At 45.7% G+C, this 106,438-nt stretch overlaps 1 protein-coding gene and 1 non-coding gene across 2 annotated transcripts; one reads left to right on the top strand and one right to left on the bottom strand.

Annotated features, from left to right (window-relative positions):
* Positions 1-14,764: 14,764 nt before the first annotated feature.
* LOC131918117 (small nucleolar RNA SNORA70) lies at positions 14,765-14,895 on the bottom strand. The gene has a single exon (XR_009380861.1). It is a non-coding gene; the product is annotated as a small nucleolar RNA SNORA70 (small nucleolar RNA).
* A 16,605-nt stretch (positions 14,896-31,500) lies between these two features.
* Positions 31,501-105,538, top strand: Grb2 (growth factor receptor bound protein 2). Its single transcript, XM_059272112.1, has 6 exons — positions 31,501-31,634; positions 41,018-41,224; positions 89,344-89,441; positions 99,191-99,313; positions 103,087-103,255; positions 103,728-105,538. Exons 2-6 carry the CDS (start codon positions 41,147-41,149, stop codon positions 103,911-103,913), a joined length of 654 nt encoding a protein of 217 aa, XP_059128095.1. The 5' UTR covers positions 31,501-31,634; positions 41,018-41,146; the 3' UTR covers positions 103,914-105,538.
* The last annotated feature ends 900 nt before the right edge of the window (positions 105,539-106,438 follow it).

Genomic DNA, 106,438 nt, shown 5'->3' with positions numbered 1-106,438 from the left:
ATTTCAGTTAGCATACTGTCCTCCACCTGGATTTTGCAGCAAAAACAGTTTTTTCTTTATGGTTAAATAATAACCCACCAGTGTAGATACAATACATTTTCTTTATCGGTCAGTGGGCATGAGGTTGAGTCCATGTCTTGGCTCTGCATAGTTAACCCTTATTCTGAGTTTTGCCACGTACTTACGTGTGTTCCAAATCTCCACACAGTAACTGTCATCTTTATTTCAGAGATGAGAAAACTGAAGCTGGGTGAGTCTAAGTGCATCCTGTGACAGGATTCACAGCAGGCAGAGTGACATCAGAAGCCAAGGTCATTCATGTGTACTGTGTGTTTGTGCATGTGTCTGTGAAATACCTTTATTGAAGCCAGACAGTGGTGTCACGCACCTTTAGTCCCAGCACTTAGGAGGCAGAGGCAGGTGGATCTCTGTGAGTTTGAAACCAGCCTGGTCTTCAGAGGGAGTTCCAGGACAGCCAGGCCTGTTACACAGAGAAACTCCATCTCAAAAACAAACAAACAAAAAAACAAAACAAAATAAAAAAAACTTTATTGAGATATTATTCACATGCCATAAAATTCACTTACTTGGCATAAAACATGGGTACAAGCCTGTAATCTCAGCACCGGGGAGGCAGGGACAGGAAGATTTTGAATTCTAGTCTAACCTGGGCTACATCGAAAACTGTTGTCAAAACAAATGAGGAGGAATGTGGGTCCAGCGAGATGGCTCAGCTGCTAAAGGTGCCTCCAGCTAAGGCTGGTGACCTGAGTTCGATCCCTGAGACCCGTGTGGTAAAGGAAAGAACCAATGCCAACGAACGTCCTCTGACCTCCACATACATGTTGTCATAGCATGTGCCCTCTCCCCCGGCAAAAGCGGTCATTTTAAAAAACGTGGTCAGTTGTATAGCTTTTTTTTTTGACTGAGCTGAAGTCATCAGGATGAACGGGCTGCTGCAGCAGCCACCCTCTTGAGTTTAGGTGTCCCATCCCAGCACTGATGTCTGAACCGCAGTCGACAGGTTTCAGGTATCTCAGTCTTGGCGGGGAAGTCACCTTCGCCAGTGCGGACCTCTGAAGGAGGCAGCAGTGCACACACATCGCACACTTTCTCCTGTCACCTTGCTTCTGCCTCAGGACCAAAGAGCCTTTCCTATTATTTATTTATTAAGATTTTTTTTTTTATTCTGAGGTAGGGTCTCATGTGCTCCAGGTTAGCCCCAAACTCACTATATGGCTGAAGATGACCTTGAACTTTTCCTCAACCCTCCACCTCCCAATCTGGGATTACAGATCTATACCAGGATACCTGACTTGGAGCTTTTGCATAGTGTGCAGAAGGTCTTAGATTTGATTCTCAGTAAAGGAGAGGAGGAGGAAAGGAGAGGGAGGAGGGGGAAGAGGAGGGAACGACTACCCAGTTAAAGTACATCATTCAGTAGATTTCAATATATTCGAGGTTATGTAACCCTCAATACAACCAAGTTTTTTTTTTTTTTCACCCCAAAGAGCAACCGGATAGCCTTTAACATTCATTTCCACTGCCCCGCCTCCCAGCCCTAGGCAACCACTGATCTACTTTATGTGTTTGTGGATTAGCTACTCTGGATGTTTCATGTAAATGGGATCATTCATCCTGTGACCTTTACTGGCTGGTTTCCCTCACTGCCGGTGATACTTTTCAAGGTTCATCCATACTGGACCATCTACCACTACTCCACTTTTTTTTCCTCAATGACATTTTTTGAAGGTTTTCCATTTTTATATAGTCTTCATGTACAAAGACTAGCATGATCATGTCTCTGGGTAGACAAGTCTTGAATAATCCACTCAGGGTCGCTTAGTCCAACTTAATGAAGCCTATGTTCTTTGAGTACTGACGGAAACACTAACAGCTCATGCTCAGTATTTCTGGCTCAGATCAGACCAGGACAGTTAAAGCAGACACAGCAAGAGCAAGAACCCTGGCCTAACTGGGTGACTCCAGTAGAGCTTGCTTCTAGATGGCCAATGAGGAAAAAAGTGTTCTGAATGATAGTCTATTGCATGAATGTATCGCAAAGATTCTGCCGTTTGAATTGTTGCTACTTTTTGACTGTTTTGTGTCAGGCTGCTGTGAGCTTTCATGTGTGAGTGTTTGTAGGCACGGTATGTTTGCTTCTCTTGGGCAAATACCTGGGAGTGGACTGTCAGGACATGTGGATGCAAAGCCCAGGTTCACGATTGCTTTGTTCTACTGCCTACTGGAATGGATAAATCCATCACCAGTTCAGCTGACATAGTCTAGAGGCTATTTTTTTTTAAAATCAATTTTTATTTTATTGGTGTTTTGCCTGTATGTATGTCTGTGTGAGGGTGTTGGATCCTGGAGTTACAGACAGTTGTGAGCTGCTATGTGGGTGCTGGGAATTGAACCTGGGTCCTCTGGAAGAGGAGTCAGTGCTTTTAACTGCTGAGTATTTTTTAAGATGTATTTTATTTATGAGTGTTTTGGCTGCATGTATGTGTGTGCACTGAGCGGGTGCAAGCCCCACAGAGGCCAGAGATTTGTGGAAGGGAGAGATAGTAAAGAGATTAAGAGCACTGACTTCAGCTGGGCATTGGTGGCGCACGCCTTTAAGCCTAGCACTCGGGAGGCAGAAGCAGGCGGATCTCTGTGAGTTCAAGGCCAGCCTGGTCTACAAAGTGAATTCCAGGACAGCCAGGGCTGTTGTACAGAAAAAAAATCCTGTCTTGAAAAACCAAAAAAAAAAAAAAAAAAAAAAAAAAAAGATCACTGACTGCTCTTATAGAGAACTCACATGGTGGCTTACAACCATCTGTAACTCCAGTTCCCAAGGATCTGACACCTTCTTCTGGCCTCCATTGGCACCAGGCACGCATGTGGTGCACAAACACATGCAGGCAAAACACCCATACATGTAAAACTGAATTAGAGACAGACAGACAGACAGACACGTGTATCAATGGAGACCAGAAGGCTGTTGGATTCCCACGACCTGGAGACACAGGCAGTTGTGAACAGCCTAATGTGGGATCTGGGAACTGAATTCTGGTCCTCTGCTAGCACAGCACACGCTCTTAACTGCAGAGCCATCTCTCCAGCCCTGTCTTGAGAGTCTTGGGTAGCACAGTCAGCACCTACTTGATCCAGGAGCCTGGTCAACTTTGAGTGCACCAAGTAGTGACCAGTGGCCTCTGAGACTTGATGGGTGATACTCCCAGAGGAGAAACTGTTGCCAATGGCAGACTCCTACTGAAAATCACTCCCACGTAGTTACCCTTTCCTGAGAGAGCTAAGTGGAACAGCAGCTCTCCTGTACCTCTTTTGCCCTGCACCCTTACTAATTAAGGCAGGAATTTTCAAGGTGACAGGCTAGTGGCTAGAGGTTTTGTCAATACCTAGGATTTTAGGAGTCAAGTAAACTGAGGACTAATTAATCCCTTTCCTGATTCTTCAGTTCAGGATTATTGTGCTTCATCTCACTTTAGGATTGAGTCTTCGTCCCCTCATAGGGATGGGTTTCCCCCCCCAGAGACCCTGCTGCATCTTCCAGATATAGGGCATATAGATTAGAAGTTGGCAATGGACCTGCAAGACCAGTGTGTCTCAGAGCAGGGGCAAGAAGGTGAGAGAGGAGCCTGCTTTGGGGACAGGTTCAAGGACCATACCTGAGACCTCTCCTTAGGTAGCTGTGCTTAGATTTTGAAAATCCCTTGCCAGGCTGATGATATCAGATGTTCAAACTGTCACTATTTCCCTCAGCTTTACTACTTTCTCCAGCAAAGGGCTGGGCCCACGGGCCACTTGGCAAACATCAATGTGAGTAATAAACACAGGAGCATCCCTGGGAAATCAGTGCGCGCACAACAGGCAGGCAGTTTTCTCAGGTGAAAAGGCCAACAAACATGGGCTGTTGCCTTGGTTTTGTTTTGATTTTATCATGGGGTGTGGCTAGCACACGTTCAGAAAGAACCACAGGAACTTTACAACTCCTGAAAGTTTTTATTGGGCTGAAGTTCAGGTCTGTTTATAATTCTTATAATAAATCCTTGAGTTTACACACACTTCAGGTCCTCCAAGGCTTTTTCCCAAAGGCTGCTCCTCCTCTCTTTCCATATCTCAGTGAGGTGAGCTGCAGATTAGTGACACTGTATCTGTGTTCTAGAAGGCAGGAATGTGGGGCAAATAGGCTAAGAGCTTTACTCAGGTTCTCGGAGTAAATGGGCTATGGACAGAAAATAAACTCTGAGCCCATCATTCATCACCCCCTTCACAGTGGGCAAGATCAGGAGTTGATTTCTTTTGTGTCTGGGTTTGCAAGGGAAGGAAATGCTATTTAGGGAAGAGATGCCTACCACCCCCACCCCCAGTAATCCCAGCTGATTCAAATGTGCCATTCCAGCTCGAAGGCTACAAAGGAAAAGCCAGGCTTGTCTTGAAGGTACATGACACCACCTTGCTGTCTTTACCCTTGATAAACAGCTGGGCCAGTCCAGGGATGCAGAAGAGCCTCTTCAGCGAAGATGTCTGTCTGCGGGTGCCAAAGTGATTGAGATCTGGTTGAAGGTGTCCACCCCAGAACCCGCCAGGGTGGGGTAGGCACCCTGGAGAGACTGAAATGGCAGCAGTGGTTACATAACTTCAGGACTAACTAGGAATGACTAAAGTTCTTGTGGAATGTTCTAAAACATAATGGCAGGAGAAGAGAAAACCTGTGTGGTGACTGTGGGGACTCTGATATATGTCACATTGGTATCAACTGGTGGTCATGAATTCATTGTAAAAAGGGACCATGACTTAACACCAGAATGAGACCTGTGAGGTCAAATTTGAAGATTCATTTATTTTTTTATTTTATGTGTGTAGGCTTTTGCCTGCATGTGTGTATATGCACCATGTGGGTGCCTGGTGTCCGGGGAGGCCAGAAGAGGGCACTAGAGCCCCTGAACTGGAGTTACAAATAGTTGTGAGCTGCTATGTGGCTGCTGGGATCCAAACTCAGGACCTCTACAATGGTACTGACTGCTAGCCCAGCACACACATCTTTGATCCCAGCATTCTGGGAGGCAGAAGCAGGCGGATCTTTGAGTTTGAGGCTAGCCTGGTCTACAGAGCGAGTTCCAGGACAGCCAGGGCTACATTGAAAAACCCTGTCTCAAAACAAAACAACACAAACCAACAAAAAGAGTGCAGAGTGCTTTTAAGCACCTCGCCATCTTTCTAGCCCCAGTGAAGTTAGTTTTAGACAGATCCCTTTATATGTACTATCAAAAGTAGACAAGAGCAAAGTGTGGTGGCACACACCTTAGTCCCAGCAGCATGGTGGCAAAGGGATGTGAATATCTGTGAGTTCGAGGCCATCCAGGGCTACAGAGTGAGACCCTGACTTAGAGCAACAAAATTAAACAAAGGAAAGACCAAAATCACTTAATTAGTATAAGGAAAAAGTCAATTAATAAAACATTCATAACCAACCAAGTTGTTTTGTTTCTACTCAGCATTGCAACCTTAGTTGCTGGGTACATCCCATAATTTTTAAATTAAGAATGATGCATGTGGGGGCTGGAGAGATGGCTCAGAGGTTAAGAGCACTGACTGCTCTTCCAGAGGTCCTGAGTTCAATTCCCAGCAACCACATGGTGGCTCACAACCATCTGTAATGAGATCTGGTGCCCTCTTCTGGCCTGCTGTCATACATGTTGTACACATAATAAATAAATCTTTAAAAAAAAAAAAAGAATGATGCATGTATGGGGGCTACTGATGTCGCTCAGATGGTAGAATGCTAACATACACAAAGCCTCAGCACTGCATAAACCAAGCTTGGAGATGCATGCCTGTAATCCCAGCACTCAGGGAAATAGAGGCAGAGAAACCCAATGTTCAAGGTCATCCCTTAGCTACATAGAGAGTTCCAGGCTAGCCTGGGCTACATGAGACCTTGTCAAGAAAGAAAGCAAAAGCAACACACACACACACACACACACACACACACACACACACACACACACAGATGAAGTTGGGGGAATAGTTCAGGAATAGAGTTCTTGCATGCTTACAAAGGAAGAGGAGGAGGAAATAGCCATCTGTCTGTCTGTCTGTCTGTACTAGCTGATGATACAAGCTAGAGTCATGGGAGTAGAGAGATCCTCAATTGAGAGAATGCCTCCATAAAGATCAGGCTGTAGGCAAGCCTGTGGGGCATTTTCTTAATTAGCGATTGGTGGGAGAGGGTCCAGCCCATTATGGGCAGTGCCATCCCTGGGTCTTGGGTTTGCCAAGAAAGCAGGCTGAGCAAGCCATGGGGAGCAAGCCAGTAAGCAGCACTCCTCCATGGCCTCTGCATCAGCTTCTGCCTCCAGGTTCCTGCCCTATTTTATTCCTGTCCTGACTTCCTCCAATGATGAACTGTGATGTGGAAGTGTAAGCAAAATAAACCCTTTCCTCTCCAAGTTGCTTTGGTCCTGGTGTTTCATCACAACAAAAGAAACCCTAAAACACCATCTAAGATGACAAAGTAAATCCCTAAAAGACAGACATTTGAACTTCCTCCAACATACACATTTTTGATGAGAGAAATACTGGCACTTAAAAAGAGAAAAAAATCATGAAGATGGAAATACCTTAGAAAGTACAATAGCTTGTGGTCCTTCAAAACTCACTTTACCCAACAGTCTTATTTCTTACTATTTAATTTTTCTCATTAAGGAATGTTGAATATGGCATGCTTTTTTTCTCCTTGGGGGATTTTTTTTAAGTATAAAATGTTAAAGAAAAAAATGATGTATGGGATAATTTTGATTTGTCAAAGAAAGTCTCTATCAGCCATTATGCACCCTTAGCTCAAATTTTGGAAAACCTTTGTCTGTGGGCCACTGAGACGGCACAGCAGGTAAAGGTACTTTCTGTTAAGCCTGACATCGTGAGTTTAATCCCTGGAACCTACATGGTGGAAGGAGAGAACTGACTCTCCAAAGTTGTCCTCTGACCTCCGCACGTGCACCATGGTGTCGTTATCGTCTGCCCATTCCCCTCCCCTGTCTCACCCGCTCCACATCTGCCCACCCCCTCACACACACATAGAGTCAACCTGTGGCTTGAAAGTCAGATGTCCGGGGTCATGGGAATGGCAGGAGTCCTACATAGTCTGGAGGCTGACATTTATTGTGTGGAGACAGCTGGGCACTAGCAGAGAACACAGGTCCCCTCCTGTCCCCATCACCTGCACATCTCACCCACTTAGCTCATTCCAATGGCTGTTTGTGCTAGCATGTGGTTAATGTGTGTGTGTGTGTGTGTGTGTGTGTGTGTGTGTGTGTGAAAGAGAGAGCACACGCACATGTTTTTAATGTACATATATGCAGAGGCCAGAGGACCACATCAGGTGTCTTCCTCTATAGCTCTCCTTGTTTTTTTGTTTGTTTTTTAATAGACTCTCTTCCTGAACCCAATGCTTCCCAGTTCAGCTAGGCTAGCTGGCCTGTGGGGGCTGGGGCTGCAGGAACATTGTTGCACACCCAGCTTTTACATGGGTGTGGATTTGAACTTAGATCCTATTGCTTTGGTTTTTCAAGACAGGGCTTCTCTGTGTAACCCTGGCTGTCCTGGAACTCACTCTGTAGCCCAGGCTGGCCTCGAACTCAGAGATCCACTGCCTCTGCCTCCCGAGGGCTGGGATTAAAAGTGTGCACCACCACTGCCCAGCGATCCTATGGTTTTGTTTTGTTTTGTTTTATTTTTTTTTTATTTTTTTTTTTTTAAAGATTTATTTTTATTTATTATGTATACAGTGTTCTGTCTGCATATACACCTGCAGGCCAGAAGAGGGCGCCAGATTTCATTATGGATGGTAGTGAGCCACCATGTGGTTGCTGGGAATTGAACTCAGGACCTCTGGAAGAACAGGCAGTGCTCTTAACCGCTGAGCCATCTCTCCAGCCCTTGTTTTGTTTTATTTTAACAGCAAGTGCTTTCACTAGCCATCTTGTTAGCCTATATGTGGTTAATTTCCCCCCACTTGTGCGTCTGTGCTGTGCATGTGTGTAAGCATATTTTGTATATTGTGGATGTGGTACATGTGGAGGCCAAAGGCTGATGTCAGGAATCGTCCTCGTTGATTGCTTTTCTACCTTATTCACTAAGGCAAGGTCTTTCAGTCAACTAGGAGCCCACTGATGTGGTACTGTAGCTAGCCAGCCTGCTCTGGGCATTCCCTGTCTCCACCTCCTTGAGGCTGGATTATAGGCAGGCCCACCTGGCATTTACGTGGGTTCAAGGGATCTGAACTCTGGTCCTCATTCTTCTGGAGCAAGCAGCTAACTGCTGAGCCAGTTGCCCAGCCCCAAACTTTTGTGGTTAATTTTAGAACATTATGCAGGACTGGAGAGACGGCTCAGTGGTTAAGAGCACTGGCTGCTCTTCCAGAGGACCTGGTTGGATAACTAGCACCCACATGGTGGCTCAAAAATGTCTAACTTAAGTCCCAGGGAATCGGATGGCTCCTGTGGGCACTGCACACACGTGGTGCACAAACCTGCATCCGGGCAAAACACCCATGCACCTCAAGTTTAAAATAATAATCATCGGGGGCTGGAGAGATGGCTCAGAGGTTAAGAGCACTGACTGCTCTTCCAGAGGTCCTGAGTTCAATTCCCAGCAACCACATGGTGGCTCACAACCATCCGTAATGAGATCTGGTGCCCTCTTCTGGCCTGCAGATATAACACTGTATACATAATAATAAATAAATAAATCTTTAAAAAAAATAAAATAAAATAAAATAATAATCATCAAAAAATTAAGAACATCGTGGATGCAAACTTGGGAAAGGAAGACAGAAGAAATCTCTCTGGTATTTTATCCTAGTGCCAACTGGATTACTAGGATTGTTTTTTGTTTTGTTTTGTTGAGATAGGTCTTACTATGTAGCCCAGGCCTGCCTAAAATTCATGATTGGAGACCAGGCTGGCTTTTGAAACTCACAGAGATCCGCCTGCCTCTGTCTCCCTAGTGCTGGGATTAAAGGCCTGGCCACCACACCTGGCCTGTTTAAACTCAAGTGTGTGTCCCCTAATACTCAACCCTGGACAGAGCCTGTGGACCTGGAACCCTGCTCACTGCGCATCCGGGGTCTGCTAATCAAAGGCAGCTTCTCTCCCCAGGCTGCTGGGTGAGGATGTGTGCAGAGAGGTTTCTGACAGCCAGACCAGGGGTGGCTCGGCCCTTGCCTGCTCTGTGCCTGTGACAATGCTTTAGAATAGCAAAGTTTATCAAGGATAGTCTTATAAAGCATCCCCCCTGACAGTGTGAATAAGCGACATGAAGGAAGACAGGTTTATTTAAAGATGATTTCTAAACTCCTGCCTGGGTTGTCACTACAAAAAACGTTGGCATAATTGATGACTGTTGATAAAATGCCGTTTCTGTCTCGGGGTGGCAGGGGCTTTGTAAGAGTGTATGACGGACTATCAGCTGTTACTCCGTCTGGCTGTCCCCAGCCTCCTCTCGAATTGCAGGCGGCCTGGTTGTTTTTTATTGTAGTCCTGTCCTTTCTTCTTGTGTCCATAGAAACAACTAGTAATGTAGGGGGCTTGTCCTGTGAGGTCCCTGTGATTCCCACAGCTTTGCTTGGAGCCCAAGAGCTTTGCCCTTAAACCAGACACAGGGCTTTTGGGTCTCTTGGTGATTTCTTCTAGCTAAATCCAAATGGTCCCATTGAAGTCATGCACCACTATATCTGGCTCTCTTTATATATTTGTGTTTCAAGACAGAGTTTCTCTGTGTAATAGTCCTGGCTGTCTGGAACTCGCTTTGTAGACCAGGCTACCTCAAATCCCTGCCTCTGCCTCCTAAGAACTGCGATTAATGGTGTGTGCCACTGCCACGCAGCTAAAGATTTTATTTTAATTTTATGTTTACGAGTGTTCTGCCTGCATGTATGTAAGTATATCACATGTGTGTGTACCTGGTATCCAAGGAGGCCATAAGAGGGCATCAGAGCCCCGAGAACTAGAGTTGCAGATAGTTGTTAGCACCATGTAGGGTGGGAATCAAATCCAGGTCCTCTGTAAAAGCAGCCAGTGCTCCTAACTGCCGGACAGTCTCTCCAGTCTCCAGTGCTCCTGACTGGACAGTCTCTCCAGTCTCCAGTGCTCCTGACTGGACAGTCTCTCCAGTCTCCAGTGCTCCTGACTGGACAGTCTCTCCAGTACTCCTGACCACTGGACAGCTTCTCCAGGGCTCGCCCTCCCCATTTTCTTCCTTTCTTTTTTTTTAAACAGGGTTTCACTATGTGGCCCTGGTTAGACTGGAACTCACTGCTTAGACCAAGGTGGTCTTGCACTCACAGAGACTTGCCTGCCTCTGCCTCCCTAGTGATGGGATTAAAGGTATGCACCACTATGGCAGGGTATTTTAATGCCTTTTAGAATTTGGTTGATAAATAATACATGCACCTAAATTTGTGAGAAATTTTCCAGTATAGTTAATACTTATGTGCTCTTATTGTGGGAAGTATGAGCTGTGGCTGGTCAGACAGATCTGAGTCTGAATTTTCGATGTGGCATGTCCTGTGAGGCATCTTCCAAAGCCTCGGGTTCCTTAGAGGTAGGACTTTGGGTAATGATGGGGTCTTCTTTATTTTTTTTTTATTTAATTTTATTTCATGTGCATTGTTGTGAGGTTGTCAGATCCCCTGAACTGGAGTGACAGACAGTTGTGAACTACCGTGTAGGTGCTGGGAATTGAACCTGGGTCCTCTGGAAGAGCAGCCAGTGCTCTTAACTGATAAGCCATCTCTCCAGCCCCCATGATGAGGCCTTCTTATAGGATTATCAGATGAGATCGTGATCACATAGTCAGCAAAGGACAGATGTGGTTGTGGTAGCTAGTGAAGGAAGGAGCTGGGAAAAGGAAGGAAGGAGGGAAGGAAGAAAGGGGAGTCTGACCTGATGGAAAAAGAGCTAAATCAAACTTCACACAGAACTTTACAAATATTAAAAGATGTATTTAAAAAATTTTTTTTCCAGAGCTGAGGACCGAACCCAGGGCCTTGCGCTCTACCACTGAGCTAAATCCCCAACCCCTAAACATTTTTTAAATGGCTGCTGAGGTGGCTCAGTGAGGAAAGGCATGACTGTCAAGCCTGAAGACCTGAGTCCAATTCCCAGGATTCACATGGTAGAAAGAGAGGAGAGGACAGAATCCTACAAGTTATAATTATAGTCTCAACTGTCACAACCACGCTGTGGCACCTGCACACTCACATGCAGGAAGACGCGTGCGTGCGCTCACACACATACACACACACACACACACTCATGAATAAATATAATTTTTAATGTATCATTTATTTTGGAATAAAAAATGCATGCAACTAAATATTTTAAAAATATAAAGAGGTAAAGAGTAGTAGATTGGCCAGGCAGTGGTGACACACAACTTTGACCTCAGCACTCAGGAGGCAGCGGCAGGGGGATCTCTGTGAGTTAAAGGTCAACCTGGACTACAAATTGAGTTCCAGGACAGACAGAGCTGTTACACAGAGAAACCATGTCTCAAAAAAAAAAAAAAAAAAACAAAGTGGAAGATTGGTCCCTTCTCATCCCTGTCCCTACCTCCTCATCCCTCTTTCCTAGGGCTACTAATATAAATTTCCTGCATATCCTTCCAGAATTTCTTATTAACATTTTTTTAAAAAGCATACTATGTTAAAAGTGGGAAACTCAACAGGCGGTGGTGGCACATGCCTTTAAACCCAGCACTCGGGAGGAGTCAGGCGGGTCTCTGTGAGATCAAGGCCAGCCTGGTCTACAGAGTGAAATCCAGGACAAGCACCAAAACTGCACAGAGAAACCCTGTCTCAAAAAAACAAAACAAAACAACAAAACAAGAAGTTGGAAACTCCCAAAATGTCCATCAACAGAGATTTAGTCAAATGAACCTCAGAAATCTGACAATCTATTTCATGAAATCTCTGTGATTATTGAAAAGAAGACTTCCACTTGAGAAAAGGTTCACAATATACCACATTAAATCTGGGCCAGCCTGGACAACTTAAAGCGATATTGCCTCAAAAAGTAAGAAGTAAAGGAGATATAGGGTTATAATTCTGTGGGAGAATACTTGTCCACCATACCCAAAGCCATGGGTTCTACCCACCCCCTGTACCAGAAAAACAAAGATACAAACAAAATGCCTTGCTAAGCATGTGCCAGAGTGGTTTGATAATAAAAACAGCTGTCTGTGCACTCCTATTGGACCCTGAGCATAGGGAGTATTTTGACAGTATATTTACTTCTCTGTGGCCTGTGCCAGACAGGATGAAATCTTTCTAGCTATAATAAGACACGTGGGCTCAGAAAAGCAATATGATTCAGAAGCTGGAATCACAACTCCCAGAGCAAAGAGCCCCCTCTCAGGGAGTCTGCTGGCTTCATCTTTCATGACGGGTGACAGGGAGGGGCCAAGCCAAGCTCGGAGATCTGAACTCTGGACTCATTCCCGACATTCTCCACTCGCCAAGCCCACATTGTCTACATTCCCCTTGGTTTAGCTCTCTTCTTGCCTCCTGGACACAGATACTTGAGGTCACATAGCTTCTCCTTCAGCTGCTGGAGGGTCCCAAGGAGAGGGTAGAGGGGACGATAATTAACGACCTTATAAAAAACCCAAGCATCCCTTCCTATATTCTGCCTTGGCTGTTGGGGTCCATTTCTGAGGGGCAGAATGCAATTCTTTGAGGGTTTTGTTTTGTGTGTGTGTGCATGTGTACAAGCCCCCACAGCATGTGTGAGAAGGTCAAAGGACAGCGTGGGTGAGTTGATGTTCTCTTTCTATTGTGGTAGGGATTGAACTCAGGCTGCCAGTCAGTCAGGTTTGGTGGAAAGCACCATTACTCAATGAACCATCTTACTGCCTTCAAAATTCAATCTTATTTTAGATGGACTTGGTGAACTTAACCGTTTCAGTCCTAAGGGCACCTGTTTATGGGACGAACAGGGCTATTTGCTGTCATGCTGTTAATAGGTCAACTGCTTGTGTGTTTATATATAGGGAGCTAAGAGAGGTGACATGTGTCCAGTGTTCTGCCAAACAAACAGATATCTAATCACCCCAACCGAAAGAGAGTCTGCAACCTCAGAAACCTATTCCAGTATGTAACATTCATATTTTTAAAGAAAGGGAGAGGTATGTAGTGCACACATAAACATTGTGCACACTATGCACAGACTAATAATAAATGAGAAAAATTCCAACAAAGCAAAATCCTACTCAGAGCTGTCCTGAACCCGCTAAGCTGGAATATGTCTGGTTCCCAATAAGGAACACAATGGTGACACTCTTTATCAACTACTTTATCCATTTGTTTATTCATTCATGTGTGTGTGTGTGTGTGTGTGTGTGTGTGTGCCAGAAGTTAATGTTAAATGCCCTTTTTCAATTGTTTTCCACCTTCTTTTTTGAGACAGAGTCTTTCCCTGAACCTGAAGTCAACAGTTTGACTAGACTGGTCACCCAGCCAGCCTCAAGCTCTTCCTGTTTCTGCCTCTCCAGATATGAGATGATAGGTGTGCAGTTCTGTGCCTGGATCTTTATATGGGATCTGAACGTAGGTCCTCTTGTGTGTGGCAAGCTCTTTTGACTGGCTAAGCTATTTCCCCAAACCCACTTTTTCTGTTTACTACCAAAGGAAATCCCATCCCAGTCCTTTCTTCTCAAACTGATGGTCGTGTCTAACTACTAACTCTAATTCTTGTGGGTCAGGCCTCTCCTCCTTCGGCCTTGAGACCAGGCCAGACTTTCTATGTTCACAATATCAGGAATGACCCCCACATAGCCCACTCCTTCCTTTATTCCTTCATTCCTTTCTCTCTTCAGAATCTCATGCATTCCAGACAAGTGCTCTACCACGGAGATTTACACCTTATAGCATATTACACACACACACACACACACACACACACACACACACACACACGACTCTCATTGGGGCTGGAGAGCTGGCTCAGTGGTTAAGAGCACTTATTGCCCTTGTAGAGGACCTGGGTTCGATTTCTAGCACCCACATAATGGTTCACAACCATCTGTAATTTCAGTTCCAGGGGATCCAATGCCCTCTTCTGACCTCTGCAGGCACTAAGCAAGCATATGGCACATACATGCAGGCAAAACATTCACACATTAAGTAAAATTAATAAATCTAATAAATCTCATTATATGTCTTGAGGCAACCTCAAACTTAAAATCCTCCTGCTGCGGCACTCTGAGTGATGGGATTTCAGGCCATGTATGGTACCATGCCTGCCTCCTTATAGAATCATGTACTACTTTTTGGTTTGGTTTGTTTCTTTAGGCAGACTAGATGTAAAATTTATTGGTGGCATATAGGACGAAACACAGTGGGAGCCCTCTGAAGAGCAGGGCCACCACTTGTCCAGGGGATCACGACTGGGGATATATTTCACTCCAGTTTTTAGGGATGAATTGCATCTCAGCTCCCAAGTCCTCATTTCATCTACATCAAACTTGGTGAAGCCCCACTTCTTGGAGATACGGATCTTCTAACGGCCAGGGAACTTGAACTTGGCTCTACAAAAGGTCTTAGACATGTGTTCCTTATTCCACGGGTTGGTAGAGATGGACATGATGACCTGGCCCAGTCACTGTGCCCTGGAGCTTCCCAAAGACACACTGAACACCTGTCTAGAATCTAAATTAGGGATGGCATTGTGATCAAAGATATGAATATCTACCAGAAAACTGTCAACAAAGTCCCCTAGGGCAACTCAGGTAGGCAACAGACTGCCCACACTACCAAGGCTGCTGTCTGCCGCCATTGCATGCCAGGCCCCCATGAGGAAAGGAACCTGGTTGCCTAGTTAGCTACAGACATGAACTGTATCTTTCACATCCCTTTCATCTTCCATGTATGGAAGCTGCTTGCCCCATGCATCTTTGCCTGTGTGTACATAAGCACAGCTATATAAAGTGAAAGATTTTCCCCATCTGACATACATAAATATAAGGGTGAGTAATACTGTCCCTTCTGGTTGCCAGGCAGTTCTGGTATTTATATTGATTTTAGCTCATGATGCTTACAGAGATTTAATTATCCTAAGAATCTAATGTTCATGTTAATTTGGGAGAAGATGGAGATTTGGTTTCTTAGGCAGAGCCAAACATTTGAGAGCTGGTTGATTCGTAGCTCCAGAAAAGCTGCCAGCAAGACTTTGGAGCAAACTGTTTCAACCTTGCAACTCGAGGCAGAACAGAGAAGGCATTCCTGATTTCCAAAGGCTTTGCACACACACCTGATATATTCAGCTAGACGAAAACGGAAAGACTAGGAAAGCATAAAGCCTTGGAGCTGATGGGGAAGCAAGCCTACTTTTGTTTGTCCTTTTGAAACAGGGTCTCATGTAGCCAAGCCAGGCCTTCAATTCAGTATATTGTTGAGAGCGACCTTGAACCTCTAATCACCCTGCCTCTATCGCTCAGGCTCTGTACCAATACCTGGCTCTATTCTATTTTCAGATGAAACGGACTTACAAAAAAACAGGCTGCGGGCTGGAGAGATGGCTCAGAGGTTAAGAGCACTGGCTGCTCTTCTAGAGGTCCTGAGTTCAATTCCCAGCAACCACATGGTGGCTCACAGCAATCTGTAATGAGATCTGGCGCCCTCTTCTGTACACATAATAAATCTTAAAAAAAAAAAAAAAAAAAGAAAAAAACCAGGCTGGACATGGTGTGATGATACATGCCTTTAATCCCAGCATGCTTAGAGTCAGATGCAGCAGATCTCTATGAGTTCATGGCCAGCCCAATCTATATAACAACTTCCAGGCCAGTCAGGGCTACACTGTGAGACTTTTCAAGAAAAAAGGAACAAAAACACAGAGCTGGTGAACTGTCTCATCAGTTAAACAGTTAAAAACACTTGTGACTCTTGCAGAGGACCTGGGTTTGGGTCCCAGAACTCACATGGCAGCTCACAACTGTCTGTAACTATAGTTCCAGGGGATCCAATTTCTTCTACACTCTGAAGTCCTCAGGAAAACATGTGCGGGCAAAACATCCATACACATAAGACAAATTAAATGTAAAATATCTTCAAAACCAACACCTGCTCCACACAGAATCTGCTACCAGTTCGTTCTCTCCTTACTGGTAGCCATCAAAAGGGTTACATGCAAACATAATGGTCTTGACATTCTAGTGGTCAGTTCAAGCCTTTAGCTCTATTTTATATGAAGCACAGCCAATAAACCGTGTCTGTCACCACCAAAGTGATTGGTTTTCCTTCTCCACGTCACCTTCCCCCTCTATGGTCAAGCTACTCAGGCAGACATTGGTCCCAGGGCAAGCCTGGTTCAGGTTGCTTATTTACCTCTGGATCCTGACTGATAATTTTCTCCATGTCATGACCTAGTTGTAATAATAATGATGCTATTTTTTTAAATTGAGGCCCCTCCCTTTTTGGAGACAAGAGTCTGTTTATTCCAGGCTGGCCTTGCACTGGTTATATAGCCAAGGATGGCCTTGAACTTCTTTTTTTTTTTTTTTTTTTTTTTTTTTGGTTTTTCGAGACAGGGTTTCTCTGTGTAGCTTTGCGCCTTTCCTGGGACTCACTTGGTAGTCCAGGCTGGCCTCGAACTCACAGAGATCCGCCTGGCTCTGCCTCCCGAGTGCTGGGATTAAAGGCGTGCGCCACCACCGCCCGGCTGGCCTTGAACTTCTGATCCTCTTGCCTCAACCTCTTGAGTGCTGGGATTGCAGGCATGTGCCACCATAGCTAGTTTTATGTGGTGCTGGGGATCTAAATCAGGATTTCATTCTTGTAAGACAACTACTCTACCAAATGAGCTACAGTAAGTGGACACTAACATTTTTTTTTTTTTTTTCGAGACAGGGTTTCTCTGTGTAACAGCCCTAGCTGTCCTGGAACTAGCTCTGTAGACCAGGCTGGTTTCGAACTCACAGAAATCCACTTGCCTTGGCCTCCTGAGTACTTGGATTAAAGGCATGTGCTACCACTGCCCGACTTTGCTAACTTTTTTTGTTATTTTGTCTTTTTTTTTTCCAGAGCTGAGGACCGAACCCAGGGCCTTGCACTTGCTAGGCAAGCGCTCTATCACTGAGCTAAATCCCCAACCCCGCTAACTTTTTTTTTTTTTTTTTAAAGAATTTATATTGGGCCAAGGTCAAACTGTAAATGAAATGCACAATATGTATTATTTCGTCTTGGCATAAAACCTTTAGACATTGAAGATCCTTGCCAGACAAGAGAGCACTAGCCAGTCGGGGTGGTACAGGCCTGTGATCCCAAAGTTTGGAAGGTAGAAGAAGAAGGATGAGGAATTCAGAGTCAACTTGGGCCACATAATGAGTTCTAGGTCATGCTGGACTACGTGAGACCCTGCCAAACACCAACACCTTCACCCAGCGGAACTACAGATCTGAGGCCAGGTTGTAGCTGTATAGAGAGAGAGACTTTTCTCAAAAGAAGAAGAAAGAACATTAGATCTAGGTATCGCCACTGTGTCTTCTAGAACCTGTGACAACTGAGAAGTAAAGAGACGGTAGGTCCTACTCTGGGACCTAAAGCCAGAGGGACCAAAACTGTGTTTCATTCACTCAAGAAGGCGGGGGGAAATGCAGACGTGGAGCTTATTAAATAAGTGGGAAAATATTAGTTCTGTTCTTCTGGAACCACAAAGTATTGAAACTTGTGGTGAACAAAGATTCCGAGGTGAGGAGAGCGCGAGGGGCGGGCTGTTCGTGCCTGTTTCTGTTTGGGTTCCAGGGAAGCAGGGTTTCCATTGCATGGGATGCAACTGGATATTTCCTCCGTCCTCCGTGGCTGGGCCCTGGCAAACACTGTTTCCTGGCACTTGAAGAGCGGCAAGTCCCAGCAGCGAGGTCAAATCCGTTTTTGGAGCCAAACAGCTGCATTCCTTTACAGTTAGTTGGCTTTACAACTGCCAAGACCACTCCTGCCCGGCTAGTCTAGGGTGACATCTAGTGGCAACACAGGGAACTGTTCCAATTTCCCAGTCCTGTTAGGAGCCACCCTAGAGCCGCTGGATTCCGTGTTCCCACAGAAGTGTCTGGATTGTATCCCTCACTAATTACTCTCTAATTAATGACGACATGTATGTTCGACAGCGTGAGTGTCTTAGTATTACTATTGCTGTGATGAAACACCATGACCAAAAAGCAACTTGGGGAAGAAAAGGGTTTATTGGGCTTACACTTCCACATCATAGTTCGTCATTGAAGGAAGTCAGGACAAGAACTCAAACAGGGCAGGAACCTGGAGGCAGGAGCTGATGCAGAGGCCACGGAGGAGTGTTGCTTACTGGCTTACTCCCCATGGCTTGCTCAGCCTGCTTTCTTATAGATCCAGGACCACCAGCCCAGGGTTGATACCATCCACGATGGGCGGGACCCTTCAATCACTAATTAAGAAAATGCCCTATAGGCCTGTCTACTATGGCTCAATCTTATGGAGGCATTTTCTTAACTGAACTTCCATCTTCTCTATCTTGTGCCAAGTTGACATAAAACTAGCCAGCATAGTGAACATCTTGACATTGTTCCTCCAGTAATGCTGGAGGGGCTGAGAATGGAGCTTCTCAGAAGATTCTTGTCATGCATGCCTGCCTTCAGACCTCAGCACTGACAAACAAAACTATACCACCATGTGAGATAGCACATGCCTGCAATCCCGGCACTTGGGAAGCTGTGGCAGGAGGATCATGAGTTTGAGGCTAGCTTTGGTTACCTAGTGAGACTTTGTCTCAATAAAACAAAAACAACAACAACAAAAACTGAAGTGTGCTTTTTTTTTTTTTTTAATGGGGTTTCTCTGTGTAGCTCTGGCTGTCCTGGAACTCACTCTGTAGACTGGGCTGGTCTCTAACTCAGAGATCTGCCTGCCTCTGCCTCCCGAGTGATGGGATTAAAGGCATGTGTCACCCCTTGCTCAGTTAAAAAAATTTATTATTATTTTATGTGTATGAGTCTGTGCACGTGTGTGCAGAGCTCATGGAGCCCAGAAAAGGGCATCAGAACACCAGGAACTGGAGTTACAGACCACTTGAGCTGCCATGTGGATGCTGGAAATCAAACCCAAGTCTTCTGGAAGAGCATCAAGTACCATCTCTTCAGTCATCTCTCCAGCCCAGAAATGTGCTTTTATATAAGTATGAAATAAGATGCATCTAATTCCAGGTCTTGGCAGTGACTGTCTCAGGTTCCACATGAGTTACTTGTAAGTCTGCCAAGAGCAAGTTGCTTGGCTATGGGTCAGAAGTGGAATGTACCCTCTCAGAGGGACCTGAGAAATAGTAAGAAATAATGGGGGCTGGAGAGATGGCTCAGTGGTTAAGAGCACTGACTGCTCTTTCAGAGGTCCTGAGTTCAATTCCCAGCAACCACATGGTGGCTCACAACCACACATAATGAAATCTGGTGTCCTCTTTTGGACTGCAAGGACACATATAGGCAGTACACTCTATACATAATAAATAAATAAATAAAGAATTAAATGTAAAAAAAGAAAAAGAAATAATGGAGCCAGGCATAGTGATGCATGCCTTTAATGTCAGCACTTGGGGGGCAGAGGCACTCCAATCTCTATTAGTTCAAGGTCAGCCTGGTCTACATAGTGAGTTCAAGGCCAGGCAAGAGTACATAGTGAGACTGTGCCTAAAAACAAACAACAACAAAAGACATTTAAAAAAAAAATGGGGTGGGCAGCGAAATGGCTCAGTGGATACAGGAACCTGCTGCCAGGCCTGACCACCCCAGTCTGATCCCTGGGACCCACATGGTGGAAGGAAAGAACCCATGGCCACAAGTTAGTCTTTGACCTCTACACACACAATAAAGAAATGTTGCCTTTTTTTTTTTAAGGAAATGGTAAGAGGTGTAGCAAGCATATGCTAGTACACATGAGGACTAGGTTTATCCCCTCCACCAAAATAGCAACAACAACAGTAATAATAGTGATAATCTACAAACGATGTAGCAGTTTTATTTGCAATCATCAGATGATTGAGGATACGAGAAGGCTTAAGAGAGAACAGCTTGAATCACCTGTACATTTTAAAATTTGTTTTATCACATTGACTCTATTTGTGCATCTGTGCGTGTGTACTCACGCATGCAGGCTTGTAGCAACGCCACAGCATTCGTGTGGGAGTCAGAATTTAGCAGGTATTCCATGAACATATCCTCCTACAGATGGTGAAAATATATTCAGGCTAGTTTTGAGCTGGGTGTGCTAAGGCAGACCTGTGACCCTAGTATTTGGGAGGCAGAGGCATGACTATGGCCATAAGTTCTGGACCAACCTAGTTTATATAGCAATAGTGTGTGTGTGTGTGTGTGTGTGTGTGTGTGTGTGTGTGGTGTGTGTGTGTGTGTTGTAGCTAGAGTTTCCTGCCTGGCCCACAGTCAGGACAAATCTCTGTCACCTGCCAGTCCCACAGCCGCTCAGACCCAACCAAGTAAACACAGAGACTTATATTGCTTACAAACTGTATGGCCGTGGCAGGCTTCTTGCTAACTGTTCTTATATCTTAAATTAATCCATTTTTATAAATCTATACCTTGCCAAGTGGCTTGTGGTTTACCAGCATCTTCACATGCTGCTTGTCATGGCAGCGGCTGGCAGTGTCTCCCTCCGCCTTCCTGTTTTCTCTTTTCTCCTCTCTGTTAGTCCCACCTATACTTCCTACCTGGCCACTGGCCAATCAGTGTTTTATTTATTGACCAATCAGAGCAATTTGACATACAGACCATCTCACAGCAGTGTGTAGTTTATATATACTACAGGTGTGTGCGTGCGTGTGTGCACGAATGCGCTCATGCGCATGCATTAATGAGGGCATTCAAAGGACAACCTGTAAGAGTCGTTCTTTTCTTCCACCATTTACTTGAGTTCTAGTGGTCAGGCGAGGTAACAGACACCTTTACCTGCAGAGTCATTTGACTAGCCCTGTTTCGTTTTGATTTTTCAAAACAGGATTTCTTTGTGTAGCCTTGGCTGTCCTGGAACTAGCTCTGTAGACGAACTGGCCTTGAACTCACAGAGATCCACCTGCCTCTGCCTCCCGAGTGCTGGGATCAAAGGCGTGCACCACCACTGCCCGGCCCTGTTTCATTTTTTAAAGATTTTTTTCAATATTTATTTTTACTTTATATTTATTGATGTCTTGCCATGGGCATCAGGTCCCCTGGAACTGGAATTACAGACAGTTGTGAGCTGCCATGTGGGTGCTGGGAACTGAACCCAGGTCCTCTAGAAGAGCAGTCAGTGCTCTTAACCACTGAGTCATCTCTCCAGCCCCTTTAAGATGTTTTTGTAAGATATTTTCAAGATGTTTTACCCAGACTCCTGGACTCAAATGATCCCCCTGCATTCTCTTTCCAAATATTGAGAAGACCAATGTCTAAGGGTTTTAGACACGTTGTTTCATTTAGGGCTCATAGCAACTATACGTAATAGATAGTGTGGCCTAGGACCATTTTGTAGATGGGAAATAATTTTGAGAAACATGAGTTCTTCAGTTCTGTCCAGTGTTACTACAGAGGATGCCTAAGATGAGAATGGAAAATAAACCACTCATTTTGGCTCAATGAAGATTGCTGGTTATGCTGGTGGGGTTAAAAAAATCTTGATCGTTCTGATCAAAGAGCACTTGGAAGAAAGACAGTAAGAGTGGGGACATGGTGGGGCCAGGGAGGTGGCTCAGTGGTTAAGAGCACCTTTGGCTCTTGCAGAGGACCTTGGTTTGGTTCTCAGAACCCACACAGTGGTTCACAACCATCTGTGACTCCAGTTCCCGGGGATCCGATGCCTTCTGACTTCTGCAGGCACCAAGCACACGTGTGATGCACACACATACATGCAGGCAAAACACACACAAAAGAAAATGAATACATTTTATTATTTTTTAAGAATCAAGGACATGAGTCAGCAAGGACAGGCAATTTACCCACCTACCCCCCCACACCCGCCACAGTCTGCTCTCTCAGACTTGGAGGGAAGAAATATTAAACGTTATTATATTATAGTATGGCATTTAGTATGCTGTCTTAGTTAGGGTCACTATTGCTGCGAGGAAACACCACAACCAAAAAGCAAGTTGGGGAGGAAAGGGTTTATTTGGCTTACACTTTGATGTTGCTGATTATTATTATTATTATTATTATTATTATTATTATTATTATTATTGGGTTTTTTGAGACAGGGTTTCTCTGTGTAGCTTTTTGCACCTTTCCTGGAACTCACTCTGTAGACCAGGCTGGTTTCGAACTCACAGAGATCCACCTGCCTCTGCCTCCCGAGTGCTGGGATTAAAGGCGTGCACCACCACAGCCGGGCTGCTGTTCATTATTGAAGGAAGTCAGGACAGGAAGGACAGGAACTCAAACATGGCAGGATCCTAGAGGCAGGAACTGATGCAGAAGCCATGGAGGGGTGTGGGGTGCTGCTTACTGGCTTGCTTACTCTGGCTTGCTCAGCCTGCTTTTTGTTTGTTTGCTTGTTTTTGTTTGTTTGTTTGTTTGTTTGTTTTAAGACAGGGTTTCTCTGTGTAGCCCTGGCTGTTCTGGAACTTGCTTTGTAGACCAGGCTGGCCTTGAACTCTCTTAGCTCTGCCTGCCTCTGCCTCCTAAGTGCTGGGATTAAAGATGTACACCACCCCGGCCCAGCTTAGCCTGCTTTCTTATAGAACCTAGGACCAACAGTCCAGAGATGGGCTGCCCCATTGATCACTAATTGAGAAAATGCTTTACAGCCGGATCTCAAGGAGGCATTTTCTCAACTGAGGCTCCTTCCTCTTTGATGACTCTAGTTTGTGTCAAGTTGACACACAAAACCAGCCAGTACAGTGTGTCCAAAGGTATTACCTGAGAGAAAGGGGAAGTTGTAATTACAGGAGAGGGAAGAAATCGAAGAAGAAAACCCTCGCTCTCCATCAGTCTCCGTGGATTGGAAGCCGAGCACATGAGGACAGATGCAGGTCAGAGGCAGCAGCAGGGAGATATTGTCCTTCTACTCTCCTGGCTGCTCTTCCTTCAGCTGAACGAGAGAGAGAGAGAGAGAGAGAGAGAGAGAGAGAGAGAGAGAGAGAGAGAGAGGGAGGGAGGGAGGATACTTGCTGATAGAGAAGGAAAACATGAGAAACTTGATGACCAGAAGGCATGAACCTGTCCTTACAGCAGAAAATGAACAGGTTCGTAAATATTATGGACAATATCAAGGTCCCAATCAAATACGAAGTTGTAAATTTTTTGAGGGGGCAAGATTATTTATTTATTTATTTTGAGACAGAATTTCTCAAATTCTCAAAGTCCTGGAACTCCCTCTGCAGGCCAGGCTGGCCTCGAACTCACAGAGATCTGCCTGCTTCTTCTTTCTGAGTGCTGGGATTAAAGGCATTCGCCACCACACCTGAAATTGTAAATTTTTAAGTTTTTTAAATTATTATCATTATTTTTCTTTATATGTATGAGTGTTTTACATGTATGTGTCTTCAGAGGGCATTGGATCCCCTGGAACTGGAGTTACAGATGGTTGTGAGCTGCCACGTGGGGACTGGGAGTCAAACCCAGATCCTCTATGGAAGAGCTCTTAACCACTGAGCCATCTCTCCAGCCTTTGAAGATGTCAATTTAAATGAGGCCATTCAGCCTATTGAGTGCATTTTTAAACCTAGCTGTGTTAGAGAAGGAGACAAAAGAGAGGGGAGACTCTGGCCTTAATGTTCAAAGGCTACAGAGTTTCCATTTGAGATGATGTCAAACTTCTGAACATGGCCTGTGCATGATCCTGTGGTCTCGGTTACCCTGTCTTCAGGTAAGAAGATCATTTGATTCTGGGGCTTCAGTGAAGGCTGGGAATGCAGCTCAGCTGGTAGAGTGCTTGCCTAGCATGCACAGCTCTACTTCGAGTGGGGTGTCGGGGCACAGGTTGTGAGCTGCCCAGTGATGTGGGCGCTGAGAACTAGACCCAGGTCCTGTGAAAATGCAGCGGTTCCTCTTAATCACTGAGCCATCTCTCAACCCTAGACTCGACTCTATCCCTTTAATGAACAGAAGGTGTCCTGAGAGAGGTGTGGACCCAGAAACAGAAGGATGGAAAAGGGCCGGCCTCCTCTGAACTTGGTCTTAGAACTCCTTCAGAGAGCTGTCAAAACCAAAGTCCACTTGTTTGGGCTTTTATGCATTTATTGATACTCAGGCACCGAGAAGCCTCAGCCAGCCAGTCCCAGACCACACCAAAGCACTTTCCTGGCACGTCCCAGTTGCAAGCAACATGAAGTCCCAGGAGAAGCACTTGAGGGACATGCCCCCAAGTTCTCCCCGACCCAGGACTGTTATAATTCTGATTCCTGTAATGGAAGACACACAAGAATTCCTAAGAGTCATGTATTCAGAAAGCATTGTCATTCTGGGGCCACCCCAGAAATCAGAAACCTGAGAATCCACCTGAAGTTGCTTATTTAAGGTTCATATTTCTGGGTCCTTCTTAGAACTAATGATTGGAAGTCTCTGAAATCCTGGAACCTCAGACAAATCCCAGCCTACATCCTCTGTTTGGGAGTTTGGGATCTGTTGCATTTATGAGAATTGTTGACCCTTTTCTCCATCTTAAATGTTTACTGCTTCATCTGGAGGGGCTCCAGCCTGGCTCTACCTCTGGCTGGCGATGCTCGCTAATGTTCTAGACGATTCAGACACTGCCTCCTCTACAGGACCTCCATGAACTCCTCTCTCCTTCTCTCTGGTTTTATTCATTTTCTGGAGACATGGTCTCCCTATGTACCCTGGCTTGCTCAGAACTCGCTGTATAGACTAGGTTGGTGCTAATCTGCCTGCCTGTGCCTCCTAAGTGCTGGGATCAAAGGTGTGCGTGTATCTTTGACTTCCTCCAGTGCTTGTAGTGCTTTGCTCTGTTGTATCCCACTATTTGCAGGTGAGACTTTATTACCATACACTACTACTAGTTTACACAGTAACTGGGGACAGGGACTTTTGTTGTTGTTGTTTTTTGAGACAGGGTTTCTCTGTGTAGTTTTGGTGCCTGTCCTGGATCTCGCTCTGTAGACCAGGCTGGCCTCAAACTCACAGAGATCCGCCTGGCTCTGCCTCCCAAGTGCTGGGATTAAAAGCGTGTACCACCACCGCCCAGCAAGGGGGACAGGGACTTAGTAAAAATTATAGAGGGGCTGGGGAGATGAGTCTGTGGGGAGGAGCACTTTCTGTGAAAGCAATTTCTGAGTTAGAATCTCCAGCAGCCATGTGAAAGTGGGCACGGCCATGTGTGTCTGTAACCCTAGTGTTGGGGAGTAGAGACAGACAGGTCCCAGGAACTTGCTGGCCATCCAGCCTAGCCAGAACCACAAAATCAGGTTCAGTGAGAGACCCTGTCTCAAAAGTAAGGTGCAGGGCCGCAGAGGAAGACTGGGAGGAGTGGGTGTACAGCCCTAAGCTTCCATGAGCTTCCAAGGTCAACTGAGAAAATGTGAGTAGAATTTTGAAGGAACCACTAAATAGAAGCAAAAAGGTGTGTGTTTGTGTGTGAGTCTCAGAAGATGTGCCTGGTGTGATCTAGGGCCAGCTCCTAAGGAAGGGGTCAGCAACAGTCAGGCAGCGAAATAGTAAATTCCAGTGCAATGCCCAGTTATTACCTGCAGGTGGCAGTATGATAACTCATAAAAGTCCCAGGTGGAAACCTAGCCTCTGAAAGTAAACTACCACTGCCCCAACGCACCCCACCGCCCCAAATACAAAACAACAACTATCCGGGCAGATACAACACAGGAACAGGGAAACATGAGGGACACACCACACACACTTTTGATGATCAATTTATACTTAGAAGTGGCTGATTCGGTCAGCAACTCTTGCTACAGTTTTCACGTGTGACATCTCCTTACCCACCATTGCACCATGTTGGCACAATTACTATTACCTTTAAGTATTCTTTTCCAGATCTGATATATTTACATGTATTTTTTCCCACAGATACATTCAGATTTTTTTTTTTTAAAATCAGGGCTACAGTTGAAATGGAAGTACATAACTTTTTTTCTTTCAAAATCTTTGTCAGTGCTGAGCTAGCATCCACTTTCTTAGCTCTGACTATCACCACCACACAGAAGGGCAGCCACAGTCAGGTGTGGTGGCACATGCCTTTAATCCCAGCCCTAGGGAGGCAGAAGTAGGGAGATCTCTGTGAGTTCAAGGCTAGCCTTGTCTACAAAGTGAGTTTTAGGACAGCCAGGGTTACAGAGAGAAACCCTGTCTTGAAAAAGACAAACAAACAAAAGAAAGAAAAGCAGCTGTATTTTTACCTCCATTCATCTGCCTACCCACTTGTTTACTTCATAATGGGCACTAAGAATCCAAGGACACAAACATGAAAATGTGGAATTGTGTCTGGCCTACAGCTCAGGACCATGTGGAGTCACTGAGCTTCAAGGCACAATGGTGATTTTTTTCTCCTTTCAATTTTGTAAAAATTTATTTTTAAGTATGTTTATGTATGGGGGTAGATGCATGCAAGTGTGGGTACCCATGGATATCGGAGGCTTTACATCCCTACAAAGCTAGAGTTACAGGAGGTTGTGAGCTGCCCTGTGTGGATGCTGGGGACCAAACTCGGGTCCTTTATAAGAGTAGTAAGCACTCTTAACCGATGGACCATCTCTCTACCGCCTTTTATTTCTGAGAAAGGGGCTCAGGGTGGCCTTAAACTTCCTGTGTAGTGGAGAATAACCTGAACTCCCATCCTCTTGTCTCTATATGCTGGAATTATAGGTGTGAACAGCCCCACCTGGGTATAACAGGAATTTTGAAGAAAATACAGACTTAGGGACCTTAATATAGGGGAAAGGCCGACTGAAGAGAGGAAATTGCATTAGCAAAGATATGGACATTCAAAAGATATGGCACCTTCCGGAAACCACAAGTGGTTCAGTATTAAGGGAGTTGGTACTGGCTGTGAGCTGAGAGGAGAGGGCTGGCTGGCAGGCAGGAGCTGATCTCTAAGAGCCTTGCGACAGACTTGAAACATTATCTTGTAGATGATAAATATCTTAGTTCTAATTGATTTTCCACTCTGCAGTCACAGTGATAAAGTGGTTGGAAGATGAAAATCAAACTGGCCCAGCCCTGCTTCCGTATTTCATAGAATGGAGTTCCCTGGGCCTCTTCAACTGTCTCAACCCCACACCGCATGCTTCTTTATCTTAGACCCCCTCACTTCCTCTTAGGCTAACCAAGTCCCAACCTAAACTTCACTTCCTCTGTCTTCCTTGGCTCTGGAAGAAGTTCCCTGCTGTGTGCTCCCAAAGCCACCAACCCAGCCTGGGTCACATTCTTAGAAGTATGTCTTCCACTTTCAGTGTCAAACTCTAGGCAGAAAAACCCTGGTGGCTGCAGAAAGATACGAAGTTAATGCCGGTAAGAGACAAATGCAGCTTGGATATTTCTACCTGTATGTCCTGGAAGGTTGTAGTCTCCATTCAAAAACCAGCTCACCATCACTTCCTCATCTGCCCCTCCCACTCTCCCTGTGCTACCAACCCCTACACAGACACTTCTCTGTCCCTCTCCACATCCTCTTTTACTGTATGGCAGCAGAGCCCACCAGAAACATAATTGCAGACGTTTGGCTAGACAAAAGAGGAGTTAATGCTGAATCCCTGAGAGGACCCAGGATGCTTTTTGTTTATTTGTTTGGGATAGGGTCTTATGTTGCCCAGGCTGGCTTTGTACGTTCTATGTGGCTGAACTCCTGATTCTCTTGACTCTACTACTTGATTGTTGGGATTATAGGTGTGTACTACCACTCCTGGCTATTTATTATTATTACTACTACTATTATTCTTTTTAAAAAATTTTTATTTCATGTGCATTGATATTTTGCCTAGATGTGTATCTGTGTGGTGGTGTTGGATCCTCTGGATCTGGAGTTACAGACGGTTGTGATCTGCCATGTGGATGCTGGGAGTTGAACCAGTGATTTTAACCACTGAGCCATCTCCAGCCCTTTATTATTCTTTTATTTTATGTGTGCAGGTGTTTTGCCTGTATGTGTGTATAATTTGTACATGCTTGGTGCCAAAAGAAGCCAGAAGAAGGTGTCATGTCCCATGGAACTGTAGCTAGAGAACTGTGAACCACTATGTAAGTGCTGGGAATTGAACCTAGGTCCTTTGAAAGAGCAAAAAAAGTGCTCTTAACCTTTCAGCCATCTCTTCAGCCCCTGTTTTTATTAATTTTTAATTATGAGTATGTGTGTGTGTGAATGGGTGGGTATATATGTGTGTGTGTGTGTGTGTGTGTGTGTGTGTATGAGTGTGTAAGTATAGATGCTTTCAGAGATCAGAGGCATCGGGTCTTCCCAGACCTGGAATTCCAGGTGGTTGTGAGCTGTCTGATGTGGATAGTGGGGAACTAAACCCAGGTTCTCTATAGGAGCAGTGTGCATTCTTAGTTGCTGGGCCATTTCTCTAGGCCTATTTATTTATTTTGGTACAGGGTTTCTCTATGTAGCCCTGGCTGTCCTGGAACTTGCTACGTAGATCAGGCTGGCCTGGAACTCACAGAGACCTGCCTGCCTCTGCCTCCTGAGTGCTGAGACTAAAGCCATGTGCCACTATCACATTTGGCCCTATTTATTTGTTTTTGAGACAGGGTCTTATTTTATTTTATTATTGTTTTATTTTTATTTATTTACTTATTTATTTTGTTTGTTTTTCGAGACAGGGTTTCATTATGTAGCTCTGACTGTTGGTTGGCTGTCCTGGAATTCACTCTGTAGACCAGGCTGGCCTCGAACTCACAGAGATATGCCTGCCTTTGCCTCCCAAGTTCTGGGATTAAAGATGTGCACCACCACTGCCCAGCTTTATTTTTGGATTTCTGCCTTTTCTTCTTCTTCTCCTTCTCCTTCTTCTAAATTTATTTATTTTATGTATGAGTATTCTAGCTGCACTTATGCCTTTATGCCAGAAGAGGGCATCAGATCCCACTATAGATGGTTGTGAGCTACTGTGTGGTGGCTGGGAATTGAACTCCAGACTTCTGGAAGAATGGCCATTGCGCTTAACTGCTGAGTCATCTCTCCAGCCCCATTTTTGGATTTCTTACTTACATCTTTTCCTTAAAGTTTTTTGAGACAGGTCTTACCATGTAGCTCAGGCTAGACTCAAAAACCCTTTTAATTATTTTTTATTTTATATGTACCAGTGGCTTGCCTCCAAGTATGTATGTGCACTACATGTGTGGCTGGTGCCAGAATATGGTCTTGGATTCTCTGGAACTGGAGTTATAGATAGTTGTTAGTGCCACGTAGGTGCTGGGAACCAAGCCTGGGTTCTGCAAGTGCTCTTAGCCACTGAGCTATCTCTCCAGCTCTGTGGACTCAAAAGTCTTGATCCCCTTGCCTCAGACCTCCTAGTACAGGGCTTCTCACTTTCTGTATCTGTGAGTGAGCTGAAGATACTAGCTGTCTTGTGGAGGCACTGTGACTTTGGCATACAGGAGGTAAGCCCGAGATCCTCTTATTACTGTCACTTCCCATCAGAAGTCTCCTCTAAAACCTCCCAGGTGCATGTCACTTGACACAGAAACCGAAGATGTGCATCTCATTACTCACCCCGGATCCTGGAGTCCACCCAACGTGAGATAGTGTTGGATTCGATCGCTCTCCTTCCTGCTGTCCCATTGCATGGTGATCTCCGTCTTTCTAATTCCTATGCCACCAGATAATGGCTCCCTCTTCTAGAACTGGTCATTCTGATATGCAGTTCAGGGGCACTTAGGGCGGAGTTCTTCTCTTTCAGACTAAGTCACTCTGTCCAGATTGCAAGCTGCTGGAGGTAGTGGCTTCATCCGTCTGCTTCACCTTTTACTCTGAAAGGCACTTTCAATGCAAATGTTCAGCCAACACTTGGTCAAAGAACAACTCTCTTTCCTCATTTCAGTGGACCCATCTCCTCTGTCCTACCAGAGGCTCGGGTGTTCTCTGTTTTGTTGGCTTCTAGACAACACATTAACATTAGATGTGTTCTGTGCTCTCCTGTAATTGGAACTGAGAGTTACTTCTCCAAGCTTCATCTACCACTCCCCTCCCCCCCATACTCAGCAGCCCCCCGAATAGGAATGTCTGTACTTTGCATTGCATGGAACACGACTTTCTCACGCCTCCATTCCTCTGTTCTTATGTGCCGTTCCTTTGGCCGGCTATGAGCTTACCCTGGCTCCTGTGCTGTGGAACTCCTACTCACCCTCCAATACTCAGTTTCATGTCACCTTCTTTGTTAAGTCTTTTATGCAGTGGGCAGAGGAACAGAGCGAGCCCTTTCTTTCTCTTTGGCTTCCTCAGCATTTCCCCAAATAGCTAGAACAGTACTAAATCATTATTTATTTAAATGCTTAGAAAATTATTTTTATTATTATTGGTTTTTCAAGAGAGGATTTCTCTGTGTAACAGCTCTGGTTGTCCTTGGGGACTTGCTTTGTAGACCAGGCTGGCTTCGAACTCACAGAGATACGCTTGCCTCTGCCTCCTGAGTGCTGTTGTTGGGATTAAAGGCACGCACCACCACGCCGACTATTTGTATTATCTTTAATTATATATAAGTGTTATAGGTGTGTGTGTGTGTATGTGTTTGAATAAGGGTGTGTGCAGGTGAATGCTGGTGTCAGCAGAGGCCATAGGCACTAAATCCCCTGGAGCTGAAGTTACAGACGGTTGTTAGCCATCTGATGTGGGTGCTGGGTAAGGAACTCAGGTCCTCTGGAAGAGCAGCGAGTGCTTTTAACCTCTGAGATGTCTCTCTAGCTCAAGATATTACTTGTTTACTCTTCTGTGGCTACTCTTGGCTGAATTGCTTAAAGGCCAGGATCTCTGTACGTCGTTTTATCTTCTTACCCAGCACAGTGCTTACTTACAGTAGGTATGTAGTTCAGTCAATGAACAGATGAGCCAAACAATTCATCGAACACTGCAGGTTGTACGAACCAGATTCCCAAACAATTCTAGGCCTGGTCCTCTATCTGGATTGAGCCATCCTGGGATCTCTCTTCCCTTCTCTCTCTTTGCCTTGGTTTGGTAGAACGGGAAAGGAACGCGATCCAAGTGTGGAAAGTGTTATTCCTCCAGGACAGAGCTCTAATTCACTTGCTCCGGCACGCAGAGGGTTACAGAGACCCAGGGGCGGAGCCAAGCCCGTGCCACCTGCTGCGGGGTGGGCTGGCGCATGCGCTCAGGCACCCGCTGGGCTACCTGCGGAGTCCAGCCGAGAAGGGGCGCTTGCGCTCTGGGCCTTTTCCGCCGGGGGAAGTCTCGCGGGGGCGGGGCGCGGCGGGGCGGGGCCGCGTGGGGAAGTTCTCGCGGGACCCTGCCTAGGAGCGGAAGCTCGGCTGCTGCTGCTTCAGCGATCGGGCGGCGGCGGCGGCGGCGGCAGCGCGAGCGAGGCTGAGGCGGGGACGGTGGCCGGGGCAGCGGGAGCCGCAATCGGGGAGCAGCAGCGGGGTTGGCGGCCGCGGGCGGCAGCGCAGGGCGGGCCGAGCTGGGCAAAGGAGCGGACCGCTGCGCCACGGTGAGTGCACGAGAGCGGGCGGGAGGAAAGCGGGAGCTCCGTCGTCCCGGCGCCACGGCGGGCAGCCCGGGCCCGGTCGGCTTGGGGATACCCGGGCGAGCCGTTCGCGCGCCGAGGATGGCTCGGACCTGAGCGCAGTTGCTGCGCCGCCGTCTTCTCGTTTCCCCCTTTGGGGCGCTTCCTTCCTGGTGCCAGTCTTCCTCCCGCTTGGGGCAGAGACCCGGCTTGTCGGTGAGGTCTCGTGCCGCGGCCGTCCGCCTTGGCGCAGAGGGAGCCGAGAGCAGCCGAGAGGCGCAGGGTGCTGTTCTGAGTCAGGCTGACTGAGCCTGGGAGGCGGGGGATTCGGTGCCGGCTGCTAACGTGGTGATTGATGCTCTTTTGACCTGCAAAGCAACCACGTCACCATCTTTTGGCATCTTGCGGCGGAATTGTGTGCGGGAATCCACCGTGTGTTAGAATGATTGTTACCCGGACCCGTCGACGGGTCTTTGTCAGAGCTGGGCGCGTCTGTTTTAGAACTACTTGAAAAATACTTGTTGGGAAAAAGCAGCAGCAGCAGCTGATGGGAATGCTGGGAGGAAGGATTTCAGCGAGAGAGCCCCGCTGGTTCAAGCCCGTTTGTAGTGCTCCGTATGAACTAGAGTTTGTTTAGAAAGTGATTTTTAGGCTATCTTCAAATGCAGTTACAGTGCAGTTTGCCGGGGAGCCGAAGCGCACTCCAGGTCCGTCTTTCGGTTCCGTTGACACTCAGAAGAGGCTGGAGAAATTGGTGCTAGAGAAATTGGCATCATTTTGACTTCCGCACCCTCTTCCACTTTGTTCTCCAGTCTTTCCCTTTCCAGTCTCCTTTGCACTCCATTTGTAACGTTAGTCATTGGCCCCTCCACCTCCTTTTTTAAAAATAGTCTACTTCCCCTTCTTGCTGTACCTCCGTTTAGTTTTTGAAGTTTCTGCCCCTTTTGGCACTGTTAATTTTCTCCGTCGTTCCAAGATTCCCTTTTCTTTTTTTCAGGAAGATACCTTTTCCCGTTTTCATTCTTTTACTTTTAAAGCGTCCACTGTATTCGTCAGCCAGCCAGAAGGGCTACTGGGGCGTCGGGGGATGGGGGCTGGGGACTTGAGTTCTCCCCTGGGAACTAGGATACTCAAAAGGACTGAATTCATTCCTAAGTCATCCATAGCGCCACCAGATCACTAGTGGATTTTGCCCCTTTGCTTGTATTACTTGTTTTAGTATTTTCTTCACAGATCATCATGCTTTTATGCCTAGTATTTTCTTTCTTCTTCCTTTCCGTGTCTTTTCATTGTTAGTAAGGAAGATTGAGTCAGTTTGGGGGCCAAAAGACTTTTGAGTTTTTAGTATGGCTAACAATTGCCAAGTGAAAATCAACTATGGAATTTATGAATTAAAATAGCTTGAAAAATATAAAGGAACAGAACTTTAGAAAATTTGTGAATTAAAGCCTACCCGTTCTAACTACTGATTTAGTCAGCAGGTTTTTAAAAATGATTTATTTTTATGTGGGTGAGTGTGTTTTGCCTACATGTATTATGTGTACCATGTTCATGCCTGGTGTCTTCAGAGGCTAAAAGAGGACAAATACCCTGGAACTGGAGTTACAGAGGGTTGTGAGCTGCCATGTGAATACTGAGAATTGAACCCAGATCCTCTGAAGAGCAGGCAGTGCTCTTAATAGCTTGAGCTGTTACCGCTTTAGCTCATCTGTCTAGCTTAGTTGTTGGGTTTTAAGTACTATTTATTGGTGGTACTAAGGTGTGTCTTCAGCGAGTCCCATTATGTCACGTGCGCAGCAGCACTTGTATGTAGCATTATGGAGTGTTAGACCAGGAGAGTGACTACAGAGCCGCCATGTTCCCGACTGCAGTTGCGCCTTACTGAGGCGCTCTACACCACCCCCCACCCATCAGTGATGACTGAGATTTGTTGTTTTGTATTTGCCAAAGTTGGTTTTTCCCCAGAATTGGGCCAAGTTGAATATGTATCATTTTTATTTTGTCCAGACACAGTGCATTTTCTGGAATGCAAAATTTAAAATTTGCTTATGATGCCCAGTCAGATTTTAGCAGTGATTCTTAAAGTTTGTATGTATAAATTTACCTGCCAATAAATTTGCTAATTTTTTTTAATCTAATTACTTTTTTGAGGTAAGGTCTTGATTTATATAGAGTCCAGGTTGGCCTCAAACCTTTTATATAGTTGTTTACTTGTTTATTTTGAGGCAGGGACTCTCTCTGTAGTCCTGGCACTGTGTAAACCAGGCTGGCCTCAAACTCACGGAGATACTTCTGCTTTTCAAGTGCTAGGATTAAAAGTGGGCACCAATAAGCATAGCCCTGGCTTCAAACTTTGAATCATCCTGTTTCAGCCTTACCTCGGTGCTAATGCTACCATACTTGGTGGGGATTTTTTTTTTTTTAATTAGGTTATGGTAGAACTCCAGCAGTGTTGTGTAATGTAAATTTTTCCTCTAAGATGGAAACATTTGAAAGATTCCATCCCACTGGGAAGCTTTTTTAGTAGGAAGGCAAATAACTCAAAAGAGCTGCAGGAAGTCCCTGAAACTGACCAGATTCTCTAGGCCTCTTCCTGCCAGAGTAAGCAATGAAAACAGTCCCTTTCGGACCAAGAGAAGCAAAGTTGCAAAGAACACTCTTTAGACTAGACCAGCTGCTTGGAAGAAGCAGAAACCAGCCAAGCTGCCGGGAAGAGGTTTAGACCAGAGTCACTTGGAAAGAACATTCTCCAACCTGTTGAGCTGCCTGCAGGCTATGCAGTGTGCTCCAGGTTCTCAGCCTTTGTGAATTGACAGGCTGGGGTGGGCTCTAGTGACGCAGCTGTCTTTGAGTCATTCCTGCTCCTGTGAGTAACCCCTCACCCATATGCCTGTAACTTACGCCAATAAAACTCATTGGTTCACCAACTTGGACTTTTGTGGCTTCCGTACTTTGGTCTATTGTGGGCTCTCTATCTGGGGTGAGTAGATGTGTGTTGTATCTTCCACAGGAAAAGTTTTACTACACATCAAGCAGGTGCCCCACAATGAATTAGTCCCTGAATGTGTCGATTTAAAACAGACAACTTTTTAGATTTGCATTAAAACTTGGATTAAAAGAAGAAATTCCCTGCTAGGAGGACCTCCTGCGCGATGGTCAAGCTCATGCTGTACAGTGGAACCACTTCCCTAGCAGTTCAGTACTTGTTCTGTTTCCAATTCTAGTGCTGGGAATTGATCCTGGGACCTTGCACATGGTAGAGAAACGCTCTACCACTGTGCTATGCCTCAAATAGTGATTAATTCTTCTGTTTTTAATTTATTTATTCATCTGCTGTAACCTGGCTAGCCTCAAGCTCATTATATAGCCGAGGGATGACCTTGAACTTCTGATCCTCTTGCTTCTACCTCCTGAAGTGTTGGGATTACAGATGTTAACCACCACACCCCATTTATATACTGCTGGGGATCAGACTCAGGGCTTGTGCATGCTAAGCAAGCACTGTACCAACTAGGCTACATTCCCAGCCCCCATAGTTGGTTCTTACATATATAAAGTAGTATTAAGACCAATATGGGGTGGTTTAACTTTAAAACATATATGTCTCCCAGGTACCGTGATGGAGCGAAGCCTAGTGCATAGAGCATGCTAAGGAATACTTTACCATAGAGTGTGTCTCAAACACCTCCCTTTTTGTTTTGAAACAGGGCCTCATGTAGCCCAGCCTGTCTTCAGACTTGCTGTGTAGCTTACATGGAGGCTGAGATTACAAGTATGTGCCATCGTGCCTTGAACCCAGGGCCTTGAATATGATAGTCAGGGCTTTACTGATGAGCATCATCAACAGCCCCAGGCTCAGTCCCAGTTTGTAATAATAGGGCTGTTAATGTGCATATCATAGAGTTCTGAGTTCATGTATGTAGGTACCAGTTCCAGATTTATTGTCACATGTAGACTTATAGTGGAAAGAGGTCCATCATCCTGGGTTAATATCTTAACCATCAGAATGTTTTTATTAGGTAGGTGCTGCTGTCAGCCTTATTTTCCAGTTGAGGGGCACTAGGGTTTAGAAAATGGAAGTGGCTTCTCTGGTGTAATTTTATTTGCAAATGCTAAAAGGATGGTTGAACTTAGGCCTTATGCCAGAGCATCTATAAGGCCTTCGGGTTTGCATCCCCAAAACAAAGTAATAATGCTTACTGGAAGAACAGTGAGGGCACCGCACAGAAAGTAATAGTATCTGTCACCGGCTAGTAGAAAGAACAATTGTTAGCCGACCAGTTTTAATCATATATTCATGTATTATATTTCTTTACACAAATTGGAGGAAGTAGTATTGGGGGAGGCGTTGGGATATGGCCTTGATATGTATCCCTGGCTGGCTTGATGTGTAGCTTTGGTGGCTTCAAATTTTCAGTGATCCTCCTGCTTCAGCCTCTTGAATGCCCCTCTATGCCTGTGTTTTGCAGTTTTTAAAAACTTGGAAATATGTCTTTCTGCTTCGAGAAGATCTCCCTAGATAATTAGCGAGTACTGATTCATGGGTGTGGACTTTGCCCCATTCTTGTGTCATTTTTAGTAATAAAAATCTGGGAAGTAGAATTGCTTTATCAGGGGTACAGCTTAATTCCCATCTAGAATGTAGATGTTAATGGTTTTATATATCAGCTGCAATGTCTAGCATATAGTAACTCCTCAGTCTTGAAGAGTGAATATCTGATAGAATAAAGAGTCAAAATATTGCAGGTTGGATAGTGTATATCTTAAAAAACATCAGTAAGTACACAGAAGAAACCTTTTTAAATATTCATTTTTATTAATATGAATATGTGTGCGTCTGTGTGTGTGCAAGAGGCTAGAAAAGGTGTCGGATCCTCTGGAACTGGAGTTTCATGTGGGTCTGGGAATCAAACCTGGGTCCTCTGGAAGAACAGCAAGTACTCTTAACCACAGAGCGATCTCTCCAGCCCTGTTTTTACGTTTTTTTTTTGTTTTTTGTGTTTTTTTTTTTTTTTACATTTATTTTGTATGTGTGTTTGTGTGCATTCGCTTCTATAAGTAACACAGTATCTCTATGAGAAAATAACTTGAAAGAGTTGATTCTCTTTTCATTGCATGGGTTCTAAGGATTGAACTCAGGTCCTCGGGTTGGGCAACAGTAGACTGAGCCATCTTGCTGACTCTCTGTTTGTTTGCTTGTTTAAATAGGGTCTTGCTCCTGACTGGCCTGGAGCTCATTTTGTACAACCATGCTGGCCTCTAACTTGCTGTGATCCTCCTGCTTCAGCTTCCCAAAGTGCTAGGATTATATTGTTGGCTTTGCTTTGAAAAGCAGTAATCGGGCTGGAGAAATGGCTCAGTGGTTAAGAGCATTGGCTATTCTTCCAGAGGTCCTGAGTTCAATTCCCAGCATCCACATGGTGGCTTACAACCATCTGTTATGGGATCTGATTCCCTCTTCCAGTGTGCATGAAGACAGGTCACTCATATACATAAAATAAATATTTTAAAAAAAAAAAAAAAAAAAAAAGAAAAGCAGTAATCAATAAAACTAAAAAACTGTCATTGTCAAGATACCATGTAGCAAAAGGACATGCATTTTAAGTCAGTCAGAATTTGAGACATCTGCAGCACAACTGAACTGCCGTAGAAAAAGTACAAGGTCAGGCAGGGATGAGACTTACTTAGTCCATAGTGTGTCAAGCATACAAGAGCCCTGCACTACAATTAACAGAGTGGTGATGCATGCCTGTAATCCCAGCACTTGGTAGGTGCAAGCAGAAAGATCAGTTCAGGTCATCCTCTGCTGCTTAGAGTTGGAAGCCATCTTGGGCTACAAGAGATGCTGTCTCTAAACACAAGTAAGCAGTGAGATAGTTCTTAATCCCTGCTTCCCTGCAACTGCATTCAACTCCTCTGAAACAAGTTCCTGAGTAGAGTCTTTAGCACTGGTTCAGACCTGTAATCCTAGCACATGAGAGGCTAAGGCAGGGAACCACTCTGAGTTCAGGACTAGCACAAGCCACAGTAAGACTTTGTCTTAAAAAACAAAACACAAATGTCTGACACTTGTGAAAGTTGAAATTATTCAAGTAATCACTTAACAGAAAATCAAACCAGAGCCATTGAAATGGCTCAGCAGGTAACCGTGCTTGCTACCAAGCCTAGAGACCTGAGTTCTATCCCTGGAACCTACTTGGTGGAAGGAAAGAACTGACTCCCAAAAATCTTGACATGTAGGTGCACATACATGTACAAACACACAAATAAATGTGAGAAAATCAAATCAGTAATTCCATATTTTCAGCAAATAAAATAAGCATTTGTCTTAGAAAACCTGAAGAGATTAGGTTATTCATAACAAAGGAATCCCAACCTTCCATTAAAGAAGCAACAAAACTATACACTGTGCTATACACAACACTATTTAAGGGAAGAGCTGAAGACAAACGTGTACAATGATTTACACACACATTCGAACACACCCCACCTGGGGATTGAACCAGGGTTCAAGTGTGCTAAGCACATGCTTTCCCACTAAGCTGTCTCTCCAGCTCCTACCAGAGCTGATGCTGTTGTCCTCCCCAAGAAAATGAAGTGGCAGGGCACATTAGCAGTCCCTAGTAAAAGCGTCTCTAGACGGTTAGCACACAGTAAAGTCTAAGAAAGGACAGTTTTAATTGTTGAAGTGATAGGGGAATTGTATCTGAAAATGTAGCCTAAAGGATTTGGTAATTCTGTTCTCTCTTTAAATTCTCTCTCCCATGGCCGGGAGGTGGTGGCGCACGCTTTTAATCCCAGCACTCGGGAGGCAGAGCCAGGCGGATCTCCGTGAGTTCGAGGCCAGCCTGGGCTACCAAGTGAGTTCCAGGAAAGGCGCAAAGCTACACAGAGAAACCCTGTCTCGAAAAACCAAAAAAAAAAAAAAAAAATTCTCTCTCCCTCTCTCTCCATGGCACTAGGCCAGCAAAGCTTAATGTTGAGTCTTCATGGTCTTGAGAGGCAGGAGAAATGCCATTTATTCAAGTAGTGATCCTATCAGTTACACCTATAATACTTTTAAACAAGACCCAGTTTTCTGACCAGAAAAATGGGATAATAGCTACCTTTTTTTTTTTTTTTTTTTGTTTTTTGTTTTGTTTTGTTTTTGTTTTTGTTTTTCGAGACAGGGTTTTTCAGTGTAGATTTGGCACCTTTCCTGGAACTCACTCTGTAGACCAGGCTGGCCTCGAACTCACAGAAATTCACCTGCCTCTGCCTCCCAAGTGCTGGGATTAAAGGCGTGCACCACCACTGCCCGGCAATAGCTACCTTCTAAGATAGACTGAGCAGTAAATCAGATTTTGTGTGTGTGTGTGTGTGTGTGTGTGTGTGTGTGTGTGTGTAGTGCTTTGGATAGAGCCTGACAAATAAGTCACTGGAAGTTAAACAACAAAACATAAATGCAAATCAAAGTAATGAGGTGTCAGGGCTGGAGAGATGGCTAGGAGGTAAAGAGCATTTATTCCTTTTCCAGGGACCTATGTTTAGATCCCAGCACTCATACAGGGCAGCTTACAAACTGCCTTTAATTTCTGCTCCAGGGGATCCAACACCCTTTTCTGGTCTCCTAGGGCACCAGGCATGCACATGGTACACAGATGCACATGCAGTCAAAACACCCATACATATTTAAATATTGTAGATACGATTTAATCTATGAGAACTAACTACAGAGAATGTATTGGGAATTTAAATCCTTAAAACTGGGGCTAACGTTTGTATTTTTAATGCTTTTATATTTGCTAGGATTTCTTCTTCCTTCTCTTCTCTTGAGAGCACCACATAGACTAGCCAAGGTATGACTGTGAAGAACGAGCAGCATTGTGGTTCATTAGGGAGATGGCCTTCAGACTGTCCTGAGGACTTCCCCCTGGGGATCTCTCCCCGGCAGCACTCATGTCACCCCTGAATATCCCCAGCTGTCCTCTGCTTAGCCCATTCACAGCTGTATGCTTGATTAATGCTCCAAATGTTAACTTTAGAACAAAAGAATAATAATTACCCGGGCCCCTCCAAGTGAGCTGCTAGGTAGTAATTATCCAAGAAAGGTGCCACTATAAATAATCTGCCTCCATTCTGCGGGGCTCTTGATTGCCATTGTTCAGTTTATATGGGAACTGTGACTGCAATCCAGAATGGGGGCTTCATTTTCCCTTAGGTATGCAGAGATCCAGGTTATGCCCCCTGTTTATGGCCACACTGTCCCAGGTCACTGTCACTGGATACACCGTGAAGTTCTAACCTGTAACATTCACCTACAGAATGCCTCTTACTCAGTGCAGGGCTCTCCTGACGGAGGAAGGCAACTGAGGGAACTGGGTGAAGCTGGGGTCGGACCATCTGGCACCAGCCTGTACTTAACCTGTCCCCAGAGAAGATACTTGAGGTGGGGGACGTGTGGTCTCAGCACTCCGGGGGCCAACCAGGAGGATCACCTCAAATTCTTGGTCAGCCTGGTGTATAAATAGGGAGTTCCAGGTCAGCCATAACTCTGGTGTGAAACGTTTCCTTTCACTGCCCCTAATATAACTTGATAGCTCAGATTTGCCGAAAGGGACTATTTTTAAGTATAAATTAGAACTTCAGCTCCACTCTTGTGCTGTTCAGAAGCACAATAGAGACTATTCCTGAATGTTAAAACCGGATCACGTATTTCAAGGACTAGAGTCTGGGTATTTTGTGCAAGAGCAGATTTCCCCCTCTCCAGCAGAGTGCTTCTTAGCTGAGTCCTCTAGTGACCAAATGATAGGTTGGGCATGGACAATGCTGGTGCTTCTTGTATCGTTGTGGGTGGGTAAAAAGCATTCTAGGATCGCTCTCACCCCCCTTGAGAACAGGTCAAGGTTTAGTTTCAATAAAGAGTAGAGTCGCTCAAGACCCAAGTCCTTCATGGCTTCTGAGGGGGAGTGGGAGTGCCTTGCTTCTCAGGACACCAGCCGGTGGGGAGGAACGGGAAGGGGGAGGCTGGTGTAACCACCTCCAGTGCCTTGCTTTGCCTGGACTGCCTTGGGTGCTGGGTGTGCGAAGGGGGTGTTAGGGGAAAGGCTGAGACTGACGCCGGCTCCTGATCTCGCACCCTGTGGGAAGGAAGAGGAAGTGTATTCTGGAATAGCTTAAGCAGCTGCCGCTATTGGCCGCTGGGCCTGTCAGTCGCCTGGGGCTGAGGCTGAAAAGAGGAAGAAGGAGAGCTGTTGCCTGGAAGGGAGGAGGAGGGGGCTGAGCCCAGCGGAGCCAGGGGGCGTGGGGGCTGGGAGTGCAGGCCAATTGGCAGGGCGGGGCTGCCTTCGATCTGGCCACTTCTCTTAATCATCGCTCTTCTGATTCAGGGTGGCATTGTGTGTCCCAGTGTGCAAGAATAGCCCCAGAATCGGAAAGGCTGAACCCAGAGCTCTTCAGCAGGGAAGATTCCCTTCCCCCCCCTGCTTCAGGCTGCTGAGCACTGAGCGGCGCTCAGAATGGAAGCCATCGCCAAATATGACTTCAAAGCTACTGCTGACGATGAGCTGAGCTTCAAAAGGGGGGACATCCTTAAGGTAAGTGCTGATGTGGTTGCCTCTCGTGCTTGGCTGCCTTCCCTCCCCCTGGTAACACACAAAGAAGCTGTGCTCGCTCTTCCCCCAGTGCACACTTTGAACATTTGTCACCAGGGTTGTTGATTGGATAGCTTGCAGTAGATGCCGAGTGGATCATTAAATGTGGCCAACAGAGTTGGTGTGATGTGTGCTCCCTAACTGCCTTTGTGTGATGTCTGTCTGTTTATTGATACAGGGGAGTCAAAAGGGATATGAGTGATGGCTTTACCTTGTGAAGTTGTATTTATTTGGAAAAAAAAAAAAAACAAGGAATTTTTAAAAATCCTAAATGTGAATATTTATGTAAAAGCATTCCTCTAGTCTTACTGTGATAGCCAGGAGAATCTGCATTTTGTGATGGGATCCTAGTAGATCAGAAGCTGCTTAGGGAGAGAGAGGGTGAGCATATATGCACAAACTCGCTGAGGAGTTCATTGCTTTTGTTTCTGAAAAAAAGAATGGGAGTTCTACATAATAGTGTTTAACTTGCCCTTAGACAAGGCAGATTCAGCTTTCTTTAGAGGAACTTGAGCAATTGCTACAGATTAAAATCTAATTGCATAAAAAATGGATACAGATTAGAAGTGAGCCGCTTCACAGTTGGCAGCTTATTGACCCTGCTATGACATAGGCATTGGCTCCCCACCTGGCACATGGTGATTTACTCAACTGACCGAGCGAGCACTTGCACTTTGGGGCATCACTTTTCTTTACAGGGGTGAGCGTTGTCTAAGAGTGTGTGGACTCTGAGTGGGGAAAACTGAAGCCTAATGTTTTGAGTTCTACCTGTGTCTCAAGTTTTGATATTCTTTCCTTAGAGCCTTAGCTGGCAAATCCCAACAATCTAGACTTTTTTTTTTTTTTTTTTTTTTTTTTTTTGGTTTTTCGAGACAGGGTTTCTCTATGTAGCTTTGCGCCTTTCCTGGAACTCACTTGGTAGCTCAGGCTGGCCTCGAACTCACAGAGATCCGCCTGGCTCTGCCTCCCGAGTGCTGGGATTAAAGGCGTGCGCCACCACCGCCTGGCGTGTGACAGAACTTTTACTGAGGAGATGCCACACACTCAGCCCAGATACAGAGCCCACAACAAACTAAAGTATGGACACCACCAAAGTCCAACTTGGTGAGCCAGTCGGTTTTATTGGGATTACTTACAGGAATATGGGTGAGGGGTCACTTACAGGAGCAGAAATGACTCAAAGACAGCTGCATTACCAAGTCCCACCCCAGCCTGTCACAAAAGCTGGGAAATCTGGAGTACACTGGACAGCCTGCAGGCCACTCAACACTGATCTAAACCTCTTGCAGGCAGCCGGGCTGGTTTCTGCTTCCTCCAGTCTGGTCTCAGTCTTCTTACAGTCCTTTTCCCCCAAGCCCTTTCTTGCAGCACAGCTTCCTGAGAAGGAGATGCTCAGCTTTTATTGTTTACTGTGGCAGGGAGGAGCCTAGTGAATTAGGTCGGTTTCAGGGACTTCCTGCAGCTATTTTGTGGTGTTTACCCTCCTGTTTAAACAGCTTCCCTGGAGGATGGAATGTTTCAATCTCAGAGGAAACTGTTATACCTTTTCCACATTATGGAGCTGGGCTCTGAAACTGTTACTGAAAGAGGGGGAGAGGGGAGGGTTGGCTCTCAAGTTCCCTGAGCAGTGTTTGAAATGGTCCTTGAACTGCACCTAAGATGGTGCCGAAGGGCTGCTCCGAAAGTAAAACCTTTGTTGTGCCATAAAGCTCTTTGAGAGCTTCTGAATTTGAGAGATGGATAGAAGCAGCCCTGGCTTTAGAGCACTTTGCTAGTTTCTTAGAGTGCTGGAACTCCGAGAGGGAACTCCTGCTACTGAAGGACTTGTTACCATTGGTACAAGGTTGTTATTTTCTCTGTGGTTACTGTGTATAGTAGACAATCCACTTGTGTTATCTTATAAGGAGGCTGGTTACTCAGACACTCAACATTGGCAGCTTAAACAAAACGCTTAAGAACCAGGTTTTGATTTGTTTGGTTTGGTATTTTGGAGACAGTTTTTTTTTTTTTTTTTTTTGGCCCAGACTTGCTTAGAACTCACTATGTAGCCCAAGATTGCAGGTGAGCTGCAGCATGCCTGGCACTGTTGTCTTAATGTGCAGGAATTCCTTTAACTTACCTAGTGACTTGCACTTGCCACTCCCTGGTGACTGGCTCTTAAGTTTGTCCTGTACCTAGACCATGAATCTTTGACAAGTTGTTCGTGTCCTCCTGGGAATTTTTATGATGAGGAAGGTGAATCAGAATGTTCCCACTTACTTTCACATTCTATTTGGGAGAGAAAGCCATACACTTGATTCTTTCCAATTTGGTAGATAACTGGGATATGAAGTCACAATGCCATTATTGCTTTTGAACAGTGGCCATTAGCTGTTTGTTAGTAATCTTGTGGCTTTACTCCAAAAAGTGAGTGAGAGGGAGTATGAATATGTGTGTGTTGATACAGTGGTTGCCCTTTGTCTCATAGCTCTGAAACAGCTTTATGAAGAGGAGGGACATGTTCTGTGTTAAGAGCTGTTGGTAAAACAAACAAGCAGTTTTCTTCCTTCCTTCAGGGAGTCATCACTCGCTTGGATATCATTTGATAGCTCTGGCCTCATGAAAGGGACTGGAGTGGCACGGAACACTTAAAATTTGATTGAAACAGAGATATTTGTCGTCCCTTTTCTTTTCTTCCTCTTCTTGTTTTGTATCTTCGCTTGTTCTATCTTGAGATGATACCCGTGTTACCCATGCTGGTGTCAGATTCATCTGCTTTTGTTACTTGTCCTTACCTATCTAAGCTTGTGCTTTGCTTGGAGAGCAGAGGCACTGGGACTTAAAAAGCTTTTCTTGCGAGCTTCAAGCCTTTGCATGGCTGTACTGCACTCAAGTCCCCATCGTGGTGGTGGAGGCTTGCAATGGGCCCTGAGAAAGGGACTGGGGTGGAGCTCAGTAGAACAGTACTTGCTAGGCATTCGAGAAACCCTTTGTATCTGTAGCCTTGGTCGTACCAAACTGCCTTGTAGTCTGTGTATATCCTCAGATACTGCTGCACGGGGATCCAGAGGCCATTTCAAGCCCATAGACCTTTGTGAATTCTATTAAAGCTGCTTGCTTGCTTGCTTGCTTCCGTTCTGGAAGGGACTAGCACTCCAGTCATCGAGGTATCCTCTGGCTCACTACCTTTACTATCCTCCTGAACCGCTTGAGAAGTAGGTCTTGGGTTCACTTCCTGCCTTTGAGCATCTGTCTGTCTGTCTGCTGCTTGGCCTAGTTCAGTGTCATGTTTACTGAGCACGCCTTGAACCAGACTGTGTTCCTTGCCTTGACTGTTGGGGAAGAAACCTAAGCTACACTTTCTGTCTTCAACAGCTCTGAAAGAAAAACACATCACTGTACTAAGCAGCCCAAGACAGTGTTAAGTTCCAGGGTTTTAGAAGAGGAAAGGCCCCTTTAAAACTCCTTAACTTAGGCCGGGCGGTGGTGGCGCACGCCTTTAATCCCAGCGCTCGGGAGGCAGAGCCAGGCGGATCTCTGTGAGTTCGAGGCCAGCCTGGTCTCCAAAGTGAGTTCCAGGAAAGGCGCAAAGCTACACAGAGAAACCCTGTCTTGAAAAACCAAAACAAACAAACAAACAACAAAAAAAAACCTCCTTAACTTAGATTTTTAAGGTGTTGGGGTTTTTTTAGTGTTTTTGTTTGTTTGTTTTGGTTTTTCAAAACAGGGTTTCTCTGTTTAGTCCTTGCTGTCCTGGATCTCACCCTGTAGACCAGGCTGGCTTCGAACTCTTGAGACCACCTGCCTCTGCCTACTGAGTGCTGGGATTAAAGGCGTGCCCCACCACTGCCATGCCTAGCTTTTAATTTTTACATTTATTTACTTATTTATTGTGTGGGGATGGGCACTTGTGCCACAGCATGCTTGTGGAAGTCAGTCCTTTCTCTCCTTCTGCTGTGTGGGTCCTGGTGATCGACCTCGGGTCAACAAGCTTGGTAGTAAGTGCATTTTACCTACTGAGCGGCCTCACCAGCCCCAACTGGGCTTGTATTGGGGGAGGTGTAGAGTCCCAAGCCTGGAATGTTCTAGTCTTCATTGTGTGATCTAAGTACCGGTGTAGGTATTGGCTGTTAGGAATGGAGGAGGATGCTGTGAGAGATGCTAAAGGGGAAATGATGGCTTTCTACCTGGCATCTAATGGTGTCTGCATCTCCTGTGTGGTACAGGAGGACTGCCCACTGGTGAGCACATCCATCTGCTTGGCTGGTTTCATCACAGCTGCAAGGCCTATATTTTGGTATAGAAGTCTCATTTCAGGTATTTGAATAAAACGTGTAAAGAAAGTAAAAGTAAGGCTGTTTTAAAATCTAGTATTGGTATACTGAGAGACGCATTTATGATTACCTATGAGTAATGTCGTTCACTAAACTAGAACGTTGTGTTTTAAGTATTTTTTTCTATTCCCTCCCCACCCCCCCAGACAGGGTTTCTCTTTGTAGCAGTCCTGGCTGTCCTGGAACTCACGCTGTAGACCAGGCTGATCTCGAACTCAGAGATCCGTCCTGCCTCTGCCTCCCAAATGCTGGGATTAAAAGTGTGCGCCGTTACCACCTAGCATGACATTAACGTCTTTATGGCTGAAAAAAAAAAAAAAAAAAAAGATCCGTTTTATAAATGTAAAGTGCATTTTCTTGATTCTGTTGTTGGCCATCCCTGTTGGCTCCCTGACTTCGCTGTTGTGACTGGTGCTGGGGTAAACACCGATCCAGATGCCTCTGATATTTGACTTGGAGTCATAAGGAAATACTAGAGGAATTGGGGTAACTTGATTTATTTTTTATTTTATTTATTTGTTTATTTTTTAGACAGGATTCCTCTGTGTACTTTTGGTGCCTGTCATGGATCTTGCTCTGTAGACCAGGCTGACCCCAAACTCACAGAGATCCACCTGCCTCTGACTCTTGAGTGCTGGGACTAAAGGTGTGCGCCACCACTGCCCAGCAGGTCATGTGATCTCTTTATTTTAGATTTTTAGTTTGTTCTTCAATTTATCATTGTCTTTATGTGTTTTTTTTTAAATTTTGCGTTTGTACGATGTGTATATGAGTGTGTCACAGCGTTTGTACGATGTGTGTATGAGTGTGTCACAGTGTTTGTACGATGTGTGTATGAGTGTCACAGTGTGTATGTTTGTATGATGTGTATATGAGTGTGTCACAGTGTATGTTTGTATGATGTGTATATGAGTGTGTCACTGTGTGTATGTTTGTACGATGTGTGTATGAGTGTCACAATGTGTATGTTTGTATGATGTGTATATGAGTGTGTCACAGTATGTTTGTATGATGTGTATGAATGTCACAGTGTGTATGTTTGTATGATGTGTATATGAGTGTGTCACAGTGTGTATGTTTGTATGATATGTGTATGAATGTCACAGTGTGTATGTTTGTATGATGTGTATGTGTGTCACAGTGTTTATGTTTGTATGATGTGTATATGAGTGTGTCACAGTGTATGTACGATGTGTATGAGTGTGTCACAGTGTATGTTTGTATGATGTGTATGTGAGTTTGTATGATGTGTATGTGAGTGTGTCACGGTGTGTATGTTTGTATGATGTGTATGTGAGTGTGTTGCAGTGTGCATGAGAAGGCCATAAAACAACTTGGTTAAGTCAGTTCTCTCCTTCCTCAGGGTGTTTTTTTTTTTTTTTTAATTCTATTAATTATGTTTGGGGTGTGTTGTGAACATGTCACAGCATGCGTGTTTAAGTCAGAAGAGTTTGTTGCTATTGGTTTGCTCCTTCCATCATGTGAATCCTAGGGATTGAACTTGGGTCATCAAGCTTGGTGACAAGAGCCTTGACCTGCTGAGCCATCTCATTGGCTTTATCTTTAGTTTTTACGGAATGGCCATACTGATTTTCATAGTGACTGGAGTAGTTTACATTCTCATCAAGAAGTATATAAAGGATTCTCTTTTGTCCAAATATTCAGCATTTATTGTTACTCTTTCTTTTTTAGATTTTTTTTAAATGTTTATTATGTTTTTACATTTTATTTATCTTGATGTGGGTTGGGGAAGGAATGTGCCAGCGTGTCTATATGGAGAAAGAAGTCTGTTTCTTTTTCCGTCATGGGGGTCCCAGGGATCAAACTCAGATTGTCGGGCTTAGTGACAAGTATCCTTGCCCCCTGAACCACCTTACCCCCCTGAGTCTACCTTTAAAACAGCACAGGAACTACAGCTATAACATGAAGATAAACTATTCAAATGGTTTGTCTTAGGGTTTCGATTGTGTGAAGAGACACAATGACCACGGCAATTCTTTTTTTTTTAAGATTTATTTATTTATTTATGTATACAGCATGTATGACTGCAGGTCAGAAGAGGGCACCAGATCTCATTACAGATGGTTGTGAGCCACTATGTAGTTGCTGGGAATTGAACTCAGGACCTCTGGAGGAGCAGTCAGTGCTCTTAACCTCTGAGCCATCTTTCCAGACCCTCTTTTAGATTTTTAAATTTATTTTTATTTTCTATATATGAGTGTTTTACCTGAGTGTATCTCTTTGCACCACATGTGTGCTGCACTTGAGGAGGCCAGACAGGGACATCATTCTGACTGCGGTGAGGTAGAGTCTCTGGAGTTTTGTTTGGTTGGTTGGTTTTAGTTTATTGAGACAAGGTTTCTCTGTGTATCCCTGGCTGTCCTGGAACTTGCTCTGTAGACCAGGCTGGCCTGGAACTCAGAGATCCTCCTGCCTCTGCCTCACGAGTACTGGGATTAAAGGCATGCTCCACCACCATCCGGCCTTAGCTTGATTTTTAAAATGACAGTTTGTCATATGAGTTCTCTCAAGGCAAATAGATTTATAGTCACTTTGTCAGCTGAACGCAGAGTTTCCAAATGGATGCTGAGAATGAACTTTCGGTTCCTACGCTTCTTGAGGAGCTGGGATAGAGACCCACTTCCCTCTTCTGGGGAAGAACTGACTGAGGACATGCACTGTTCCCTTGGGGCGTCACATTCTGTCTCTTTGGCAGTAGGTTGAGCAGACACCATTTAAGGAACTCTGGCTGGATGTTTGGACCTTAAACATCCAGCACTAAAGAACTGATACCATTAACCCCATAAAGGGCTGACACCGTTAGCTCCATCATGTGGATGTGTAAGTAGGCTCAGAAACAGCCCCTGGAGCTGTGAGCCACCCAACGTGGGTACTGGAAACCAAACTCTGGTCATAAGGCAGAATCGGTCTGTGCTCCTAACTGCTGAGCCATCTCTCCAGCCCCTGGTTTTAAATCTTTTAGGCTAAAGTGCACCATAGTCAGTGTTTAATATCAAAACTTTGAGGCCTTAAAAAAACAAAACAAAACCCAAATGACCGAGAAAAATCTTGCTCCACTTGGCAGGATTTTTACCATGTACTGGATGTGGAATGAGAGACAGTTAGAGTGTATTGTAAGGAGTTAGACTCCGTAGCCTGCTCTACAGAGCAAGTTCCAGGACAACCAAGGCTACACAGAGAAACCCTGTCTCAAAAAACAAAACAGAAAAAAGAGTTAGATTCCAGGCTAGACTCTGAATCTTAGCTCTTCTACTAGCCAGTTGTGATCTTGGACAGTTGGCTTAACAGTTTTGCATTTGGTCCTCCCATCTGTAAAATGGGACTAATAATACCTGCCTTCCTAGGGCCACCATAAAGTTTAAAAGAGCTAACATGCTAGTGTGTTTAAAGCAGTGACTAACATACATAGACTGTAATTGGCTAGCTGCTCTTAATTTTACTAAGAGATTCAAGAGCACAAACAGTGTCGGGGAACTCCTAAAGTCATACGCCTCTATCCACTAACCTGGTAAGTGTGTGTCTACTGTTACCTCAAATTCTGGTCTGCTAAACCCTGTCCCAGAACTCAGGGTATTTATTTGGTTTTAGTTTTGGTTTGAGACAGGGTCTCACTATGTAGCCCTTGCTGTCCTGGAACTCTCTGTAGACCAGGTTGGCCTTGAACTCAGATCTGCCTACTTCTGCCTCCCAAGTGCTGGAATTAGAAGCATGAACCACCATGCCATCCCACTTAAACTTATTTTAGTTATTAGAAAGAACTAGGGAACTCCGAGCTCTATATAGACCTCTTTTAGTACTGTTTCAGAAATATTCACGCTTTATCATTACACAATACAGGCTGTTGAAGTGGCTCTGTGGGTAAAGACACTTGCTGCAACCCTGGAGAGCTGAGTTCCATTCCTGGGACTCACGTAGTGGAGGAGAGGATTGACTCCTGAGAGTTGTCCTCTGACCTCCACCTGTGCACCTGGCTTGGCAGTGCATGTGTGCACATGTGTGCATGCAGGTGGGTACGTGTGTAGGTGGATGTAGCTGAACATGTAGCTCAGTGGCATAGTGCGTGCGTGCATGACATACACAGAGTCCTGTGGTTCCTTTCCAGCACTGGAGGAAAAACAAAACAACTTCAATATGCTGCTATTTCCTATATTTTACTAATTTTTCTAGTGGTTACATAATATATCAAGGTAAAGTTCTTTAATTGACTTTCCTAGTTCCCTGTTGCTGGGTTTTTTGATTGTTTCTATTAATAATTTAGTTTTTAGTCTCAAGGGGGACCTTGGGTACTGTGTTGTCCTGCTGTCTGACTCCTGGACTGATGTCACCTGCTTTAAGACAGTTACTGAGAATAGCCCCAAATTCTCAGCCAGAATAGATCTAACAGTACATCTGTTTGCTTCATTCTCAGTCCCCTGATAACAATAGGACATTATTTCAGAGTTTGACAGTGTTTTATGGGACTGTGATAACCAGATTTATGAAGTGCTTAAGCAGCTTTGATATCTGAAATGTTTGGTGTTTTTCTCAGGCACGTTTTATTTTGTGCCTTTAAGGTGATTTTTGCCTTTCTAGCTCTGTCATGAAGCTAATAAGTAATTATAACACTAGAGAAGTTTTACATGTATTTCTAGATACATTGTAGTTTTTGGTTTTTGTTTTTTGGTTTTTGTTTTTCAAGACAGGGTTTCTCCATGTAGTTTTGGTGCCTGTCCTGGAATTCGCTCTGTATACCAGGCTGGCCTCGAACTCACAGAGATCTGCCTGGCTCTGCTTCCCAAGTGCTGGGATTAAAGGTGTGCGCCACCACCGCCCAGCTTTGTAGTTTGTTTTTGAGGCAGGATTTTTGCTATATATACTTGGCTGGCCTGAACTCACCATGCAGACTAGCCTGGCTCTAACCCAGAGATCTGCCTCTGCCTGGACTAAAGGTGTGCACCACCAATGCTGACTGTATTCTGTAGTTAGTGAATCTCTTCTAGACAGATTTCCTAACAAATGTCTAGAAAAAAAGTGGAAAAACAAACTAGGTTTTGTTTAGTTTATGCTGCAAGTATACTTTAAAGTTACGAAGCTGTGCTGGGGGTTTTGAGAAACAGGTAGAATAGGTAGTAAAACCTCCTCATTCACGAGCACGCGCATTTTCAGTGGTCTGGATGCTGGTGGCTTGTGGAAGACTTTTAATGTCTGGCCAGCATTTAATAATAGGTGTATTTGTAACATAGACTTTTGTAATCAGAAAAGGCATAAATGAATAGGTACCATCTCCAGATGGCGGTTACAAGTGACTTTCCGTTGTTGCTGGGTAGCCCTCTGGTAGTCCTCTCTGGCCTGAAAGTCACAGACGTCCTCCTGCCTCAGCTTCCCAAGGGCTAGAAACAGGCATGTGCTCTTCTTAAAGTGCAGCTGGCTCTCTAATAATCCAGAGTTTCTTTACCCCAGTTGGATTCATGTCAGGGATCTGTCAGCTTCACTATGTCAGTTTCTGCAGAGTGTTTGCTTTGAAAGTAAGTGAAGACTTGAAGGTTCCAACAGCTTTTTAATGTTAATTCATTTAAGTATTGAGTATTAAGGAAAGCGAGGTTATGCTTTTTCTTGTGGCCAGATAACTTTTTTGAAATGAAGTAAATCTCGAGTCATGATTTGGAGAATTTATAACCCCCCATCAATGTTTAAGTTTTTGGAAGTCTTCAGGAAAAGCATTACTATGTACAGCCGCCATCACTATCTACTATGTGCAGCTGCCATCGTGACTACTGTGGTCTCTGAAAGTCCAGTGAGGAAAACCCAATAATAAAACTGAGTTCCAAATACACATAATGGAAGTAAGCAGGTATGTCAGTTGTGGATAGACAGACAGGGTGTCTGTTTAAGTGTCCTGCATCCCTTTAGAGACCGTCAGGGTTTTGCAGCAGTCAGGATGTTAGAGAAGACTTTTCTCACAGTCACCGAATCCAAATGGAACCTGGAATTTGTCAGTTTTCTGAACCGTTGTTGTAACAGCATCTACATCAGACATCCATCTCGATGAGTTTGTGACCAGTGGCCTCACCTAATACCCAAGGTAGAAACTGATAGACCCAATCAATCTTGCTTTGAAATTAGTTACTTACTCTGTCTCCTAACTGAGGTCACTGCAGAGACCCACCAGTGTGCTTTCACATGTCCTGGAGTTGGGAAGTCACACTCTGTAGGTCCTTATCTGGGCCTTGATGACGTGATCACGCCCACTGGGCAGCTGCTGACATGCGCTGCAGACTTCAGGATTCACTGTTAGTTTGCTGGAGCCGAGTGTGAAGGCTGATTTTGGCTCATCTTTCCCACCTTCCTGCTAAGTCACAAAGGTCCAGTAGGAAGGACACACTCCTCATCTGCATAACTACAGGTGACCCAGTCAGATTAGTTTCTGCTCTAAACTTGGTTTGAGGTTTTTGTGTTTGTTTTTTATTTATTGAGATGGAGTCTTGATACGATACTCAGATTGGCTTCATCTCCTGCCTTATCTTCCTGGTAGCTGGAGTACCCACACTTGCCACCACACCTGGCTTCTGAACCCTTGGTTTTTGTTCTGTTTTAGATGCATGGTCTTACGTCTGGGTCTCAGTTCATGGTCGTCCCACTTTTGCTTTGGCAGTGCTGGGATTGCTGGTGTATTTTTTATTTTTTGAGACAAGGCCTCACTGTGTATCCCCAGCTAGCCTGAAACTCACTGTGTAGACCAGGTGACACTGTTGTTCGAATCTAGATGGTCTTTTAATAAAAAACCCAGTACCAGATATTGGGGTAAAAGCTGAAAGATCAGAGAAGCGGAGCCACCACCTATTACCCCACCAACTCCACGAATCCTCTGACTGAAATCCTGAGTCCTCACCCAAAAGGGTCTCAGCTGAACTGCCTTAGTTCCTGTTTTTCTCACGTCTTTTTTTGTTTGTTTGTTGTTCGAGACAGGGTTTCTCTGTGTAGCTTTGCACCTTTCCTGGTACTCACTCTGTAGCATAGGCCGGCCTCGAACTCACAGAGATCCGCCTGGCTCTGCTTGTGTGCTTCCCAGTACTGGGATTAAAGGTGTGTGCCACTACTGCCTGGCTCTATGTCTAATTTAATGGTTAGCTCTGTCCTCTGATCCCCAGGTAAGCTCTATTGGGGTGTATAATATATCACCACACTACATTGAACTCAGATTCATCCGCCTTCGCCTCTCAGGTGTTGAGATTAAAGGTGGGCATGCCTGTTCCTGACTCTTTTTTTGTTTTTGCTTTTGTGTGTGCTGTTTGTTTGAGAGAGGGTCTCACTATGTAGTCCAGGCTGACCTTGAATTTACAACTTTCCTCTTGGCCTGAGTACTAGGATTCCAACCATGCTGCACCATGCCCACTTTGCACTTGGTGATTTAAAATGCATAGTAGATACATGAACTCAGTCTCTGACCTGCACTCCTCCCGACCCCCTAGTGTCTGGGTATTAAATGCATGCCGATATGACTGGTAGATACATTGTCTTCTGTTGTTATTTAACTTTTGGTTGTGTAGCTGAGGATAGCCCTGAACTTCTGATCCTCCAGCCTTGGGATCACAGGCGTGCACCAATATGTCTGGCTGCATTGCACATTGGTTTGTTTTCATTTTCTCCTTTAAAAAAAATTATTTTTGTGGGCGGTGGTGGCACACACCTTTAATCCCAGCACTCAGGAGACAGAAGCAGGTGGATCTCTGAGTTCAAGGCCATCCTGGTCTACAGAGCTGAGTTCCAGGACAGCCAGAGCTACATAGAGAAACAAAGCAAAAAACCCAAAGATTTGTTTTTGATTGTGTTACATGTATGTGTGGGTGAGTACAGGTACTTCCGGAGTCCAGAGGAGGGTGTCAGACAGCTGCAGCTGAAGCTGTGGTGCTGGGAACCACACACAGGTCTCCTGCAGTGCCCACTCTTGACCCCAAGGTCTCCTGCAGTGCCCACTCTTGACCCCAAGGTCTCCTGCAGTGCCCACTCTTGACCCCAAGGTCTCCTGCAGTGCCCACTCTTGACCCCAAGGTCTCCTGCAGTGCCCACTCTTGACCCCAAGGTCTCCTGCAGTGCCCACTCTTGACCCCAAGGTCTCCTGCAGTGCCCACTCTTGACCCCAAGGTCTCCTGCAGTGCCCACTCTTGACCCCAAGGTCTCCTGCAGTGCCCACTCTTGACCCCAAGGTCTCCTGCAGTGCCCACTCTTGACCCTGAGTCATAGCTCCCCTATCCCTTTTTTGTTTTTGTTTGTTTTTCAAGACCGAGTTTCTCTGTAACAGCTCTTGGCTGTCTTGAAACTCACTCTGTAGACCAGGCTGGCCTCAAACTCAGAGATCCACTTGCCTCTGCCTCCCGAGTTGATGACTTCTTGAAATTTCCTACCTTGATAAGTTTTATCTACAAATACCAGTAGATTATAGGACTGGTGAGATGGCTTAGTGGGTAAAGGCACTAGTTGCCAAACATGACCACCTGAGTTTCTGTCCTTACAAGATGTCCTCTGACCGCTACATGCCAAGATGGCGCATGCTCTGTGGCATGCATACACACTAAATAATGTTTTTCTAAAAAGGCTTTAAAGAAATCCCTGAGTATTTCCTAAGTACTTAAATGAGTGCTGTGCTTAATGATACAAAGACCAGGTTTCAAGGTCTAAATAATACTTAATGCCCTGTTGTAAGAGCTTGCTGAAGATAGACATTGGATGTTTTGAATGGAACAGACATTGTAAGACATTGGACAGATTTCTGAGTTAATTTCGAAGCTCTCATGACCGCATTTTGGCTGTGTAGCTGTCCGTGACTTACTAAGGACTTAACTTCTAAATTTAGCAAAGCTCTGAAGCGTTAACTGGAGCTGTCCTAGAACACTTCAACTTGGAATTGTCTTTGAGAAATGTATTTGGCAGTTTTGAAAGTAGATGTGAGCCATTGATAGCAGCGTGGCATACCCAAGAGCCTTGAACTTACTATGACATTCAGTTTCTGTGAAATACTTCAGTTCAGTGCCTTCAGATTTCCTGCCTCTATCTCTTTCCGGATATACTTTATGGAACAGTTTTCTGTATAGAAAATATAGACGAGGGCTGGAGAGGTGCCTCAGTGTGCAGAAGCCCTTGCTATGCAAACAGGACAGCCTAGGTTCAATCCTAGAGCCCACTGTGGGAAGACAGAACCAATTCCGAAAGGTCCTATGACCTGTAACATGCACTTTATGGTGTGCACATGTCCCACCCTCCCAATAACACGCTTTCACACAAAAATCTTTAGAAAAGAAAATATGGAATATACTGCTTAAGTGGGGCCGCTGTTTATTTCCTTATTTATGTGTCACTGGGGCTTGAAGCCCAGTCCTTTCCCGACCTGAGAAATGCTAAGTGCTCACTTTACCAATGAACTGTTATCTCCAGGCTTGGGACTGCTTTTAAAAACCAGAGCTTTCAGGGGTTGGGGATTTAGCTCAGTGGTAGAGCAAGCGCAAGGCCCTGGGTTCTGTCCTCGGCTCTGAAAAAAAAAAAACCAAAAAAACCCAGAGCTTTCTTTGTGTTAAAAACATCCTGGGGCCAGGCAGCAGTGGCATATACCTTTAATCCCAGCACTTGGGAGGCAGATTTTTGTGAGTTTGGAGCCAGCCTGGTCTACATAGTGAGTTCCAGGTCAGCCAGGGCTACATAGTGAGACCTTGTCTCAAAACAAGCCAACAAACAAAACAAAAATAGCCCAAACTTCCTTGGGCCCTTTCACACTCTTTGTGGTTTTTTCTTAACCTAAGTTATCTCTGCTAAAAAAACAAATACTAATAGACTGAACTTCACAGATGTTTTAGTGGCTTCAGAAATACAAAAGGGTAAGTAAGCCTTTTATTTCCTTCATCTCCAGAACGTCCTAATAGACCAGAGAGTTTATACAAGAACCCTGTTTCTCCATCCATTTCTGTCTCCACTTCCCCACCTCTTGTCTTTTCTCTGAATGAGGTCTCACTCACTCCTCAAATCACAACACCCCCCTGCTGCAGCTTCCTGAGTGTGTGAGCCTCTGCTGCTCCTGGCTGGATGTTAGTCGTCAGTTAAAAACATCGAGATAGTGGAAATGAAGATGGGATTGTGAGTGTGAGTCAAGGGTGGAATGCTTGCCTAGCAGATGGGAGGCCCTGGTTTCTACCCTCAACGTTGCCAGGGGGACAGTTGTTCAGAGTTAATTAAAAAGCCCAAATTTTCATTCATGAAACCTAAACATGTTTGCTGAGTTCATGCTATTTATCAAATATAGAAGCATGGAATCCCCCAAGGCCATGGCTGATGAGAAGGACTGAACTGCTTACCAACCCCAGGTCTGTGGGAGGCCAGCTCCCACCTTTTCCAGGGTTCCTATGAGGAGGAGAGAGGGATAAGAAAATATTAGGTAGAAAGATAGCAAAGAGAAGAAAGACAGAAACACAGGATAACTTTGGGAGGACCTGGGGCAATACCCAACGTCCCCTTCTGCCTCTTCAAAAGGGCTTTTTATAACAATGCCAAGGGGTGGGGCAAAAGACCTCCCCCTTGCTAGATCAAAGCACACCACACAGCCAAGTGCAGACCCTTCCAGACACCTGGTAAACACGCCCTTATGCAGCCCTGCTGAGTAAAGCAAGCTCAGATTCTCTGACCCTGAGTAATTTGGGCCTCCACACAGGTTCCCTCCACAGGAGTGTAGCTGGTAGAGCGTCATCAGTGAGCGCCGAGAAGGAAGTCCAAGGACAGTATCCAGTCTTGCCATATGCTGAGAGCATGTTCTACCACTGATCTGTTCCCACAACCTTTGAACATAGATTGTTTGTTTGCTTTGAGACAGGGTGTCTCTGTGTAGTTCTGGCTCTCCTGGAACTCAAAATGGAGATCTTCTGCCTCATGAGTTCTGGGATCCACCACGCCTGGGTGAACGGTTTTAAAATTAAATTTTATCTAATTTGTGTGTGTGTGTGTGTGTGTGTGTGTGTGTGTGTGTGCGCGCGCGCGCACCAGAGGACACCTTCTGGTCAGTTCATTTTTTCCACTGTCAGGTCCAGGGCTCAAACTCAGGTGGCCAGGCTTGCACAGTGAGAGCTTTTTGCCCATCGAGCCATCTTGCCAGCCCCTGAACATAGATAGACTCATTGAGGCAAACTCTCACTGTGTAGTCCTGTCTGGCCTTGAGTTTACAGAGATCTGCCTGCTCTGCCTCCCTGCTGTTGCATCATTACACCCAGCCCTGAACATAGATTTTTAAGGAGACACTTGATCTTCAAACATTTGGTTTTTATAAAGTCAGTTGCAGAAATAGCACAGTGTGTCTCTGTATACCTTACACCAAGTTTCCTGTTACTAACCTCAGGTTAGTATAGCCCATTTGACAGAGCTAATGACCAGTATTGATGCACACCTCTCAGCTTTCCCTAGTTTTCTCTGTGGGTGGGGGGTGAGGGGTGGTGGTGGGGGGATGGTATGGTGTGGGGTGTGGTGGTATGGTATGGTGTGTTTGAGGTATGGTATGGTGTGTGGGAGGTGGTATGGTATGATGTAGGGGTGTGTGGTGTGGGTGATATAGTATGATGTGTGTATGGGGGTGTGTGTATGGAGGGGTGAGGGGGTGGTATGGTATGTGGGGGGTAGTATAGGGTGGTGTGGTATGTGTGTGTGGGTGATATGGTATGGTGTGTGTATGGGGGGGTGGTATGGTGTAGGGTGATTAGAAGCCAGAGGTCAACATCAGGTGTGCCTTCCTTTATTACTCTCTGCTTTATTTTTTGATTCAGGGTCTCTCGTAGAACCTGGAGCTTACTATGTTGACTGGACTGGCTAGCTAGCCCCTAAGATCTGCCTGCCTGTCTTTGCCCTCTCTCCCTAGCTGGGGCTACAGACATGCACAGCCACACCTGGCTTCTACATGGCATGGGGTTCTGAACTCAGGTCCTTTTGCATAGCACACTCTTCACCAGCTGAGCAGAAGCCCAGATGCCCTTTATCTTGCTTTGCTTTCCTCTTCTTTTTTTTGGGGGGGGGGCAAGCCCCCCTCCCCTGACAGGATTTCTCTGTAGTCTAGCTACAGAGAACTCTCTTTGTAGACCAGGCTGGCCTTGAACTCACAGAAATCTGCCTACGTCTGCCTCCCAAGGACTGGGATTAAATTAAAGGCATCCACTACCATGCCTGGCTTTAGTTCATGTGTTTTTTCCATTTCAAAGTGCCACACTGTTAAGTTGTGCCTCCCTAGGCTTAGCTGTACAGCTGAGCATACAGACTTTAAATGCTGTGTGTTTTATTATCAGCTGGGCCTGTCATGGCACAGGCCTGTAAGTCAGCTGCTTGGGAAGCTGGGGCAGGATTATTAAAAGGTCAGAGGGCCTGGGCTGCATTGAGTAGATGGCTGGCTTAGGAAACAGTGAGTGTCTCAAACTGTAAACAGGGGATGGAGGAGACTCAGAGCTTACTAGTGCTTGCTGGTTTTTGCAGAGGATCTGGGTTCCGTTCCCAGCACCCACAAAGAGACCCACAACAGTCTGTAATTCCAGTTCTAGAGGGTTAGACTCCCTCTTCTGGCTTCCTGGCACCAGGCATGTACGTGGTACACAGACATATTCGGCAAAACACTCATACACATAAAATAAAAATGAGTTCTTTACTCACACTGGCCACATTTCCAGTTCTTGGTAGCTGGGTGGCTAGTGGCAGTGGTAATGAACACTGCAGACACAGGTGTCTGCAGCCATGCAGCGGTGTTCCTGTAGGCCTGCTGCAGCTCACCACTTGCACTGGTTTGCTGCAGGGCACCTCTGGGGTTCCACTGAGGCCTGGGAACCATCTTTTCACATGCACTGTTGGTGGTTCCTGTAGACTTTGGAAGTGCTGCTGTGGACTGGGTGGAGAATCCGGGTGCAGTTTCCTTTCTTAGGATCTCATTCTTGTCTACACTCCTCCTTTCCTTTGGACTTTGGCTTTTCCAAGCCCTCCTCTCACAGCACTGCCTCCCTCTACCTGTGGCCTGTTGAGAGGCCAACCTGCAAACCTGCCGTCACCGAGTCCTTTACTGCTAAATAAAATGGCGAGATCAGAGTGTCCCTGAGTGTCCCTTCTCGGGTGGCCTGGAAGTGCTGCCTCTTCTCATTCAGGTGGCTGTTCCACGGCCTGTATTATGTGGTCTTGAGGTGGCCGTACCATGGCATGTGTGATGTGGTCTTGAGCTGAATGTGCAGACAGCAGCATCTGAGGCTCGTCCAGAGAGCAGAAGCAGCATTTCTTTGAATTCACAAAAACCATAATTACTGGATTTTCATTCTAGAACTGCCTCACAAAAGCAAGGCCCAGCTTTACCTTTACTCTAGAGTCTCTTAGAGTTGGGTTAATGTGCATCCATATTTTGTAGTTTTGTGTTCTCAACCAGGAAAGCTCTATGGTGCTTCCCGGGTAACACCTTTACCAGTAATTCAGAAATGGTGGGTCCAGCAGTACACAGCATTTGCTCAGTTTGCAGTTAGTCACCTAGTTTCCTTGGACACCAAGTGACTCACGTCTCTGGTCTTCAGCCATATTGCTCTTTTTGCCTGTACAACCTTTTCAGACTGCTAAAGTGTCCTATGTGTTACAAGCGTAGACGTTCCACACAGCCTGGAATTCACCCAAGCTCCGATGGCTTGGGATCTCCTTTTTCCCTTCCACTGCCTCGCCACTGCCCCAGTAAAGGCATGCCTCTTGCCACCACATCTCTCTCCCTCATGAGCACCTTCGGTGTCTGGGAGCCTTGTCAGGTTTTGGCATAGCAGTGGCCTCCAGAGTGTACACGCGCCACTGTAACTTGGAGTCCCGCCTTTTTTATTTCTTTTTCTTTTCTTTTTTCTTAACATCTTTGTTAGCTTCTTAGCTATTTTTCCTCTTAAATTTCTATAAAATGTAAGTATACTCTACTGTATTACTAGCCAGGTCAGTGGTACATACCTATAATCCCAGTACTGATAGGTGGAGGCAGGAGGATCAGTTCAATGTCATCTCTGGCTATACAGTAATTATAAGCCAGCCTGGGTTACATGACACCTAGTGTCTTAACTCCAAACCCAGGTCACTGTGGTCACTGCATTCGTGTGCACAGACATACCTACAGGTAAAATACCCATACACATAAAATAAAAATAAAGGCAAAAAAATTTTTAATGAAGCCTCTCCCCTCATTTTTTTTTTCTTCCCGAGACAGGTTTCTCTGTGTAGCTTTTGGAGCCTGTCCTGGAACTCACTCTGTAGACCAGGCTGGCCTCGAACTCACAGAGATTCACCTGCCTCTGTCTCCTGAGTGCTGAGATTAAAGGTATGCCCCACCACCTCCCAACACTTTTTTTTTTCCTTTTTATTTTTTAATTAAGTGCCTCTGCGTGGCTGTGTGAGAGCTGATGCCCTCAGAGGCTGGAGCCATTAGATCTCCCTGGAGCTGGTATTACAGGGTTGTGAGCCACCCAACATGGATGCTGGGAACAGAACTTGAGTCCTCTGCAAGAGCAGTACATATGTCTAGCCTCTTGATTTTTTTTTTTTTAAGTTGTTACTTAATAATCTCAATTTTTATCAGTTTTTAGTTTTGGATATTGATCCAAAAGAGTGGTAACATTTTATTTTAGTTGCAGTCCAGCATAGGTGAGAAAATACCAGTATATGATGAATTCTAAAGTTTAGCAAAAACCCCCCCCCCCTCATTACATGTAAACACACGTAAACAATCCATGGGGATTGTTTGAGATCCTGCTGATTTGTGGGATTGATGCAGCCTTGGCTCTAGGAAAGAGCCGCTTTGGAGACGGCGTGGTGGGAGAGGAATCTTTTTGTCGTATATTCTCTGCTGTTTACTTTGCTGCTTTAAGTGAGATGGGTTTAGGGGAAGGTTTTCCCCCAATGTTTCTCAAGCCTTGCCAGAATACTGAGCTTAACAGACAGCTGTTGAACTGTGGGTTGTGTCGCTGCAGGGACGCTCTCTGACCTCTTACTAATATGGCTAGCACTGCATGGTCTATGGGGCCAAACAGAGCTGTAGTCAACCTGGAATGTGTCCAAATGAAACAAGATACTGGAATCAAGAAAGGACAGGTGGGATGCATTCTGTCTTGGTCAGAGTCAGGACATCGTGAGTGACAAGTCACAGAGGAAGGTCTGCTTTTCAAAGCTTGTGCATAAACTTTCGTTTTGATTCCTCTGGACAGATTCTAGGCTACAGGATATTAATAACTCTTTTAGAAGCCAGTTCTTGGGGCAAATGCATTTTACTGATAAACTTGGAGCTTGGGTGCTTTGTCAGTGAGTGATCTGTGCTAACATGCCTCCCATGTGGTGATCAAATAACCGTAGGACTTAATTTTAGCCATTGACTCCACAAGCCAGTGTAAGTGGCAATGTGGTGCATTCGTTTGTTCTGAATATCTGAATTTCTTGTATTCAAACTGTTGGTCCGAGTTTGCAGTAAGTTCTACCGCTGATGCCCAGGCTCACTTTGAACTGGGCTCAGTCAGTCCTTTTGTTTTGGCATCTTGAGAGTCAGGATTCTCTTTAAATGTTTAGCTTTGACTCATGGCCTTGCGATGTAAAGATACATTAACTTGTGCATAGAAGTTTGAGTTTTTACTCCTTGTTCTAGCTAAACCTTATTAAAATAAATTAGCCTTGATCTGTGTGGCCCCCCCGCCCTTCAGATATTGAACTAGGGACCTAATACAAGTACTCTACGCCGAGCTGCAGTCCCAGCTGGATACATTGAACTCAGATGGCAGTGATAAGTTGATGCAAAATAAGGACGCAATCTAACATAATAGACTTCTAAGTTCTCTTTCCATGTCCTACATACAGGTCAGTCAGCAGCCTTTGAGTCTGCTGTGGAGACCAGTTTAGTCTGCTGGGAATTTGCAGTAAAACAGGAAGGGCGCTGGTTATAGGAATACATGCACTGATTTAGAGAATTTGTAAGACACAGTGACCATCCACTCTTAAGTGTTTTGGACTCCTTACCAGGAAATGTATCATGCAATGGCAGCTTCCTTCTAAGTGGGAAGCCTCATGAGTGAGTGTAAGTGGACTCCCGGAGGAGCAAGAGGACGGGCTCTTCCTAGTCTGGCAGTGTGGGGAGCCAGGCCTACCCTGCCATACACTCTGACTCCTCCCCCTCCCCCACACCTACATGATTCTGCTACATAGTTAGTTCATGGCCACCCTGGGCCACACCAGATTCTGTCACAACAACCAAAAGAAAAAATAATAAAATAGCAAGTATCTATCTTTGTCTCAGGCAAGCTTCTACAGAGGCCGCAGAAGGGAGTTCTAAATCTAGGATGTGGGCTACAGAAAAGGCTTAGCCTAGTTCTATCCCAGCACCACACAGAGGCTTACATCACACCATTAGGAACCCCTGTTCCAAGAGACCTGACATCCTCGCTAGGTCCCCTGAACACCGGGCATGCATGTGGTATGGACATATATGCAGGCAGGACGACCATACTCATCAAATACATATGTCTTATCTGACTGTGTGTATGTGCACCATGAATGTGCCTGGTACCCTTGGAGGTCAGGATTAGATCCTCTGTAACTCGAGTTACAGGCAGCTGTAAGCTATCTTGTGGGTGCTAGGATCCAAACCTGGGTCTTCTGGAAGAGCAGCAAGTGCTAGTAACTATTGAGCCATCTCTCTAGCCCCACACATGGATGTTGATTGTAGCTTGTATTGTGTCTTACACTTATAGATCCACTACCACCACAGTTGTGTGAATCAAACTCGAAAAGGAAGATCTTACTCAAATAACCTTCTGTAACTCTTCCACATAGACTTCAGTGTTTACTAAAGGTGATAAAACTTGATGTTTTCTTAGAAAAGGATGACTTTATTGTCATGCCATTCCTTACAATTCTGGAGTTTTGGAATTTGGTGGATACAAGGGCCTCTCTCTGTCCATGAAGAGTTAAATGGTTGTTACCTAGCAACCTTTGAGGTTTCTTTTTCTTCCTTCCATCTTTCTTTCTTTCTTTCTTTCTTTCTTTCTTTCTTTCTTTCTTTCTTTCTTTCTTTCTTTCTTTCTTTCTTTCTTTTTGACCTACAAACAGATCTCATGTCGCATGAGGCATTAGTTAGCCTTCTCCATGGACTCGGTCCAGTTTCAGCGTGAGCATCTGGACGGGCAGCAGATGGAGCTGCAAGAGGATTGGCGTCAGACCCCTGGCAGCTTGTAAAGCTCACAGTCTCATTAGAGCAATCCCTTGTTACTAGAATTGCCAGGGAATGTACAAAATAAAGATGGCCAATAGAGAGGAAAAGCCTGCAACATTACTGCCAACCTTTTTCACGATCTACTGTGAGAAGTTTTAGGTACATGTTCAAAACTGCCAAGAATAACAAAAAAGCTGGAGTTGTAGTTTGGTTGAAAGTGCTTGTCTAGCATGCATAAAGCCCCGAGTTCAATCCCCAGCACTGATAAGCCAGTGACAGCAGTTCATAGGAGAAACAGCAACACAGAACACTGGTTCTGATATGTTTAGACTGATCTGCCTTCCAGAAAATGAAAGGAACCCTTCCCCGCTTTGAGGTGGGACCTGAATACTTGGTAAATATGTATGCCCTCTCCCTGGCCTTCAAAGGGACTTTACACCTCTCTGCCTCTTGCTTGGCTGAGTTTTTGTGTTTGGATAGAATGAAGAAGTGGGATTCGGTATCAGACGCTGTGCGACAGTTTGGAGTAATGGCACTGTTCTGAGTGCAGTGTCCGTTACTAGTTAATTTGATAGAACTCTGAGCCGTAGAAAGTATTAAATGACCAGAAACCCAGCCAGATGACCTGATGACCAAAGGACTGTGTGACCTGTGGACAGCAGTCTTCAGGGACAATGTTGTGGTGGTTAGATCTGAGTTCCCATCTGCATCTTCCATTTACAAGTTATCTGGCCTCTCTGGAAGAACCTTCTATTCCTTCTTTCTTTTTCCTGTTACATTTTGTTTCTGCACAGCACAGGTGCCCAGCGGAGCCCATGAGCAGACCCACAGGACGACTTGCAGGACTCCTTTCCTGCCACCATGGAGGTCCTGGGGACTGAACTCAGGTTGTCAGGCTTGGTGGCAAGGATCTTTACCCATTGAGCCATCTTGCCGGCCGCAAAGAATGTTAGGTTCTTCGTCTGTAGAAACAGGACGGTACCACCCACTTTACAGAGCCTGAGGATGCACTTGACTAAAATGTCATGAGTTCTGTTTGTGATAAAAGTTTAATAAATTGTGTTCTCTTTGGTTTGAGACAGTATCTCATAATATAGCTGAGGCTGGCCAAATTGTGTAGCCAAAGTTAGCCCCAAACTTTCTGTCATAGTCCCTTAAATCCTGGGATTACAGTGTGCACATCCATGCCCAGTATAAACTGTATTCTTAATTACAAGAGAAATTACTTCATTCTTCTAAGGTGTGTAGGATTACATAAAGGGCGCTATGAGGAGTAACGGGATTTGCACACTACGGTGGTACAGTTGCTTTGACTTTACTAAGTGTGGTATATGCCCTTCTAGAAGGGAAAGATGATGAGTGTCACGGATGGATGATGGGGCTGACTAAACATGGAAAGAACAGCGGCATCTAGGTGGAGCTAACAGGTGCCACAGGGTCGACTGGAAGCAGTCCTCTGGAAAGCAGCAGCAGAGGGTGGAGAAGCAGGAAGCTTACCACCAAGGAGTTCCGGTCCTTGGAACCTGGAAGAGCTACTTTGTGTGTTGGCTGTCTTTTGTAGAAACGAGTCTTGACTCTGTTGCCAGGTGGGCCTTGAACTTATGGTTCTCCTGCTTCCCATGGGTTAGGGTCTTAGGTTTGCCTTCTGGTACCCACTGCACCCCAGCTTAGTTTTAAAGACGAGGCCTCACCACAGCCTGGGTTGCCTCTGCCTTAAGAGTGGTGCAGTTAGAAACATGCACCACCACACCTGGCTGGGGATGATTCTTTACAAGTAGAATGTAATTTGAAGGATTTTAAGCATCGAAATGATAACACATGCCCGTGCAGTGGTGGCTCACGCTTTTAATCGCAGCACTCAGGAGGCAGAGGCAGGTGGATCTCTGTGAGTTCTAGGACAGCCTGGGCTACAGAGTGAGTTCCAGGACAGGCTCCAAAGCCACAGAGAGAAACCCTGTCTCAAAAAACCAAAAAAAAAAAAAAAAAGAAAGAAAAAAGAAAAAAAAAAAAGAAAGAAAGAAAGAAAAGGAAATGATAACACACAGTTGCTGTTTTTGCTTTTTTAAACCACATTTGTATTTTAAGTAAGAAATTGTCACAGTGGAATCATAGAGGCAGGGAGGTCACTAAGAATGTTGTATTCTTCGTGTGGAGTTTATGTTAAGGGGACATCTACTTCCTCAGAGATAGAAGGGAAACTGGGAAAGACGGTTGGAGACGCTTTGGAATGTTATGCATTCCACTTGGTTATGGTTAAGCTAGAGCTGCTTGTCAGATAAGAAAGATACATACCTACATGCATGCATACGTACATACACACATACATACATACATGTGTGCGAGCACATACATACATATATACAAATGTATGTACGTGTTGGTTTGAGCCAGAAACATTTAGTCATATTTCTGTGGAATGTGAGCAGTAATTGATGATTGTAAATGGCTGAGCCTGTGTGTGTGTGTGTGTGCGCGTGTGTGTGCGTGTGCGCGCGCGCGCACTCATTATCTCCCCTTGCTGAACTGGGCTTACAGGCATGTGGGCTTATAGGCATGTGCTCCCACCACACCTGGCTTCAAGTGATACCGTAGAGCTAGCCAAGAGAGAATCTGGAGTTGGTGTGTGGCTTAGTAGAAGAGCTTTTGTGTAGCAATGTGAGGCCTGGACTCCATCCCTAGCAAGAGAAAGAAGGATTTATAAGATAAACCTTGAGAACCTTGAGGAATTCTGGGCATGTCAAGAAAAGCCAGAGGTGGGTGGTGCCCCTACCATCAGGTTCATTATACAGAAGTAGATCATGTGACTCTTGGTGTGTCTTCACAGTGTTAGTTTTCTGGTGTGCACATCACAACACCCCTCGTAGGACAAACTCAACAGAAATTCAAACCTGTGATTTCGTAAGACCGAGGTGTGGTGAAACACTTTGCAAATGTAATAGTTCTCATGTGGTTGTACTCTGGGATTCCTAGATAGTGGTCATGCGTTATCTTTTTCACTGTCCTCACCACAGTCCGTGTAGTGTGCCTAAGTGAAAACAGTGTTCCAGTTAATGGCATGGTGGTTAAGAGCACTGGCTGGTCTCTCAGAAGACAAGAGTTCGAGTCTCAGTAGCTACAGGACAGCTCACCACCATCTGTAACTCGTTCCAGAGAAGCCTATACCCTCTTCTGGACTCCATAGGCACCAGGCGTGCATGTGGTACTTAGACATCCATGCAGGTAACATACATAAAAAATAAGTTTTTAAAAAATTTATTTCTTAGGCAGGTGGATCTCTGAGTTCAAGACCAGCCTGGTTTACAGAGCGAGTTTTAGGACAGCCATTTCTTTTTTTTTTTTTTTTTTTTTTTTTTTGTAATTTTATGTGCATTGGTGTTTGCCTGCATGAATGTCTGTGTGAAGGTGTCGGATCATCCCCGGGAGGTAGAGTTACAGGCAGTTGTGAGCTGCCGTGTGAGTGCTGGCAGTTGAACCCAGGACCTCAGCAAGAACAGCCAGTGAGTGCTTTTAACTGCTGAGCCATCTCTCCAGCCCCTAAAATATTTTTTTTTAAATGGGAAGTGCTGCTGTCAGAGAAACCAGAGTGACTTCCCTTTTGCCACTGGCTTTAGAGTTCACCTGGAATCATGTGTTTATGGCTGAACATTTGGGCACACTCTGCCCAGATGAGGAAATTTAGTTGAGGCAGCACACTTACAATCCTTGAGGAGGTTTCTTGACTGTTGAATTAGAAAACTAAGTCTGAGCAATGGAAAATGGTTTCCACATTCCCTGAGAGCCCATTCTGTGGGAAGATAGGTTATGGATTGTGCTTCCTGGACACACCCCATCGAGTTTTAAAGGTAACAGTGGCTGTGCTTTCTGTTGGGCACACAGAGCATAATGGTTTTCCTGTAGCAAGAATTCTAATTGGTCTTAATAATAAAAACCCAGAGTCAGATACAAGGGTAAAAGATGAAAGATCAGAGAAGTAGAGCAGCCAGCCACTAGAGTTCTTACCTCTACAAAACCATCAGATTGAGAGGGGCTGGCCTCCTGTCTCCTCCCGCCTTACATTACTGTCTCTACTTCCCTAGTGCTGGGTTTAAAGGCAAGAGCCTCCACCACCTGGCTCTGTTTCTCTTTTAGACTGGTTCAATCTCCTGTAGCCCAGGGTGGCCTTGAACTCCTGATCTTCCTGCTTCCTCCCAAATGCTGGTATTAAAAGTGTGTGCCACCACTGCCTGGCCTCTATGGTTACTAGTGGCTTAGCTCCGTCTGCACGTTGGTCTCCAGGCAAGCTTTATGTCATGACGTTTCCCCCTGTTGTCTTTTTATCCCCCTTACGTGGCTCTGTCCATCCCCTGGACTTACTATTCTTCTCTTCCTTCCCCCCCCCACATGGGAGCCTTTAGCATTTAACTGCGGTACTTTATTTAGCCATGGCAGTTGTCACATTAGTAATTGGGGGAGCCCAGCTGGAGGTGGGGGGCTGTTCTGCCCTTTTGAAGATCAGCCCCCACACCACTGTACTTAGGTACCCACGCTGGAGCAGAGGCAACTGGCTGGATCCTGAACTCAGACATTTGATGGTGTGCGTGGGAGCCTGTGTAGTTTAGAATTTAAATTCAGGACAAAGCCTGTGCACCTGATGGGCCGTAAAATATACTTTGCAGCAGACAGAGCTTTTGTTCCTGTTTCTTTTGTCTTCACACCCAACAGTTTACAGAGCTTGTAAAGTGAGAATTACTCAATACGACTGTCTGTGGCATTTTGGTCAAGTCAACGTGTTTAAAACTATCTGCAGGCTTCCATAGGAATGCTTCCTGACTCCTGTGTGTTCTGAGAAATTGGGCAGTGAATGAGTTGGATCTTGCATTCTTGGCAAGGATTGATGTCTCTACTAAGTGGTGAAATTTGGTTCCAAGAGTTTGGGGGTGGGAAAAAATAATTCACTACACACACACACACACACACACACACACACACACACACAACAGTATATAAATAAGTAGTGTATCTTTGATATCTGATTTTTATAAGAGATGGTGCACACATTTAATCCCAACAGTCAGGAGGTAGAGGCAGATCTCTATGAGTTCAAGGCCAACCTGGTCTATATAACAAGTCTCAGGGCTGTATAGTGAAACTCTTATCTTGAAAAATAAAGGACTGGAGAGATGGCTCAGTGGTTAAGAGCACTGACTGCTCTTCATAGGACCTGGGTTCAGTTCCCAGCAACCACATTGCAGCTCACAATTGTCTGTAACCATGAGTTCTGATACCTTCACACAGACACAGATGCAGGCAAAACACCAATGCCCATAAAATAGAAATAAATCATTGAATGAATGAAACAAGGGGCCAGAGAGAAGGTTCAGCAGAAGATCTGGTGGGATCCCAGCACCCACATGGTGGTTCACAGTCATCTGCTATTCCAGTTCCAGGGAAGCCCATAGCTGCCCTGTGACTTCTGTGGGTACCAGACATCCATGTGATGTACATATATGCATCCATGCAGGTAAAACACTCTCACACATAAATTAATACCAAAAAAAAATTTGTAGGTTCTCTTTTTGTCTGAAAATAAGCTGAAAAATGCCATACGCTGGAAGAAATGAACATTGGTTATTACGTTTTGTGTGTGTGTGTTTATTTACTTGTCGTGGGGTGGTTGTGAATGTGTATGGAGGTCTGAAAACTTTTGGGATTTTTTTCTCAACCTTTTTTCATGTTGGTTCCAGAGGTTTGAACTCAGGTCCTCAGGCTTAGCATCAAGTGTCTTTACCCAGTGAACCATCTGCCCAGCTCCCTAAGTTTGGTAATCTGTCCTCTTCCATTACACAGCCGTTTACTTGTGTCTTGGCTCCTTAACAATTTAGTCTGTTTTCTCCTTTTTTAAAAAAAGTATTTATTTACTTCTGCGTGTTTGCCTGCATGTAAATCTGTGTTCCAGGTACATGCCTGCCTGGTACCTGTGGAGGTTAGAGGAGGGCGTAGGACCCCTGAGACTGGAATTATAGGCAGTTGTGAGCTGTGTGTTGGTGCTGGGAAACAAACCTAGATCATCGAGAAAAGCTGTCTCTCCAATCCCGCCTCTCCCACTCCCTTTTAAATGAAGCTGGTTAACAAAACTTTGGTTTTCAGTCTGAGGCACAGGCTGGTTATAGAGGTTCCAGCCTCAGACTCATCTTTCTGCTTACTCCTGGGCAGGTTGTACAGTGCTTCATGTGTGTGTGCTCATTCATGCATGTGTGTGAAGTGCTCATGCATGCAGAGGCCGAAAAGCAATCCCGTGTTGTGCTGGTAGTCATTGACTACTTACTGTGTGTGAGTCTGTTGTTTAGATCTTTGTAAAGACTCTTTAAAACACGTTTCTGGATTTATTTATTTTATGTATATGAGTATTTTGCTAGACTGTATGTCTGTGCACGACAGAGGTCAGAAGAGGGTGTTGAATCCCCTGGAACTGGAGTATGAGTAGTTGTGAACCACCATGTGGGAGCTGGGAAACGAATCTGTCTTCTCAGCAAGAGCAAAAAGTACTCTTAACCTCCGAACCATGTCTTCAGCCTTGAAGATTTACTTCCTATGTGTGTGGGTATTTGGCCTGAGTGTCTGTCTGCACCATTGTAGTGCCCAGGGAGGCCAAAAGGGGACTTCTGATCTCTTGGAACTGGAGTTGGGAGCTGCCATGTGAGTGCTGAGAACTGAACTCTGGTGTGTGTAGTGGTGAGCTTAAAGTTAACCAAGAATTATTCCAAACATATAAAATCTGGTTCCTGCGGTCCAGAACATGTTTTCTAAGGTAGCTGAGGTAAAGAGAGACTGGGAAGGTGGGTGGTAAGTATTGATTATCTGTTGAAACCACATGCTTGAGAGTAAGCTGTGGAGGCATTTTCTCAATTGTAAATGCGATGAAAACCAGGTGTAAATGTTGCTTACATAATTCCACTCCTATTTTGGCATTTACATCTGCCCTACCCTGAAGTGGAAGGATCATGAGCTTATTTACATTTGGAAGATAGTTCATGGGGGTGCTCACTTGCTCTCTCCTCCGTCCCTTGTGTGTGTGTGTAGACACTGTATCTTTGTAGCTCAGACTGGCCTTGAACTTGTGGTGATCCTCCTGCCTCAGCCTACCAAGACATTCATTATACACTATACCTGAGAATATAAGGCCAGGAAAAAAAGTATGTCCATTTGAAATCCTAAAAAAGCACAGAAGATCATCCAATCAAGGAAGCACAATTTAAAACCAGATTAACTTTTCCCTCCTAGTGCTGTAGGCTATGAGCCTAATGGTGAAAATTGAACCGAGTCTTCTAAAAATAGACACTCATGACACAAGCCCTTCTGCTGTGTGGAGGAAGGATTACAGAGGCTGAGTGACGCTGTTCTAAGCAGCAGGCACAATAGTCACACCCTAGTTTATATCTGACCTTAGAATTTGGGAAACTACTTGCCGTTTGGGTCCGGAGAAGGAGTTGCTGGTGCCAGTCACCCTTTGCTTTTCAGGCAGTGTGGATATTGTTCTTTTGCACACTACCCACCCATGGCATGGCGTGGCACGCACAGTTCCCTTTCAGATAGACACAAGATCAGGGCGTTGTTCTTGTGGTCTAGAATTGAGGGGCTGACATACCAGTGTTTGCATTAACACCTCCTGTTATTAGCACTTCTAAACCCTGTCTTCTCTGTGGGTTGTGACATTTTTGTGTACCCAAAGTGCTGATTTTCTACACTGCACAGTGTGTAGGTGCTTAGAGAAAACTATAGACTGAGCAGAGTGAGGCTTGTTGTCTTTTGGTGGGCCATGCCATGTGTGGTGTGGTGCTTCTCTGGTGTCCCTGCCCCCAGCCCTGTCAGGATCTTTATTCTTTCCCAGCCTCTGGCCCTGCAGCTGCCTGCAAGGGGCCTAAATGTGGTAATTAGCAGGACTGCCTCCACTTCAGCAGCAAAAGGAGGGGTAATTTAACCTGCCTAGGAGTGGTTATATTTGTCTCCCGCCCCATTGGAGACGCTCAAAGAAAGGGTTGTTAAATCCTGAATTTGCATGCCTGTTTTCTTCTTGAAAAGGGTCTGTGTTCATGGTTGTGTAAGCCTTGAATGTCACTTATGGAAGCAGAGACTATGTGACAAGGCACAAACATGAATTAGGATGTGCTGGTTAGAGTAGGATATTCCAGAGGTAGATTCTAAAGGCATTGCAAAGTATGGAACATCTTTTTAAATTAGTTATTTTAAAAGAGCAGTATTGGAGCTGGAGAGATGCTTCACTGGTTCAGAGCACTTGTTCTTGCAGGGGACCTGGGTTCAGTTCCAAGGCCCCACATGAAGGCTCATAACTGTTCGTAATGCCAGTTCCAGAGGATCTGATGCTCTTGTTTGCCCCCCTCAGGCACCATGAATACACATGGGCACATGCAGTCCAAGCATTTATACACATAATATAAATTAATGACAAAAAGTATAGGTGGAGAGGGAAGGCCTCCTCAGTCCCACCCATCCTTGAGAATATGTGGGAATGGTTGCCAAAGAGGAGACGTTTCTTCACCTGGTAAGGTGGCAGTGCTTCTGTGAACAACCTGATCTTGATATATCTCTCTCTCTCTCTCTCTCTCTCTCTCTCTCTCTCTCTCTCTCTCTCTCTCTCTCTCACACACACACACACACACACACACACACAGAATGAAAATAGGGTTGGGGTTAGTTGGTGTCATGGTTAGTATCCTTTACCAGCAAGGAGGAAAGCTCAGTTGAGGAATTGCCTCAATCTGATTGTTCTGTGGGCTTGGGCTATATAAGAAGGGTAGCTGAGCAAGCCAGTGAGCAACATTTCCTTCAGTTCCTGCCTCCAGGTACCTGACCTTCCTGGGCCTCCCTCGATGACGCCTCCTCTCCCCCCCAAATTGTTTGTGATCAGTGTTTTATCACAGTAAAAGAAAAGCTAACTAGGACAGTTGGGAGAACAGGAAGGTCAGAAGGAGTGGGCGAGACAAGAGAGGGTAAGAAAGGCCGAACATGACTAAAATGTGCTGCTGTGCACATGTGTGAAGATGTGTGAGGAACCCATTATTATAACCCATGGTTAGTATATGCTGATCTGTTTTCTAAAGTATAGTTTTTTTGCATATTAGAGGAGAGTGCTGGGGATGAAATTCAGCAACAGAGCACTTGCCTACTGTGTTCAAGGTCCTGGATATAGTCTCTATCATAGGGTGGGGTGGGGGTTTGTTGGGGAGGGAGAAGCAAACTTAAATTTTTTTTTTTTGGAGACAGGGTTTCTCTGTGTAGCTTTGGAGCCTTTCCTGGATCTCACTCTGTAGCCCAGGCTGGCCTCTGAACTTACAGAAATCCGCCTGCCTCTGCTTCCCGAGTGCTGGGATTAAAGGCGTGCACCACCACCACCTGGAAAATTTAAAATTCTTTAAATAATGCATATGTGTTTTTAATGTTCGTTGTGAAGACTTTTCAAAACATCTCTTTAAAAAAAAACCTTTTTTAAAAAGATTTCTTTATGTGTATGAGTGTTTTGTCTATGTGTGTGTATATATGTGCCTAATACACTCAAGAGTTGAGAAGAGGGTGACAGATGCCCTGGAACTGGAGTTAGAGATGGTTGTGAACCATCATGTGGGTGCTGAGAACGTGCTCTTAACCTCGGAGCCGTCTCTGCAGCCTGATACTTCTCTCTCTCGCCTAGTCTACTGCAGTGGCCTTTTAGTTAGTCACCTGGGCTTCCCATTGCCCTCATATGCCAGCCAGAACCATAAACCTCCTGAGTCTTCGCTCTGCCCTCTAAAGTCTGCACACTGTGCCCCAGTTCCCTGTCTCTGGCTCCTGGGGCTTCACTTGCTGCCTGGCTCACTTGGATTTAGCATTTCAGTCTCTAAGCTGTGCAGGGCCAGGGCTGTAGCTCAGCAGGAGAGTGCTGAGTGCACAGTGCTCTCTGCTAAACTCCTTGCCCAAGGACCTTTACTTAGACTCTTCTTCTCTTGTAACCTTCTCTTTGCTCTCACTTGAATTCTCTGTCCTCACTGCCAAACCTCAACTAGGGAAGTCGTCCTCCCAGTTACTGCCCTGGAGAGATTTCTTCTGACCCCGTCTTTGTGTGTGATTAGGTCTGCCCAGAATGCTCTCACTGCGCCCTGACCTTCTCATCGCACTTACCTGAAGGTTTCTATTTTCTTTATTACTAATTATTACTTGGGAGGTGATGTGTGGGTGTGTTGTCAGAACACACCCTGCAGAGTCGGTTATCTTCCCCTTTATGTGCATTTCAGGGGATTGAGCTACAGTTACAGGGCTTGCCTGCACAGTGAATGAACACTTACCATTGAGCCCTCTCTCTCTCTCTCTCTGGCCTCTGAAGTTGTAATTGTCTTTTTTTTAATTTATTTTATCTATTTATGCATATGGGTGTTTTGCCTACATGTATGTCTGTGCACCACATGCATGCCTGGTGCCCTCAGAACCATAAGAGAGTTTCAGATCCCCTGGGAATTGAACCCAGGTCCTCCAGAACAACAGCTAAATTATCTTCTCTGTGCACTACCAGCTTCTAATGAGCCCCATCTAAATAAATTCCTATGAAGTTGTGCCTGTGTATGCGTGTGTGTGGTGTGTGTGTGTGCGCGCGCATGCGCGCGCGAACACTCACATGTGCTGCAGTGCGAGTGTCCAGGTCAGAGGACAGCTTACAGGATGCCCTTTTCCTCCCACCTTGTGAGTCCTGGGATCAAACATGTCTTCAGGCCTGACAACAAGCACCTTTACCTGTAGAGCCGTCTCACTGTCCCTCACAGACCTTTCTATGTCACTGACTTGTTTTCCTGTTTGCCTATGTCATCACCTGGAGACAGGCTCTCAAATGTCTGAATAGTAGACACAGATCTGGAGTGAGCTCCTTTATCCAGACCAGCCTGCAGAAAATGGTGCCCTTGACGTTCTCAGGGCTGTAGGGCTGGCTCTTGGGCCTTGTGCAGGGATGATAGCTTTGTCTGTCTGGTAGGCAGTAGCACTTCCACAGTGGAGTGACGTTACCAGCTGATCATTCGTGTGAGATGGCGGCTGGATGCAGTCATAGCCAGCTGTCCAAAGGCATTTAGTTAGTATTTGTCATTTAAACTCTGGCTCCATCACAGGAAGGCTGTGTGTAGCCTGGCAGAGAGCAGCAAGCATAGCGCAGTCAAACAACTGTCTTCCTTCTTTCTGTCCAGTTAAAGCAATAGAGCAGCTTTAGGTGTGACCCAACCTCTCTGTGGGTCATGACCCCTACAGAGGTCACATATCAGATATTTACATTACAAGTCATAACAGTAGCAACAAGGTAATTCTATGGTTAGGAGTCAGAACACCATGAGGAGCTGTATTAAAGGGTCGCAGCATTAGGAAAGTTGAAAACCACTGCTCTACAGGGATGACCATATTGCTTCCGTACACTCACCGAGCCGCCCTCCCTGTCTTGCTGGGTTTTGGACTACTTCAGGTTGTTGAGCTTTCCACATCAGCCGAGTAGCTGATGGAAACATTAATGTGAATTCATGTTCAACAGTTCCTTTATCTCTCTCTCTCTTTTTTTTGTTTGGTTTTTCAAGACAGGGTTTTTTCTCTATGTAGTTTCATTGCCTCTGTACAGTTCTCTCTCTGTAGACCAGGCTGGCCTTGAACTCACAGAGATCCGCCTGGCTCTGCCTCCCGAGTGCTGGGATTAAAGGTGTGTGCCACCACCGCCCGGCCCCTTCTCATTTTTATTCCTGTGTTTTTCACGTTCATAAATACTTCCGAGGACAAGGGTTGGCCTTTCTTCTTTCGTTCCTATTTCAGCTTCCTGAACAGATTCTTTCGGTGTATTAGTGAAAGTGCAGTTAAAGGAGATGACTAACGTAATTCCTTATGGCAGTCCAGTAATGACCAGACTACATTTGCAAGTCTTTGTACCCTCACCCACTTACCAACTCACTTTTTGTTTTTTTAAGAGGCGGGGTCTTGGGTCTGGAAAAATACACCAGTGATACAGTACTTGCCTGCCCTGTGCCAGGCCTGGGAGTGTCCAGCCCTGAACACAAAGGGGACCAAGAGGAAAAGCGTGTCTGCCTCTGACCAGGTTGCCCAGACTGGCCTTCAACTCCAGGGCTCCATCAGTCCTCCCATTCACCACCAAGGAGCCGCTGTGCTCAGCTATGCCTGTCATTCCCCACCCAAACAACGGTGCTTTGTTCCCTGTTAGAAGTTTAAGGTAGGCTATGGTAGCTACCTGAGAGTCTCAGCTCTGCTCAGGAGAATGAGGCCAGAGGACAGCCTGGGGAACAGAGAAGACCCCTGTCTTGGGGGGGGGGGGTGGACGACAACGACACCTGTTAAAGCTTCTTTTACAGTTTTCCTCTAGAAGTAATAGCAGAAGTTGAATACTTACCCTGCCCCATAGCAAACATCACTCCATGCAGTAGTTCCTTAATACTTTCTAGAAGATATCATGGTCTGGTAGGAAACACCTGAGAATACTGCCAAGTGTGGGCAGGGGTACTCTAGGAACCACGGGGAGCAGAGGGAATGGGCAGGGAAATGGGAAGAGTCACCCAACCCAAAGGAGGGAAGGACGCCGACCTTCAGTTGGGGTGGTGGTGGGGATCCGACTCTGTACACAGACACCCTCGGGAAGAAAGGAGCCAGGAGATGGAGACACCGACCCTGGCCCCCGGCCCCCTGCAGTCCTGGGCACTGTGTGAGAACACTGGACCTGGAGTAAGGGAGCCTGTGTCTTCACTTAGATATTTTGACACTTACTTGTTGAGTGTGTGGAAGTCAGAAGACAACCTTCTGGTGTCAGTTCTCTTGTACCACGTGGGGTCTGGGATCAAACACAGGTCATCAGCTTGGAGGCAAGTGCATTTATTTATGTGCTGAGCCTTCTTAGTAGCCCCATCTGCCTGGGGGAAATCTGCTTTTCATTCCCAGTGAACTGAAAGGGGAGCTTGCCTGGTGACTTTACAGAGAAAGTTTTGTTGTTGGTTTGGTCTCTACATCTTTGAGACAGCAGCTCGCTGTCTCCTGGTTCCCTGGAACTCACTGAGATCCTGCCCCTGCCTCTCAAGTGCTGGAACTATAAACATAGCATGTGCTACCATGTCAGTTTTATAAAACATTTTCCAGAAAAAGTCAGTAGCTGAGAGAGAAACCACTTGCCCACACCTTTTTGATTCTCATTCCCCCCCCCCCCTCTCAAGTGTGCTCCTCCCCCATACTGCCCTCAGCCTTGTCCACTGTCTTCTCTTCTCCCTTGGGTTGTGACTGTAGTGCCTATCTATCCCTCTCACAGCTGGAGCAGTGTTTGAGCATTCAAAGCTAATGATAGACCTGGTGATTTACAGTCATTGTCCGAGTATGAATTCTTTTTTTTTTTTTTTAAGATTTATTTGTTTATTATGTATACAGTGTTCTGCCTGCAGGTATGTCTGCACACCAGAAGAGGGCATCAGATCTCATTATAGATGGTTGTGAGCCACCATGTGGTTGCTGGGAATTGACCTCAGGACCTTTGGAAGAACAGCCAGTGCTCTTAACCGCTGAGCCATCTCTCTAGCCCCCGAGTTTGAATTCTTTATTTGTACAATACAGTCTGCTGTCCCTTCGGTCAGCTCACAGATGCTTTTGACAACCCTGTCCACTAGAGGTTTTTACTTCACGGCCCCATTCTTAACCTGGCCATGACCCACACATGCACTTGAGTTAACTGTCTGTCTGCACTCTCCAACACCCTGGAGAGGGTATAGAAACCTCCACACACCCAGCAGCCCTTGTTGTTTAGCACGTGGTCACAGTAAACCTACATTAATTTGGCAGTATGCTATCCTGTACCAGCAGTAGCCCAGGCTAGCCTGGGATTTACAACTTCTGCCCCAGTTCTTGGGTGTAGAACTACCCTTTGTTGTTGTGAATGGTAGCTCTGCCGGGTGGTGGTGGCACACGCCTTTAATCCCAGCACTCAGGAGGCAGAGGCAGGCGGATCTCTGTGAGTTCAAGGACAGCCTGGTCTACAGAGCGAGATCCAGGAAAGGCACCAAAGCTACACAGAGAAACCCTGTCTCGAAAAAAAAAAAAGAGAGAGAGAGAGAATGGTAGCTGTTAAAGACCTTCATTGAATTTTTCACTATTAATCAATGGATTTTGTAGCTTGTCCCTTTAATCACTAAGATCTCGAGTTGAACTGAATGGACTGTTGCTGTTGCCATTAATTGGGTGGGAGGTTCTGCAGGATGGTGGAAAATGAGGAGATCTTGAAGGGAACTGATGAACAGATCTGGTTGTCAGGGTCAGGAAATGTTTGCTTGCTCACTTTACCTCAGTGTCGTGTTGTTTTGTGTCTTAAGACATAGAAAGTTTTGCATCAGATGAAAAGCCTTGCGGTTGGGAGCAAGATGAAAAAGAATAGTAGGTAAAAAACGTGTGTTAAAAGCCCAGGCATGTTGGTGCACACCTTTAATCCCAGCACTCAGGAGGCGGAGGCAGGCGGATCTCTGTTCGAGGCCAGCCTGGTCTACAGAGTGAGATCCAGGACAGGCTCCAAAACTACACAGAGAAACCCTGTCTCGAAAAACAACAACAAAAGACCTTGTTTCAAAAGAAAGAGGGAGGGAGGGAGGGAGGGAGGGCTGTTAAAAAGTTAGCTGTAGTTTACAAGTCATTTTATTAGTTAGGAAGTACTGATATCATTTGTTACGGAAACTTAACCTGTGTTCTAGTTAGTGACTGCTAATTTTGACCAAGAGAACAAGCTGTTCCACACTTGTTTGACAGCAAGCTGAAGAGTCGGGCATTCCTTCCACTCAACAGCTTTGCACAGGCTGACCCGAGCTGAAGGTTCGAACAGTCACAGTTCAGGCTTCCTCCAGTTTTCCTCATAGCTCTTAAGCCAGGGTAGATGATCTTCCTTGGTGTGTTGAGCTCTAGCCATGGCGCCCATCAGTGCACCCACCCTACCTGGTGCACCTGGAAGTGTGTCTGACTCTAGAATCCTGGGAGGGTGTCCCTTGTATCAGTTCCCTAGATCTTACCTGGCACTGTGGTTGCGTTGAAGTCGTCTAGTGTAAGCTGTGTTAAGGGTTGACTTCCACTCTCTCAGTGCTGGGCTCGAATGCAGGACCTCGAGCGTGCTAGACAGCCAGTCAGCCACTGAGCTATAGCCCCAGCCCCTGGGTGTTCCTAATGTACATTTTATCTTCTCAAAGCTCCCTGGTGTGTCTTTGTGTTGCTGTCCCCCTTGTTCCCCCACTGCTGCCGTTGAAGCTGACATTCTGAGATTGGTCCTACTTGAGTAATAGGCCTTTCGGGAGTTTAAAAACAACAACAACAACAACAACCTACCACCAGAGACATTTGCTTTGAGTAGAAACTCTTTGTACTCCTTTACAAAAAGTCTATCCTGTGTTAATTGTCTGTGCCTTTGGGTTTTGCTGTCTGGAGATTTGTCTGCATGGACTGACATCACATAAATGTGAACCATTTTCCTGTTTTGTGAAGTACCAGCAACAGCCTTTCTAAAGTGACAACTGACCAGGAGGAATTGAAGGAAATAGCAGTTTAGTTTTGAGTACTAAACTTTTTCAAAGAAATACTATACAATATCCTGTGATTTGGTGACTTTTTTTTCTTCCATGTTAGGTTTATTTTTATTTATTTATTTATTTATTTATTTTGGTTTTTTCGAGACAGGGTTTTTCTGTGTAGCTTTGTGCCTTTCCTGGAACTCACTCTGTAGACCAGGCTGGCCTCGAACTCACAGAGATCTGCCTGCCTCTGCGTCCCGAATGCTAGGATTAAAGGCGTGTGCCACTACTGCCCGGCTCCATGTTAGGTTTATTTTAATGATACCCTAAAACTCAGAGGTCAGCAGGGTCTCTGTGCTCAGCAGCTATAAAAGAGAGGTCCAGGCCGGCTGGAGGCAGGTTACTGCCAGAAAGTATCATGTGGGAAGAGGGGCCTAAGACCCTCTTACATTACTTTATATAAAGTCAGTGTAGGGGAGCCCCCAAGAGTAAGTGACACAGAAACCATCCTAGACAGCTGAGAGTTAAAGGGGATTGAGTATTGGCAGCAAGAATGTGTTGTCAGTGCCCTAACCCAACACACACACCACCCTTACGGAATATTATTTTAAGATGTGTTACATTTGTTTGTAGAACATTTGTTTAATGATGCAAAGATGTGTTGCATTCTTTTGTGTTGTATTTGTTTAACCTTGTGAAGCTGTTTTACTTTGTCTAAAACACCTGATGGTCTGATAAAGAGCTGAATGACCATAGCGAGAAAGGATAGGTGGGGCTGGCAGGCAGAGAGAATAAATAGGAGAAAAAGAGAAGAAAAAGATCGAGGTGCAAGAAAAGAAGGGGGCCAGCCACCCAGCTACACAGTAAGTAAGAAGTAAAGAAAGGTATAGAGAAATAGAGAAAGATAAAAGCCCAGAGGCAAAAGGTAGGCAGGATAATTTAAGTTAGAAAAGCTGGCTAGAAATAAGCCAAGCTAAGGTGGAACATTCATAAGTAAGAATAAGATTCTGTGTGTGACTTATTTGGGAGCTGGGTGGTAGGCCCCCAAAAGAGCAAAAGAGTTAAAAAATAACAACAATACACCTTCTTTCACTCTCTGTAGTCTGCAGCTAGGACCTGAGGAGAGGGAGGCCTCGTGTTCAAACTCACACTTCTCCTCCCTTCTGTCTGGTGTGAAGTTGATAATCAGCACTCTGGGTGATACTATGGACCCAGGGCAGGGCCTCATATCCACTTTGTCAGTCATCTTTTGATGATGGTGACTCTTCTTAGTTTTTCAACTTCTGGCATCTTTAAACTTCTTTTTTGGTGTGGTTGGGGGGGGGTTGTTTATTTTTTTCCCTTAGTTTTTTGAGACAAGGTTTCTCTGTATAGCCCTGTCTGTCCTAGAACTTGCTCTGTTGATCAAGCTGGCCTCGAACTTACAGAGATCCATCTTTCTCTGCCTCCTGAGAGTGCTGAGATGAAAGGTGTGTGCCACCACCAACCAGCTGTCTTTGAACTTCTTAAGGTGCTCTTGCATCTCAAAGATCCCAGTGTAGTCCTTGGCTCCAAATGTGATGACTTTAGGTGTGGGAAGCATGTTTACCTCTACATCAGTCTTGTTGTGATTCAGTGAAAGAATAAAAACTCCAAGGTCTTCCAGACTATTGTTGAAAAATGTTGCTGGAAGAATTGTAGCTATAAAATAAAGCTGCATGGAGTGGAGATATATATATAGCCTATCTATCTGTCTGTCTGTCTGTCTGTCTATCTATCTATCTATCTATCTATCGCCAGCCTTGCCTGGCCTGTGCAAGGCCCTTAAAAAACAAAAAATTGCAAAAGTTAGTCATGGTTACACATGCAGGAAGATGATGGCATCTTCAAGTTTCCAGGAAGCAACTGACCCCAAACTGAAGTGGGATTAGAACTCTGGTAGAAACCAACACCCTTCCTCTCCCCTAAGCCAGTCAGAGGTTTGCCTCCTTTTTCCTCGTCACGGTCACATGTCCCTCCCATGCTCACATGTCCATCCTGAAACCTTTCTATCTTAGAGACAGTGCACACAAGCAGCCTTATGACATGATTCCATATCCTCCCATTTTGAGGTACACTGTGGCAATTTGGGGGTGACAGGCAGACTGATTACCTGATTCTCCTTCTTCCTTTATTTTGCCTCTCCTTCTTTGGAACAAATTTAGGGTGGTCTATCTTCTTCCTAGGACCTAAAGAGGTTCTGCTGGGCATGGTGGTTCACATAGACCTGTGTCCCTGCCCTTGGGAGAATTAGACAGGAAAATCACTGAGTTCAGAGCCAACCTGGGCTATATAGCAAGACTCTAGTCTCAAAATCCCTCTACCCCATCACCCAGAAAAGACATTGTAACTAGAGTTTTCCTGCCTGGCCCACAGTCAGGACAAATCTCTCTCACCTGCCAGTCCCACAGCCGCTCAGACCAAGTAAACACAGAGACTTATATTTCTTACAAACTGTATGGCCGTGGCAGGCTTCTTGCTAACTGTTCTTATAGCTTAAATTAATCCATTTCTATAAATCTATACCTTGCCACGTGGCTTGTGGCTTACCGGCATCTTCACATGCTGTTTGTCATGGCGGCGGCTGGCAGTGACTCCCTTTCCCTTCCTGTTCCTTTAATTCTCCTCTCTGTTAGTCCCGCCTATACTTCCTGCCTGGCCACTGGCCAATCAGTGTTTTATTTATTGACCAATCAGAGCAATTTGACATACAGACCATCCCACAGCAAGACATTCTTGTTTGTTGTCAACTAATGAAGAGTACGCTCTGTTCTCTTGATGATCATGGGTCCCGCTTGCTCTGGTGTGCTGTGGACATCACTCAGAACAAGGCCCATATAGGAGTCACTACCTCAAAATATACCTCATGCCATTTGAGAGGAACCCAGTTGAGCATTGGGTGTTGAGCTAGCTAGCTTCAGGACCCTGGCAGGTTTGTGTGGAAGAGGCCAAGGCCTGCCAGTACATACAAAGTCATGGTAGACGAGACATTTTAAGGGATTGTGTTGTTACTGACTAATCCTCTACTAGCTGCTGTAAAACTAAAGCTGAAAGAGAAGGGCAGCTAATGTTTTAGGAGCTCAGAAATGAATCTGGAAAGAGCTGTCTGGAGAAGAAGGAGGAAGCCATACCACAGGATAAGACAGCACACAGCTCGGTAAGTCAGCTGGTTTGCCTGAACTAAGTAAGGGTTTATTTGGAGAGTGACAGGGTAAAATGGGTGTCTTGATCAATGTTCTGGTGCTGTGAAGAGACACCATGACCACAAAACTCTTACAAAAGAAAGCATTTAATTGGGCTTGTTTACAGTTTCAGAGGTTTAGTCTATTATCATCATGTCAGAGAGCATGGGAGCAGACATGCTGGGGAAGTAGCTGAGAGGTCTACACCCAGATCGGCAGGGAGAGATCAACACTAGACCTGGCTTGGGCTTTTGAAAACTCAAAGCTCACCCCCACACTTCCTCTGACAAGACCACACCTACTCCAACAAGGCCACACTTCCTAATCCTTCTCAAGTAGTACTACTCTCTGAAGTCTAAGCATTCAAATATATGAGCCTGTGAGGGCCATTCTTTCTGTTTGCTTGTTTTTGTTTTTGTTTCTGTTTTTCAAGACAGGGTTTCTTTTTGTAACAGCTCTGGCTGTCCTGGAACTTGGGTTGTAGACCAGGTTGGCCTCGAAGTCACAGAGATTTGCCTGCCTGAGTGCTGGGATTAAAGGCATGCACCACCACTACTACCTCACCCCACCCCAACCCCCACTCCTGCTCTGGGGGCCATTCTTATTCAGATCACCACAACAAAGAATAATTTGGACTCAGAAGATAGTCTTCTGTGTAAGGTTTTTTGTTTTTGTTTTGAAAAACAGCATTATCTGAACTGATTTGGAATAGTAAATAGATTGGACGCAGAACCAGTTCAGTTTTGCACCGTAATGCCTGGACATTGGTGTTCCTTGCTGGACTGAACCTGACTAAACGGGCTGCTTAGGGGGGTGATGGTTGGAGAAGAAACCTGTGAAGAATGCTTTTGCCAGTAGGAGGCCAGGAAGCAGGAGCTTTTCCTCTCTCCTTTCTGGACTCCCTCCTTTCTTTATTTGACACCATTGCATAATTACCTATTTTAGTGAATAGGTTTTTAAAAATTGTTTAGTAAACCAGGCAGTGGTGACACACATCTTTAATTCCAGCACTCTGGAGGCAGAGACAGGTGAATCTCTGAGTAAGAGGCCAGCCTGGTGTATACATCGAGTTCCAGGACAGCCAAGACACAGAGAAACCCTGTCTCGAAAAACAAAAATAAAAATGTTTAATAAAACAACATAGTTTGGGGAGAAAAACCTCTGTAATTACATACAATTTTATCAATACCAAGATCAAAATGGTTGGTTTTTTGTTTTGTTTTAAATTTCATGAAGTGCCTGGCCTGACTGAGAAGTGGCTCAGCATGTTCTCAATGAGTTGTGGCCTTGCAGCAGCTGTCCCAAACCATTCAGAATGGAGAGTACCCTGGTGGGCAGACAGGAGGTGTTGACCTTTGTGTATTTAGTGAGCACATGGAGGCTTCTGTGGAACTGGGGACCTTTTTTACCTAGTATCTCTAAATTCATTCTTGCCTGACACTTCATAGTGAGCCCCAAGGTGTTGTGGATTCCTCCTGCACCTTTAATCCCAGCAGCACCTAGGGCAGAGGCAGCAGGATCTGGAGTTCAGAGCCTATTTCTGGAGACATAGCAAGACTGTCTCCAGAAGAAAAGAAGAGCGGTAAAGAGGAAGGGAAAAAACAAAGGTTCATAATGGCTTATCTGCAGTGTGGGTGTTTTCCTGGCTTGGCACATGGGATAACAGGCCGCTTAGCAAAGATGTTTTCATGCTGAGCAAAACCTGCAGCAGATGGACGTGGTGATTTCAAGGCACTTACTCAGAGTGCTGGTAGTGAATCAGTGTGGCTCAGGACTGAGTCAGTACCCGTGCAGACAGCAAGCCGGTGAGCATTCTCATCCTTTCTATGTAATAAGTGACAGCAACTGGAAGGAACTAACTTTAAATAGCTCTCAGGACTTTTACCCTTGTGAGCGGCCAACAGAGTTGGCTTTTAAGGGTTAAAATCTTTAAAAAGTGTATTTGTTTTGTTCTCTTGAAAGTATTTGGTGCATGAGGCTGGGGAGATGGCTCAGTGGGTCAGAACACTTGCTGTGCAAGCTCAAGGACCTGAGTTCAAATCCCCAGCACCCACATAAAAGATTAGGCATGGCTGTGTGTGTGCCTGTAACCCCAGTACTGATCAGTGGTGACAGTAAGTTTGGGGTTTGCTGACCTGCCAGGCAGCCTAGCCAAGATGGAGCACTTCTGATTCAGTAAGAGACCCTGTCTTAAAAGAATAAGATGGCAGATGATAGAAAAAGACATTAATTCCCTCCTGGCCTCCACGTGTCTGTGAGTGTAAGCGAATGTGTGCATGCGCGCGCACACACACTCACAATAACTGTCACTAGATCTCATGGTAGTTTTTCAGTATTATTATGTTGAGGTTGCTTAATTGATTAGCTCGTCAATACCTGGATTGAACTTCTGATGTGAACTAGCTGTATGTGATAGTCTTAGTTTTTATAGATTAAGAATTTAAATGCTGTTTGGTTTTTTTATTTTTGGTTTGGTTTGGTTTTTCGAGACAGGGTTTCTCTGTGTAACCCTGATTGTCCTGGAACTCTCTCTGTAGATCAAGCTGGCTAAAACTTACAGAGGTCCGCCTGCCTCCACCTCCTATGTGTTGGGATTAAAGTCAGGAGGCGGAGGCAGGCAGATCTCTGTGAGTTCGAGGCCAGCCTGGTCTACAGAGTGAGTTCCAGGACAGGCACCAAAGCTACACAGAGAAACCCTGTTGGGGGGGGGGGGCACAAATAAATAAAAATAAAGATAAAAATGTTACTTGATACACAAATGCTCTTACAGGGGTTGTTTCATAGGTTGGTGAGATTTTGAGCAAATTTTCAATTTATTTATTTATTGGGGGCATCCAAGTACCACAGTATATGTGGAGGTCAGAGGACAACCAATGGGAGTTCCTTCTTTCCATCATTGGGTCCTGAGGATAGAACTCAGGCCATAAGGCTTGGCTACAGGTGTCTTTACCCACTGAACCATCTTGCTGGCCAGTTCTAACTTTTTGTTTTGTTGTCTTGTGTTTTTCGAGACAGGGTTTCCCTTTGTTAGCCCTGGCTCTCTTGGAACTCACTATGTAGACCAAGCTAGCCTCGAACCCAGAGAGCTTTCTGCCTCTGCCTCCAAGGTGCTGGGATCAAAGGTGTATGCCATCACTGCCCAGCTCAGTTCTAACTTTGGATTGAGCTGTAATACACAGCAAAATTCACTCGTCATAACTGAATTTCCAGAAACAACACCAGGAGAAGATGCACACAAGTCCCACTATGGTGTCCCACCGTGTGCCCTCTCCTCTCAAGTGTCTTCCTGATTGGGCTGACAGTTTCAGAGTCTCTGTAAAGGGGAAAAAAGAGCCCTTCTCTGAAACTGGTTCTTCTTCCTTTTACAGTCTCATCTCTTGATCTGTCAGCTTCCGTTGACCGAAGAAGTGCTTGTGTGTGTGGAGGGGTGGGGTTGGTCATAGCTACTGAGTCAGAACGCGAGGGGATGGAGAAAGGCCCAACAGAAAGGCAGCTGTGTGGTAGTGGCTGGAGAGATTCCTTGGAATAGTCAAAGTGGAGCTGAATGTGGCTTGGTAAGGTCACCTGTTGGGAGGAGGTGATAGATGAGCAATCTCTTAAGTGCCTTCTGCAGGAAGAGGGTGGCAGAAACAGATTGCTTGTTCTGAGCACTCAGAACAAGCCCTGGACTTCAGCATGAGGGGTATGAATGGTCAGCACCAACACCTCCGGTGCCTTGGGTTACCTTAACTCCACTCCACTTTCAAACTTCCTCTTAGCCTTTGCTAGTTTGTTTGTTCAAACTTTGGAATAAAAGTTAATTTGGGGGCCTGGTGGTAGTGGCACACGCCTTTAATTCCTGCACTCAGGAGGCAGAGGCAGGAGGATCTGTATGAGTTCAAGGCCAGCCTGGTCTACAGAGCTAGTTCTAGTTCCAGGACAGCCAAGGCTACCCAGAGAAACCCTGACTGGGGAGTGGGGGGGTTAATTTGGAGGTGGGCATTGTGGCACTACATAATGAGTTCCAGGCAACCTGGGCTATGTAGAGGGACCCTGTCTCAAAAAACAAACAAAAGTTAATTTGGTGGGCTAGAGAGATGTATGTGAATGATTTCTCAGACTCAGCAGCTAAGAGTATGTATGTATTAATCTTTTAGAGGACCCAAGTTTAGTTCAAAACACCCACATTGGGCAGCTCACAACTGCCTGTAATTTCAGCTCCAGAGGATCCAACGCCTTCTGGCCTCTAATGCCACTTACCCTTAAGTGCACATGTGTGCACTTAGACACATTGTTTGTTTGTTTGTTTGTTTTAATTAGCTCTCTCGCTCTCATGTTGATGAGTGTTTTGCCTGCATGTATACGTGTGCATCACATTCATACCGGGTGACAGCAGACTCCAGAAGAGGGCACTGGATCCCCTAGAACTGGAGTTAAAGGTGGTTGTGAGCATCCATGTGGCTGCTGAGACAAGTCCTGTGGAACATTCATAACCACTGAGTCATCTTTCCAGCCCCCAAAAGTTAATTTTTGAGTTATGTTATTCGGATGTCGGGCTTCCCTGTGAAAACTGCTGTATGTGCAAAGCAGGAAGTCCTGACCCCCGTCTCCCAGGTGACACTCCTGTGCTTGCCCCCAGCATAGCCAGCCTGTTCTTAAGTTCTAGAGTACAATCACAGAGTAGCACCATGGCTGTCTAGCATTCCCGGATAACTAAAATTGTAGCCATTCACGTGCCAAGCATTGCATTTCCCTGCTGTCTGGGAGTCAGAAGTATAGAACGCCAGGTGATGGTTTGGTGCTGTAGAAAACCATGGCTGTAGATCGTCTCCACACGTGGGGCTCCCTTGATATCATGCGCTGGCAGAAGGGTACTTCTTAGGGGGCTGGCCTCTGTCTTGGTAAAGATGGCAGTGAGAACTAAGCTTCTGGGACTGCTGGCGTGTCCTGGTGTCTGGTTTCTACAAGGCTGCTGGGTGCAGTCAGACCGTCCTTTGCTAAGTGAGTCTCTTTCTCTTTTCTGTTGCACAAGTAGGTCACAGCCAGTGCCTTGTCAGCCTGGCTCATCTGCTTTCCACGAACTCCAGAGTGTGGGGGTACACCCCAGCAGCTCTTGCCCAAGCTTGCTGACTGCTTTGTCATTACTAGAGGGTGCTCTTTCACGAGATACTTGGGAGACCACATTGTTCTTGAAGCCCATATTTTTGGTTGATAACAGTACTGGCCTTAAGCAATTAAAACAACAAAAAATAAACTGGGCCTCCTCTCATGGGCTAGTGAGAGCTCTGTGCTTCAAAAATGGGCACTGCAGATAAGGAGCCTCTTATTCCCAGTCCCCAGTCCTGGGTGTGCCTGTGTGAGCAACTAAATGCCTCTGCTGGCCATTACACAGGTCAGCATTTGCTATGGGGGCTTTTAAATTATGTGTCCTACATAGTAGATCATCAGGATCTTTAATAAAGTGTGAATGATTTCTCAAAGACTTTAGTGTGTGTGTCTGTGTGTCTGCGTGCGTGTGCACCTGTGCGTATGTGCATGTTCCACACATACCCAAATGCTCTTGGAGGCCAGAAGAGGACATCAGAACCCCTGGAACTGGAGTTACAGGCAGTGTGTGAGGTGCCCTGTTTGGGTTCTGGGAATCAAACCTGGGTCCTCTGTAAGAGAAACAAGTGTTCTGTGACACCTGTCCAGCCCCTACTTCTTGTTTGTTTGTTGTTTGTTTGTTTTTGTTTTTTGAGACGGTTTTTCTGTGCAGACCTGTCTGTAGACCAGGCTGGCCTTAAACTCACAGAGATCTGCCTGCTTCTCCCTCAGAGTGCTGGATTAAAGGTACTCTGTTCTCTCTTTCTGCCGTGGGTTCTGGAGCTCCAGCTCGGATCAGGCTTGCATGCCAGTCACTCTCGCCCGTCTTGCCAGCCCGTAGATGTTTGTTTAAGGAGAATTTTTCAATTTGGTTGTGGTAGCTTATGCCTCTTAATTCCAACATATGGGAGGCTGAAACAAGATGGCCCCTAGTCTTAGACCAGCCTGAGGTTCACAGTTCAGGGCCAGCCTAGGCTATAAACCCCTATCTCATAAAAACAAATAGAAATCTGTCCTTCCTGCACTACAGGTTTATGAGCCTTGGGAATTTGAGGCTGCCTCTTTGAGTGCTTATTGTTAATTTCTTAGCTTTTGTAAAATTAGCCGTGTTGGCTTTTGTTTTGTTTTTTTGGGGGACAGGGTCTCACTATGTAGCCCTGACTGGCCTGGAACTTTATATAAAACTAGGCTGGCCTCAACCTCATAGAGATCCGCCTGCCTCTGCCCCCTTAGTGCTGGATTAAAGGTGTGAGCCTGGCCCTCATTGGCATTTTCATACATACATCTAAAGCCAGTGACTGTCACCTGTAGCTAGAGGCTGGCCGGCATGGCAGATAGGCAGCAGCAGCATGATGGAGCTCCTCGGCCTGATGCCCTTGTTGAGGAGTGAGTGATCTCTGTTGCAGCTGACAGGTTGTTGCTCTTTTGATGTTTTATGTCACTTTAAAATGTCAACATGCAAACATCAGCCGTGTTAGAGCTTTCTGATTGCTGACTTGACTGACGTTCAGCGTCTCAAAGTCACTTTGTAAAAACAAATCTTGCAGACTTCCTTTAGAACTTCATTGTGCAGTGTGGACTAACCACCAGTTTTAGTCAGCATTTCCTTTGCTCCCCATTTTGGAGTTGAGCTCACTTCTGTATTTCCTCTTCCTTCGTCGTTTTGGAGACAGGGTCTCACTGTGTACCCCATGTAGACCTCAAAACTTTGAACAACCTCCTGCTTCTGCTCTGATTGCTGGAATTAGAGGTGGAGACCACCACACGTCTTCTGCATTTTCTTTTTTAATACCAACCTTAAACCAGGCATGGTAGTACACACCTTAATCCTAGAACTTGGGAGATGGAGGATTGAGAGTTCAGACCAGCCTGCTCTACAAGATGGGACCCAATCTCAAAAACCAACCAAAACAACCCACATATGTGCTTGTGATCGTAGCACTTGGGTGGTGGAGGCAGCAGGATCAGAAATTCAACATCACCCCCACCTACCAAGTTCTGGCTTAACCTAGGCTACAAGAGACTGTTTTTATTATATATATCATTAGTTTCAGCCTAACCTAGGCTATAGGAGACTGTTTTTATTTATATATATAATACTAACTTTATGCCCTCTGCCTTTCATTGGAAGTCTAGAATTTGTTCCAAGTCTTGGGCCTGAATTGTGTGGGTTAGTCTATCCAGAAGTGCCTGACCTGAACTGAACACAAGGTTGGAGGATTTGCCTGCCTGGTCATTAGAATGGTTTCCTATACACTGGCCCCTGGTTACACCAATGAGCTGCTTGGTTGGGGACTCGTAGAGAGGCTGCTGGGAACCCAGCATTGGGAGTTTGCAGTGGGCTTGCAGAGAACACTAGAATTTCTCTCTCTGCAGCTTGCTTTTCTCTCCCAGACTGCAGTCTTGTTCAGTTTCTGTGGAGCTGGGTCCCTGTGCTCTGATACCAGTGTCTCTGTCTCCTAGAGAAACCGCTTAAGAAAACACTCATCTATTATGCCACCATTCCTTCTGCCTTCCTTCCCTCTGAGGGTTTAATTCTAGGTGTTGAAAAAGAAGCCTGAACTTTGATTGCTCAGAAGTTTATTTTTCTCTCACTTTTATAGTTTAACATATAATGTTGGCTGTTGAAGTTAAAAGAATTCTGATACCCAAATAAGCCTTCCACAAACCTAGAAGACATGGCTGTGGCTGTACTTACGAGAGTGAGAAAATGGTTGATTTTTTTTTTTTCCTCTTGTCCTTTATTTTTCAGGTTTTGAATGAAGAATGTGATCAGAACTGGTATAAGGCAGAGCTCAATGGGAAGGATGGCTTCATCCCCAAGAACTACATAGAAATGAAACCACATCCGTAAGTTGGACTCAGGTCCTCTAAGCAGGGGTCTCACTTACTTGTCCCAAGTACTGGTTCGGATTTGGATTACTGGAGGTGAGGCAGGGTCTCACTATAGCCTTGGCTGCTCTGTAACCAGACTGACCTCACAGAGACCCACATGTCTCTGCCTCCCTAGTTCTAAACCATGTGTATATGCTGCCTCAGCCTCCCGAAGTACTGGGGGTTACAGCCATGCACCACCATGCCAGGCTTCCAAATACTGTTGTTAAGATTTAAAATGGAGCCGGGCAGTGGTGGTGCACACCTTTAATCCCAGCACTCGGGAGGCAGAGGCAGGTGGATCTCTGTGAGTTCAAGGCCAGCCTGGGCTACAGAGTGAGTTCCAGGAAAGGCACAAAGCTACACAGAAAAACCCTGTCTCCAAAAAAAAAAAAAAAAAAAAAGAAAAAAAGATTTAAAATGGAGCCCACAGTAAGATGTCCTGGTGCATACCTGTGATCCCAACACTTGGAAGGCAGGTAGGTGGGTCACAACCAGACAATATCTCAAGAACTAAAAGTACAAACAAAATAAAGAGCATTGGCCAGACATGGTGGTACATGACTGTGATAGAAGCACTTGGAAGGCTGAAGCAAGAGATTTGTAAGCCCAAGGGCCAACCTGAGAGCTATAGAGATCTCAGGACTAGCCTGAGCTACATAGCGATTTCAGTGCCAGCCTGGGTTACATGAGGATTTCAGAGCCAGCCTGAACACACCAAGAACTTATTAGAGAACTAACCAAACAGAAAAGATGGCTGAGCTCTGCAGGGGTGGTCCAAGGCCTAGCTCAGTATAGTTATGGGATAAAGCTGGTTTCTAGAATTTCTGAGAGTCAAAGTTTTTTTGTTTTGTTTTGTTTTTTTAACAAGTTCCTAATTCTTTCTCATTGAGACTTTTAGGGGCCCAATGCATCTCATGATTTCATATGTTTTGAGTTTTGTTTGTTTGTTTGTTTGTTTGTTTATTTTTGAGACGGGGGTTTCTCTGTGTTATTTTGGTGCCTGTCCTGGATCTCACTCTGTAGACCAGACTGGCATTGAACTCACAGAGATCCGCCTGGCTCTGCCTCCCAAGTTCTGGGATTAAAGGTGTGCGCCACCACCGCCTCCTGGCCCTGTATGTTTTGAGTTGTACAGAGTTCTTACCATGTGGTTTTGTGCCAGTGCACTTGATGACCCATGGGATAGTGTCTTTATTGTCTCAGCATTGGCTCTTCTGAATGTTTCTTTTTCCATCCAAAGTTCCCGTTTCAGAGAGAAAGAAGGAGCTAGTTTCTCTTCCAGGCTCAGACATTGAACACTGATTTCCCCTGCTCCTTCCATCCCCTACAAGGAACATTTTTAGTTTTCTTCAGAACCCCTACCCGACTGGTCTTGCTTGTGTCGATGTGTGGCATGGTGGCGTCTTGGTCTTGTATGATGCACTCAAGAGCAGTCATTTGCACACCTTGTAAGTCCGAGGAGCCCAGGCTCTCAGCACGCAGACTACAGTGCTCTGGAGGGTCTGTTGGTTTAATGCTCAGTGTAAGACTGTTGGGTGCCCTGCCCACCTGGAACAGTCCAGGGGCCCCTCTCCCCATGATCACCACTCTCAACTGTCCTTTTTCTCTCCAAGTACTGGAGCAGAGGTGACACTGTATTGCTTCAGACTTCCCCAGATGCTGGAGACATCCTCTTCCCTGTGTCCTGGAGCCAGCGGGGTCATCTGACTCATTCTTCTTTAGTCTACAAATGAGGAAAGCTGCTGGTGTTTTTGCTCCAGTGCTAGTAACTTAGGAATGCAGCACTCTCTGTGAAGGCTTCCCAGTGCCAAGAAAGAAAAGGAAGGGCGGGCAGCCTAGAGCCATAGACCAGCTTGTCCCCACACATGTGGTCCTTGCGGGTGACGGATAGTAACTGGGCCAAATGCCACAATGAACCCAATCCTGAGTCTCCTCTCAAAAGGTGATTTTTTTTTTTTCTCTCTCTCTTCTGAATTGCCTCCCACAAAGCTGTCAGTTTAGTTCATGCCTTGGTCAGTGAGTCCTTACAGAATGTTGACATGTGGCCCGGCTACAAGGTAATGAGAAGGTACGAGCTACAGTTAACCTGCCCCTTAATGAAATCCACACAGTCCTGGGGAAGCTCTTAGAGATAATATCCAGGCAGCACTAGCCTAGAGATACAGAGTATGATTGCCTGCAGGTGATCCACGGAGGATGTTGATGCTACCAGGAAAGATAGGGGCGCCTCAAGGAAACTCCTTTTCCTGCAAGGACAGCTGGGCACCTCATAATGTTATTTAGATATTCCATGGGGTGATTTACAAGATGAAGAAAGGTCTCATTTGTATATTTTTCTTGCTTTTGTTTTTTGGGCAAGTGTGTAAGTTTGGTTTCTACCCAAAAGATTTTAGGTTCCTTGGAAAACTAGGTTGGGCTTCTACTTTGTTTGTTTGTTTGTTTTAAGATTTATTTATTATGTACACAGAAGAGGGTGCCAGATCTCATTACAGATGTTCGTGAATCACCATGTGGGTGCTGGGAATTGAACTCAGGACCTCTGGAAGAGCAGTCGGTGCTCTTAACCTCTGAGCCATCTCTGCAGTCCTGGGCTTCTACTTTTATCCATTGTAATTTATACCTTGCTTTTTGATTTTTTTTTTTTTTTTTTTTTTTTTTTTTTGAGACAGGGTTTCTCTGTGTAGGTCTGGCTGTCCTGGAATTCACTCTGTAGACCAGGCTGGCCTCAAACTCACAGAGATCCGCCTGCCCCTGCCTCCTGGGTGCTGGGATTAAAGGTGTGCACTACCATGCCAGGTCATACTCTTACAGCCTTTTAGTTGTAGTTTTTTGCTTCAGGAAGTTGTGTGGGTGGGCACATCCTGGAGGTGGAGCAGTGGGGAAGACCCTTGATCAGTCATACGGCCTGTGAGTCTCGTCCATGTAAGTCACGTAACCCTGTATTTGGTTTCCTTTATCCATGCTCCAAACATATGCTTGCTCAAGAAGTGTCTGTGCCAGAAATGGTGGCGCATACCTTTAGTCCCCGAACTCGGGAGGCTGAAGCAGGGGAATCTCTGGGAGTTCAGAGCAGGTCTACAGTGTCGAGGTCAGGTTAGCCAGGGCTGCAGAGTGAGACTCTGTCTAAAAAAAGAAAGAAAGAAAATATAAAAAGTGTATATGAGGAAAAAACAGGGGCTTGGAGAGATGACCCAGTGTTTGAGACCACTGGCTGTTCTTCCATCACATCTGGGTTTGATTCCCAGCATCAACATCCTGACTCACAGCCATCTATAACTTCAGTTCCAGGGAACCCAAGCTCTCTTCTGGCCTCTGAGGTCACTGGGTATTAGGCACACATGTGATGCTCAGACACCTATGCGTATAAAATAAAAATTTTTAAATAAAAAAGAAAAACAGAAGATCAGTAGACAATTTGTAAAGGGTTAGATAGTGAAAGTTTTAGATTTTTAGTCTTGGTGGACCACGTTCCCTTACTTTCCTATCAAACGTTTTTTTCTTTCTTTTCTGCCCCTCCCTTTGTTGATTTCTTTCTTTTTGAGTAAAGGCCTTATTTACCATGTGGCCCTGACTGACCTAGAACTCCCTTTGTTGACCAAGCTGACCTTAAACTCAGAGAGATCAGCCTGCCTTTGCCTTCCAAGTGTTTGTGTTGAAGGTGTGTGCCAGCACACCTGTCCTGCTTTCTTTAAAAACAGTAAATTGTGCCTATGTCTGTGTGTGTGTGTCTGTGTTTGAGTGTATGTATGATATGTATGTGTGTGAGCCCACAGACATAATAAAGAGGCATCGATCCTCTGGAACTGGAGTTATAGGTGGTTGTGAGCCACTAATGTGGGTGCTGGGAACTGAACCCAGGTCCTCTAAAAGAACATTAAGTGTTCTTAAACACTTAGCCATCTCTGCGCGCATGCACGCACGCACACACACACACACACACTTTCTTTTTTTTCTCTTCTTTCTTTTTATCCCGTCCCCCCTTTTTTTTCTTCCTGGGAATTGAATAGTAGGCATGCATTTATCATTGGACTATGCCCAAAGTCCACTAAAGTTTATGCTTTGATGACCCATTAGGGCTAGGCTTGCTTTATATACTCAAGGCCCTGGATTCCACCCCTAGCACCATAAAAATATTAATTTTTAAAAATAAATAAAAACTGTAAAGGTGTGTGGTTTATGGTAGTATGCTTGCCTGGCACTTAGGAGGCGCTAGAGTGGAGAGGAGGAAGACAGGTGTGGTGTGCGTGCTTGTCTCTCCCAGCATTTCAGAGACTAAAGTAGGAAGATGGCAAATGCAAGGCCACTTGGGGGCTGAGAAGCCTGATGATGGCCTGAGTTCAATCCCAGATCCCAGGGTAGAAGGAGAGAACTTACTCTCCACAGTAGTCCTCTGACATCCACAAGTGCGCTATGGCATATGAGTACCTGTGCATACATTATATTAATGTGTACACATTAGTAAATTAAAAAAAAAAAAAAAAGGCCAGCGTAGGTTTTCATAGCAAGACAGCTCAAATTGAACAGTTGGGTTGTGGGCCAATTAAAAAAAAACAAAAAAAACAAAAAAACATTTGGCCTGAGAGCCATGGTTCCCTACTGCTCTGATAGATCAGGAACAAAATCATCCTGAATACAGTTGCTGTGGTCTCCATGCTTCAGATTGTTAAATAAAGATGGGGCCGCCCTCCTTAGGAAGGTCTAGTTGCTCTCACTAACTAGGACAGCCCCTGTCGTGCTTTACCCTTTCCCCATTACCTAAGAGTTTGGAGTGGTAGGTATACGAACCTGCAATCTCCTGAGGTTAGGGAGAAGTATTAGGAGTTCATGGCCAGCCTGGGCAATTTAGCAAAATGAAAGGTCCAGGGGTATTAACTCAGTAGTAGAGCACCTGACCAGCATGGATGATGTCCTAGGATCAAATCCTTAGTGCTTTAAATAACTACCTAACTAGAAAGCATCAGCATGATCTGCTGGGCTACTTGCAGGCTGACTGAAGGAAAGTCAGTGTCCCTCTGCTCTTCGCTCTGCAGAAGGAATGAAACGTTCAGGAGCCTTTCTCCAAGTCTGTGAGCGTGCTAGGGAAGGCTCCTGGTGCAGAGTGCTTCTGTGACTTTACGGGCTCAGTTTCCACCATGGGGCTGCCAAGTATTGCTTAGTGTGGCACCACAGTGTGGTGTAGCAGAAGCCAGCTCTCCCCCCACCCCCTTTGTTTGGAGGGAAAGAGGACAGTCACATAATAGAGTGCCAGCCACCTAATGATGCATTTGTGTCCACATGAAGACCGACAGTACAAGTTGTGTGTGCCCAGCGGATCCACACACGATCTTCATAGTAAGTGTATGTGGGCAGAGGCCTATGGCATGCTATAAATAATACACTGGAAAATACATCTCTCCTCTCCCTTGGCTTCCTTGCTTGCTATTTCTAGGGTAGTACAGACCAGTCTTTTTAAAGATTAGCAGAACATTTGTCTGTAGGCATGCAGTTATACATAAATATCACCATTGAAAGAAACCTGTCAGGCTCAGTATAGCTCAGTGGTAGAGGGGACTAGCCCGGCATGCACAAGGCCCAGGCTTCTGCCTCCAGCACTGCAAAACGTAATACTTTTTATTGGGTTTGTGAATGGCCTGTGAAAGTAGAGAGTCTAGAACTGGATGCTGTGAGCTGTTCCTCCTGGTGTGTAGAGTCTCAAAACCCTGTGTACTTGAACCAGGAGCAGATATACAAGAAGTTTTTGATCAGTGAAATGGTTTTCAAACTGATGCTTCGTTCTGTTTTAGTTTTTGAGACTGGGTTTCGGTATGTGACCCAGACCAGCCTTGAAGTTCCAGTATTCCTTCTTCCTCCTCCTTCCCAGTGCTGGAATTACAGGTGTGCATTGCCACACTCAGCCTGACACTTTATTTCTTGATGCATTTGTTTTGTAGAAATTTAGATTAGAAGCCAGGGTGGTGGTGGCGCATGCCTTGAATCCCAACACTTGGGAGGCAGAGGCAGGCAGATGTCCATGAGTTTGAGGCCAGTCTAGTCTACAGAGCTAGTTCACAAAGAAATCCTGTCTTCAAAAATAAAAACAAAACAAACAAAAAATCCAACTAGAGAGTTGGGCCTGCTGCACAGGTTTTAATCCAAGCACCCTTGAGACAGGAGAATAGGAGTTGGAAACCAGCTAGTCTACAAGGCCCTATCTAAAAAAATTATCAAATAAAATTGTACTTGCAACTTAGAGCTCACTACAGCTTTTTTTTTTTTTTTTTCCTGAGACAGGATTGGTCTCGTGTAGCCCAGGCTGGCCTCAAAGTCTCTAAGTGGTGAAGGCTGGCTTTGAAATGCCTCTACCTTCCAAGTGCAAGAATTACAGGCATGTGCCATTATGCCCAGCACTAATATTTTCTAATTGAAAATAAAATTGTCTTTTTTTTTTTTTTTTTTTTTTTTTTTTTTTTTTTTTGCTTGCTTGCTTGTTTTTGTTTTTCAAGACAGGATTTCTCTGTGTAGCCTTGGCTGTCCTGGGACTAGCTCTTTAGACCCAGCTGGCCTCAAATACAGAGATCCACCTGCCTCTACCTCCTCTGAGTGCTAGGATCAAAGGTGTGCACCACTACTGCCCAGCAAGAATTAATTTTTTTTAAAGTACATGCTTGGTAGCAGTATCTTAGGGTCCAGGAAGGAAGAGAGAGAGCAGCTGTTGAGAACATTTGCCCCTTCCTAGTGAGTGTGGGGTGAGGGCACAGGCACCTTTCGTCATCCCAGACGCTGCTGCACACGTACAGTAAACCCTTAAAGTACCAGAGACCACAGAAGGTGGCTGCATCCTCCGAGCTTCCTGGTCTGGTAACAGGGAGTTTCCCTTGTGTGGCCTGCTCACAGACAGACACCACAGGATTCACTCTCCAGCATTTGTAGAAGCAGGGGTGTGTGTGTTTCCTCAGCCTGGCATCAGAGCGTGCAAAGTGAGAAGGTCGTGAAACAGATTGGGTGCATTCAGATTCATCCAGGCAGTTTTTGGGGGTGCTCCTCCTAGCAGCTCCGTGTCTTCTAGCTAAATTTTAGTTTTAGTCTGGCAGAATTTTTTGAAAATATGTTGCAGTATGGTTGTTTGTAAGATAGCCAGAGCCAGGCATGGTGGTGTGCACCTTTAATCCCAGCACTCAGGAGGCAGAGACAGGCAGATCTCTGTGAGTTTGAGGCCAGCCTGGTCTACAGAGTGAAGTGAGTTCCAGGACAGATAGCCATGAGCCTTGCCTGTGGCAAATGCCTGTAATTCTCAGTACTTGGAGGCCGAGGTGGACCAGACATGAAGTTCTATCTCAAAACAAACATCAGCCTTGGTGGCTTACACTTAAAATTCCACCACTTGAACAGCTATATGGGAGTGGGAGAGTTCAAAGCCAGCCAGCGTGGGCCATAGACTTCCAGGACAGCATGGGCTACCATATGAGACCATGGCTCAGCAGGGAAAGCACTTGCCACAAAAATCAGAGGACCTGAATTTGATCCCTGGAACCCACAAAAAGGTGCTAGGCCAGAACCAACCCTCCAAGGTTGTCTTCTGACCTCCACGTGTATACAGTAATTTTAAGATTATAAGATGGCTATAAAAGTTAGTTTTCTATGACAGTAATAACATCATTTTTGTAATTTTTTAAAAATTTTATTTTATACATATGGTTGTATTGCCTATGTGTATGGCCCTGGTACTGGAGTTAGAGATGGTTGTTAGTTGTGATGCTGTTAGGGTGCTGGGAACTGAACCCATGTCTTTGGAAGAAAAGCCAGTGCTCTTAACTGCTGAGCTGTTTCTCTAGCTCAAAATAAAACGTTTAGATGATTATGAAAGTTAGGTTTATGTAGTTTAGTTGCCAGGGTCTTGTCTGGCATACATGAGGCCCAGGGTTCAGTCCCCAGCACCACATAAAACCAGGGACGGGGTGGGACACACCTGTGGCCAAGCCCTCCATACAGGAAGGTCAGAAATTCTGGGCCATTCATCCTTTCCATAGCAAGTTCTAGCCTGGGAATCCAAAGTAGACTCAACTACTGCACAAAAGAAAATAACAGACCTAGATAGCGTGGTACACTCGTATAGTCCCAGCACTGGGAGGTGGGGCTGAAGAATCAGCAGTTCGAGTCTAGTTTCACCTACGTAAAGAGTTTGAGGGAGACCCTGTCTCTAAAATATTAATAATAGTTAGCAATAAAATGAAGATTTGTAACAATAATAGACTGTTTGGTACTGTTGTGATTATCAATTGCATATTAAAGAATTCCAGTTACCATCTAAGGTAAGGTAGGTCTTAGCTGGTGTGAATAACAGCTTTGCTTCCTCCCCCCTCCCCCCTTGCTGGTACTTAGTAAGAGGCACTGATATAGCCACCCCGCCCCAGCCTTACTTTTGAAACATAGTAAAATATTGAAGATGATCTTCACAGTCCTCTCTGTCCTAATTAGTGATGGTTTTCATTTGAAATAGCTGGACAGCCATGACCTCGACCTTTTTTTTCCCCTCTCTCTTGTTTATTTTTCTAACTAGCTTTGCTGTTTTTGTTTGTTAGAAGACAGGGTTTCTTTGTAGCTCTGGCTGTCCTGGAACTTACTTTGTAGACCAGGCTGGCCTCAAACTCATAGAAATTCTCCAGCCTAGTCTACAGAGCTCCAGAGAGTTCCAGGACTGTTAAACAGAGAAACCCTATCTCAAACCACCACCCCCCACAACCCCCCCCCCCAAAAAAAAGAAAGAAATCCACCTGCCTCTGCCTCTGAGTGCTGGAATTAAGGGCATGTGTAACCACCACCACCCAGCTCTTAAGTAGCTTTTCTGTGTGTAGTGACTTGTGATGTTCCTGATGCTGTGTTTGGTTTTTGTTTGTTTGGGCTTTTTAGGTGGTGCTGAGACTCAGACTCAAGGCCTTAGGAATTTTAGGCAAGTGTCTTAGCACTGGGTAGTGTGTCATCCACCCCCACCCTCTGTCCCCCTCAGGCCTTTCTCCAGTGCCTGTGAAAGCTGCACCCTGAGCCTGTCCTGAGAGAATGGCCTCCAGTACCGTCAAGAGTCTGCTTCCGCCGGGCGGTGGTGGCGCACGCCTTTAATCCCAGCACTCGGGAGGCAGAGCCAGGCGGATCTCTGTGAGTTCGAGGCCAGCCTGGTCTCCAAAGCGAGTTCCAGGAAAGGCGCAAAGCTACACAGAGAAACCCTGTCTCGAAAAACCACACACACACACACACAAAAAAAAAAAAAAGAGTCTGCTTCCTCACAAACCAAGCCTCCCATTGTGCTTTAGCAGAAGAAGCCCTGCCTCCAGCTTCTTCTGGTCCTTCCAAGTCCCCCCTGCACTCCTGTGAAATGGCTTCCCCAGGGCCTCTCTCTCCCCTTGTCCTTTATCACCTGTGGCAGGGCTTTCCTGGGTGCTTTTCCGATGAGTCAGTGAGGGGCAGTGGGGGAGGGGGAGCGGCTTTGGCCTCAGAAGCCTGTTTCCAGGTGACACATTTGGATAGTCTCCTCTAGTCTGATGAGCGCCTGATGTAGAGGGTGGAGTGGACGAAGCTGCTTGAAAGCGCATCTCTTAGGAAGACACGAGCCAGAGTGGGCCAGTGAGCCTTACAGGAGATCTGCGGATAAAGAGCCTCCTCCGAGGAGAGCTCTCCTTTTCACTTGTGAAGCTGTACACCCGTTTCTTTGTGGGGAAGCAGATGTTAACCGACTTGCCTTCCTTCCTTAGGTGGTTTTTTGGCAAAATCCCCAGAGCCAAGGCAGAAGAAATGCTTAGCAAACAGCGGCATGATGGGGCCTTCCTAATCCGAGAGAGTGAGAGTGCCCCTGGGGACTTCTCCCTGTCTGTCAAGTAAGTATTTCCTGCTGGAGTTGCCCACCGAAGCCTGCTGCCATTGGCTGACTGGCAAGGCTCTGGGAACATGTTACACATCTTTCCATGAATCCTAGTGTTTGGCTCTAAAGCCTGGTTGTAGCAGATCCAAGTTTTAGGTTCCCAGTGGCATGAACCTTCAGGAACTGACAGCAGCACACACAGCCAGTTCCTGCCCCGCCAGCCCGTCCCTGGTCCCTCCCTGCCTTCAGTGCAGCTGCTGCCCTCTAACAGGATGGCACATGCCATCCCAGCTCCCGGTGCTGCTTACCTGGACCAGATGCTAGCTGAGGCTTTGACATTACTTGAAAAGGTTGCCATGAACCGAGTGGGGTGCTGTGAGTGGGGTGCTGTCTCAAAAATCCAAATAGGAGTTAGGCATGGTGTGCCTTTCTCCCAGCACTTGGGAAGCCAAGACAGGTGGATCTCTGTGAGCGCCAGGCCAGCCAGAGTTCTGTAGTGAGATCCTTCTAAGAAGGAATGGCTTTCCATAGATTTTTGACTGTCATCTTTTTCTAGCTGATGTGTTACTGCAGAAGCCCGCCTCAAAAGTCTTTTCAGTCCAGACTTACTCTGTATGTACCTCAGGCTAGCCTGGAACTTGCTGTGTAGCAGAGACGGTCCTCAAATTGATGGCAGTGTGCCTGTCTCGGGCTCCTGAGTGCTGGGTGACAGGCATGAATAGCTAATCCACTTTACTTTATTATTTGTCCATAAAGAAGGCTTAGGAACCCAGTGCCTCTAACCCCAGCACCGGGGAAGAGAGAGGACAGACTCCTCAGGAGTAGGTTTTCTCTGCTACCTTGAGGGACTGAGGTTTAAACCCCATTTGTGAGGTCTGTGCACAAGTGCCTCTACTCACTGAACCAACCCACCAGTCCTGCTGTTTTCTTTTAAATACACTGACCAGGGTCTCACTAAATTGCCCACACTGGGAGCTAGGGTGTAGCACACGCAGGATCTGGGTTCCATCACTAGTATCACGATAAATGAGTGAATGAATGACAGGCTGGCCTTGAACTTGGAATCTTCTTACCTTCACTTTTCTGTAGTAGGATTGGCAGGCCTTCAATTCCAGACACCAGAACAAAGTTGTGTTCTTTGTCTAAATGGAGATCTGATAATTTGATAAATAAATGAGATTTGATGCCACAGTATGTTTTTTACAGTATTTTTCTTCTTCTTTTTTTGTTTTTTGTTTTGTTTTGTTTTGTTTTTTCAAAATAAGGTTTCTCTGTGTAGCCCTGGCTGTCCTGGAACTTTTATCTGTAGTCCAAGCTGGCCTCATACTCGGGGATCACCTGCCTCTGCTTGCTGTGTGCTGGAATTAAAGGTGTGCACCACCACACCTGGCTTACAGTTCTGGGGTTTTTTTTGGTTGTTTTTTTTTTTTTTTTTTTCCCAAACTGAGTGTGAGAATGGTTTCCTCTTATAAGCAGGACTTTTGAAGTTCTTGATTGAACTGGAGTAGCAAGCAGTAAAACAGCTTAGGAAGGAGAAACAAGTAATTAGTCAGTGGGTAGTGACTAGACCCAGCTCTGTACATGCTCCTGCAGAAGACACAGGAAGACCAAGCTGTTTCCTTCCATAAAGGAATCTAAACCTAGAATGGTAGAATGCTTGCCGTGTGTGTGTGTGTGTGTGTGTGTGTGTGTGTGTGTGTGTGTGTGTGTGTGTGTGTGGTGTCTCAGGTTCCATTGCTAGCAGCAGCACTGCCTACAGCTGGGTGTAATCCAGGAGGCAGGAGGATCATAAGTTCTAGGTCAGCTTGGGCTACATAGTGAGTTCAAAGTCAGCCTGGGCTACATGAGACCCTGGCCAGTGACATGGCCCAGTGAGTAAAGGTGCTTGTCATCTAACCCAGTGACCTGCAATTTGTCCCCAGGACCTACATGGTGGAAGGAGAGAGTTGATTGCTTCAAGTTGCCCTCTGACTCCACGGCCACCCCACCCATGCACACACATGCATAGATAGAGAAATGTAATTTTAAAATCAAACAAAACTTAGCCAGGCGGTGGTGATGCACGCCTTTAATGCCAGCACTTGGGAGGCAGAGGCAGCTGGATCTTTGTGAGTTTGAAGCCAACCTAGTCTACAAAGTATATTCTAGGACAGCCAGGACTATAACACAGAGAAATCCTGTCTCAGGGAAAAACAAAAGTAAACAACTTTTGAAGAAGTTAATGTGTTATCACTTTAGGAATAAAGTAAAGCAGGGGAGTGGGTGTGTGGCTCAGTTAGTTGATAAAGAACCCACAATGTAAACATGAAGACCTGAGTTAGGATCCATGGTGTAAAAGCTGGGGGAGAAGAGTGAGAGGTAAATCCCTGGAGCCCAGGAGCCAGCTAGCCTGGCCTAACCACTGAGCTGCTGGTTCAGTGAGAGAAGGCGGCAGATAGGCTCCCAACACTGACTTTGGTTTACACACACACACACACACACACACACACACACACACACACACACACGTGCATTCACAGCCCAGGAACGTGCACACACAGGGGAGGGAAGAATATGAAATACTACCTTTCCAACAAGTGTCTTTGCAGAGGGCTGCTTCACATGGCACAGTCTCTGAGATAGGGCACTAGTTTCAAGATCTTCAGAGTCTGGTTAAAAAGATGTGGTAGAGGCGACCCTGGCTCTCGGGGACCCTGCGCTCTTTGGATCCTGGATCCTCGGTCCTCTTGAGGCTTTCGCCAGTGCATTAATTCTCAGTGAAAACATCATGAGATCGTCCAGCTGCTTTGGTCTCGCTTTCCTCCATTTCAGTTACCAGAGACCAACTGGAAAATCCAGAAACAACTCCTGGATTTTAAACAAAACTTCTATGATTTCATATTGCTGTAATCATTTCAGTGAAAATTAAACTTTATTGGATTATATGTGTCTGGAGGGAGAACGGTGTATCTGGGTTCCGTATCTGGTTCAGGTTTGCCCTGGTGTTTGAAGCACTTAGTGCCCTGCGCTCCCTAGCTTGGCGCTCAGTGCTGCCATCTGCTGGATTGTCCTTAGAACTGCTTCACCTTCTTTAAGCCTTAATCTGAAGGAGAAACTCCTGGAAAAAATGTGGAGGCTTGGCAGTGGACAGGAGGCAGTGTCCAGGCTGAGTGACTGTCTTGTCCAGATGTCACTGGGGCAGATGCCCTGGGAGTCGGCCAGCATCAGTCAGTCACACTTGATAGCCTTGTTCACCAGTGCGGAAGAGCACGTTGTCCAGTGCTAGAAGTGTTTGTTTCTTCATGTTTGGGTCTCATTACCCTGAGAAGGAAAAATAGAGCGACAGTTCCTCAATGGGAAGCATGGCTTTGGTGGCACACCTGTAATACCAGCCCTGGGGAGGCTGAGGCAGGAGGATTACCATGAGTTCTAGACCAGCTTAGCCAGTTAATGAGCTCAAAGCCAACCTGAACTAGTGTTTGAATGTCACGTGGCTTTTTTAACCGTTAAAGCAGATAAAGCATTCATTAATGGGCTGTGTTAGTAGATCCACAGGCACCTTCCGAGTGAAAGGAGTGGGTGGACTTCCCTTCCGTGAGGGTTGTTCCTGTGACCAGCAGTCAGGAGGGGTCTAGAGGAGGCTCCCAGGATGGTCCCCACTCTGTCCAGCTGAAGATTCGGGTTGCTGTGTAGCCATTGTATCTCCAAGCTCTGGTTAGCCACACCAGACAGCAGCTCCCTGGACACTTGCAGGTTCGGGACAGCCTGCGGAGACCTGTGGCTGCCTCATGCCTCTTCTCCCATCCTCAGGTTTGGAAATGATGTCCAGCACTTCAAGGTGCTCCGAGACGGAGCTGGGAAGTATTTCCTGTGGGTGGTGAAGTTTAATTCTTTGAATGAGCTGGTAGATTACCACAGATCGACATCCGTGTCCAGGAACCAGCAGATATTCTTACGGGATATAGAGCAGGTGCCACAGGTAAGCCAGAGCTCCGGGTCCCTTCCAGCAAGTGAGGGGCTCCTCAAGCATGGAGGCCCTAACAGGCCCTACCACAGCACCTCCCTGTGCATCAGGCCGCCCTTCTCCACACTGAGGATCCACCAGAGGGAAGTGCTTCCAGCCCCGGCAGCCTGTGAGGAGGGTGTCTGCTCACACCCTGTCCCTTACTTACTGCAGGAGTTTGGGTCATGACTGCTTTGATCTGTGCAGGCTATGTTACTGCTCCCTGTTAGCTTAATATGGTCCTCAGTGACCTAGGTGTCCTTGGTACGTGTACCCCTGTGGTTTTAGTAAAGGATTACTCCAAACCCACCTAGGACTTGGGGATAGGTAGGGGAGAGGAGGAGGATGCTTTGGGAGGGGAGGTTTGCGTGCACTTGCTCGCCTGGGAACAGTCGGCTTACAAGGCAGCCAGCAGCTCAGAAATGCCTTTTCTCTGCTTCTCCTGCAGCAGCCAACGTACGTCCAGGCACTGTTTGACTTTGACCCCCAGGAGGATGGTGAGCTGGGATTTCGCAGAGGAGACTTCATCCATGTCATAGATAACTCGGATCCCAATTGGTGGAAGGGGGCTTGCCACGGGCAGACCGGCATGTTTCCCCGCAATTACGTCACCCCAGTGAACCGGAGTGTCTAAGAAGCAAAAGAGATTATTTAAAGAAGTGAAAAGTTGAGACCATTCACAAGAATTACACCCACATGCTGCCTGTCACAGCCTGTGAGGGAATGCAGAACACCTGGCTGGGTCCTGCTGAGACCCTCTCACTTAGGTTGAAACTTCGGGGGGTGGGAAGGGGTGTTTGATTTCATAATGCCAAAACTTAACCTATTGAATTGAACTACAGTTTTTATTACAGAATCTCACCGCTGCTCTGTTTCCCTCCTGTCCTTCTCATCCTTCCTTTCCTGCCCTTGAGTGCATGACGTTTAAGGCCACACATATAGTCCCAGCTGATGCCAATAATAAAAGAAAAGAAACCAAGTGGGCTGGTATTTTCTCTATGCAAAATGTCTGTGGAGATGGATGGACTAAAGAGCTGTATTTTTCACATACAAGGGGCGGCCAGGGCACCTGGGGCCCTTGGATGGGCATCTGCTTCCAGCCCCAAGCCTGGAGCACTCCATCAAAGTTGGACTTCATAGGGAAGGAGGCACGATGCCCACCTGTGGTTCCTGAGTCACACTGCAGACCTGCGCCGCCTCCCACTGTCTCCCTTCAGGTGTCACTAAGATGTTGTTTTTCATAGTGCCTTTTTTCTTATTTCAAGGGTGTTTATGAGTGGTGGTTTTCCTTTTTTAAATAAGTTAAAGACAGTCCAGAGCTTTTCAGCTGAGTAGTCTCCTATCCTGTGTAAATACTTTCCTCTCAGGGCAGGGGAAACAGGATAGAGAAAGGAGCCCGTAGAAGCAGGGAGTGTGGTATTCCCCATCTGGATGGGCCAGAGCTCTTGGCAGACTCAGCTCCCTGGCTCCAATCTCAGTTGTGGTCTGCCCTCTCTATGCCTGGAGCCCAAGTGTCAGACCTAAAAGACGAGGAGCAGGAGGCACCCAGACTGCCCTCCTTCGGCCATCACAGGCCTAGCCTTGGGTGGGAGTTGAGAATATGGCGCTTTATTTTTCTTGCTCTTAGAATTAGATCCTCACTCCAATTGTGTATTTTCCAACCCGCCCAAGAGTGCAAATAGCAGGGTTGTGGGTTGGTTGTGTTTCCAGCTGTCCTGCTGCCCCATCCCCAGAAGCCTTGTGAGGTGGGAAAGACAAGACCCATGCAAAGCTCTTCTGTCTCCGTGAGCCTTCAGTCCTCTGTAGTCACGTGCCTGTACACCAGTCTCTTCGCCCAGACTCCTCTCCACCCAGCCACCTCCCCACAGCAGACACAAGGCCACTCCTAGACTCTCCCTTGGAGTTGGTGGTGGCCTTGGGCTGATGGGCTCTTCAGGGTGGGTCTCCCCTGGACTCCATTTTGTGAGATGGACCCAGCCCTGAGGCAGCCTTCCAGATGGATCGTGTTCCTGCCCCTCCTGGTTCTGCTGCTTCTTTCCTTGCTGATGATAAAAATAATCTCTGGAGTTAGACCTGGGCCATTTGATTGTTTTATTTTGGAATTGGTGTATATCATGAAGCCTTGCTGAACTAAGTTTTTTGTGTATATATTTAAAGATCAGTGTTTAAATAAAAAGACCTATGTACTTATCCTTTAACTTCTGCGGATAGCATTTGGTAGGTAGTGATTAACTGTGAATAAACATACAATGAATTCTTCGCTGTGCATCTTTATTTCTCCCTGAGAAGGTCTTTATTTTATAGACGTCTCTCTCACTATGTTGCCCTGGCTGGCCTGGTTCACCTACCTCTGTCTCCCGGGTGCTGGGATTAAAGGCTTGAAGTTTGTTAATACAGGCTGGCATACCTAGCCTCTATGATTCTAGGACAAGTGATACAATTCATTATTCAGAAATTGGTTTAGACCAAGAGCTGGCCTTATAAGGCTTCTCCCCCCTGCTGAAGGTATAGAAAGGCTGATCTCTGAGGAAGTAGCTGAGACACATTGACCATGGCTGTTTCTAGAGTGAGACAAGGCTGGTAACCACACATACGGACTGTGACACAGCAAGGATTAATGGTTGAACTAGAGAAATCACATTGAGCAAACAACCTCTGTTTTGGTGTCACAGCTAGGGAGTTTCTGGGTGCTGTGCCTGTCACCCTACCATGCAGACTAGCTCGCTACCTTGAACCTGAGCAGACATTCCCAAGATTGACTGGCAGAAACTGGCATTGCCAGGCAGTGGAGGCACATGCCTTTAATCCCAGCACTCGGGAGGCAGAGGCAGGCGGATCTTTGTTGAGTTCGAGGCCAGCCTGGTCTACAGAGCGAGATCCAGGAAAGGCGCAAAGCTACACAGAGAAACCCTGTCTCGAAAAACCAAAAAAAAAAAGAAAGAAACGGGCATCGCACTTCATTTGTGTCCTTGCTCATTTTGACCCCGTCCTCATTTGGGGTCTTCCTTTTTCCCCGGTGCTGGGAACCCAGAGCCTTACACTTGGCTAAGCAAGCACTGTACGACTGAGCTGGGTCTCCAGTCTTAGCCCCCATCTGTTCAGTGGCTCCAGAGTTTAGCATCAGGAGGAATGGTAAAATCAGCCTTCGGGTGATCGTGT

The sequence above is a fragment of the Peromyscus eremicus genome, chromosome 8a, assembly GCF_949786415.1.
Source record: "Peromyscus eremicus chromosome 8a, PerEre_H2_v1, whole genome shotgun sequence".
Taxonomy (NCBI): Eukaryota; Metazoa; Chordata; class Mammalia; order Rodentia; family Cricetidae; genus Peromyscus; species Peromyscus eremicus.
Note: the sequence above shows the minus strand (reverse complement) of the source record. Positions and strands in the feature narration are given on the sequence as shown.

Excerpts from the sequence above, each read along its gene's own strand:
- Grb2 (XM_059272112.1), top strand. The coding sequence starts at position 41,147 with ATGGAAGCCATCGCCAAATATGACTTCAAAGCTACTGCTGACGATGAG. Across the intron at positions 41,225-89,343 it reads AAAGGGGGGACATCCTTAAG|GTTTTGAATGAAGAATGTGA; the intron begins GTAAGTGCTGAT and ends TTTATTTTTCAG. Across the intron at positions 89,442-99,190 it reads ATAGAAATGAAACCACATCC|GTGGTTTTTTGGCAAAATCC; the intron begins GTAAGTTGGACT and ends TTCCTTCCTTAG.